Source organism: Carassius gibelio, chromosome A22 (assembly GCF_023724105.1).
Source record: "Carassius gibelio isolate Cgi1373 ecotype wild population from Czech Republic chromosome A22, carGib1.2-hapl.c, whole genome shotgun sequence".
Lineage (NCBI taxonomy): Eukaryota > Metazoa > Chordata > Actinopteri > Cypriniformes > Cyprinidae > Carassius > Carassius gibelio.
Genome location: NC_068392.1, coordinates 1512175 through 1638142, shown reverse-complemented (window position 1 = coordinate 1638142; position 125968 = coordinate 1512175). Strand labels below are relative to the sequence as shown.

Sequence of the window (125968 nt, the reverse complement as noted above, 5' to 3'; positions counted from 1 at the left end):
TAAAAAAAAATCTTAATGGGTCTGGAATTAATAATTAATGACATAAATAAAAATAACTATCCCTTTAAAGCTTACTTTTGGCGCTGTAGCGGTTAATTAACAGAGCTGCGTGCGTCTTGCGGAAGAACATTGTAGTCGGATCTACTTCTCTGTGTTCACGTCTATGACGAATCACGCAGGTACTGGGCTCTTCCGCAGCGGTACCTACCCGACCCAGTCTAAATAGTCCGAATATAAACACTTATTAGGTGTACCGCAGTGATTCAGGACAAGCCAAAAACACTGGAAAATTGATTCATGATGCAGGCTTTTCGCTTATTATAGAAATTCTGTACATTTTGAACACAAAAAAGTTAAGGAAAGTTTTTCCATCAAATATGTATAAAATGTATTCATAGTTGAATAAAAATATTTGGATTTTATATTTATAAATTACTTCAAGTTAGGATCAGGTAGCAATATTTTTCAAATACACTAAAATAATGTTCTAATTCATAATTATTGACTATATTATTTTTTATTTTAATCTAAAACTGCCTGTACTCTTATTTTGCTGTAAATGTACAAAGTAAATTGCTTTGTCAGACTGGGGATATTTTACTCCACCTGTGAGGCAAAACACCAGTACAGATTAATTTTTTGTTTAAAAAAAATCTAATAATATGAAAATAATTAAGTCATTGTCACTAAATCTATGATAACTATTCTTGACTCAGTTAACTTTATTTGACAGAAAAAAGGGCACAGTCCTAAAGGCCGTTTTACCATACCCTACATCATTTCAAAATAAATTTACTCAAATAAAAATAAAATATATGGGTCATTCTTCAATTGGAGTGGCAGAATTTGTAAAAATGCTTGTTTGTTTTTTTCTAATAAAATGTATTGATGCTGTGCATTTAAAATTAGTATAATATGCTATATTTATATCAGAATATTTTGACAGCAACTTATGTCTATGGTGTTACCAATATTTGAACTAACATTTTGGTTTATTCTGAAATGAGCAGGGATATGCAACTTTAGGTAATAATTGATAAATAAATATATTCCTTTAAGGGTTAAATTTAATAGATCATTTAAATTTCAGTTTTTAAAATAAATGTTTAATTGTTTATCTTGGCCCTTATATCTGCCAAAGGAGAATAGTTTCTTAAATAAATACAAAATATTTTGTAACAAATGCAATTAAACTCAATAAAATAGTTAATAATTTTCAAACAAAAAGCAAAAACATTTGATGATTTATTGGGATTTAAAGTTTATTTCAACAGCTGTAAAGTAGAGGGACCCACACACCAGCACAAATGAAGAATGACTCACATGTTTTCAGCCTCTGCATGAGGGGCACAGAAGAGGGGCTATCGTTTTTCAGCATTTTTGGACTGATTTCAAAGCACTGGTGTTGCAATGGCGTCAGGTTCAGGTAAGAATCAACTTATGTACAGAAATATGGAAACTAATGAGATGGTAGCAGATGTATTGACAAAGCCTGCAACCAAGTGTAAGTTGATGAAGTTTGCTGAATTTATTTTTGGAAAATGATGTTACATATATTAACAATGTGAGAGCAAGTGGGGGTGTTAACTATGTGCTCTCAAATTGTAGTTTTGTTTTTGTTTTGTTTATTTGATTGAATGATGGAACAACTGTGATTGATTGTTAATGTGGGTGTGTACCTGTAATATTTCAATAAAAATCTCCTTGAGTGAGCGCAGCTGTTGCTGTGCGTTCGAAGTCAGTCAAGTCGTTGCGTCGACTCTGTTAACAGTTTCCTCAATGATTTATGAAGTATTTATGAAACATTATACTATATAAGGCAATGGTTCACTTGAACCATTTTTTCACTTCGCTTTTATATTTATGTTTAAAAGTGACATTTAACACCAGAAATAAACGGACATAAAAAGCTAAATATTTATACATAGATGTGAAATTGCGTTGAGGAATTATGTCGTGTAAATGGTTTTTATTTCACTTGCAAAAAATGCTGACTAAACTAAACTGTATTTTGTCGAGTTCAGCAATCAGCAACGTTTCCCAAAAGGGCGTAATCTAGACCAGTTTTACTGTAGGCTAGTTTTACGGTTTTAAAATCGTTTTTCTTTTAATATAATTTTCAGTGTTGCTTTATATATCAGTTTCAGTTTCAACTAGTTGTTTTATATTCAGTTTTTATTCTGTAAACACTTTTTTAATTGTTCTATATTTTAGTTTCGGTTTCAATTTTGCAACGTCACCACTGCTCCATGCCCCTCTCCTAAAAACAGAATGGGATCGACAGGAGAGTTTAGCATTGTGCATGCGATGGATGGTAGTGATATTAATATGAGTACATTATTCTTCTATTACATTATCTTGATATTCGTACTGGCATTTAATGCCATGGATAAACAATTTCATAGAAAGAGTTAGGCTTTTATTTGTGCACATAATATTGGGGAACTGAAGCCTCGTGAAACATACCTCTCTAACTGTTCCATGAAAAGATTTAAAGCTTCGAGAGTGTCTAACACAGCGCCATCTGGTAGTTAAAAAAATAAGAAAATAAAATCCTAACAGTGTGTGAGTGTGTGTTTGTGTGTTGAATTTCTCCTCTGAATGTATTTACCCATTAAACTGTGAAATGAATGAAAATGAAAAAATGAAATGTCATGAATTACTTATGATGCTAATCGAAAGCTAAGCCGGGCTAGTTGTATGGCTGGACAGAAAATGCACTCAGTACTCTAAATATAAAGACATAATATATAAATTTAAAGATGCTTAATTTCAAATATTAAGAAAAATCCTTGTGACTTGATGAAATATGATTAAATGTCCGGGTAAGACACTTCTGTAGTTCTGGACACTGGGTGGGGTGATTACACCAATCTGACACAGGAGAATGAAGGGACATGTTTTTAAATTGACCAAATTAAGTTTGTGAATGTATCTTTGTCGCTCTGTGGCAGGCAGGGTGGACATATTTTTTTCGTCTTAGGGATTTCGTTAGTAATTAACGCCTGCCGGCTGTGTACAGACGTTGCTTTTTGCTGCTAATTTGTTTGGAAGTCTATGTGAAATATAGTTTATTTTCCCCTAAAAAGCAAAAAAAAAAAAAAAGGCGCTGTGACAAAAGTGACAGTTATGTGCCCGGATGTGCCGGTTGTGCCTAACAAGTCTTGAAACTTGCCAATGAAAACAATTTTTCTGGTCATATGGGTATAACAAAAACCTACCAGTGCATTACCAGGTACTTCTTCTGGCCTGGTCTTAAGTCAGCAGTGTCCAGATTCTGTATGTCATGTGATGTATGCCAGATGTTAGGTAAACCCAATCAGGGTTCCACCAGCACCCCTATGCTCTATTCCAGCTGTGGGTGATCCGTTCGAACGCTTAATTGTTGACTGTGCTGGACCATTGCCCAAAGCCAAATCAGGACACCAATTGACCATTGACTGTGCTGCAACCGTTTCCTTGAGGCTGTTCCAGTACGTACATTGAAATCCAAGGTGGTTGTAAAAGAGTTGCTCAAATTCTCGACCACATTTGGATCACCAAAAGTAATTCAGAGTGACCAAGGGTCAAATTTTAATTATAGAGTTTTAAACAGGCTTTCGAAAAATAGTTGTCTGTCAAGTGTTAAGACCTAAAAGTGAGTTGTATTCCTTTATTTGATTTATGGTTCAACTTCAGCATTTCCTGAACCTCCCTTTCGACTGCGTGTTGCCGAGCTTCCGGGATTCGGTAGGGCCGCTGTCGCACGATGGTCCCTGGAGGTGTGCGTACGTCATGCTGAAGCACGATGGTCTGCCAGCTCTTCAGGAGATTAATGTGGTATAGTTGACTTTCCTTCCTTCGTCCAGGTCCCACTTTCTCCGCGACGATATATGTGCCTTGCCATTTAGCGAGGAATTTACAAGCTGCCGTAGGGACGAGAACCAACACGTAATCACCCGGCTGGAACTCACGTGGTTGGGCCGCCCGGTCGTATCGTCGACGTTGTGCTTCCTGGGCTGCTTTCAGGTGTTCCCGGACGAGGGGCATGACTCGGTCGATCCTTTCCCTCATCTCCCTCACGTGCTCGATCATGGTCCGATGGGTGGTCGGCTGCTGCTCCCAGGCCTCTTTGGCGACATCGAGCAGGCCACGGGGCTGCCGCCCAAACAGCAGTTTGAAGGGTGTGAATCCTGTGAAGTCCTGGGGGACTTCCCGGATGCCGAAGAGGACATATGGCAGCATTTGGTCCCAATCCCGTCGGTTGTCCGCAGCCACTCGACGGAGCATCTGCTTCAACGTCTGATTGAATCGTTCGACCAGCCCATCGGTCTGAGGGTGGTAGACGGTGGTCCGGAGCTGCTTTACTTTAAGGAGACTGCAGAGGTCAGCCATCGTCCGGGACATGAAGGGGATGCCGACCCGGGAACACAGCAGGAAGAGCTCCTGGGCGATGGCCTTGGAGGTAGCCTTGCGCAGTGGAATGGCTTCGGGGTACCGGGTCGCGTAGTCCACGATGACCAGTATGTGTTCGTGGCCCCGGGCGGACTTTGGCAGCGGCCCTACTAAATCCATTCCTATTCGCTCAGAGGGCACCTCGATGATGGGCAGCGGAATTAGCGGAGCTGGGGGAAGAGTACGTGGCGAAGTCCGTTGGCAGTCCGGACAAGCTTGGCAGAACCGCTTGATCTCCGCCTCCATGCCGGGCCAGTGGAATCTGTCTCGGATCCGTTGGGTAGTATTCTGCGCCCCCAGGTGGCCAGCCATCGGATGGGAATGGGCAAGCTCAATGACCATCTGTGTCCTTGTATGTGGGACTACCAGCAGTTTCACCTCTTCCCCTCTCCGCTGCATGACACAGTACAGCAGGCCATTCTGGACCACAAAGTGTGGGGTCGGGTGCGGTGGCGGTTGGACCTCTTTTCCCTCAATCACCCTTACTTGCTTCCAGCAGTATTTTAGCCAATCATCCCGAGCTGCTCCTCCACAAATTTTCCCCCACCCCTAACCTGTTGGAAGACATCGTAAAAAAGGTTAAAACTTTGGGGGGGGACTCACCATCTCGGCCGCTGTCCGTGGCTAGGAGGGCAGGGGTCCGTCGGGGAGCTCGGCGGAGGTTTTGTCTCTTCGGGCGGTTCCCGGCAGGGCTAGCAGGCTGGGTCACTCGGGTGAGTAGCTGTTCCAGGCCTGGCCAGTCTCTCCCCAATAGCACGGGTACCGGCAAGTCCTTGACCACGTCCAGGGGCCCGGCGTTGGTCTTCGTGGATATGGTCACCACTCAGGTAGGTATGCTCTGGGTGTCACCGTGGATGCATGTGATGGATATGCGGCTTTTGGTTCCCACCCGTGAGGGAAATATGGAGGACTGGACCAGGCTCACGGCGCTCCCGGAGTACAAGAGAGATTTAAACGGACGGCCATTGATGAAAACCTCGGTCTGGGGTGCCCCTCGTGGTGGGTCCAGATGGACTGGAGCGGTTTCAGCTGGGTCCGATCAGCCCGCTGTGATTGTGTACAGGTGGATCTCCTCTATTGCCAGGGCGACGCTGATCGGTGCCCGGGACACGGCTCACAATACCCATCATTTATTCCTAAACTCAGAGGGAAATGATAGCTGATTAACAAGAGTGTAGAAGCACCAAATCCTGATTGTAAACCTAAAATTATTGAGTCAATATAATGCCACATATATACATGCAAAACAATAAGGTTTTGCGAAAGAAAATAAAGTTTTGACAACGAAAATGAAAGCATTCAGATAAATAAATGTGCTTTTTGCAAACAAAAATAAAGAATTGCAAAACATAAATGCGAAAGCAATGATTTTGCAATACATATTTTCCATGGACATATCTTATAACTTATTTGTGAAGCTGCTTTTATTTTGCGTTTCAGTCAAGTTTGAGCTTGCAATACCGTTTTCCCTTTGCATTTCACGTTTCTGTGCATCTCGCTTTCTGACATGGGGTGGAGCCAAGGGACGGGGGCGTGTACAACAATTCGCCTCATTCGCACAAACTGAATTCTGGGTTATGGCCCATATCAAGTCCGCACAAGTCACCTCTCCATGCATCCTCGGTAAAAGGGGCGGATCAAGAACACATCCGGGGATTTGAACTGGACTTGGCTAGATTTGAACTTAGAACTGGAACAGTACTTGGGCAGCGACTGATGACGTTTCACAAGTCCACAAGAACACAAGTACAGACAAGTACGCATATTGAGAAACGGCTAAAGAAGTTGTTAGCATGAACATTTGCTGTTTATAGCATTAAAATGTGTATTGTTTCATTTGGTTTACTACATGTTTATTAACAGTGTTTGTTTAAAATCTCTTAACTTGTGGAGGATGCCAGCACACAGAAGCGTTCTTTGTTTACATTAGTTCAGTTACTGCTAGTTTTAACAATGCTTTTGGAAAACTCAGCCCTTAAGAGTTTTGTAAATAATAGTCTATACTGTAAATTCCCGACATGTCAATAAAGCTTTGATTATGTGACAGGAATTTTTACTAGAAGTGCATTTTAGAAGATGAATTTAACAATAATTCTTTAAAAACCCTATCCCTACAATAATAATTACAAGAATTATAAATTAATAATTCACTAGTTTTATTTGTAAATGAAAACACCACTCATTTATCAAAGAACGTTAATTAGGTAAGCGATACATGAATTGAAAGGGGAAATAAGCATAACAATAAACATAAAATATAGCCCTAATTAATATAAATATTATTTACATTTAGCAGACGCTTTTATCCAAAGAGACTTACATTGCATTTAAGCTAACAATTTTCTCATAGCATGTGTTCCCTGGGATTTGAACCCGCAATATTGCGCTTGCTAATACAATGCTCTACCACTTGAGCTACAAGAACAATAAATGAATGATGCATTTATATAGCGGTTTAATGTGATTGTGTATTGTTGTACACCCAATTCGCTGTACAATCATGCAGGGGTCTCTCCTCAACCACCAGCAGTGTGCAGCATCCACTTGGATATAAAATATTATATATAATGATAATAATAATAATTATATCCTCAGTGATCAGTGGACTGTAGGATGGATAAACATATTTTATCAATCTTTGATAATCTCAGGTTGCTATGGTCATGCAGGTTTGTTTATGCATTAAACTCATGGCCACGACATTATCACGTTCCCACGAATAACTCGTGGCCACGACAAAACTACACCAAAAAGACTCAAGATAAATTTTTTTTAATCTTACAATGACCGTAATTTATTAATTTATGCCAGGAGTTATGTAAATAAACAAAGAAGTTGAGATTGATATGAAACTTGAGTTGTAGACCTTTTTCATGATGCAAATGATAGTTTATGAAGTTAACTGCATTATTTTACTTTAAAACTAGCAGTTAAATCTGATCTTTCCTAACCAAAGAACGCTCCTCCCACAAGTTAAGAGATTTTAAACAAACACTGTTAATACACATGCAGTAAACCAAATGAAAGAATACTCATTTTAATGCTATAAAAGTGTGCACATTGAGAGAAATATACAGCAGATATTCATGTTAACAACATCTTTAACTTGAGCGAACGCTGCTAATACACACACATTTGTTAATAAAATGAAATGTTTTAATGCTAGTGAATAAAAGGTAACGATCCACTCACATGCCCCTGCTGATGACAGTACCTGGATCAGTGAGCTGCGTCTCAGGCCGATGACGTCACTTCCAGGGAGGCATATTGTACACCCCCCGTCCCCTGGCTCCACCCCAAGTCAGAAAGCGAGATGCACAGAAACGTGAAGCGCAAACAGAAAATGGTATAACAAGCTCAAAATTGACTGAAACGCAAAATAAAAGCAACTTAAATTAATTAGTAGATATGTCCATGGAAAATATGTATTGCAAAATCATTGCTTTCGCGCTGTTTCATTTATGTTTTACAATTCTTTAATTTTGTTTGCAAAAAGCACATTTATTTTTCTCAAGACTTTCAATTTCGTTTGCAAAATTTTATTTTCTTTTGCAAAACTTTCTCATATTCCTTTGCATATATATCACCATTATATTGACTCCATATAAAACAGATATTTTTATATCTCAATTCTGATTGGTTGATTGGAATGTTGATCCAGGAACATGTCGTACTTGGTGAAGCTCCAGGTAGTTGAGACTGCACCAGACAGCCAGCTCTTTAACCTCCTTTCTGTAAGCACTCCCGGTACTCATGTCTTGCTTATTTTCAATATTATGTCGGGGTTTGGACACTCACTCTTCATGTCTTGTTGGGGGAGTGTGCGGTCTTGAGTTCGCTCATCCGTTCGCTCTTCTGTCCACGTGTGTTTTTGTTTTGTTTGAGCACATGGCTTGTGTGGCATGTGCTCTCATGTCAATTTTCTTGACCCCACCCATCTTGTTACCTGATTTTCTATTTAATTTGTCCCACATGTGTTTCCTCACTACACTCCTCATTTATTCTCCTCATGTTTGCAGTCTTGTGGCAGTTTGTCATCGAAGCACCCCGGATGCACCCCTGTCTTCTTCTGCTCTCAACGGAGGCAGTCACATTTCTCTCCTCTCCTCCCTGACTTCCCTGCTTCGCCTGTTCTCTTGTCTCGTCTCGTCTACTGTGTAAGGCTCTCTCTGCACTGCTCTCCTAAACTGGACTATGGATTTGATTAATTGGTCCCTCAACGCAATTGACACCATCTTCTCGACGAGAAGCTTGGGTTCGGGGAAACCTGACTGCCCTGCCAGAATGTTTGCAGCTGGCTACACGATGGACGCGTGGGCGAATTGGTGGGTCTTGTGTCTGGCGGCTCTTTCCGTGGAGGTCATTGAAGACATCTACCTATTCGGAACCATGATAACAGGTCTTCTGCTGATTGGATTAGGCTTTGCTGGGTTATCGAAAAATTAAGAAGACGGAAACAGCTGTCCAAAGCCTCGCAAGGCTGCCCGTCATGATTGAAGCAGTGGGCAGAGCGGTCAGCATTGAGACTGAGACTATTAACCGCAATATGGATAACATCACGGTGAAGCTCACGGCTTTGGAAAGGAAATTGGAGAATTTGGAGACCAATGGACAATGAACAATCATAGTGACCGTGAAAAGAAATGCGGCTACTAGACCAAACAACTGGCATCTTATCTTCTTTTGGCTTTCTTTACCAGCTTTGGCTGGATGACAAAAAATCTCCCAGGCAAGCAGGGCAGCTTGACTTCTCTTGCATTCCTCCACCCTCTCCCATAGACACCTGCTGATTGTTGACTCTGTCTAGGACCTGACCAAGGCTGTCTCCATGGCAGCTTGCTGTGATGCTGTATAATCTGCGGACTGAAGCATCTAGAGAGAGTCTCAACTCTCCAGGCCTACAAATACACAAACTCTTACACATATACAGATATGCATTCAGCCTCCCAACCCCGATCCCCCGCCTTCGCCGCTTTGTTCCTCCAGTCTGGCAAGCGGGTCTGTTGCTAGCGCTTTCAAGCTGCTGGGCCGGATGGCTGTTTGCCTGCGCTGGATTACCTCAACCACCCCAAGTTCAGTACCCAGTTGCAAAGTCGTGTGTCTATGGTGTATTGATTTGTGCTTTTTGTGCAGAGGTGTTTTTCCTGTTCTCATACTGTGCTCCCATAAGGAGCATAGTCTGGGTATTGTTTTTTTTCTCCTCACTTCCCTAATGTTATGCTGTATTTCTTCCTCAAATACCCTGTCTTCCTGTCCTGTCTACCCCACTCTCATATTGTATGTATGTATGTATGGACAGGTTGATGGCTAATTTCGCTGGTACTTGTGACTAGTGACAATAAAGGGCTACTACTACTAACCATCATTACCCTGTCTTGTATTGTCAGATCATTGATGTTTGTCCTTCGGCTCTCGGTCCTCCATTTCCTCTGGTGCTGGATCTTCTGGTCTTACTTTCTTTCTCTCCATGAGGATTCATCGTGTTGTCTCCCCATTTTCGTTCCTGCGCTACCAGGACCATCAAGCCCTCAACTAGCCTTTAGCGACCTTTGATCATTGATTTGACTTAGTCCAATAAACTGTTTGTTTTGCATCCGCTCTTGAATCCTGTCTAGTTACTTGTGACAATTGCACATTAGTGAAGTATTCGGTTCTGAAATACAAACTCAAATAAAAAGCATTAAAAACTACAAACATGGGTGTGTGCGCAACAATGGTTAAGTAGTGTACACTCAAAAGTGTATACTTTTTCTTTAAAAAAATACTTTAAGGGCATAGTATAATTAGGCACATTGCGATGCAGCAATGGTCTCCACAAAGAAGTTCTAATTTGTAATTGTAAACATTGCGAAGTCACAGCTTTTGAATTAATAAATGCTTTTATAATTAATAATGGCTAAACCATCTATTCTCTTCTCTCTCTGTATGTGTTGTGTGTGTATTTCTGTTTTCTCTAGCAGCAGCAGGTATACAGAGTCCAGAATGGAATCGTCCTAACAGTAAGTAAATCAAAACATTTATGTGTGTCTTTTTATAAAATAATCCGGGTAAATCTCTTGAATAATATAAAAGGTCAGTCTTTAATTCAAATTATCTAATTATTTCATCAAGACCATGAATTAGATGTTGCTTTCAAATACAGATCCTGCTGGAGCTGATCTAATGCTGTAATCTAGTTTAATGTCAATATTTTTGTGTTAGACTTCCTATTTCTCATGGCACTGGGCACAAAAGTTGTATTTTTTTGAGAATGTAGAAATGCAAAATGATTTCTCATTTATGCTCTGTTATGTTTAGGGGTAGTGTTAGATTTAAAATAAACAGTTTGCACAGTATAAAAATATTAAGTCTGTGAAAAGTCCCACTGAACATGAAAACCCAACATGTGTGTGTGTGTGTGTGCTCTTTTTCAGTGTGTGATCTGAGGATTGTGCTGATAGGAAAGAATGGATCAGAAAACAGCCGAGTGGGAAACACTTTAACTGGGTCTTATTCACAGCAGCACAGTGTGAGAATCAGTGGAGCTGTGAAGGGGAGACACATCACAGTTATAAACACTTCTCTCCTGCTCCAGAAGAATCTCTCATACCATCAGATAACAGAGGCAGTGAGGGAGTGTGTGTCTCTGTCTGCTCCAGGACCTCATGTGATCATACTCGTACTGCAGTATAATGACTTCAATGAGAACAACAGACACAGAGTGAAATATCTGCTGAACCTCTTCAGTGAGCAGGCCATGAAACACACTATAGTAGTGACTACTGATGAAGAGCCACGCGGATTCATGTCTTATGTGATCACAAATAATGCTATTCATGATTTAATAAAGGAGTGTGGAGGTGGACATCTACAGTTTGATACAGTAAACACAAGATGGCACTCTGAGCTGATCAGAAGAACGGAAGAGATACTCAAGAAAGAACAAGAAGAATTTCTCCTCTGTAACATGTATGAAGATGGAGCTGATGGATCATCAGTGGATGAAGATCTGAGCAGATCTAGAGCTTCAGACAGAGATGATGAGAAAGAAAAGAAGGATTCTGATTTCAAAGAGAGCACAAAAACAGCAAATGATGGAGGAGGTTTGTCAAAGTATATTTTTTCAGGATAATGCCTCAAAAAATGGTTAATGAAATACTTTTTAGTCATTTAATAGTTACACTGTAGTACAGACAGAAACTGAGTCTACAGCAGAACTACTGCATGACTTGAATACTATTTATTCCAATAATCTGTTTTTGTTTAAAAAGCTAAAATATTTTTAAAGAAAAAAATATTTTGGAATAGGGAATCGAGACATTGACAGAACGTCAAAGTATGGTTTTAGGGTACATTTGTGGTGTTTTTTTTTGGAGTTTGATGGTCTGCTTCTAAAGTGTGATGAAAGCAACCTGGACATTCTGCTAAAAGCCCCTTTTGAATTGTGTGCAATAAAAGACGATCATATGTGTTTGTAACAATATTTGGGTAATTTATGATAGAATTTTCATTTTTTTGGTAATAATAATAAAATAATAATATTAAGCACTCAAAGCGCTCTACATTGTCGGGGGTATCTCCTCATGCACCTGGATGATGTGACGCAGCCATAGTATGCCAGAAAACCCACCACACACCAGCTTACTGGTGAAGAGAGAGAAAAGAGCCAATCAGTACATTACTGAATTATTCTTCTAAAGGTTAAGTTCAGACAGTTTTATGTATGTTGTCAGAGATCCAAACATAGACAGCAAATTCATCCAAACAGTAGGTCAGTAAAGTATTGGAAGGTAGCCTTCCATTACTAAAAGAATGTAGTGCAATATAATTATATTTTACAATATATTTTTGTTGTTGTTTAGAGAAGTGATTTGTATCAAAGCTGAACTGAGTCTACTGTCTGTAATCTTGTTTCAGTGATGACTGGAAAAACAAAGCTGAACATTGTGCTGTGTGGAAATAATTCAACTCTCAAGAACTCAGTGTCTAGAATATTTAGAGGGACAATGAATAAACCAAATAAATGTTCACATCAGAAAGAGATGAGCAATGTGTGTGTGAAGAGAGAGGAGAAGATTCATGGACGTCAGATCAGTGTAATAGAGCTTCCGGTTCTCACTCGTCTCTCAGAAGAGGAAGTGATGCGGGAGACTCACCGCTGTGTGTCTCTCTGTGATCCTGGAGTTCATCTTTTCATCCTTGTTACTCCTGTCACTCCACTTACTGATGAAGACAGAGCAGAAATGGAGAAGATCAAAAATATATTTTACTCACAAGAGCACTTCATGGTGCTTTTCTTTACTGAATTCACTGTTGAGAAAAGTGTGGCTGATTTTGTAGAATCCACAGAATCTCAGAGTGTTGTGAGTCTCTATGGGAGCTGGCACAGTGTGATGGGGTTACAGGACCAGAGAAACCCAGAACAGATCTTAAAGATTCTAGATGCTATAGACCGCATAAAGACTGAACCCTATTCTCTTCAGATGTATATAAGAGCTCCAGAGAGGAGAGTCAGACATGATCTAGAGGAGAAACTGAGAGTGAGAGACAATGAAATCAGAGAGTTACAGAAGATCAGGACACTGGGTGAGTGATTCATTTTCTGCATATCAGTCGAAAATGATATGCGACTAATTAGCAATTACTTCAATTAATTAATCGGCACATCATGTGGTTAATTAGATTTAAAAAACTGTAATCTCAGCCTTAATTATAAGATATTAACAGCTTCTATTAAGAAGCATGATTATAATAAATAATGCATTAGGATCACAATTTGTCTGGAAGTGAATAAAGTAATCTTCAGATTGAATCCACAGAGAATTTGGCCTAAATGAAATTATAACTTAAAATGGTAAAATAGTATTTAGTTGTATCCAGTAGTTTTATTTGTTTTATAATAATATGTTGTATACAAACCCGATTCCAAAAAAGTTGGGACACTGTACAAATTGTGAATAAAAACAGAATGCAATGATGTAGAAATTTCAAATTTCAATATAGATTTAATTTTCAGAATACAACATAAATGACATATCAAATGTTTAAACTGAGGAAATGTATCATTTTAAGGGAAAATAAGTTGTTTACCACTGTGTGGCATCCCCTCTTCTTTTTATAACAGTCTGCAAACGTCTGGGGACTGAGGAGATAAGTTGCTCAAGTTTAGGAATAGGAATGTTTTCCCATTCTTTTCTAATACAGGCTTCTAGTTGTTCAACTGTCTTAGGTCTTCTTTGTCACATCTTCCTCTTTATGATGCACCAAATGTTTTTATGGGTGAAATATCTGGACTGCAGGCTGGTCATTTCAGACCCGGATCCTTCTTCTACACAGCCATGATGTTGTAATTGAGAGACGACGTCTGGATGGGAGCATATGTTGTTCTAGAACTTGGATGTATCTTTCAGCATTGATGGAGCTCATCTTTCCAGATGTGTCAGCTGCCCATGCCACACTCACTCATGCAACCCCATACCATCAGAGATGCAGGCTTCTGAACTGAGCGCTGAGAACAACTTGGGTTGTCCTTGTCCTCTTTAGTCCGGATGACATGGCGTGCCAGTTTTCCAAAAAGAACTTCAAATTTTGATTCGTTTCACCACAGAACAGTTTTCCACTTTGCCACAGTCCATTTTAAATGAGCCTTGGCCCAGAGAAAACACCTGCGCTTCTGGATCATGTTTAGATATGTTTTTTTTTTTTGACCTATAAAGTTTTAGCCGGCAACGCCGAATGGCACGGTGGATTGTGTTCATGACAATGTTTTCTGGAAGTATTTTTGAGCCCATCTAGTGATTTCCATTACAGTATTATTCCTGTATGTGATGCAGTGCCATCTAAGGGCTGAAGATCATGGGCATCCATTATGGTTTTCTGTCCTTGACCCTTATGCACAGAGATTGTTCCAGATTCTCTGAATCTTTGGAAGATATTATGAAGTGAAAGTGAAAAGTGAAAGTCGTGACAAATGCCAAGTATGGTTACCCTTACTTGGAATTGGTGTTCTGCATTTAACCCATCCAAGTGCAACACACAACCCGGGAAGCAACTAGGGGTTCAGTGCCTTGCTCAAGGGCACTTCAGCCATTGGATATTGGGGGAGGAAGAGAATGCTGTTCCTTCACTCCCTGCCACCTACAACTCCTGCCGGCACCGGGACTCAAACCTTCTGGTAACTAGTCCAGCTCTCTAACAATTAGATTAGGCCAGAGCTGCCCCACATATGTACTGTAGTTGACGATCACTTCAAACTCTTTGCAATTCTTTCTGATATTTCTCTACTATTTTTCAGCGCAGCATTGGGGGAATTGGTGATCCTCTGCCCATCTTAACTTCTGAGAGACACTGACACTGAGAGGCTCTTTTTATACCCAATCATGTTCCTAATTGACCTAATAAGTTGCAAATTGGTTCTCCAGCTGTTCCTTATATGTACATTTAACTTTTCCGGCCTCTTATTGCTTCCTGTCCCAACTTTTTTGGAATGTGTAGCTCTAATGAAATCCAAAATGAACCAATATTTGGCATGACACTTCAAAATGTTTCACTTTCAGCATTTAATATGTTATCTATAATCTAATGTGAATAAAATATAAGTTTATGAGATTCCTTTTTTACTCACAATTTGTACAGTGTCCCAACTTTTTTGGAATTTGGTTTGTTTTATATCTTTTTCTTCAGTGTTTCCCATTAATTCAGCATAGACGTTAACGTTTTAAGTGGAAAACTAGTACAGTAATTACAATGCAGTTGTGATCACAGTAATTCTGACATGATGTGAATGTAGCATTTATCTATTTCAAATCACATTGTTAATCTAGTTTATTTCTTTGACACAGATCCAGATGGTGTGAAGCTGAATCTGCTTGTGTGTGGGAGTAACAGAGAATTAAAATCCTTCATATCAAACCTGATCCTGAAGCAGAGCGAGAGAAGATCAGAGCTGATCTCAGAGTGTGTGAGGAGAGACGTGGAGCTTGATGGACGTCTGATAAGTCTGGTGGAGCTTCCAGCTCTGTTCAACACTGAGCTCTCAGAGGAGGAAGTGATGCGTCAGACTCACCGCTGTGTGTCTCTCTGTCATCCTGGAGTTCATGTGTTCATCCTCATCATTCCTGATGCTCCACTTAATAATGAAGACAGAGCAGAAATAGAGGAGATCCAGAAGATGTTCAGCTCAAGAGTCAACAAACACATCATGATCCTCATAAAGCAGAACTCAGAGCATCAGACAGAAGAACTCAATGAAGAAACACAGTCTGTCATTGAGAGATTTGGAGGACGACATCATTTCATCGGCCTGAACACACAAGTGTCTGAGTTGATGGAGAAACTGGAGCAGATGGTTGAGGAAAATAGTGGTGTTCGTTTCTCCACAGAGACATTGATGGAGACACAGATGGAGAAACTGCAGAAATTAGAAGAAATGAAGAAGAGAGTCCATTCATTAGAGACGTGGTTTCAGTCACAAGGTAATGATCAGAACACGTGCATTGATTAATCACTTTTCATGATTGCTGAAGTCTACACAGACTTGTAAAACAATACATTTATATTCTGAGTTCAAAAGAAATAATATAATCAGCACATGATGCTTCAGAATAAAATATATAAAATATTCTCTGACGATCTGGATAATTTAAAATATTCACTTAAATATGTACACTTTTATTTGATCTATCTTTAGATTCAAGTGAAAGAGAAGATGATCTGAGGATTGTGCTGCTTGGGAAAACTGGAGTTGGGAAAAGTTCAACTGGAAACACCATTTTAGGAAGAGAAGTGTTTATATCAGACTTGTCTGAAGAGTCTGTAACTAAAGTGTGTCAGAAAGAAACAGATAAAATCAATGGCAGACACATCACTGTGATCGACACTCCAGGACTGTTTGATACTGAACTCAGTAATGAAGAAACCCAGAGAGAAATCAGCAACTGCATCTCCATGATCCTGCCTGGACCACATGTGTTTCTCTTACTGATTCCACTCGGACGATTCACTGAAGAAGAGAGAACAGCAGTGAAGATCATCCAAGAGACTTTTGGAGAAAACTCGTTAAAGTACACCATAATCCTGTTTACCAATGGAGACAAACTGAAGAAAAAAACCATTGAACAATTTCTGGGAAAACCTGGATCTGCTTTAAATGAACTGATTAAAGCATGTGGAAACAGATTCCATGTGTTCAATAATAAAGAGACTAGAGACAGAACACAGGTGACTGATCTACTGCAGAAGATAGACAACATGGTGAAAGAAAACGGAGAGAGTTACTACTCATGTAAGATGTTCAGAGAGATGGAGAGAGAAAAACAAGAACAACAGAAGAACATACTGATGGAGAAAGTGGAGCAAGTGAACAGAGAAAAAGAAGAACTGATGACGAAACATGAAGAAGAGATAAAGAGAATGAGGATGAAGATGGAGGAAGAACAACATAATCATGAGAAAGAGAGAAAGAGAAGAGAAGAAGAATTTAGAGAGAGAGAAGACAGATATAGAAGAGACATTAAAGAAAGAGAAGAACAAGAGATGAAGATACGAGAGGAATGGAAGAAAGAACGAGAGGAGATGAAGAAAGAACAAGAGGAGATGAAGAAAGAACGAGAGGAGATGAAGAAAGAACGAGAGGAGATGAAGAAAGAACGAGAGGAATGGATGAAACAGACACAACAGGAAAGACAAAGAAGAGAAGAAGAGGAGGAGAGAAGGAGAAAGATAGATAAGGAAACATGGGATGAATATTATGAGAAACTAAAAAAAGAGAAAGAAAGAAGACTGAGAGAGAGAGAAGAACTTCAGTTCAAACATGAAAAAGAGAGAGCGAGAATGAAGATGATAATGGAGAAAGAAGGACAGAAACGTGACAAAGAAAGAAAGAGAAGACAAGAAGAATATATAGAGAAAAAAGAACAATATAAAAGAGACATTAAAGACATCGAGGAACAAGAGATAAAGATACGAGAGGAGATGAAGAAAGAACGAGAGGAATGGGAGAAACAGAAACAATGGTGGGAGGAGAAAGAACCAACAATTGGAAAAGAAGAAACACTCAACTTTAATCATCCTAATATGTTCACAGACAGTGAGTCAAAACAATAACCAGCTAATATTTAAATAAATTCAAAATTAAAAAGGGTTATAAATTGATTTATAAATTAAAAACATCCAAATTGGATGTAAACAAAGCTTTAACCAAACTTTACTTTGGTTTTCAACAGTTTATCTGGTTGAGAAAATATTTCACTGGTTTATGATCTTCAGTCACTCAAGCAGTATTTAGGATCTAGATCATTATTCTGCAGAGGAGACAGCAGCTCCATTTGTAAACAGTTTATCGTTTGTAAGCTGCCATGTATTCAGATCCTGTCAGATTTACAGCACACCATTCATCCATTTCTCCAAAAAGACATGTAGTGAACAGGTGACGAGAGTAAGTTTTATAGTTACCTGCATTTGACAGGAATAAACAACATCTTCACATTATGTTTGAAACATGTAATATTTCTGCTTCCATAGACAGTGTGTATTTTCACAATTTACATTTATTGTTATTATTATTATTATTATTTTCCTAGTGTCTGTTTAAACATCTGAAACTTAAAATAAACATTACGTATAAAAACTTGTTCTTAATCTGTAAACTCTATTATTAACTCTATTATATGCAGGATGTTTGAGAATCTTGCTGTTTGGAATGACAGGAAGTGGAAAGTCTGCCACAGGAAACACTATCCTTAGAAAAAATGGGTTTTACACTAAAGACGGCTCATGTTTGGTGACCACTACTTCTACAAAGGTAACTGGTGAAGTTGATGGTCGATCAGTAGCTGTTATTGATACTCCAGGACTCTTTGACCCCTCACTGACAAAAGAACAAGTGCAGGAAGAAATAATGAAGTGTGTTTCTCTGTCAGCTCCTGGACCTCATGTGTTTATTATTGTATTTGATATGTGGAAAATCACCAAACAGGAGAAAGACACTTTAGACATGATAATGAAGATCTTTGGCCCAAAAGCAGCAGATTTCTGCATTGTGCTCTACACCAGAGGAGACAAATTAAAAAAACAATCAATAGAACAATATGTAGAAAAATATAAAAATGAGGAACTCAGAAAACTGATCAGAGATTGTGAAAACAGATTCCTGGCTTTTAACAACAGAGAAACACAAGATCAGACACAAGTTACTCATCTGTTCAATATGATAGAAGAGATGAAGAGATCTAATCAGGGCCGATATTTCACTAATGAGATGTTTGAGGAGGCAGCGATCTCCATTGAACAGAGGATGAAAATGATAGAAGAGAAAGAAAGAAGAAATCAGGCTCAAGTTGAAGAATTAAAAGACGAATATGATGTGCAATTTGAAAGCATGAAAACAAGACTGGAGAAGAAGAAACAAAGGGCAGATGAGGACCTGAGGAACAAGTTCATAAAACAAGAGGAAACACTCAGGAGAGAGTTTGAGAAGAAAGAAGAATCAGATCAGAAGAAACGAGAGACAGAAGATCAGAAACAATCTGAAGAAGAGAAACAGACAAGAGATGAATATGAACAAAGAATAGAGGAGATGAAGAGAGAGATTGAAGAACAGATAAAACAGCATGAAGAAGAGCTGAAAAAAAGAGAAGAAGAAGAGAGAAAGAAAGAAGAAGAATATAAACAAGATGAAGAAAAGTTGAAAAGTGATCATGAACAAATCATGACAGAGTTAAGAAACGAACAGGAAGAAGAAATAAAAAAGAGAGATTCAGAGGAACGAATGAGGAAGAAACAAGAAGAGAAAGAGAGAGAAGAGTGGATGAGAAAAATAAAAGAGGCTGAAAATGACAAAGAGACTCAAGAGAAAATTAAACGACAGATGAGAGAATGGGAGGAAGAGAAGAAACGACAGATGAGAGAACGAGAGGAAGAGGAAAGAGAGAGAAAAGAGAGACATGAGGAACAGCTGAGAGAAAAACAAGAAGAACTGAAAAACAAGAGAGAGAAAATTGAAAGAGAGAGAGTAGACAAAAAACAGATGATAGAGGAGGATAGAGAGAGACAGAAAACAGAGAGAGAACAAAAAGAGAAAGAATCTGAAGAAAAGATAAATGAAATGAAAAGATATTATGAGCAGATGGAGCGAGAGAGAAAAGAGGAGTGGAAGAGAAGAAAAGAAGAGGATGAAGAGAGACGAGTGGAAAAGAGAAAGAGATGGGAGAAAATGATGAAAGATCTGAAACAAGAACAAGAAGAGGAGATCAAGAGAAGAGAAAGAGAAGAAAGAGAAATAATAGACAGAGAGTGTGATAAAATGAAAGAGAAACATAAAGAAGAAATGGAGAAGATGAAGAAGAAACATCAAGATGAAACCAGAAAACAAAGAGAAGAACTGAATGATTTCAGGAAGAGAAAAGATCAGCAGGTTCAGGAGCTCAAGAAGAAGATAACTCAAAACTATGACGACGAAAAAAGAAAGAGGGAAAAAAGATGTATTGTCATGTGAAATATTTTAACCATTACTGGGTCACACTTTATTTTATGGTCCAATTCTCGCTATTAACAAACCATTAACTAAAATTTTGCTTAAAATTTAAACTCCCAATTTGCTGCTTATTGATAGTAAGTTAGTTGTTAAATTTAAATTTGGTGTTGGATTATGAATGTAAAATATGGCCATGCAGATTAAGTGCTTCATAAATACTAATAAACACCCTTTATGTTAATAATAAACATGCTAATAAGCAACTATGTTATAGTGAGAATTGGCCACTAAAATAAAGTGTTACCCATTACTGATGAGCCAAATGACTAACACTGGTCTTTGAAGGGTTTTTCTGCATTTCTTTAGAGCCCTATGATTTGCGTTACGAGGAAAATGTGGACAGAATCACAGAATCCAATTATAAAAAACGGAATTCACAGTTTAATCCAGAATGTCATGGAATTTGTCAAATTTCTAATGAATTAATCAAGAGTAGGTAAATGAACTTAAATCAAATCGCGATATGGACTGTAATCTGTATATATTAAGCTGAAAAGGTATTTTTAAATATGAATCCTACATGTTCAGCATGTCTTTGTAAGTGAATGGCGCAGATGCAAAGTTTCATTTACTAGACATATACTGAAGAGTGTGTGATGCTCCGTGATTTCAGCGTCTGCCGTCTCACTAAATGAGGATGTAAACACATGAATAACATCTCTAGAACTATTACATAGCATACTAATACTACTAAAATAAAACAAACATAATTTTTTAAAGGAATAATCACACAACATTTCTTCCATGTTTTAATTTTAATAGTAAATCCCATTTGTTTGCCAAAAAAAAGTTGTCTTAATTTTCAATAATTAAACGAAAAATGAAATAAACGTTTAAACCTTCACTTGATAACTAGAAAAAATGTAAATGCACAAAACAGAATTTATGAGGGAAAAACAAAATCATAAGGCTACTTTAGAAAAGTTTGTTTTATGCATTCAAATAATTAGACCTGCTTTTTGCCACCTGCTCCTGAAGGGCAAGACTTTTGTCGTAACCCTGCAGTTACACAGCTGTGGATCATTAAGAGATCCTGACCTTAACGAAGTCATTCCAAAATTCACTTTCTCCAGATAGGTTTTAAAACATGATGAAGAAACATTAATTATAGCAGATCTTTAAAAAAGACAGGGCTGTTAGATATAGTGTAGTGAAGACCCATGTTAACAGCATCCTGTGTTCAGAACAGATTGGTCACTTGATCCAGCAGTAAACCTGATGTCAGCTGTACATGAACTGTAAAACTACTCATTCAGTATAAGAAGCCCGGGATTCTTAATAGCAACTCGTGTGTGTAAGCTTCAGGAGCAACCAGAATTGTATTCATTTCTAATCAATGAATAATTTGGTCACACTTTATTTTAGGGTCCAATTCTCACTATTAACTAACCATTAACTATGACTTTTGCCTCAATTAACTCCTTACTTGCTGCTTATTAATAGTTTATAAGGTAGTTTTAAGTTTAGGGAATTGGGTAGGATTATGGATGTTATGCTTCATATGTACTTTATAAGCACTAATAAACAGCCAATTTGTTAATAATAGACTTGCTAATAAGCACCTAGTTATTAGTGTGAATTGGACCCTATACTAAAGTGTTACCAATAATTTAATTATTGTTAGTTTAATTATTACATGTAATCATATAATCATTTATCATATTTTAACCATTTAATCACTTTATATGACTTTGTCTTTTTTATTTCCTTTGCTTTTGCAGCGCTTGCTATTGTTTTTTAATCTAATGGTAATTGTTCTCTACAGCGACAAACTTCACTCAGTGCTGCTGACAATCCTAAAACGTATCTTTAATAGGTTTGTTTTAGTGCACAGCCAATATAATAATCACAAATATCCATGATTACAACTGGAAAGAGGCAAGCTTTGTTTTTGAATGCCTGAAAGTTATAATCATAATGAAAGCATCCAAACTGCAATATTTAACATTTATGACAACTGCAAAGCATCCAGTGGGTAAAAAATAATTTACACACTAAATCTATATTTTTGAACATTTAAGTCAGACATCGCTTCCTGAACATCACAGCAGCTGGCTTCCAAGTCGATCACTGCTCAACATTCTTGACACCTTTAAATGTTTTCTTCCATCTGTTGCCAATCCCACAATCCACCGCTCAATTCACATTTGAATTAACTGAAACCATTTGCTCCATGCCAGTGGACACACACTGACATGATTGACGATATTTGTCTTCATGAATAAGAGAATGTCTTAATTTCAAGGTTTTAAATGTCAAGGGATCATGATGTGAAGCAGTCAGTTTCCATTTCTATTGTTTTGGTATAAAAATGTTTGTTGGAAGCCAGTGAAGTCAGACTGAGCACTGAAACATGCAACCAAGCGCTCCTGCTTTCTTTCTGCTATGGGACAGAAGACTATTAATGAGAGTTTTAGGTAAGAGGTTAATGGGAAATGATTATCAGACAAAACAGATATTTTCTCACATTATCCAGCATCTGGAGTTGGTTCTAATATTTCTAATTTGGGATTCAATCTAAAACTGATCACAATGATGCTTATAAATCATAACTAACAGTTTAGAGAGAGTCAAACATCTGAACATAATTCTGAAATCATGCTGTATTTTCACATATTCAGTTATTTTATGGTGTCTATTAACACAAAAATAATAATAAAATTCCTCATTAACAGATTGTGTGATGAGTCAGTCCTTTATCACTGAGGTCCTGAACAGTAACCAAATAATACACATTACAAACCATTTAACAATATAAACAGTTTTTTTTAGTTATTGCTCTGTTTGTAAAGAGTTAGTGTTTACTATAGAGGGTTTTCACGGCGCGTCATCAGACCGGAAGTCGGCCATGTTGGAGGCACTCCGCATCACAACAAAGCACGGGCACTGAAGTATATTCCGAACGTCGTCAAGGAAAATAGTTAATTATTGCCGTGTTTCAGGTTGTACTAATAAGACAGATCGAGAATAATAGTGTGTGGTTTTTTGGGGTGTCAGATTGTACATTTGCATTTATATGATAGAATAAAATACTATGAAACTAACTCAGATAGTGTACAGTGTAGATAGCAAACTGAGAGTCTTTGAAATGAAAAAAAAAAACATGATTGAGAGTCACTTGGCTACACCTTGAGTATCGCAATGATATCATACAGTTAAGTATAGGTTGATTAAAGACGTTATTGCATTACTTACTTTGGCCTTCACAATACAACAGTCGTTGATAACTTGGTACTGCGTCTCCCTCACCCATCCACACACCATCTGGTTATAAGCCTCCAAACCCTTGTAGGATTTAAGGTCGTCCGCTGTGTATGGGCTCGGCGAGAAAACCAGGTAGTTGACTATATCGGGATATGCAACTGAAGGAAGAATCACCGGGTCGTCACGGATCAAAGAAGAGGGAGCTAACTCGTAGGGATCTGCACCACCAATAAATCGTAATTTCTCGAAATATCGGCTTTTTTTGTTGTTGTCCAAGTCCTTCCCTATATGCCTTTGCATCTTGGGCACGTTTTGTTGAACTTTTCGGTTGTTTAGACATGGCTACATTCACTTAAAGTATCCAAAGCGCACTATACTCCATTGCACTCCGTTCAGTTTTTTACACCGATTACCTCCACAATGGCCGCGCATTCCGGGTTACCGCCCAGAACGTGACGTCGGTGAAAACCCTCTATTAAAAGCGTTCCCCACTAAACAAGCTGCTCCTGCATGAGAACATATTGAGTAAGTATATTGTGACAAAGTGTGAGGGGTGGGCGGCACTTTTGATTTGTGATGTGATTCACCTGGAGCAGAGTAAATGAAGTGAATGGATTTAAGGAGCAGACAAGTCTGAATGAGCAGACTAGCTTGAACTTGATCAGAATCCTGTGCAGGATGAAAAAATTGTACAGTGCACTGTTCGTGTGCAGAGACTGTGTTGCGTGTGTATACCGGGATACCAGTTTATGTGAGGAACAGAGAAACGGTCATTGAATCGACGGATGAACGCACATCACTTCAGGATTCGATGGGGGGGGGGGTCACCAGATGAGGGAACTTTGGTTTTATTATTGTTGGGATTTATATTATATTGTAATTTGGGGTTTGGTTGATGTGGGAGGGAGGAGTAAACTGAGTTAAGTCTTGTGTAGACACCTCGCAGCAGTACACGTGTGATGTTTCACATTTGCAGTGCACTTTTATATTTGACACGTGTGTTATAGTGAAGTAATGCAATAATGAGTATAGTTTTATGAATTGTGAGTAGGGTTTATAACATTTGTTTGATGCATTTTTATACTGCTGTTTGAAACTAGAGTTGTTCCGATTCCGATACTAGTATAGGAAATATCACTGATACCACAACAAATTCTGGCATCGGCAAGTACATGAACCCATATACCGATCCGATACCATTTTCTTAAATGACCTACAGTAGTTATAACCGCTAGATTTGCCTATCTGCTGCGAAGAAGAAATGAAAACGCGTTAGCAGTATGTCCGCTGTTTATTTCAGACTGGACCAACCAGACAGTAAAACGGCGACCAGGGATGCCACAAGTACTGGCACTTCACTACCAAGTCGGTGCTGAAAATTAAAAAATGTGATGATACCAGCGTCTCTGTAGAACCGGTAGAAAGTTTGAGTATATTCGTTACCTGCAGCTGCGTTCAATCGCTTCCGTGTTAGCGCAGGGCTCCAGACTGTAGCCGAATATATACTAGTGTCTGTGAATATTAAACTGCAAAATACAGGGGCGTAGATTACGCGGGGGATGTGTCCCCTCCCCCACTTTTAATATAACGGAAATTCGTCCCCCGCACTTTTTCAGTCAAGTGTGTTCGCATAGTGGTTTTCAAGAGCTGGTGTGAATAAATATAGATTTAAATTCAAAAGAGACAGGATAGTCTGCGCATGACCTGATGTTTTATTCGGACCCAGAATGCGAGATGAACATCACGGAGCGCTAAACACTCCTGCAGTGTGTGTTCCATTCATGCTCGAAGCCAGAGGCGCTCTCACGCTGAAAGACATATCAGGAAACTCCTAATATGGGCAACAGCGAAGTTGTTTTGACAGAATAACTGAAACTTTTGTAAACACGAAGACATTAATATACGATTGCGACAATATATGGTTTATACAAGTCATCTCCAGCAGGTGATAAATACAGTATATGAACAAAACAGTGCTAATTGACATAGATTTATTACAGTATAGAAAATATTCTGCCTTATTATGTGATAAATACGTTTTTTGTAGTATATAAACAAATCATTATTTGTTATTGTCCAGCAGTTATTGATTTCTAAGCCAATTAAAAGCTAGAAATTAGAGAATAATTAAAGTTGCCTATAATATCCACTACCAGTCAAGTCTCTTCTGTTCACCAAGCCTGCATTTATTTAATCGAAAGTACACCAAAACAGTAAACAAAAATATTTTTACTAGTATATTTAAAACAACGTTTATAAATAAAATAATGTTTTCTATTTGAATATATTTCAAAATGTAATTTATTGAGATTTTAAAGCTTGCTAAATAAAAGTATTAATTTCTCGAATGTATTTTCCAAAAAAAAAACAAAAAACATTTTTTAATGATATACTGTATAATGTTGCAAAGGCTTTTTATTTCACATAAATGCTGATCTTTGGATCCTTCTATTCATCAAAAAATTCTGAAAAAAATTTACTCATCTTTTAAATATTGATAATCAGCAAATCAGCATATTAGAATGATTTGATTTCTTAAGGATGTGACACTAGACTGGAGTAATGATGCTGTATATACACACACACACACACACACACATATTATATATATATTTATTTATTTATACACACCCACACACACACACACACAATTGCATAATAAATGAAATGAAAATAGAATACAAAAAGATTAGAAAGGTAATCAAATTATATATATATATATATATATATATATATATATATATATACTCATCAAGTGAACCCCTGCCAGTGAAAGGAATTTTCTGGTGTGAGGTCGGAATCGGAAGACGCAGCACAACAGCTGAGTTTACAGTTATTCACGGGAGAGGAGAGCCACTGCTCGGAAAAGACACAGCCGTTAAATTAGGAGTGCTGAGGATTGGAGCTAACGTTGCAGTGGTAAATGATGTGAAGTCCATGATACAACAGAAATACCCCAAATTGTTCTGTGGAGTGGGCAAATTAAACACAAAACAAATTAGCCTACACATAGACAGCACAGTGACACCTGTTGCACAGCCCTTTAGGTGCATTCCATTTCACCTTAGAGAGGCTGTTGAGGAAAAAATTAATGAGATGCTCCGCATGGACATTATTGAGAAAGTCAATGGAGCGACTCCATGGGTAAACCCAGTTGTCATTGTACCCAAAGCGAAAGGGGAAATAAGGATGTGTCTGGACATGAGACAAGCAAATACTGCAATTATTCGTGGGCGGTTCCCGATCCCCACAGTGGATGAGCTGTTGCAAGGAATGAATGGGTCAGTCGTCTTCAGCAAATTGGATCTGAAATGGGGGTACCATCAGCTGGAATTAACCCCGGAATCAAGAGATATTACGGAATCAAGAGATATTACCACATTCGCTGTTCATAACAGTATATATAGGTTCAAAAGACTGGTATTTGGAGTGTCGTCAGCAAGTGAGCAGTACCAGCATGAAATAGCCACTGTTCTAGCGGGTATCGAAGGTGTAGAGAACATATCAGATGACATCATCATCCATGCACCTGACAAAGAGATACATGAGAAAAGAATGCATGCAGTACTAAAGAGACTGGAAAGCTGCGGCTTGACTCTAAATGCAGAAAAGTGCCAGTTTAACATGGACAAGTTGGTGTTCATGGGCATGCTGCTGTCAGTGAAAGGCATAGGCCCGACGGCAGAGAGGGTGAGAGCAGTTGTGGAGGCAAGAGGGCCTGAAAACGTTTCAGAGGTGAGAAGTTTTCTCGGTTTAGCCAGCTATAGTAGTCGTTTCATACCTCAGTTTGCAAGCATCTCAGAACCGCTGCGTAGGCTGACAAAGAAAGACACAAAATTTCATTTCGGAACGGATCAGAAGAGGGCCTTCAAAACTCTGAAAGATAAGTTAGCTGAGGCAACAACACTGGCTTATTTCGACAAGGATGCACCAACAAAAGTCATCGCTGATGCTGGACCAAAAGGGGTTGGAGCGGTGCTGGTTCAGAAACAACGGGAAGGTATGGTTCCTGTCTGCTATGTGAGCAGAAGCTTGACAGAGTGTGAACAAAGGTATTCCCAAACTGAGCGCGAAGCACTTGCTCTGGTATGGGCTTGTGAACGTTTGCACCCTTATGTCTATGGTCGGAAGTTTGATCTCGTCACAGACCACAAAGCATTGGAAGCCATTTATAGCCCTCGCTCAAAGCCATGCACTCGAATTGAAAGGTGGGTCTTGAGATTACAGCCTTATGACTTTCGGGCGATTCATATACCTGGAACACATAACATTGCAGATCCCCTGTCACGTCTGCTGGGACCATCAGCCAAAGATGAAATACACAAACATAAAGCAGAGGAATATGTGCGGTTCATAGCAGTCTGTGCGACACCCTGCGCCCTCACTACTAAGGAAGTTGAGCAGACTTCAGCTAATGATGTGGAATTACAGAAACTGAGAACTGCTATTCAAACAGGTTGCTTCGATGAATGCCCTGCATACAGACATATTGCGGGGGAGTTAAGTGTCATTGGCCAAATAATACTCAGAGGAACAAGAATTGTTTTGCCACAGTCGCTGAGAGGAAGAGCACTACAGTTGGCACATGAAGGTCATCTTGGGGTGGTAGGAACAAAACAACACCTGAGAACAAAGGTTTGGTGGCCGGGAATGGACAAGGCGGCGAAGAGATTTGTGAGGACATGTCATGGTTGTCAGCTGGTAGCGAAACCATATGTCCCTGAACCGCTGTCACCCACAGTGATGCCAGAAGGGCCATGGCAAAACTTAGCCACAGATTTACTTGGTCCTTTACCGGATGGACATTCGATTCTGGTTGTTGTCGACTATTATAGCAGGTACTATGAATATGCAATTCTTAAGTCAACAACGGCAGAGAAAGTGATCGATCGTATGGAAGACATTTTCAGTCGGCATGGACTTCCTTTAACAATCAGGTCAGATTGTGGCCCACAATTCAAGTCCAGTCTGTTTCAAGCTTTTTGTCAGGAGAACGGAATACACCATATCAAAACAACTCCTAAGTGGGCGCAAGCGAATGGAGAAGTGGAAAGACAAAATGCATCATTGATGAAACAATACGGATTGCTCAAGCAGAGGGACACGATTGGAAAAAAGAGCTACGCAAATATGTGACTGTCTACAGGTCCATACAACATGCCACAACTGGCAAAAGTCCCGCTGAACTTCTTTTTCAGAGGAAGATCAGAGGAAAATTACCGGACATCACAGCTCCACATAGTGACCTTGAAGCTCGAGACAAAGATGCAGAGCAAAAAGGAAAAGCCAAAATATACGCAGACCACAGACGAGGCGCTAAGACATCAGATATAGAGGTTGGAGATCAGGTGCTTGTGAGACAGGATAAAACAGACAAATTCACAACAACATTTCATAGCCCTCCTCACAAAGTTGTACACAAAGAAGGTAATAGCGTTGTCGTTCAGTCACTCACTGGAGTAAAGTACGCACGGAATACAACATCTGTCAAGAAGTTTCTGTCTGCGGAAACACCAATAGTGGATGGTGACATGAAATGTGCTCAAGAGCCAAGTTATGATAAAGAGGAAAAGATAAGTTCAGATGAATGCAAAGAAATCAGTGAGACATTTCAGAGAGAGGAACAAATTCCAAAACCTTGTAGACCCCAGAGACTAACCAAATTGCCTGAAAGGTTTAGAGACTATGTTGTTGAGTGATTGATAAGGGCTAGGTCATGGGAGAAGGTAAAAAAAAAAAAAAAAGATTAAGAGTTATGTTGTAGTATGTGCACTTGTTCAGAAAAAAAAACATTGATGATGTTCAATTGAAATGCATAGTGCTACATGTAAGTTGATGTTCTGAACTGTTTTAAGTTTAAGGAAATGTGACCGAGAACTTGCTTAGTAGGGGGTAAGTTTATGTCTAAGTAAAGGGGGGATGTTGTGTATTGATGTGACATCATCAACGTGCTTACGGCACACACACAAGGGGAATAAAGATAAAGATGGAGAACGTTGAATCTGGTCTGTGTGTGTGGTTGAATCCGAAATAACCAGTAAAGTTACAACACAAAGATCCAATCAGAATGCAGCGCCTAGCGCGAGACCAGAACAGACTGGGCATATGCCTAACTCCAGGTTCACACACTGTCTGTGATGCGCCTTTTTTCCGAGTCCATGTTAACGGATCAGAGCGTTCACACTGCACGCGGTAAAAGGCTAGAAATAAAAAAAAAATTATATCTAGCACATGAGAATAGAGAGAGTTGTGAGCACACAGGATGCAGTTTAAGTGAGAGGAGACACGTTTTAAGTGCGCACACTCTCTCCGCGCAGAACAACGTGTATCTGAGCAAGTACATCTGGTTTTGTGACAGAGCAAAGGAAGTCTGCGTGCTTTCACGTTATAATAACGCGCTCTCGCTGCTGCTTCTGCACCACTTATAAATACTGCAAAACAGAGTACGTGTAATTGTCACAACATTATTATAATGTTTAATTTGTTTTCAACCAATGTCATAATTTAGAATTATAAATCGCATTTAGTATTATTTAGTGATTTTACTTGGTAAAGTGAAGTGCTTTTATTTTGAAGTTTCCGCGCAAGGTCTTATGGGGACGTACGCGTGTGAGAGAGTCGTCAAGCTAACAGCAAGAGAAGCATGGACAATTTAATGCTCTGATAAAAGTGTTTAGGTTGATACAGTGGATGTCAGCGATCTAAGTAAACATTTATTCCCTTGTGTACAGCATGCAGCCAACGAGGTATGCTGTTTTGTGTCTGTTTTTGAATTACAGTACGTGTGAACCTGTATAATGTATAATAAAAATATATATTTCAATACCCGAGGCACCGCTACAATTAATGAGCTCTATGAACAATGCATGCCAAAAAAGAAAAAAAGTCCCTTGACAATGGATCTTGATTTATTTATTTATTTATATATTTTTTGCCATAAGTCTATACATTTTGTTACATTTTTACTATAGTGATTATTTTGACTTATGTCTGTTCTAGAGATATTGCATAAAGATTTTGATAAAGCTCTAATTGGTTTTCTTTTGGAAATATGTTAAATGAAAAATCACCCTGAATGCATTTATGATTGTAAAGCATGTTTCAAAATTGTGATTAAAATCGAAATCTCAAAATTTATCAAAGAAATCGCAATAGTTTTTTTTGTTGTTGTTGTTGTTCATATCGCACAGACATAGTTCATTCAGTAAATACAGTAAACAATCTAGTTTCTGAGTACTAAGTTATTAACCCAACAATAGCAGGGTCAGATAATTTTTTTTTTGCAGTGGTCCGCGCAAACATATGTGTTTGGTTGTGTGGTCCGCGAGGTGAAAAAGGTTGGGAACCACTGACCTCTACCTTTAATGATCGTATTGACTTTTTTTATCGCCATAAATACTTCCCCTGATGTTTCATTTAAGACAACTTGGGAGGCATGTAAGGCTCATCTAAGGGGAGAAATAATTCCATATTCAGCTTATAAGAGAAAAATAATAAATGAAAGGAGAGCTAATCTTTTAAATATTTTGGGAGACCTCCAGTCTAATTGTGATAATTCTACAAACTCTGACTTTGTTAAATTTCTGACAATGTGAAATTATTAGCTAAGGTCCTAGCAAGACACCTAGAGGTGGTCCTTCCAACTTTAATTTCTACTGACCAAACAGGCTTTTATTAAAAATAGACATTCTTTTGATAATATTAGACACCTTTTTAATATTCTCTATTCTTCTTCTATTCTTCTCTCTCACCTGTCATCTGATGGAGGTGGAGCTTATAGCGATAGCCATTTGTTTTTTTGAGATACACCTTGCCTCGTCTGAAATGCTGTTCTGTAGTCTGCAAACATCAGCAATGGAGGAGATTGCGTTAGCGTTTTTTATCACACATGAAGTGGATGTAATCGAAATACCACTGTTTTGTCATCATGTGCAAATCACGTCAATAGTATTTTTTCCAAACTATGCAAGTCAAAGCTGTTTTGTAGCAAACATTCTTCAGAATTTCTTCCCTTGTTTTAATCCAGACCCTGTCACTTCTCAGATGAAACCACACAAAGATGAGGCATAATGGCTAAACAGTCCATTTAGATATGTATGTGTGCATGTATATTTTTAATGGATTGATTTAATAATTCACACACATACACTAGAACAAGAACTAGAACACACTACAACAATGAAGAATTCTAATTAAAAGAAAAATGAAATAAAATAAACGCATGTCCTAATTCTTAACCTCACTAGGCAGGTTTTGTTTTTGTTTAGTTCGCAAGTAAATATAAATAAATGGGTGATCTAATTCTTAGAATACAGAGAAAATGTATCAGCTGACATTCTCAGCCAATGAAGCCGTGTTGTCAGTCAGTCGTTTCCCATCAGTCCCGATCGGCCCGATTGCCACTCCGGCCCTGACTATGGTTGATAAAAAAGTAAATTCCAAAGGGTCAACTCCGGTCAAGAAAATATGATCATATTACCCCAATTTTACAGTCTCTGCACTGGCTACCTATTAAGTTCCGTATCAGTTATAAATTATCATTACTTACCTATAAGGCCCTAAATGGTTTAGCTCCTGCGTACCTAACTAGCCTTCTACCACACTACAACCCATCACGCACCCTAAGGTCACAAAACGCTGGACTTTTGGTCATTCCTAGGATAGCAAAGTCCACTAAAGGAGATAGAGCTTTCTCACATTTGGCTCCCAAACTCTGGAATAGCCTTCCTGATTGTAGAACATTGATTATATGTTCTTAGTTATATAGGAATCACAATTGTACTTTTGCGTATTCCGTAGTGAGGACGTAAAGACACGTCCGGAAGTGATTGGTCTAAAAAAACTACATGTGATTAGTATAAACTACAATATCATTAGTAAAAACGCATCTCTTTTGCCAAGCATTCAAATAATGCATCTCTTAAATTGTGACTGCAGTTGTATCCTTTTTTTTATAATTAACTTTTTTAACAACATATATTACACACACACCAGTAACAAAAATACAAAATGCAGTATAGACACATATTGATGTCTTCGCATCGTTACAACTTAGCATCTCTCAATTTGTACAGGACTCACATCCACAAGACTAATGAATTAAAACACACACACACACACAAAAACACATACAAACTATTAAGGCCTCCTAATACAAATACATCCTATACTCTCACATATCTTCAATTGTCTCCTTAAACATGTCACTATCTTCTTTCTCTATGAAGGATCTAAAGGGATTCCAAACATCTTCAAAAGTCTTACCCTTTCCTTTAATAATATATGTTATTTTCTCCATTGACATATTCAGTACCATCTCCCTGAGCCACCTTTTTATGCTGGGTGGTTCTAGATTTTTCCATTGTAATGCAATGGGGCGTTTAGCTTGCAAGATACACATAGAAATAAAGATACATTCCTTTGACTTAAGCTTAGGATACAAATGCATTAGAAAAATCCTTGGTTCAAAAGGAAGACTCACATTTATTATTTTACCAATCATATTATGCACTTCTTTCCAGAATTTCGATATTTCTTCACATTCCCATATACAATGGAAATAGGTGCCTTTACAAACATTACACTTGGGACATGTATCTGGTACATTTTCATTAAATTTGTTTGATAATACTGGAGTTATGTATACTCGCATAAGCCAATTATATTGTAACAACTTTAATCTTGTATTGACTGTTTGTACTTGAGCATCTTGACAAATCTCACTCCATTCATCTGGTGTGATCTCCTCGTTAAAATCCTTACTCCATGCTCCTAAACGAGAGCTAGAAGACTCCAGGGAGCCCTCTACCAACATATTATACAGAAGTGAAATCCGACCTTTATCATGACAATCTTTGGTGACTACTCTTTCCAAAACTGATAATGGTGGTATATTTCCAGTACTTTTTTTAAATGATAAAATGAAACTTCTTATCTGTAAGTACCTAAAAAAAATGACTTTTAGGTATATCAAATGTATTACTCAATTCTTGAAATGACATAAGATTGTCTTCCTTATATAAATCTGTTATACTTTTAATACCTTTTTCTGCCCATGTCTTAAAACCTACATCTACTTTTCCGGGACTAAATTTAGGATTTCCCAATATTGGACAGTAGCGAGATATCTCACTTGTATAGTGTCTCATACCATACCCTTACCATATTTAAAACCATGGATTCGTAACCTTACCCTTCATTTTCTGTAAAATTTTACGATCCGAATCATATAAATATGATTCCAAAGGTATTTTATTCGGAATACAGTTTTTTTCCAATTCTACCCATACAGGTTGTTCATTAGATGTCGAGAAGAAAAACATTATAGATCTTAACTGGGCAGCAGTATAATACCATTTAAAATTAGGGCATTGAAGCCCACCCCTATCAAATGGTGAATATAAAAGAGATAATCTAATTCTGGATCTTCTATTGTTCCATATGAATTTAATAATTAACTTTTTAAGTCTAGAAAACAGATTACTAGGAGGTGTAATCGGAATATTCTGAAATAGGTACAAAAATTTAGGTAAAATATTCATTTTTTAAATATTAATTAAATATTTATAAATATGTGAAAATTTCCACATTATTAAACATAGCTACCTTACTGATAGGACTTTTCCTTTCTTCTTCATTCAGCAACATAACTGAAGATTTTGAATTATTGATCCGATACCCTGAGATTTTCCCAAATGTCTTTATAATTTGAATTAAAGACGGAATGGTTGAGTCTAATTTCTTTAAAAATAATAAAACGTCGTGAGCAAATAGCGCTATTTTATGTTCACTGCCAAACATTTCTATACCTTTTATATCACTGTCTTTTCTGATGGCAATTGCCAAGGGTTCAATAGCCATCAGAAAAAGGAGAGGCGAAAGAGGCGATCCCTGTCTACATCCCCTAGAAATATTAAATGATTTTGATATAAAATTATTAGTTAAGACCTCTGTCGAAGGATTCTGGTATAACAATTTAACCCATTTGCAGTATTTTTCTCCAAATCCAAACTGAATTAAAACATCAAACAGAAAATCCCATTCCACCCTGTCGAAAGCCTTTTCTGCATCTAGTGCTATTAATGCAGTATCTTTTTCCCCCTTTTTTTGATGCAGAATATTTAGCACTCTCCTTACATTATGACATCGTTGCCTATTTATCATAAAATCATTCTGATCCATCCCTATGACATAAGATGCCAATATTTTACTCAGGATTTTAGCGTCGGAGTTGAGTAAACTTATAGTTAGAAAATTTTCATTTATTGTTAGGTTTTCCTGATTTAAGCAATAAAATAATTAAAGCTTCATTCAAAGACATAGGAAGTTTATTCTCCGCAAAGGCTTCTACTTGCATGTCTAACATAGGTCTTACTAATTTATCTTTACATTTTTTATATATATCTATGGGGAGACCATCAGGTCCCGCCGCCTTACCCGCTTTCATCAGATCGATTGCCTCTACCACCTCTTGTAAACTAATGTCTTTTCCTATTTCATCTTTATGTTCTTCTGGTATACTAGGTAACTCCAAATTATCCCAAAAAGTTTTTTGTATTTCTGAACCCGAAATACATTCAGAATTATACAGTTTCATATAATATGATCTAAATGAATTATTAATTTCTTGTGGGTCAACAATGATATTACCATCTGACTCTTCAATCGAATCTATAGCCCTCTCCATTTGCTTTTTTTTTAATTTGCCACGCCAACACTTTACCTGTCTTTTCGCCTTGATCATAAAATGTTTGTTTCAGCTTTAATAACTTAGCTACAGTTTTATTTGCAGAAAGTGTTTTATATTTAGATCAAAGCATTAATAGCTGTTTATGTTTATCTGCACATATCGAATCACTATGATATACTTCATTTTCCAGCTCTTTAATCTCTTTTTCCAAATCTTGTAACTCCTGTAGAGATTTTTTTACTTTTAGAACTACAAAAACTAATAATTTGTCCCCGAATAAAACATTGAAATGCCCCCCACCGAATTCCTCCTGAAGTTTCCAATTGATTTGTTTCAAAGTAATTGACTGCAGTTGTATCTGATCAAATGCGCATTCTTATTCTTTAGCTTGGGTTAAACTAATTTATTTTACTTTGTTGGAACAGCTGTTATATGATTCTGACCCATCAGAGGACCTCAGATGATGCTAACCCTGAATCAACAACAGAACTAACAATTATTGCTACAAGTGTGACTGCATCATATAATAATTTGCTGTTAATAATGTTCATCGTCTGGCTGACTACGTCTTGTATTAATTTTTCTGAAAAATCCTGTCATACGTGCACAAACTGACAGTCACCACTTATAAGCTATTACTACTAAATATTGTAAAAAAAAAAATATTTTCTGTAAAGTTGCTTTGTAATGATTTGTATTGTAAAAAAGCACTATACAAATAAACTTGAATTGAAATGAAAGTGTGGTTTTATTTTTGTTGGGATTTATATTTTATTGTAATGTGGGGTTTGGTTGATGTGGGAGGGCGGTGTAAACTGAGTGTAAACAAGTCTTGTGTAGACACCTCGCAGCAGTACACGTGTGATATTTCACATTTGCAGTGCACTTTTATATTTGACACGTGTGTTAGAGTGAAGTGATGCACTAATGAGTATAATTTTATGAATTGTGAGTAGGGTTTATAGCATGTGTTTGATGCATTTTTATACTTCAAAACACTTCAACACACCTTAACTAGACACCATGCGATTAGATTTCAGTGTAAAGTGAATTGTCTGTCCACTCCAGATGTGACATTGCTACACAACACAAGAAAATCAGTCAAAAACTACAGCCAATCAGAACAGTGTGTGGGCGGAGCCTCTCTGTAAGCACGTGACAGAATGGATATAAGTGCAGAATTCATAAATGTTAAGCCATTTTAATGTTAAACCAATTAGTAAATACATACTAAGAGACTGAAACAAACCGAGTTTCATTCTTCTGTTGAACACAAAGATATTTTGAAGAATGTTGGTGACCAAAATGTTGCTGGTAGCCATTGACTTCCTTAGTATTTGTTATATTTCATTCCATCTGTTTTAATTCTATGAAAGTAAACCATATTTTGTGTTCAGCAGAAGAAAGGAACTCATACAGGTTTGGAACAACATCAGGGAGAGTAAATAACAACAGTTTATTTTTTGGGTGAACTATCTCTTTAAGTGTTTGTGATGTGCTTGTCACTGCATAATGTGAAATTTTAAAACTATGCATGAAAATGATGGGTTTTTTCACCAGAAGAAATATAGTCCATCTCTGACATGTGTGTGTAATATACCAGAACAATCTAAAAATAACAAAGAAAAGGTACAATCACACAGTACATAAACTCACATTTCTTCTCCAGTGTCAGTGGGGCTTCTGACAGCTGAGTTCATGCAGCATTTTCAACCGCCATTTTTATTCGGATAATTTTCAAAATATTACTGTTATCGTGTCACGAAATGTAGTTTTAAAAGTATTTCATGAGAGGATGTAGTTGTTTTAAACTGAAACATGGGGCTTATTTATAAAGACAGTGTCTATTTCTATTTTCGATGTCGGAGACGAGCTCCATGCGATCAGCGGGAGCTCAGTCATCATGAATCCGCCGAGAGCTGCCTTACCTCGGCTAGACCTTATGACATGAGCCGCTGGCTCTGATGTCTCTTTCAAGATAAAATAACTCGTTTGGGGTAAATCTAATCTTTGGTCTTTGTTCAATTAATCTATTAATATCTTATATATACAAGCAAGATCCTTTTTATTCCTGTTTCTTTAAAAGTATGAAGAAGTATCATACAGCTCTGGGTATCCATATACAGCGATGATAAGTTTGTCCTCCATTGTTGTTTCGGATTTTCCACCCGCTTGCTACGTCATAATCACGTCACTACTAGAACAAGCACCTGATTGATTAACGCGGCGCGAAATTTAGCCAAAGTTCTGATTTTTTAACTCGTGCGTTTCGCGCGTCAAAACACTCGAAAACGCTCAATTCGCGCCGCGTCATTCCCAGGATGTCTGTTCGCGTCTTTGCATTGCATTAACATTGAAATCACTCGCGCCAGACGCTCTATTCGCATCTGGTGTGAACACAGCATTACACTGCAACCATCAGCGGTGTCTGTCTTGTGATAACTGATGAGTGATGATGATAATTATACTCACCCTCGCTCGCCTTCAGATTCAGTTCTTCGTGTGTGAAGGAACAGCGCTCGTTGATCAGTGCAGCTGCAGCGCCCTCTGCTGGTGAAGAGAGTCACTACACGATTGTTCTGGAAACCAGTAGCTGTCTGGATAAAATGTTTCAGGTTTGTTTCTTATTATTTTAATTTCCTATTTAAAGGACATGTTGTTTTGTATAAAGAGAGGACATAGCTTCACTCCGGATGGAAGAGGCTCTGAAGGATCTTAAGGGCAAGCATGGCTATCTGAAATGTTGGCATAATATCACAAAAAAAAAAAAAAAAAAAAAAAAAAAAAAAAAAAAAAAATATATATATATATATATATATATATATATATATATATATATATATATATATATATATATATATATTAGTGTATGTCCTCGTTGATGTCCTTAGTCAAGAGTTCAGATAAAACTGATTTTAAAACATTCATTCACATGGATTTTTTTTTTTTTAATGCTTCACAAACACATTTACAGATAAATCAGGACATCCAAATAGATTGCATAAAAACATAAAAATGGGATATAAAATATACATTAGGAAAAACAGCACAGTAGTCGGAAAAATAATTTAGTAAAATAAATATATATATTTTTTCTGGCTGATCTGAACAAAATGAGCAACTTTCATCAATATCCCAAAATTGTGCATATTGAAGTGAATCCCACCCTCCCCTCCCTGCTGAACTTCCGCGAAAACGAGAACGAAAGTTAAAGCCACCCTCCCCTCCACCAACACCACCACCACCACCACCACACACACACACACACACACACACACACCATAGAACTATATAAGCCCTGCACTCAGAGTCTATCGCACCTAAACTCATGTTCAGGAGAAGCTGCTGCTGCATTTACGAGCATCTGCTTATTAAGCTCATCAGAACCATTACAGAAGAAACGCTTCTTCAATATTTCCATATTTCTGTTTATTAAAAAAAAAAAAAAAACGTGATTAGACGAAAACGGTTTCATTCTCAATTATTTTTTAAACCTCCACGGACGTGTGCAGGATAGTTCTTGTCTTTCAGCGTTTTTCTTTTTCTATTAATTTCAGTGTTGGCGTTGAAATGGCTTCAAATTCAGGTAAGAATCTAACTGTATGCAAATATATTCATGAAGTAGCCTATTCATGACAGAGCATCATGCCCATTCAAAGTGAGGAGGAGAAAGACAGATAATCGTCGAATAATATGTTCTATATTTGATACAATAACCCCCGCGTGATTAAATCGTTCAGTGCGTCTATCATCAGCTGCTAAATTCAGATCTGTGTTCTCTTTGGCTGACGCTGAGCCAGAGACGCGCATTAACCAATCACACACGATCCTGTTGCGCTTATGACTGTAATGACCAATCAGAGGTGTCCAGATGAGTCATCGCTGAAGTGCGCTGTTTTCTTCACAATCACTGACTGAATACCTCGTTCTGGCGAATTCTTTAGTGCAGATGTGTGTATGAAACTGTGAGTAAGATATTATTTTTATAATGTAAACATCTTCAGTGATTTAATGGGAGTTTTAGAGAGTGGTTGAACTCTAGACTGTCAGTGAAAATGTTCTTTGATCATGTAAATATTATTTTCTCTCTTTCTGTACAATAATAGTGTTATGATCAGTAGCCTATCTTATAATATTTTTATTTACATTAACTTTCAATGTTAAATTCACATTAAATATAAACTCAGTCGTATTGAGTATCTTCGTGTGACAACTGTAACTAACGAAACATATTAATAACCGCAGAGCCTCAGCATCTTTTCACCTCACTTATTTTAGTTAAACCTCTTCAGTATTTGGTGGTTAAACACAGATCCCTGGCACAAACCTGGGCTCTGCATTTAAATGTTGTATCATCTCTTATTCCTCATAACCATTAAACAGCTCTCAGCCTCTCTCTCAGCTGTCCTCACATGCATAATGCATCATTATATAGAAATGAAACCTACTCAAATGAAAGTGAGTTGACAGAAAGAAAAAAAAATCCCCATCCCCACCAAAGCAGCAGAGTAGTGATCTCACACAGCAACACAACACAACTGATGTTTAACTCACAACCCAGCAACACCTGATGCTGTAGAACTGTACAAGGGAACACAGAAACAATGAGGAACAAGGAAACTTCAGAATAAGAGTCCACAAAAAACAAGAATGGGGAACATAACAATAACAACAAATACATTCACAAAAGAACACTAAACAGCAAGAACACACCTGGAAACAACTGAATGAGGGATATACAGTATATACAGGCTAAGTGAAGGGAGAATTCCATTTGGAGTGTGTGTGTGTGTGTGTGTGTGTGTGTGTGTGTGTGTGTGTGTGTGCGTGTTCATTTGTACATTGGAGAAAATTTTCTGTGAGAGTTGTGTTTAGGGGTATGTACAGTTTATACAGTATAAACCCAACGTGTGTTTGTGTGTGTGTGTGTGTGTGTGTGTGTGTGTGTGTGTGTGTGTGTGTGCTCTTTTTCAGTGAGTGATCTGAGGATTGTGCTGATAGGAAAGAATGGATCAGAAAACAGCAGAGTGGGAAACACTTTACTGGGAACAGAAGCGTTTCACAGAGAAGCTGGGTCTTATTCACAGCAGCACAGTGTGAGAATCAGTGGAGCTGTGGAGGAGAGACACATCAGAGTTATAAACACTCCTCTCCTGCTCCAGAAGAATCTCTCATACCATCAGATCACACAGAGAGTGAGAGAGTGTGTGTCTCTGTCTGCTCCAGGACCTCATGTGATCATACTCATACTGCAGTATAATGACTTCAGTGAGAACAACAGACACAGAGTGAAATATCTGCTGAACCTCTTCAGTGAGCAGGCCATGAAACACACTATAGTTCTGACAACTGATGAAGAGAGCACAAATAATGCTATTCATGATTTAATAAAGGAGTGTGGAGGAGGACATCTACAGTTTGATACAGTAAACACAAGATGGCGCTCTGAGTTGTTCAGAAGAACAGAAGAGATACTCAAGAAAGAACAAGAAGAATTTCTCCTCTGTAACATGTATGAAGATGGAGGTGATGGAGCATCAGTGGATGGAGATCTGAGCAGATCTGGAGCTTCAGACAGAGCAGAAGATGAAGAGGAGGATTCTGATCGTGATGGAGGAGGTTTGTCAAAGTTTTTTTTTCATTATTTTCCTTCTAAGAATATGAGTTGAATGTTTTTGTCTTCTTTAAAGAGGTTGTGAAGTGCAAAATCAGCACAAGAGAGAACCCCTATAATTAATCAAAGCAGTCCTACCTTCATTATTGTAGTCTTTCAGCATTCGGTTCTCTCTGTTTGCCATCTTATCACAGACCCAATTTTCCATCCAACGAAGAGATCTATACCGGGGACTTTTTCAGATCTGCTGCAATTTGCCGGCCTCATGATCACTACTACCCTGCCAAACAAGGCCGCCGAGCACCAGGCATTATCTTCTTGACCAGCCACACGCTGTGGCCAATAGACCGTACAAATCCCTGAGCTCGCCTCGCTTCACAATACCATAGTCCCGCTCAAGACCCGGCTCTCCATGAGTGCTGGATCGCAGCAGGCATTCAACGAGCCTGGGCCGTGCCCCAGATCTCACTGCAGCTGAGCCTCACTCGCTTCCTGCCGCGGCTCAGCCTTTCACCGCAGCTTTTCTGGCTGGAGCGCAGTTTGAGGCTGCCTCCACTAGCGGCACAGCCTGTGTGTTACAATTTAATACATATTCAGGTGAAGATGCTAAATGCAGGTTTCGTGGCTAAAGTTTGTTAAACAACGTCATGACATAATTATGTCAGATGTTGATGCCATTTTTAACCTTGAAACCAACAAGGCATTTTTTCCAGAGTTGTCATCCACTCTGAAATGTCTAAAGGCATTACATTTGCCTTACTGTGCATGTATAAACCTCACCTCACCATTTACTGCCACGCTTACTCAGAATTTATCTGAAATGCAACTGCCCTACCTGTTATGCCGCAGGAAGGCAATTGTGAGTACATTTTCTGTTGTCTTTTTAGGACTGTGATATGAAAAGCATGCAAGGTCAATATCTTTAGAAACAGTGTGGCTACACAGGTTCTTCAGGGCATCACACACCCCATCCCCTTCCCACGGCCTACAGCAGCTGAAGCAAACGTGAGGCTGCCTCCATTTGTAAACATGCCCACAACTCTTCCACTCCCTCATGCTACTAATAACAATTTGTTTCTGTTCAGTGGCCTCCAGCTCCCGTAGTAAACGCTAGCGTGAGGCTGCCTCCTCTAGCAGTGCAGGCTGCACACAGGGTCTTCAGGGTCTTCCTGTGGCCTACAGCATGTGAAACAAGTGCAAAGCTGCTTCTGCTTGCAACACAGACCCTCACATCTCAGACTTACCCCTTTTCCTTTTCAGTGACCTCCATTTTCCGTAGCAGACGCTAGCATGAACATGTCTCCGATAGCGGTGCAGATCCATCCATACCCCTTTTCATACAACCCCCTTCCCTACTTATGGCCTGCTGCCCCACAGTCTAACCCCAGTGTGAGGCTGCCTCGGCTAATGGTGCAGGTCCCGATGCCCGCCATTCACCCTCTATTTCCCTCTCTTTCTTCCACTTCCAGAGCCGTACCAAGCCTGAGCACACCTCCGCAAGCGTGAGCACGTCTCCGCAGGCAGTTCCAGCAGCTATCTTTCCTCCTCCTCTCATGCTCCCCCATCCTTCTCTGTTCTGCCACACCCTAACCATCCCTCCAAACGCTCTCACCTTGGAACCATCTCAGAACCATCAGATTTTGTCAAGGCAGAGTGCTCCAAGACCTATTAGCGGTCAGACCGATTCCATATCACAGAAGCTCACCGAACCCTCATCAGCCAACCCCTTTAATGCCAGTCCATCCCTGTTCACTCAAACTCCTGACCCATCATAGCTAACCCTCCCCTTATAACATCCACTTATCCATCTATAACGGCCCATCCTCACTCCAGCCATACCAGCAGCATCCAGCTCCCCCTGGAGCATTATCTTAATTCCCACACTGCCGCAGCAGTGTCTTCTCCCACAGGAGCCTCTATATCCCTCTCCCACTGCTGAAGCAGTAGCAGCAGGAGCCCTTTCTGTCTTTCCCTACTGCCGCAGCAGTTGCCGCTCCTGATGGAGCAGAATTATTGGGCAGTGCTAAGCAGGAAGTGATGCAGAATCGGTGGGCGGGGCTAAACAGGGAGTGATGCAGAATCGTGGGCGGGGCTAAACAGGGAACGATGTAGTCAGCAGGGCTAAACAGGGAGTGATGCAGAATCTGTAGGTAAGCAGAATGGGTGTGCAAAGGTAAACAGGGAGTGAAGTACAATCGGTAGGTGGAGCTAAACAGGGTGTGATGTACAAATGGCCAGCGGGGCTAAACAGGCAGTGATGTAGAATCGTGGGAGGGGCTAAAAAGGGAACGATGTAGTCAGTGGGTCTAAATGGGGAGTGATGCAGAATTTTTTGAACTTAAGTTCAAATCACATTGTTAATCTAGTTTATTTCTTTGACACAGATCCAGATGGTGTGAAGCTGAATCTGGTTGTGTGTGGGAGTAACAGAGAATTAAAATCCTTCATATCAAACCTGATCCTGAAGCAGAGCGAGAGAAGATCAGAGCTGATCTCAGAGTGTGTGAGGAGAGACGTGGAGCTTGATGGACGTCTGATCCGTCTGGTGGAGCTTCCAGTTCTGTTTAACACTGAGCTCTCAGAGGAGGAAGTGATGCGTCAGACTCACCGCTGTGTGTCTCTCTGTCATCCTGGAGTTCATGTGTTCATCCTCATCATTCCTGATGCTCCACTTAATAATGAAGACAGAGCAGAAATAGAGGAGATCCAGAAGATCTTCAGCTCAAGAGTCAACAAACACATCATGATCCTCATAAAGCAGAACTCAGAGCATCAGACAGAAGAACTCAATGAAGAAACACAGTCTGTCATTGAGAGATTTGGAGCACAACATCATTTCATCGGCCTGAACACACAAGTGTCTGTGTTGATGGAGAAACTGGAGCAGATGGTTGAGGAAAATAGTGGTGTGTGTTTCTCCACAGAGACATTGATGGAGGCACAGATGGAGAAACTGCAGAAATTAGAAGAAATGAAGAAGAGAGTCCATTCATTAGAGACGTGGTTTCAGTCACAAGGTAATGATCAGAACACGTGCATTGATAAATCACTTTTCATGATTGCTGAAGTCTACAGTCTTCATTTGAAATTCAATATATTGTGTTTTTTTTATCTATCTTTAGATTCAAGAGACAGAGAAAATGATCTGAGGATTGTGCTGCTGGGAAAAACTGGAGTTGGGAAGAGTTCAACAGGAAACACCATTTTTGGAAGAGTCATGTTTAAAGCTGAAACATCTCAAGAGTCTGTTACCGAAGTGTGTCATCGAGAGAAAGCTGAAATCAACGGCAGACACATCACTGTGATCGACACTCCAGGACTGTTTGATACTGAACTCAGTAATGAAGAAACCCAGAGAGAAATCAGCAACTGCATCCCAATGATCCTGCCTGGACCACATGTGTTCATCATCGTGCTCAATTTAGGACAACGATTCACTCAAGAAGAAGCAACAGCAGTGAAGATCATCCAAGAGACGTTTGGTGAACACTCATTAATGTACACCATGGTGCTCTTCACCAGAGGAGATGATCTGAACGATAAAACCATTGATCAGTGTTTGGGAAAACCTGGATCTGCTTTAAATGAACTGATTGAAGCGTGTGGAAACAGATTCCATGTGTTCAATAATAAAGAGACTAGAGACCGAACACAAGTGACTGATCTACTGCAGAAGATAGACAACATGGTGAAAGAAAACGGAGAGAGTTACTACTCATGTAAGATGTTCAGAGAGATGGAGAGAGAAATACAAGAACAACAGAAGAACATACTGATGGAGAAAGTGGAGCAAGTGAAAAGAGAAAAAGAAGAACTGATGATGAAACATGAAGAAGAGATGAAGAGAATGAGGATGAAGATGGAGGAAGAACAACAGATTCACGAGAAAGAGAGAAAGAGAAGAGAAGAAGAATTTATTGAGAGAGAAGAACGGTATAAAACAGAGATAAAAGAAAGAGAAGAACAAGAGATGAAGATACGAGAGGAGCTAAAGAGAGAACGAGAGGAGATGAAGAAAGAACGAGAGGAATGGATGAAACAGATACAACAGGAAAGACAAAGAAGAGAAGAAGAGGAGGAGAAATGGATAAAGAGAGAACAGGAAATGATGGAGGGAGAAAAACAGAAGCGTAACAAAGAGAGAAAGAGAAGAGAAGAGGAATTCGATGAGATGGAAGAGCGATATAAAATGGAGATGAAAAGAGAACGGGAGAAATGGGAGGCACGGGAACGACAAGAAAGAGAAATAAGAGATGAAGAGTTGAGAAGATGGAGAAGGAAACAACAGGAAACAGAAGATGAATATTATGAGAAACTTAAACGAGAAAGAGAAAGACAACAACTTCAGTCCGATTATGAAGCACAGATGAGAATGATGATGATGAAGAAGATGGAGGAAGAAAGAAAGAATAATGACAAAGAGAAAAAGAGGCTAGAAGCACTGAAGAGAGAACAAGAGGAATCCGAGAAACGGAAACAACAGGAAAGACAAAGAGAAGAAGAAACACCCAACTCTGTTTGACTTCAAACAGGAACTCCTGAGGTTCAGCTCACAAACAACAAGTCAGAATAAAAACCATCTCATTTTAAATTAATTTGACAAAAATGTAGTATTTGGGAGTGAACAAAGCTTTTATCGCACTACACTGTGCTTTTCAACAGTTTATATGACTGCTGCATTACTTAGGAAATATTTCACTGGTTTATGATCATCAGTTACTCAAGCAGTTTAGGATCAGCTGAAAGCAGAATTTAATCAGTTGTTGTTAGTCTGTAAACTCGTTGTCAGATTCAGATTCAGATACACTTTAGAAATGATAACAAAGATCTTCAGCCCAGATGCCGCAGATTTCAGAATTGTTCTCTTCACCAGATGATCTGAAAGCAGCAAATTTGGCATTTTTTGCTTCTTTAATAAATCAAGCTCAAGTTTAAAAATAAGAAGCCGAATATGAAAAAAAGAGAGAAGGGATATGAAATGGAATATAAAATCATGAGAATGAGACAGAGGGAAAAAGAACAAAGCACAAGATAGATGAGGAAAGGGAGAGAGTAGTTCAGAGAACAAGAGGAATCAGAAACAATCAGAAGAAGAGAAACAGAAAAGAGATGAATATAAACAAAGAGAGGAGATGAAGAGAGAGAATGGAGATCAGTTTTATTCAGATTAGTCCTGAATGTCCCTCCTGCTGGAAGATGCAATGGACAGGTAAAGTGTCTGGACTTGCTTTGATTACTCTTTCTGCACGGTGTGTTGTGGAGGATCTCCTGAAGTCCTCAGTCTTTAAGTCTTCAGCTTCAGGTTGTTAGATCTGCCCCGGGACACCAGATGATCCTCCTCCAGTCTGTGTGCAGACTCATGCGGGACATCTGCAGAATCATTTGAAACATTTAGGAGCTTTACAGAGGCATGTTTGTAAATGCAGTTGTTGGTATATAAGGCCTGCTGTGCTCCAGTGCTGAGAGTCAGGGAATCTGAGCTGGGTTTGCCCACTTTTACACACTTTTACACACAAGAACTGTAAAATCTATCGCTCCAGTGAATGAAACATGAGATGCTGATGCAGGATATAATGATTCTTTATAGCATGTGTGTGTGTTTTTAAGAACAATGCTAATAATTGAACCGTATAATCTTTGTTCATGTATTTAATAATTTATTATATAACTCATCATTTTCCTTGCTTGCTTTTGTTGTTTAATCTAATGTGAATTGTCTGATACAGCAATAAATCTCCGCTCAGTGCTGCTGACAAAGCTAAAATGTCTCTGTAGTGTGTTTAACCAAGTTTATTTCAGTGTACAGCCAATATATTCACATCGACATATACACACACAATTACAGACGGAAAGAGGGAAGCCAGTTGAGCGGAACGGCCAGCAACATCCTGACAATTAAAAGCTTCAACACCTGAACCTGATCCTGATTTTTCTGTGTGTTCTTCTGTGTTGCTCTTTCTTCTCCTGCTGTCTAACTGCTGTTATCAGTGTTGTGTTGTTGGTGAAATAAATAGATGAACATCAACTGCTGATTCACTCTTCATTTAATTTGACATAATAAAACATGTGATTTCACCCGTTTACAGTCCTCTCCCATGCACAGTGTACATTTGATCATTTATTTGTAATTCCATATATGAAACACATATAACTTGTCCCATCTCGTGGAGTACAGAGAACACAGTCGAGTGAGAGACAGAGGCCTTCCTCTTTGAGAGACGCTACCATCTTCTGGTCTCATTATGTCTGCTATGGGACCTGGAGACGACAGTTCCCCGTTTCCCATTCTCATGGTTACACTCAGGGCCATGCAGAGACCTTTGAAGGGGCAGGTGCTCAAAGTATAAAAGGGGCACGTGGAGCATGGCATTTAATAGGTTTATATTGTTTTGTGTAGAACAACATTAGCTGCATTTTTTTTATAAATATAGAATTTTGATAGAATGTAAATTAATCCCCCACACTTTATTCACGGATGTGTGATTACGTAGAGGTTTCTAGTTTCTAGTATTGATAGTCTTTGCGTGACCTGACGTATAATTCGTATCCAAAATGAGAAGTGAATTGCTGTAGTACTAAACATTCCCCTGCAGTGCATATTTTTATCACAGCACAAAAGGGATAGGATTCAATTGTGGTACAATCAATGCTTTATTGAGAGTCTCAACAGACAAATGGTAGGGCAAGGAAGATTGTGTCTGGCTCTGTGGCAAGATAGCGCAGGGAAGCAATGGGCAACCTCACTGAAGACGGCGGAGCAGGAATTCCAACCGGGAGACGAGAGATCAGGAACAATGAGAAGCATCAGCCTGACAGGACAACTGACACTAGGAACTGACAAACAAGACAGGGTTAGCTCTCCTTAAATAGAGCCTGATAACGAGCTGCAACTGAACTTGATCAGCTCACAGCAGCTGCACAGAGACACACATACTAACACACACATAACATGCACGGATGAGTAAGTGAACCCAACAACTGTGACAGGGACCCAACTCCTCTCCTCTGGACCGTAACCTACCAGTCCACCAAATATTGGAATCCGCATCCTCTCCGCCTCAAGTCCAGAATACGGTTTACCGAATAAGTGGGTTCCCCGTCCATGAGACACGGCGGCGTATTAAGGGGAGATTGAAAGATGGGCTTAATTTTTGAAACATGAAACACAGGGTGAATTCTCCTGCACGCAGGAGAAAGTTTAATGTGGACTGCCACTTGAATAATAATCGTAGTGACAGGAAATGGGCCAATGAATTTGGGAGCCAACTTATAACAAACGGAGTGGAGTCATGGTAGAAAGCCACACACAACTGATATGTAGAATCAGGGGCCAAAAGAATAAGAGCCAAAACGAAGTGGCTCTTGAGTTTACATCAGCTCAACACATCATTAACAAGTGCTTGAAAAACGCAGGGAAATTTGATAACCTGAAGCGCATAATTAAATGCGGTCTTCCACTTATCCCCCTTTCTTATGTGGACCAAATGGTAAGTGTTACAAAAATCAAATTTGGTGAAGACGGATGTCACGTTTCGGGTACACAGGAGACAAGAGATCCAATCGCAGTGTGAGATTTATTGGGCAATCCAAAATCAGAGTCAAAACAAGCCAGGGTCGTAACCAAACATCAGTCCAAACAGAAACAAACAAACAAACAGGATCAGGAAACAGGAACTCGAAAACTAGGAACACTAGGAAACCAGGTGACGGAAAGTAAGGACTCCATGCCGACAAACAGAAAAGGACTGGTTAATATAGGGAGGATAATGACTTAAAGTGAAGACACCTGAGTGCAATTAACAGGAGTTCAATTACTGTGATGAAGGGACAAGGCTAGTGGGAATTGTAGTGCCTACGGTGAGGTGCCTATGGGGAAGTGAGACCACTAGTGGACACCCAAGGAAACAGAGACCAGACAGCGTAACATTACCCCCTCCTCCACGGAGCAGCTAACAGATGCTCCACTCGAACCCAAGAAGGTACCAAGGAATACAGAGACCAGGAGGGAGGTGGAGCGGCGGAGGACCAGGGGGAGGGACGGAGGGCCAGGTAAAATGGGGAAACAGAGACAAGTGCAAAAAACAAAAACAAGGAGACCAGGAGGGAGGTGGACCGGCAGAGGACCAGGGGGAGGGACGGAGGGCCAGGTAATAGAGGGTAACAGGGACAGGAAGTGCCAAAAAACAAAAACAACAACAACAAAACACAAGTCCGGGGGAGTCAGAAACCCACCAGGGCGGCACAGAGGACCACCACATCCGTGTGGTAGAGACCGAAGCCCACCAGGGAAGCACAGAGGACCACCACAACCGTGCGGTCGAGACAGAAGCCCACCAGGGCGGCACAGAAGACCACCACATCCATGCGGTCGAGACAGAAGCCCACCAAGGCGGCGCAGAAGACCACCACAGCCGTGCAGTCGAGACAGAAGCCCACCATGGTGGCGCAGAAGACCACCACAGCCGTGCGGTCGAGACAGGAGCCCATCAGGGTGGCACAGAAGACCACCACAGTGGGATCGATGATACATGAGAGCAAGTCTGGATAGGCAAGTCTGAAACAGAGAACATGAACAAGTTAAGGGTGGCCCCCGTGGCCACGACAGGATCAGTCGAGCGCTCAGAGAGTTCGGCTGAGATGTGGAGAAGCTCTGGTAGTTCAGCAGAGACGTGAAGAGGCTTTGGTAGTTCTGCAGAGTTTAGACTGGATTCAGGAAGATCAATGGTGACTTGACTCTGCTAATGTAGATCATTGGTGACCTGACTCTGCTCATGAGGATCATTGGTGACCTGACTCTGCTCATAAAGATCACTGGTGACTTGCCTTTGCACATGCAGATCAATGGTGACTTGAATCTTACCATGAAGAACACCGGTGACTTGACTCTGTCCTTGAAGATCATCAGTGACTTGACTTGACTCCTGAGGTCTAACTGTGGTAGTGCTTAACTCATGAGTGTCAACGGTGACTTGACCTGACTCTGGAGTGTGAACGGTGACTTGAACTGACTCTGGAGTGTGAACGGTGACTTGAACTGACTCTGGAGTGTCAACTGTGACTTGACCTGACTCTGGAGTGTCAACGGTGACTTGACCTGACTCTGGAGTGTCAATGGTGACTTGACCTGACTCTGGAGGGTCAACTGGAACCTGACTCGACCCTGGAGGGTCAACGGGAACCCGACTCGACCCTGGAGGGTCAACGGGAACCTGACTCGACCCTGGAGGGTCAACTGTGGCGGCCATCTTGGGCAGTTGCGCTGGACCGGTGGCCATCTTGGGCAGTGGCGCTGGGCTGGCGACTACCTTGGGCAGTGGTGCTGGGCCGGCGGCCACCTTGTGCTGTGGCGCTGGGCCGGCGGCCATCTTGAGCAGTGGCGCTGGGCTGGTGGCCATCTTGGGCCATGGCGCTGGGCTGGCGACCACCTTTTGCTGTGGCACTGGGCTGGCAGACACCTTGTGCTATGGCGCTGGGCTGGCAGCCAACTTGCGCGGTGGCGCTGGGCTAGTTTAGAGTCGGTTTAGAGTCGGCCATCCTACCGAGAGAGACAGGTGTGGCTGAGTCATCCCACCGAGATCAATGAGATCGGTAACAAAGTCCAGTATCTTCAGCCCCTTCATCTCCCACGCAGGCAAATGGTCATCTAGGCAGTTGTTGAAAAGGTCCTTCAGGGCCTCATCGTTATACCCCATCCCCACTGCCATTGTCCAGAACATTTGCGCTAAGCCCCCCACCTCACTCCCCTTTTGACGGAAGGTGGTTAGGTTAGAAAGTCTCCCCATCCGCTCCTCTATGGTGGCTGGGGAACGTATACGAAATACCACACCGCTGGATCTTGACAGATGGAGTCCTTCTGTCACGTTCGGGTACACAGGAGACAGGAGATCCAATCGCAGTGTGAGATTTATTGGGCAATCCAAAATCAGAGTCAAAACAAGCCGGGGTCGTAACCAAACAGAAAACAAACAAACAAACAGGATCAGGAACTCGAAAACTAGGAACACTAGGAAACCAGGTAACGGAAAGTAAGGACTCCATGCTGACAAACAGAAAATGACTGGTTAATATAGGGAGGATAATGACTAAAAGTAGAGACACCTGAGTGCAATTGACATGAGTGCAATTACTGTGATGAAGGGACAAGGCTAGTGGGAATTGTAGTGCCTACGGTGAGGTGCCTATGGGGAAGTGAGACCACTAGTGGACACCCAGGGAAACAGAGACCAGACAGCGTGACAACGGATGTCCCCTGAATCCGCTCGAAAGCTGAAGACATCAACAGCAAAGAATAAGTATTCTTTACTGTGATGTTATTCAAGCCCCAGTAATCAATGCAAGTTCGCATCTTTCTTCGCGATAAAAAAAAAAAACCTTGCCCCTGCTGGAGAAGAAGAGGGACAAATGAGCCCGGCTGACAGAGTCAGAAATATATTTCTCCATGGCCTCCCTCTCAGGAACATAAAGTTAATATAACCTGCCCCAAGGCAGAGAAGTACCTGGCACTAGATCTATGGCACAGTCATAAGGATGATGTGGAGAAAGAGAAGCAGGGAAGACCTTGCATTTTCCAACAAGACAATGCCAGACCACATACTGCATCAATTACAACATCATGGCTGTGTAGAAGAAGGATCCGGGTACTGAAATGAGCAGCCTGCAGTTCAGATCTTTCACCCATAAAAATATTTGGTGCATCATAAAGAGGAAGATGCGACAAAGAAGACCTAAGACAGTTGAGCAACTAGAAGCCTGTATTAGACAAGAATGGGACAACATTCCTATTCCCAAACTTGAGCAACTTATCTCCTCAGTCCCCAGATGTTTGCAGACTGTTATAAAAGAAGAGGGGATGCCACACAGTGGTAAACATGGCTTTGTCCCAAACTTTTTTGAGATGTGTTGATGCCTTGAAATTTAAAATCACTTATGTTTCCCTTAAAATTATACATTTTCTCAGTTTAAACATATGATATGGCATCTATGTTGTATTCTGACTAAATATTGAAATCTGAAACTTCCACATCATTGCATTCTGTTTTTATTCACAATTTGTTTTGGAATCTGGTTTGTACTTTTAGAGGCTTTTTGTCATTTTTGGAGATTGAGGGTGAAAATCAGTGTCTACCTTCATTTTATTTAAAACAAATAAATACAGTTGATTCTAAAATTAAAAGTAGTGTACTGTATGGCTGAAGTAGTTCCAGTTCTGTTAACTGCATTATAATTCTATATGACTAATTTCAAAATGTTGCTTCAGAATTATATATTTATTCTGAAATGTGCTTTACAGATAAATCTAAATTTAATGTTTTATTTTAATGCTGTTTTATTTTTATCCTTCTACTTTAATTAAAAGTGGGTAGAAAAAATAGCCATTGGTTATATGTGTTAATATTAAAAAGGAGTGTAAAGAATTGAGGAATAGGAACTGGGCTGAGACATGATACTGTCACACTACATGGGGACGAGGAGATGCAGGAGATTTCTTCAACATGGAATTTAAATATAATCATGATGGGGAAATACAGGCTCTCAAGAAGACATTTAAGAAGATGTTTAACAGCCGACACACCTGGGATCGATAAAACATAAAAAAAACACCTGGAATCAAATTAATACAAATGGGGAACACCTGGAAAGAAATCAATAAACACAAAAAATATGGGACAGAGTCTGACATAATCCCCCCATCTGCAAGGTGTGACCTCACGCCACATAGCATCCAAAGGGGAGGGGGGTGGGTTCTCTGGAGGTCCAGAGCAAAACTCGTTCAGGATGCCATGGTGGATCAGGGGACTCGGGAGGCTATGGCACATCTGAGGACTCAGGAGGCCATGGAAGCCCCAGCCCCCACCTCGGCCTCTACGGCTGGAGCCTTACTACTTGACTTGAGGACAGCCGGCGAATGGGTCCCGGATCGGAGACTCTCCAGACACCGGATGAATGCCTTCTTCCATCCGAGGTTGGTGGTGTCTTGGAGCTCCACGGGGCGATGGTAAGTCCGATCCAGAACAGCTTCACCAGGGTTCCCCCTCAAGGGAGCTGGCAAGGCAAGAGGCACAAACGCCCTTGCATAACTGATAGGGTCGTGGCTCGACAATCATTCATCCATGAGACATGGGACACAAAGAGGAAAGCTAAAGACTTTTCAAACAAAACAAAAACCCAGAATAAAAGCTGTTCCACTTACTGTTTCAGTTGGGTTTTCTGTCATGCTAAACGGGGCTGAGGGGATGCAGGAGACGCTGGAGATTTCTTCAACATGGAATTTTAATATAATCATAACGGGGAATCTCAAAAAGACATTTAACAGCCGACAGCGAACTCAAAACAGGAAACACTAATTATACACAGACAAATGCGATAACACACTAGACACACCTGGGATCAATTAAACATAGAAAACAACTGGAATCATATTGATAAAAATTGGAAACACCTAGAAAGAGATCAATAAACACACAAAACATGGGACAGAGTCTGACAGATACAGATTTCGATAAATTGTACTGTATTTTTTCAACATACCTTCTGATGGTGATTCAAGCTTATTTAGTGCTGTAACTAGTAGTAAAAAGGAAGAGATGATCACTTCAAGTGCCATTTGAACTGAGTCACTACAGCAATCCATAATGCTACATAAAACAGTGCTAAAACTGCATTTTATTGTTTGAATATAATAAAATTGACATCATTTAAAAGCTGGAATTTTGTCTTGCATCACATTGTCAGTGTCCTTTTAGATCTTAGATCTATTTTTTACAGAATGAGAAAACAGATTTGGAGTGTGAAAAATATGAAGGCAATTTATTTATTTTGTAATTAAGCTTTCCCACTCTGTACTGGTCTGCTTTATTTGCTCTGAGATAGATAGATTGATAGATAGAACCTGTTGCTGTAATAACAAACACAACTTTCACACACATCTACATTTGTATGTAAGTTCCGGAACTTTCGGGGGCGGGACTTGGACGCTAAACATCCTGATTGGTTGAGTTCACGCAGCATTGGTTGAGTGCAACCACCATTTATTCTGATCATTTTCAAAATATTACTGTTATTGTGTCATGAAATATCATTTTATAAGTATTTCAGGCGAGAATGTAGTTATTTAAAACTCAAATTTGTTGTTTATTTCTAAACACAGCGCCTATTTAAAAAAAAAACCCAAATTGCCGGTCTCGAGGCGGCTAGCTCCAAGCGATCAGCAGGAGCTCAGTCCTCATGTATCCGCCGAGAGCTGCCTCACCTCGGCTAGACCTTCTGATGTGTGCCACTGGCTCTGATGTCTCTTTAGTGGTAAAACATAACATAATTTGTTTTGGGTAAATCTAACAGGTTATCTTTGGGCTATATTCAATTTATCTATATGTTAAAATAAAAATAAAAAATATATAATATTTCGTTTCATTGTAATGACTGTATATATACACATATCCCTGAACTAAGTACATTTCTGCAGCTGTTATTATTTTTAAATGAAAACGAAAGGAGGCAGTGGTATTTGATATCCTATTTCATTTTATTGTAAATATACAGAGAGGAAAAATGCAGTAGCCAAAGTGAGCTGACTGAAGTTATCAAGTACGCTGCTGTTTGCAGATTTACTGGATTTGCGTCGTCGCGGAAATCACACTCCCAATTCCAATGCACAAAGTCTGAACTACAGAGGATGCAGGTCCAAAATCAGCGTACTTTGTATTGAGAAACACACGCAGACCTACATCACCAGTCTATTTGCCTAATCTTCCTGGTACTTTAGACCGCGGTGGAAACGCAGAAAGCTACAGGTCTGGGGGGAAAAATGTTCCTGGGAAAAAAAGTTCCTGGTACAAATCTTCTGGGTGATTTCGGTGGAAACGGTGGAAATCAGTTCAGAATCAATCACCAAAAGAATCAGTTCGGTTCAGATGCTCTGTGTGTCAGTCTGCTTCACAGAGAATCACGCGTGTGCAGTATCATCAGCTCCTCGGTTCTCCTCGCGTCCGACAGAAACGGTTCTCGGTTCAGTGTACTGGTGATCTGAAAACCGATGCAACCGGTTTTTGACTCGAGAACAAGAAACGCTCTGGCAGTGGGCGTGTACTTTCATTATCTGGCTCTGCTGCACAAATTTTCCCCAGACCTTCATTTAAGACTGGCCTTTATTTGTCCATGTTGACCACGCCCCCGGCCACCATAAGAGGCCCGGAGTTTATTTGACTACCGGTTTTTATTTGAGGAATTACGGTATTCTCCCTAAAATCCTGTTCTCTTTCTTTCTTGATCATGATTATCTCTTTCTTCCTCCATTTTCATGTTCATTCTCTTTATCTCTTGTTGAAGATTCTGGTAATATTCATCCCATGTTTCCTGTTCTTTCTTTCTCCTTCTCTGTTCCTCTTCTTCTCTTCTCTTTCTGTCTTTATCGTGATTCTGCCTTTCTTCCTCCATCTTCATGTTCATTCTTTCTATTTCTTCTTTAAGTCTCTGATTATAATCCCACATTGCCTGTTCTCTTTTTCTCCATTTCTCATCCTCTTCTTCTCTTCTTAGTCTTTCCTGTTGTTTTTCTTTCTCCAATTCCTCTCGGTCTCTCTTTAGCTCCTCTCGTATCTTTCTCTCTTGATCCTCAACATCTTTAATTACTCTTCTATAACGTTCTTCTCTCTCAATAAATTCTTCTCTTCTCTTTCTCCCTTTCTCATGATTCTGTTGTTCTTCCTCCATCTTCATCCTCATTCTCTTTATCTCTTCTTCATGTTTCATCATCAGTTCTTCTTTTTCTCTGTTCACTTGCTCCACTTTCTTCATCAGTATGTTCTTCTGTTGTTCTTGTATTTCTCTCTCCATCTCTCTGAACATCTTACATGAGTAGTAACTCTCTCCGTTTTCTTTCACCATGTTGTCTATCTTCTGCAGTAGATCAGTCACCTGTGTTCGGTCTCTATTCTCATTATTGAACACATGGAATCTGTTTCCACACGCTTCAATCAGTTCATTTAAAGCAGATCCAGGTTCTCCCAAAAACTGTTCAATGATTTTGTTCTTCAGAAAATCTCCTCTGGTGAAGAGCACCATGGTGTACTTTAAAGAGTTTTCACCAAACATCTCTTGGATGATTTTAAATGATTTTTCCTCTTCTTGAGTGAATCGTCCAAGTGGAATCAGTAAGAGAAACACATGTGGTCCAGGCAGGATCATGGAGATGCAGTTTCTGATTTCTCTCTGGATTCCTTCATTACTGAGTTCAGTATCAAATAGTTTTGGAGTGTCGATCACAGTGATGTGTCTACCGTTGATTTCAGCTGTTTCTCTCTGACACTCTTTAGTAACAGATGTTTGAGAAATATCTGAAATAAATGTGTTTCTTCCTAAAATTGTGTTTCCTGTTGAACTTTTCCCAACTCCAGTTTTCCCAAGCAGCACAATCCTCAGATCATCTTCTCTTTCACTTGAATCTAAAGATAGATCAAATAAAAGTGTACATATTTAAGTGAATATTTTAAATTATCCAGATCGTCAGAGAATATTTTATATATTTTATTCTGAAGCATCATGTGCTGATTATATTATTTCTTTTGAACTCAGAATATAAATGTATTGTTTTACAAGTCTGTGTAGACTTCAGCAATCATGAAAAGTGATTAATCAATGCATGTTTTCTGATCATTACCTTGTGACTGAAACCACGTCTCTAATGAATGGACTCTCTTCTTCATTTCTTCTAATTTCTGCAGTTTATCCATCTGTGTCTCCATCAATGTCTCTGTGGAGAAACGAACACCACTATTTTCCTCAACCATCTGCTCCAGTTTCTCCATCAACTCAGACACTTGTGTGTTCAGGCCGATGAAATTGTGTCGTCCTCCAAATCTCTCAATGACAGACTGTGTTTCTTCATTGAGTTCTTCTGTCTGATGCTCTGAATTCTGCTTTATGAGGATCATGATGTGTTTGTTGACTCTTGAGCTGAAGATCTTCTGGATCTCCTCTATTTCTGCTCTGTCTTCATTATTAAGTGGAGCATCAGGAATGATGAGGATGAACACATGAACTCCAGGATGACAGAGAGACACACAGCGGTGAGTCTGACGCATCACTTCCTCCTCTGAGAGCTCAGTGTTAAACAGAACTGGAAGCTCCACCAGACTTATCAGACGTCCATCAAGCTCCACGTCTCTTCTCACACACTCTGAGATCAGCTCTGATCTTCTCTCGCTCTGCTTCAGGATCAGGTTTGATATGAAGGATTTTAATTCTCTGTTACTCCCACACACAAGCAGATTCAGCTTCACACCATCTGGATCTTGGCAAAGGAATAAACTTGTTTAAATAATACTGCATTCACATCATGTCTGAAATACACTTGTCTGGCTACAAAAAGTGTTTACAAGCTGGCCATGCAGTATGTCCAAACTTTTGTATGCTACTGTGAGTGTTAGCACAGAACGCAATTAGTAACATTTCTTTGATTTGTCTGTTGACCAATTTTGAATCTGTGAATTTTGAAAATGTAGTGCAGTGGGCTTACCACAAAAAGACCAGTCATTCCACTAGGAACAAGAACATTGCAGAAGCTCATCCTTCCCGAAGGAGGTTTTGGAAGCACTTACACATGTGAACAACCATCAAGGAGCATATGGAAGATTAGAGGTGATTGTAACCCTCTTGGAAACTAGCAGGAAGTCTGCTGGGGAAACACAGGCTCCGAGTCTATACTATGGAACCCAGCCCTCTACTCAATAGGGTCTTTGATATGGATTCTATAGAGCGGTTTTAGCAAGCCTACCTGAAGCCAGGGCCCCTCAGTGCTTCTACCCATTTGAGGCAAGAACACAGGAGGATACCAACTCCACACAAAGGCTATAGAATCTAGCAAACTTGTTGGGGGTCGCCCAGCCCACAGCTCTACAAACATCTGCAAGCGAGGCACCAAGAGCCAGTGCCCAAGAGGATGCATAAATTCTAGTAGAGTGAGCCCACAACCTGAACAGGCAGGGCACACCTCATGCCTCATGAGCCAGGGTGATTGCATCGACTATGCAGTGGGCCATTCTCTGCTTAGAGCAAGGGTTTTCAACCTTGGGGTGGGGGGTGCATCAGTTAATTCAGAAATTCCCTTGAGGATTCATAAATATATAAGTTACACCATTTTTAGCCATCCAGAAGGGGGCAATCTGACTCCCGCTGCTATTCGACAGAACAGAGTTGGCTCGAGTATAAATAATGCTTATTGACAGTGTAAGATGATTTACGGTTAGCCATGTCGGTAATCCAACCATGGATTGTTGTTATTTCAGAAACATGCTCAGCCATCACATTGAATCAGGTAAACTGGTTATATATTTATGTTTCAGTATAATTACGCACACTATACCAGGGGCAGTTCTAAACCCTTTTTAGGTGGGTTTCAGCCCCCATCTGTCACCTTACCCCCCAAAAACTATCTTAATGATCAGGCCAGTGCTGCTTCCTCAAGAAAGTTTTTCATTCTCACTTGTTTTGAGTCTTGTCAGTTTAAACACTAAAATAAATTTAAGCCTAAGACATCTCAATGCGGTACTCACATGCTGTGATAAAGTATTTCTTATGGTGTTATTTTACTGATAAATGTCGACAGCACATTATTGTGGTGCAAAAACACATTAATACAATGCGCGAGCGCAAATCTCTTCACTCAAGCACAGATTTTCTTTGCTCTCGCACAAAACCAGATGCGCGAGGCATGGAAATGCTTCCCAAGGAAAACCTAAATATAAACAAAAAAGAGATGTAGTAAAACAAAGTAACTACAATAACCAGTTTATGTAAAAACAAAAATACAACAATAAAAAAAAATCAAGGAAAGGCACTGCACAAATCTGTTTTGAGACTACTTTTCAAAAAAGTGCATAAAACCTATGACAACTTTTAATTCAGGTGCGAAAATAATTAATATATATGGCGCATGAGCACAGAGAGATCTGAGCATGCACAGAAGACAGGAGAGACACGTTTTAAGTGCGCGCACTCTCTCTGGGCGAGGGCAGCATATATCTGAGTGCACACCCCCGTTTTGTGTGAGTGCAAGGGAAATCCGCAGGCGAGGAGAAGGGCTAGGGCTGGGTCTGCTTCCTCCCGGGCAGCACTTGCAGGCCCACCACCTGATCCCTGAAGGGAGTAGTGGGAACCTTTGGGCACGTAGCCGGTCCGGGACACAGGGACCTTGAGAGTACCTACTGACCAAGAAGGTGAGGTATGGTCGCCCTGCCAGGTGGAAGTGGTATTAGGACACAGCTGCATCACAAATGACTGCTCCACAGGGGGGACCCCCATAGACCCCGTATATATAGGAGTTAGCAGGTCGGTTTCTGGGATAAAAAGGTGCCATCCACAACCTGTTAAGTCCCTCATGCACCTCTGGGAGGAATGGCACTAGTGTGGGGCACTGAAAACAAGTGTGAACCCCGTAAATAACCAATCGTCCAACCTTGAGGTGAAGGTCTCCACTCGAGCCCTACCCTCACAGTGACCTGGGTAAGCATAACTGTTATTTCCGGATCTGATTCAGGCATTGCTACCGTCCCGGAGGACAGCTGCGCAGCCGAATCTTCCTCTCCAGAAAGCTCTGGCTCACCCTCATATGCAGTGATCAACATCCGGTCACCTGGAGAAGCGCCAAGGGATACTTCTGGTATGCTCTTTGTAGGGGGCCCAGCACACTCCATTGGCAGCTCAACTGTTTGCAGCTGAGTGCAAGAGGAGCTATTGTCGCCCAAGGGTTGAATCCTGGCACATGGTACTTCAATACTTCATACTTTTCTTGCTGGATCTGTCCACTGGTCTTTTTTGGGGTGTTTTTGCTTTTATTATGACAGGACAGTGATGAGACATGAAGTGAAAAGTGGGGGAAAGTGGGAGAGAGGGGGGACTGGATCGGGAAAGGCTGGCGAACACTCTGAACACCCAATGTGTTGGGCACTATATGTTGGCACACTGCCTATTAAGCTATTGGTACCAACTGTCCACTGCTTTTGGCATGGTTAACCACCAAATCCTCCTGTCAACCCTATTTGCAAATGGCATATCAGGAGCTGCATTCCAGTGGTTCGACCCTCATGGTGTCTTGGAGAGGTGAGTTGTCCAAGTCAACACATCTAGCTACTGGGGTGCTTCAGGGCTCAGTTCTTGGACCAATTCTCTTATCTGTCTACATTGCATCACTAGGATATCTTATTCAGAAACAGATATTTTCATATCAATGCTATGCTGATGATACTCAACTCTACCTCTCATTCCATCCTGATGATCTGATGATAGCTGCTTGTAACTCAGAATGTCTTACAGACTTTTCTTGCTGAATGAAAAAACATCACCTTCAGCTTAACCTTACCTTAACCTTAAGACAGAACTGCTTGTGGTTTCAGCGAACCCAGCACTTCATCACAATTTATCAGTCCAGGTAGATGCATCAACCATAATTCCTTCATGAACAGCCAGAAACCTTTCAGTTATAATTGATAATCAGCTGAATTTTACAGACCACATTGCTAGAACTGCCTGGTCCTGGATTCCTTGTTCAATAAAATGGCAGTAGAGGTAGCCGAACATCAAAACAAGGGAAGTTGCTAAAGGCTGGAATACACTACTCAACTTCTAAATCTAAACAGACTTTAAAACACTGGGTGAAAATCTGGGTTTAAGATTATATTTTGGATTCCTTTTTTCTCTTTAAAATAGTTATGTGTAAAAAAAAAAAAAAAGAGTATTTTTTTATGTGTGGTTGACCCAGTAAAGATGTACTATACTGTAAACAAACTGTAAGCTTATTACAATGTTTTCACGAACTGCCACTTACCCAGTGTCTTGATCTTTTCCTGTAACTCGTCGATTTCATTGTCTCTCACTCTCAGTTTCTCCTCTAGTTCATGTCTGACTCTCCTCTCTGGAGCTCTCATATACATCCGAAGAGAATAGGGTTCAGTCTTCATACAGTCTATACAGTCAAACAGGTCTGAGATCTGTTCTGAGTTTCTCTGGTCCTTTAACCCCATCACATCACACCAACTCCCACAGAGTCTCACAGCCTTCTGAGATTCTGTGGAAGCTACAAAATCAGTTACATTTTTGTCAACAGTGAGTTCAGTAATGAAAAGCACCATGGAATGCACTTTTGAGTAAAATATATTTTTGATCTTCTCCATTTCTGCTCTGTCTTCATCAGTAAGTGGAGTGACAGGAGTAACGAGGATGAAATGATGAACTCCAGGATGACAGAGAGACACACAGCGGTGAGTCTCCCGCATCACTTCCTCTTCTGAGAGACGAATGAGAACCGGAAGCTTTATTACACTGATCTGCCGTCCATGAATCATTCCATCTTTCTTTTGACAAACTTTGCTCATCTCTTTCTGAGGTGAAAGGTTATTCATTGGTTCATTTATTATCCCTCTAAATATTTTAGACACTGAGCTTTTGAGTGTTGAATTATTTCCACACAGCACAATGTTTAGCTTTTCTTTTCCAGTAGTCGTCACTGAAACAAGATTTAGAGAGAGCGGACTTAATTCAGGTTTGGTACCAAATGGTGCTTTGGTACTTCCTTAAACAACATCAAAAGATATTACAGATATTGTACAATATGAGTAAATTACAATATTTTTTATTAACTAAAGGCTACCTTGTCAATGTCTTAATTCTCTATTAAAAAAAGAAGTTGTTTTTTATTAAATTTTTTACATTTCACACAGTAGTGCTTTATCCATAGTGTTTATCTATCATTTCCTGTTTCAACAGCACTGTACCGATTACAGGACAAAAATCATCACCTCCATCATCAGAAATGTTACAGAGGAGAAATTCTTCATGTTCTTCCTTGAGCTGCTTCTCTATCCTTCTGAAGATCTCAGAGCACCATCTTGAGTTTATTGTATTAAACCTAAAATGTCCTCCTCCACACTCTCTTATTAAATTACGAATGGCATTATTCCTAGAAGTAAATATTGATCCACGTGTCTCTTCATCAGTAGTCAGCACTATAGTGTGTTTCATGGCCTGCTCACTGAAGAGGTTCAGCACAGTTTTCACTTTCTGTCTGTCCTCTTTATTGAAGTCCTTATACTGCAGTATGAGTATGAACCCATGAGGTCCTGGAGCAGACAGAAACACACACTCTCTCACTCTCTCTATTATCCGATGGTGTGGGAGATTCGGCTGGAGCAGGAGAGGAGTGTTTATAACTGTGATGTGTCTCTCCTCCACAGCTCCACTGATTCTCACACTGTGCTGCTGTGTATAAGTTGCAGGTTCTCTGTTAAACGATGTTGTACCAAGTAAAGTGTTTGCCACTTGGCTGTTTTCTGATCCATTTTTTCCTAGCAGAACAATCCTCAGATCACCCACTGAAAAAGAGCACAAGGGACACACACACACTGGTTTCCATGTTTTTTGGATTCCTTCCATAGATGTAATGGTTTTTCGGTAGCACTTTAGTTTACAGCCCTGTTTCTCATGTACATTTTATTGTATGTACTTATTATAGTAATTACAATAACTATGTAATAACTAGGTACTAACCCTGAACCTACCCCTAAACCTAACCCTACCTAATGTCGTTACCTTGTATTACCAGAACTTTCCCAGATAAATACACTGTAAGTACACTATAAGTACATGTAATGTAAGTACACATACTGTAAAATAAAGTGCAACCAGTTTTCTATTGTATTTTCTCTCTTTAACATAACCCTAGTCCCTAACCCTAACCCGCACAGAAAAAAACTATTCTGTATGATTGATAAGCTTGTTACCTCATGGGGACCAAACAATGTCCCCACAAAGACAGGAATTTTGGATATCGCAATCTTTGTCATCCTAATGTAGGCAATACCTGAACCACACACGTAATAACACACTATGATAAGAACTCTGCATTAAACTTTGTAACAAATGTATTGCTTGTTTTTAAGCATAAATATCGACCTGTCCTCCAACCAATACGTCGTATAGGTTGTTTTTCCAAATCCCTGAAATATGACCCATCAGAGCATAAACTACAATTGCGCCTCTGTTGACAAAAGGTAATTTTCATATTAAGTTTTTCTACTATTTTATTTGCGCTGTAATTCAGGTTTCGTGGTAGAGTATTGCGTTATATGATGAAATGTAATCATACTATCATGGGTTCGAACCCAGAGAACTCAAATGCTCATAAAATGCATATGTATATAAATCTAATTTTTGGATGATTTCTGGGAGGGTTAGGTTTAGGGGTGGGGTTAGGTGTGGTTATTGTAACGAATAAAGCCACCTAGTAAAATATGTACGAATTACTGTGAGATCGGTGTAAAAAGTACACACATTACATTTAAATAAACGTGCACTTTGATTGGTAATGACGTTATACGTCATTTCATGAGGACAGACGCAACATGATATTGTCATTAATTTTTGCCTGCTAGAATGCACTTAACGTAAATATAGGTCGTAATAAGGTGCTAACACAAACGACATATGTGGACGTTTTTTGTTGGAGGACAGGCTCCATTTGAAAGTAATTAGTTACAATATTACTGCATCTGATTTTTAGTCCGTTACTTTCACCAAAATAACCTGGAGACTTATGACTAGGCATTCTAAAATCAGTCATGGCCAAATGGTTAGAGAGTTAGGCTTGTAACCCAAAGGCCGCATGTTTAAGTAATTCTGGCAGGGATTGTGGGTGGCTTCAATACCACGACTGAGGTGAGACCCTTGAGCAAGGCACCCAACCTACGGAATGATTTTTGGGTCTTTATTATCCAATCAAACATTCTGTGTTTAAAAGTAAAACAAATTATTTTGTAATTACAAAATAAAATATTGCAAATAAAAGTATTCATAAGGCTCAAAAATAAAGAAATTGATTAAAAAATATTTGAGGTACATAAATCTTTGAAATTGTTGTTTTTCTTCAAGAAACCACAAATTTTGCTCTCTTCTCTGGCGTCTTTTTTTAAGGGGTCTAAATCTTTTGTTTGCGAGATGAAAAGTTTTACTTGTAAGTGAAGCTGTCTCTCAGTGGGCGGTCTCAACTCACCAGGATGAAGGGCCTTTTTCTATTGGTCACTCTCAGTTGAAGTTGCAGATTGACAAGATTTGATTAGCCAACAGTATAGCTAACTGCCAGAGCCCCCAATAGTAAAGCATCAGGAAAATAATTTCAGAGATTATAGATTATTATAGCTCCAGTGAAGTAAGGTGAGTAACGCACATCAAATAACTAGCTAATTTGGCGGGTTTTGATTAATAAATTATGACCGTATGCACACTCAAGTCTATTTGCGGCACTTCACAACTGTAGTCTGCCATTCAGTTTTCTAAAATACAATGATTTGGGACCATTGTCTGTAGATTCTGACTTCACCCTAGTCTAGAGAACTGTATATTGGGCATTTTAATAACAGCTTTTTTTGTACTATCTTTAAGACCTGTTCAGTGACAATTGCCAAACCTATTACTTCAACAGTAAGGACTGATATTCAGGACTTGTCAGCTAGTACCACTGTAGCCTTGCAAAGACTTTGCTTTGAAGACCTTTTAATTAACTAACTTCCACATTTCAATATGTCCCTGACTTCTAAGGGGTGTTTTTATTTTTGACTACTCCAAACAGCCTAGAATCGTATTAGTACAACATCATATTTTTATTTTCTGTTTGCAGAAAAAAGATTTGGTGCTGATGGAGGGGGCAACATCTTCAAGGCAAAACCTTAGACCTGATGCAACATCGTCCAATGTCGCAACCACCCTCAGGAGGTACGCAAGCAAAAGCTAAATTGAACATTGAACAATTCTTATTTTAGAAAAATTGTCCTGCATATATTTTTATCTTTAATGTGTAGGCACTTGAAGACCAGTACCCAATATGCACAGGAACATTGCCAGTTTGCCAGTAAACCACCATTAATATTTTTCAATCTTACTATTCCCTGCCAGCTGAGAGCACCATTGACTGACAGCCAAAACACTGACCTAAAATTACTCGATGTGAAGAGTATCAGTCACATGGGGTTAGTTTTTATGATACGTGTATGTAAATTAATTTTTTTACTTCAGATGTGTTCTGCAATGTTTATGATACTTTCGGACAGGATACTCTTTTAGGTAGTGACTGAAACAGGTGACTGCTCAAACACAAAATGTATTTCTTTATGTATGTAATTACGTAGGAAATATTAAACATGAAAACAGTATATATCTAGTATATGTATCTGAAAATGATTTGGATATACAACACATATTACAATACAATCATGTAAGGAACACACAAATGTTTCAAGTTGACACACCATAATATTACTCTCAGTGATTTGATGTACTTACTGTTATGACGGTCAGATTCTGGACTTCTGTGTGCTTTTGTTGGTGGAAAAATAAGTATATAAATAAATAACACACACATACACACACACACACAGAGAGAACAGATGGTTTAACCATTATAAATTATCAAGAATTTGTGCACATAAATTTGAGTAAAAAAAAAAAAGTTTAGAATCTCTTTGGTGTTCAGTGCCACTTTTAAACGTAAGTGTAAGAGTGCAGTGAAATATTTAACACACCAAACAAGATAAATAAAATAGCCTACCATTTACATTACATTTTTAAGACACCTTTATCCAAAGCGATTTACAGTGCATTCAGGCTATTTTTTTTTTTTTTTTAATTTACCAGTTTGTGTGAACCCTGGGAATTGAACCCACAACCATTTGCTCTGCAAACACAATGCTCTGGCTAATGGCTAATACATGAAAATGTGTGTATGTAAGTTTATTCTTACCTGAAGTCATTCCTTAAACCTTACACCTTAAAATAAAAATCGTAAGAATAATTCTGAAAGATGAGAACTAACCAAAAAGTGATTTATAATTTACTGAAATGAAACATCTTGCATCCATTCATTTTCCTTCTTTTAAAACAGAAATGAGATAGGGAAGATGTGGTTTCTTCTCTAACTGTTTCTTTTATTCTTCTTGCTGAAGTGACATTTTGTCTTATTTATTGTGTGCTTTGTCAGTTTCGTTTCGTTTTATTAACTGCGGTTTTGACCATGTTAGAAGACAAAACACAGTTTAAAGATAATAAAAGGGTATGAAAGAAAGAACTGTATACCTAACAAAACACTGTGCTTATGCCTGTGTGTTTTACTATACAGACATAATTTGTATAATCACTTATATATAACTTCTTTTTATAGTTATTTTAGTTTTGTTTTATTGCAAAACAAGTTTTCCGGGGTGGGATTCTATAATTTTAGAAATGCATCTGCAGAGAGGAGTACAGCAGTTTATACACATGACCATGGGCTGTGACATTAAATTTAATTGCCAAGTGTGCTTTCACACAAGGAATTTGTCTTGATGACAGAAGCTTCCAGTACACAGACAGGTTGACAAGTGACAAGACACAGATAACAAAATAAAAAATAAGTGAGTAAAAATAAATACGTAAAACAATAGACAAAGAGACAGTAAACACTACACTGTATGTACAGATGTGCTATATACAAATTATGCAAGGGAATATGAATAGATGTAAGATTTATTCAATTAAATTTTCAGTTCAAGTTTATTTGTATGGTGTTTTTCAATGCTACACATCGTTGCAAAGCAGCTCATGTTCTTCCTAAAAATAAATTTAGCTTATCAGTGGTGACTCAGTTAATGTACAATGCAGAAATGTACGGAAAAATAAATTAACGACAATCAAACAGATTATGAACACTATTAACAACAATTATTATATGTTACGAACAAACTTATAGCAAAGTTTGTTAGTTCTGTTTGTTGATTCAGGGTTAGCATCATCTGAGGTCCTCTGAGGGTCAGCATCATCTCTTCTCAGGTGTTCTGGATCCAGACTGGAGCTTGTGTAAATCCTAGTTACCACGGGATGAAGATCCCAGCAGAAACAGAGAAACAAATAGAGACATCATTAGCATAGCTGCTGTTTGAACCAAGTAAAATTAATTAGTTTAAACCAAGCTAAAGAATAGTAATGTACATTTGATCAGATACAACTGCAGTCACAAATTATGAGATACATTTTTCGAATGCTTGGCGAAAGAGATGTGTTTTTAATCTAGATTTAAACAGAGAGAGTGTGTCTGAACCCCGAACATTATCAGGAAGGCTATTCCAGAGTTTGGGAGCCAAATGTGAGAAAGCTCTACCTCCTTTAGTGGACTTTGCTATCCTAGGAACGACCAAAAGTCCAACGTTTTGTGACCAATTTTATGTCTAATATTATCAATTTTATAAGTAAAGTAGTTCATAAAGTCATTACTGCTGTGATGTTGGGAAATGTCCTACACTTGTTGATGCTTTATTTTTCGTTAATTTAGCCACTGTATTGAATAAATACCTGGGTTTATATTTGTTTTATTCTAAAAGAGATGAAAAGTCATCACATCTAGCAGTTTTTAATGCTTTTCTGTAGGATAGGTTACCATTGCGCCAAGCAATACGAAATACCTCTAGTTTTGTTTTCCTCCAGCTGCGCTCCATTTTTCGGGCTGCTCTCTTTAGGGTGCGAGTATGCTCATTATACCATGGTGTCAAACTATTTTCCTTAACCTTACTTAAGCGTAAAGGAGCAACTGTATTTAAAGTGCTAGAAAAGAGAGAGTCCATAGTTTCTGTTACATCATCAAGTTGTTCTGAGGTTTTGGATATGCTAAGGAATTTGGATACATCAGGAAGATTACTTACAAAGAAGTCTTTTGTGGTAGAAGTGATGGTTCTTCCATACTTGTAACAAGAAGTAGAATTTACAATTTTAGCTGCTCAAAAGTTTGCAAAAAACTAAATGATCTGAGATATCATTGCTTGGCTGCATAATTTCAACTCTATCAACATCAAATTCCATGTGACAGTATTAAATCTAGAGTATGATTTCGGCAAAGAGTAGGTCCTGAAATGTGATGTCTAACACCAATAGAGTTCAGAATTTCTATAAATGCTGATCCCAATGCATCTTTTTCATTATCAACATGGATATTAAATTAACCAACAATTAAAACTCTATCTGCAGCCAGCACTAACTCGGATATAACTTAGAGAGATAATGAATATACCCAAGTTAGTGCCGGCTGCAGATAGAGTTCTAATTGTTGGTAATAGTGCTCTAGATTTAATACTGCACAATCTGATTTCTCCCAAGGATTTTTTCTCCATTCTGTCACCGATGGAGTTTCGGTTCCTTGCCGCTGTTGCCTCTGGCTTGCTTAGTTGGGGTCACTTAATTTACAGAGATATAATTGACTTGATTGCAAATGATTGCACAGACCCTGTTTAAACTGAACTTAGCTGAATGATGACATCACTGAATTCAATGATGAACTGTCATTTTGCATTATTGACACACTGTTTTTCTAATTAATGTTGTTCAGTTGCTTTGACACAATATTTTTTGTTTAAAGCACTATATAATAAAGGTGACTTGACTTGATTAAATTATAGACAGATTTAACCAGAGTTTAGGTTTACTTAAAATGTATACAAAATTATTATATTTTGTTTTTTGGATATGTACTTTGTTAACCCTCTTGTCTACAAGGTAGCTGTTTCAAATGCAATACAGCTTATAAAAATAATGACTATTGCAAATGTCCAAAAGCACAGACTAAAATGATGATACATGTTAAAAAATAATAGTAAAAAAAAAAACAGGCAAAATCACAGAGCAAAATAATAAAGGATTAAAAACATTTTACATGTCTAAAAACTATGTGACTGTGTGTTTCCAGATCCCTACTATCACTACCACTCGTAAACCACACATCACACAATGTAGACAGCGCAATCCTAACAACCTGCACACTTTGCCTATATCTGCTAATACACTACTTTCTTTTTCTATTGGTCTCTGGAATTGCCAGTCTGCTGTAAACAAAGCCGATTTCATTACTTCTATTATTAGTCATTCAAAGCTTAATCTCATGGCCCTAACAGAGACCTGGATCAAACCAGAGGACACTGCTAGACCTGCAGCACTCTCCAATAATTTCTCATTTTCCCACTCCCCCCGTTTGACTGGAAGAGTTGGAGGTACTGGCCTCACCTCTAATGACTGGAAATTTACAAATTTACCATCTTTAGGTAATAACAGCTCCTTTGAATCTCATTCAGTTTCTATTACCTACTCTCTTAAAATACATTTTGTAGTTGTCTATCGACCCCCAGGACCACTGGGTAACTTTTGGGATGAATTAGATGTGTTGCTCTGAACCTTTCCTGAGGATGATACTCCCCTAGTTATGCTTGTAGATTTTAACATCCCCCTAGATAAACCTCTGTATGCTGATTTACACACTCTGCTTGCCTCTTTTGATATCAACCGAGTGTCAACTACTGCTACTCACAAATCAGGCAACCAACTGGACCTTATTTATACATGAAACTGCTCTACTGATCATGTTCTGGTTACTCCACTGCACACGTCGGATCACTTCCTCCTCACTCTTAACCTCAACATGGTCCCTGACACATCACTTACCCCTCCACATGTCAACTTTTGACATAACCTACACACACTTTCACCCTCCCGGCTATCTGCAATGGTTTCATCTTCACTTCCTTCCCCTAAACTGTTTGCATCTTTGGGTGCTAACAGTGCTACTGATACTTTCTGCTCCACTCTTACATCTTGTTAAGACACTGTTTGCCCCTTATCTTCCAGGCCAGCCTGTACCACCCCTTCTGCCCCTTGGTTATCTGATGTTCTACGCGAACACCGTTCTAAGCTTAGAGCTTCTGAAAGGGTGTGGCGCAAGTCCAAAAATACTACTGACCTTATTGTGTATCAGTTACTCCTCTCTTCCTTCTCTGCTAATGTCTCCAGTGCTAAAATGACATACTACCATAACAAAATTAACTCTCGCATGCTTTTAAAAAAAAAATGTCCTCACTTCTTTGTCCTCCTCCTCCACCTCCTGCTTCATCTCTAATAGCTGACGACTTTCCAACATTTTTTCATTAATAAAATTAAACACATTAGTGCACAATTTTCCACACCACAATCAGTCAAGCACATATCACCAGCAAACTTACACTCATTTACATCCTTCTCTTCACTCTCTGAGGCAGAAGTCTCAAAACTCATCCTTTCTAATCACCCTACTACTTGCCCGCTTGATCCAATTCCATCTCATCTCCTTCAAGCCATTTCTCCTGCAGTTGTACCTGCACTCACTCACATCATCAACACTTCCCTCTACACTGGTGTTTTTCCCTCATCATTTAGACAGGAACGTATAACTCCACTACTTAAGAAACCCAATCTCAACCCATCTCTTTTAGAGAACTACAGACCAGAACTACAGACCAGTTTCCCTTCTTCCTTTCATTGCAAAAACACTTGAACGAGCTGTGTTCAACTAAGTCTCTACATTTCTCACACACAACAACTCCTTGACAGCAACCAATCTGGCTTCAGAAGTGGACATTCAACTGAGACGGCCTTGCTCTCAGTTGTTGAAGGCAAGAGCAGAATCCAAATCTTCAGTGCTTATCCTGATTGATCTGTCTGCTGCTTTTGACACGGTTAACCACCACATCCTCCTATCAACCCTACTGGCAAATGGCATCTCAGGAACCACACTTCAATGGTTTGAGTCTTACTTATCAGATAGGTCCTTCAAAGTATCTTGGAGAGGTGAGGTGTCCAAGTCTCAACATCTAACTACTGGGGTGCCCCAGGGCTCAGTTCTTGGACCACTTCTCTTCTCTGTCTACATGGCATCATTAGGTTCTGTCATTCAGAAACATGGCTTTTCATACCACTGCTATGCTGATGACACTCACCTCTACCTCTCATTCCATTCTGATAATCCGACGGTAGCTATTCGCATCTCAGCTTGTCTAACAGACATTTCTTCCTGGATGATGGACCATCACCTTCAACTCAACCTTGCCAAGACAGAACTGCTTGTGATTCCAGCAAACCCATTGTTTCATCACAATTTCACCATCAAGTTAGGCACATCAACCATAACTCCTTCAAAAACAGCCTGAAAACTTGGAGTTATGATTGATGACCAGCTGACTTTCTCAGACCACATTGCTAAAACTGTCCGATCCTGCAGATTTGCTTTATTCAACATCAAGAAGATCAAGCCCTTTCTTTGGGAACATGCTGCACAACTCCTTGTTCAAGCTCTTGTTCTGTCCAGGCTGGACTATTGCAATGCCCTCTTGGCAGGTCTTCCAGCCAATTCTATCAAACATTTACAATTAATCCAGAACGCGGCAGCAAGATTAATTTTTAATGAGCCAAAAAGAATACACATCACACCTCTGTTTATCAATTTGCACTGGCTTCCAATAGCTGCTCGCATAAAATTCAAGGCATTGATGTTTGCCTACAAAACTACCACTGGCTCTGCACCCATTTACCTAAATTCGTTACTTCAGACTTATGTGCCCTCTAGAAGCTTGCATTCTGCAAGTGAACGTCACTTGATTGTGCCATCCCAAAGAAGCACAAAGTCACTTTTACGGACTTTTAAATTAAATGTTCCTCCTGGTGGAATGACCTCCCCAACTCAATCCGAGCAGCTAAGTCCTGAATCTCTTTGATCTTTATTTGACCCTAACTTTAGAGACTTTAACACTCACTATTCTAATTATATTGTTTAAAAAATATCTAACTACCTTCCTAATCTTTTTGTATTCTATTTTCTTTTCATTTATTATGCAATTGTGTGTGTGTGTGTGTGTAAAGACCTCTAACACTAGCTTTCTCTATTCTTTTTTTACTATTATTCTATATGTTTTCTTTTTATTTATTATATTAGTTAAAATCCCCTGCTACTGTACGTGTACTGTGTTAACCTAACTGAGACTTGTTAAAGCACTTATATATCATTGCTCTTTTTGTTGTTTTTGATTTCTTCCACTGCCTTTATCTGTAAGTCACTTTGGATAAAAGCGTCTGCTAAATTAATAAATTTAAAAACCGGGTAAGAACATGGTACGTTACATAGTTTGTAAATGATCACTGTTCCACAACACTTTTTTCCTTGTGTAGCGGGTAGGATATAAAAGAAACTTTAGTTAAACCAAGTAGCATTAACTTGCAATTTGGAGTCATTGATAACTTAACATTAACAGCGAACTAATGTGAGATATTGAGGAAAACATGAGTTAATCAACACAGTTGCTGAAGTGGAGTTTTGAAATAGTATTTAAGTAAATGTTTTTATTTTAAAATTGTGGTCTCATTTTCTGGAGATTGACATGATGAAAACATCATCAAGCAAGTAATGTCAATTAGCCAGAGTAAACTGTAGTTGAACAGAGAAGCATAATAACTTTTTATGTTCCACTGCCTCTTTATCCCAAGTTAGCTCAGGCAGACATAATGTTACGTTAACTGCAAGCTAACGTGAAAAACTGAGGAAAACATCTTTTTTTTTTTTTTTTCAATTAAAGCAGTTAAAAAGCAACACTGAATGTGTTTTGTGGAACATTGTTTGGCTGTTCTTATCTAGTGCGTCTATAACGCAGTTTACTAAAATATATAGCAATTAGCTTAAAATTCATCTTAAAACATATCTTAAATAACAATATACATACTTAAAGTTTGTTCCAAAATGAGACATTTATTCTGGAACCATTATTTTTTTGTACATTTTACAAAGTGTTATATAAAATCTGGGCTCACGCCCTTCTTCATTCTTTAATGTCTATTTGATATTGTTCTCCACTTAAATTCCTCTTCTTTTTCTTTCTTTATCATGATTCTCTCTTTCTTCCTCCATCTTCATGTTCATTTTCTCTATCTCTTGTTTGAGATTCTGATTATATTCATCCCACATTGCCTGTTCTCTCTTTCTCCAATTCTCCTCCTCTTCCTCTCTTTGTCTTGCTTCTTGTTTCTGTTTCTTCCATTCCTCTCTTTCTCTCTTCATCTCCTCTCGTTCTTTCTTCATCTCTTCTCGTTCTCTTTTCAGCTCCTCTCGTATATTTCCCTTTTGTTCCTCAATGTCTTTAATGTCTCTTTTATATTGTTCTTCTCTCTCTCTAAATCCTTCTTCTCTTCTCTTTCTCTCTTTCTCATAATTATGTTGTTCTTCCTCCATCTTCATCCTCATCCTCTTTTTCTCTTCTTCATGTTTCATCATCAGTTTTTCTTTTTCTCTGCTCACTTGCTCCACTTTCTCCATCAGGATCTTCATCTGTTTTTCTTGTTTTTCTCTCTCCATCTCTCTGAACATCTTACATGAGTAGTAACTTCCTCCATTTTCTTTCACCATGTTGTCAATCTTCTTCAGTAGATCAGTCACCTGTGTTCTGTCTCTAGTCTCTTTATTATTGAACACATGGAATCTGTTTCCACACGCTTCAATCAGATTTTTAAGGCTAGATCCAGGTTCTCCCAAAAACTGATCAATAGTTTTGTTCAGCAGAAAGTCTCCTCTGGTGAAGATTACTATGGTGTACATTAATGAGTTTTCACCAAACATCTCTTGGATGATCTTCACTGATTTTGCTTCTTCTTGAGTAAATCGTCCGAGTGGAATCAGTAAGAGAAACACATGTGGTCCAGGCAGGATCATGGAGATGCAGTTGCTGATTTCTCTCTGGATCTCATCATTAGTCAGATCAGTGTCAAACAGTCCTGGAGTGTCGATCACAGTGATGTGTCTGCCGTTGATTTCAGCTGTCACTTTCTGACACTCTTTAGTAACAGATGTTTGAGAAATATCTGAAATAAATGTGTTTCTTCCTAAAATTGTGTTTCCAGTTGAACTTTTCCCAACTCCAGTTTTTCCAATCAGCACAATCTTCAGATCATCTTCTCTTTCTCTTGAATCTAAAGATAGATTTAAAACAACATAGAAACCATAAAGAAACATTAAAAACAATATATTTAATTTCAAGTGAAGACTGTCAATTATCCATATCATCAGAATATTGTGTGTGATTTATTCTGAAGTGTCATGAGATTAGTGTTGTAAAAAAAATATCGATATTTCAATAAATATCGATACTAAAATATCTGAACGGTACCAATACTAATTTCTCTAAGTATCGATACACCAATACTAGCCGAACTGTCACGTTTACTTCTCTCAAAATGCATGTTGACAAACACCACACATGACCGCAGTGCCTGTCTCATCTCATTCGCACTGGTTAAACAGCAAAGGTGAATAGAAAGAAGGCGAGTGCGGCATCCCCACGACCAGCATTGGTGGATAAAGAGACAAAGCAGTTCTTAAAAGGACGTTAACGTGAGCTCTAGTGTGAAGGTGCACGACTTGTTGTCACTTTCTCTCACACGCGCAAAGTGAGAGAGAGAGAGAGATAGAGAGAAAGAGAGTGAACGAGAGAGTCTTACATACATACAGAATTGACACGCTACATGTACGCGCTAAACAATATTCTTTGTTGTATTTTCCTTAGTAGTGGGCGGAACTAATCCGCAAATGGCAATCATTGGCTGGTGTTCACCTACTGAGCAAATCCGTTTGACCGAACGCAGATAACCTGAATCCATGAATCCATTGCTATTCTTATTAGTAGTATTCTAAAATAAAATGAAAATAGGCGATTAATCCGTTAAAATTTGTTACTCTGGTTTAACAGTAATTATAATTATTATATACTTCAGAACAGAACCTGGGCCTAATCTAGGCAATCCAGGTTTTTTTAATATTTTATTTTTTTTATTGCATCTGAAAATGACTTTGTGCAGCATATTCACTTCACATGCTCTGGAGCAGATCTGCTTCCCACATTGCTCAGCTGTGGACAATTTAAAAATGTTTGATATAAAGGTTGCTGTCCCATTTTATAAAGGAATTGTTCATTTAAATAAATCTAATTATATTGTTAACACAAGTTCATTTAGGCTATTTGTGTCAAGGATACGCGGGACTCAGATGCAGGTAACAGAGTTTATTAGCCCACACTGGGCAAACAGGAAAAAACAGAAGAATGGCAACTCCTCAGAGTAGAACAAAAGAGACCTCTCAGCGGGGACCAGTCCAAGCGTCTTCTGTGACGCAACGTCAGGTCTCATCCACCAGAGTGTCGTTGGGGGACGCAGCGTCAAGTCACACCAAAATCCCTGAAGGAAAGGACAGAGTGCAGAGAGGAGCTGGGGGTCAGGTCTCAGAAGATCCAAAAGAGAGGTGAGGCAGGGACCGGAGGCAGAACCAGTCTAGACTGACAAGAGCAGTACCCGGGGAAAGAACACAAATCCAAAAACACGACAAGGCAGGACTAGGCAGACAGGTTGAAACAAATCACACTCGAAGCACAAAACAATCACAACGGTCTGACAAAAGACAGAGCACGAGAGGAACTAAAATAGAGGAGAGCTAATGAGGAAGGAGTGGCTACAGGTGTGACGGAACACAGGGAATTAAGGGTAACGAGTGGGAGGGGGAAGAAACACTGACAGCAGAACACATGAGCTGTCAAAACAAAACCCATGTGTTCTGAGACTAGACACACAGACAACAAGACAAAAATATAGCAACACAGACCTAAGTCATGACAGTACCCCCCCCTCCAGCTGCGCCACCAGGCGCAACCCGGAGGGTCTCACTACGTCGCCGGCGGAAGTCCTCAATCAGAGTCTGGTCCAGAATATCCCGAGCCGGAATCCAACTCCTCTCCTCAGGACCGTAGCCCTCCCAGTCCACTAGATACTGGAAACCCCGACCACGACGTCTAGCATCCAAAAGCTTTCTCACAGTGTAAACAGGAGTACCATCCACTAGACGAAGGGGGGGAGGGGGTATGGGGGAAGAGACAATGGGATTAAGGGGGGATCTAAACACAGGCTTAACCCTGGACACGTGAAAGACAGGGTGAACCCGACCAAGCGTGGGAGGAAGCTTGAGCCGTACTGCCACCGGACTCAGGACCTTGGTGATGCGACATGGCCCAATAAACCTGGGTGCCAACTTACGAGAAGGCACCCGGATGGGCAGGTCTTTGGTGGAAAGCCATACCTTCTGTCCGCAAACGTACTGGGGAGCCGGAGTCCGGTGACGGTCAGCCGCCAATTTGATCCGTCTGGAAGCCCGGGCCAAGGCCTCCTCAGCCCTCCTCCAGGTGCGCCGACACCTACGGACAAAGGCCAAGGCAGACGGGACCGCAGCTTCGGGTTCCTGTGCAGGGAAAAGGGGTGGTTGATAGCCAACAGAACATTGAAAAGGAGACATACCCGTAGACGCCACCGGGAGGGAATTGTGGGCATATTCAACCCACGACAACTGCTGACTCCAGGAGCTCGGACTCTGTGATGCTAGGCAGCGGAGAGCACGCTCAAGATCCTGGTTGGCTCGCTCGGCCTGCCCATTGGTCTGGGGGTGGAAACCTGAAGACAGACTCGTAGAGGCCCCGATCTGTCTACAGAACTCTCTCCAAAACCGGGAGACGAATTGTGGTCCTCTGTCGGAGACCACATCAACCGGAAGACCATGGATCCGGAAGACGTGGTCCACGACCACCTGTGCTGTCTCCTTGGCGGAGGGGAGTTTGGGTAAGGGGATAAAATGGGCCGCCTTGGAGAAGCGGTCCACCACCGTCAGAATAACAGTGTTACCCCTCGACGGGGGAAGGCCAGTGACGAAATCAAGGGCCAGATGTGCCCATGGACGAGAGGGAATGGGTAGAGGCTGTAACAGACCAACAGGAGACTGGTTAGAAGTCTTATTCTGAGCACAAACTGAGCAAGCCAACACAAACTGCCTGACATCTTGGGCCATGGATGGCCACCAAAATCGCTGACGGATGGCAGCCAGCGATCTCCGAACCCCTGGATGACAAGCAACTCTGGACTCATGACCCCACCGAAGGACCTCAGGACGCAGCGCAGCCGGTACAAACAACCGACCCCCCGGACACCCCCCTGGGACCTCCCCCTCCCGCACGGCCTCTCTTACCCGTCGTTCGACATCCCAAGAAAGGGACCCCACCACCACCTCTCTGGAGAGAATGGTACTGGGGCTCACCTCCTCACCGGGATTCTCGAACAAACGAGAAAGGGCATCAGGTTTAACATTCTTTGATCCTGGCCGATACGAGAGGGAGAAATTAAACCGCCCAAAAAAAAGTGCCCAGCGGGCCTGGCGGGCATTCAACCTCTTGGCCGAACGGATATACTCCAAATTCTTGTGATCCGTCCAGACCAAGAAGGGCAACGCTGCGCCCTCCAACCAGTGGCGCCACTCCCCCAGGGCCAGCCTGACTGCCAGCAGCTCCCTGTTACCTATGTCATAGTTTCGCTCGGCTGGGCTCAGACGGTGAGAAAAGAAGGCGCAAGGATGCACCTTCCCATCCTTGGGGGACCGCTGGGACAGGACCGCGCCTACCCCGACATCAGAAGCATCCACCTCAACAATGAATTGCCGTTCCGGATCTGGGAGACAAAGAACAGGAGCAGAGATGAAACGGGACTTGAGAGCACCAAAGGCCTCCTGAGCTTGTACATTCCATTTGAACGATACCTTAGGAGAGGTGAGTGCAGTTAAGGGTGCAGCAACCAGGCTAAAGTTCCTGATAAATCGCCTATAGAAGTTGGCGAACCCCAAGAACCGCTGCAACGCCTTCCGTGAGTCAGGGGTTGGCCACTCGGCCACGGCCCTTACCTTAGCAGAATCGGCCTTGATCCCCTCCGTCGAGATAATATGCCCCAGGAACGAAACCGACTTGGCATGGAACACGCACTTCTCCGCCTTGACGTACAGCTGGTTCTCCAGCAGCCGTTGTAGCACCTGACGGACATGTTGAGTGTGGACCTGCAATGAGGGAGAGAAGATGAGAATATCATCAAGGTACACAAAGACAAATCTGTTCACCATGTCTCTCAACACATCGTTCACCAGGGCCTGGAAGACAGCTGGGGCATTGGTAAGCCCAAAGGGTAGGACCCGGTATTCAAAGTGTCCCGTCGGGGTGTTAAATGCTGTCTTCCACTCATCCCCCTCACGTATACGGATCAAGTGGTAGGCATTACGGAGGTCTAGCTTGGTAAAGACCTTGGCTCCCTGTAACAACTCAAAGGCTGATGACATCAAAGGCAGAGGATACCGGTTTTTTACAGTGATGTCATTGAGGCCACGGTAGTCAATGCAGGGTCGCAGGGAGCCATCCTTCTTCTTAACAAAGAAGAACCCAGCCCCAGCAGGTGAGGAAGAGGGCCGGATGAGGCCGGCATTTAAGGAGTCCTGAATATACTTGTCCATGGCCTCTCTCTCAGGACTAGACAAGGAATACAAACGACCCTTGGGCGGAGAAGTGCCTGGGAGGAGGTTGATGGCACAGTCATACGGCCGATGAGGAGGCAGGGATGTGGCCCGGGACTTGCTGAAGACCTGACAAAGATCACGGTACCCCTCCGGGACCCCGGCAAGATCACCCTCCTCAACCTGAAAAACAGGAGACACAGAGCCAGGAGACAAAGCAGAACCAAGACAAGACGCAAGACATGACTGACTCCAAGAGAACACAGAATTGCCGGACCAATCCACATGAGGGTTGTGCTGCACCAGCCACGGGTGCCCAAGGACAACAGGAGCACCCGGGGAATCTAGGAGGTACAACTCAATTACCTCACAGTGATTGCCGGACACAGTCAAACTTACAGGGGTAGTGGAATGGGTGATGGAAGAGATGAGGAGACCATTTAGGGAGCGAACAGAAATAGGAGAAGGAAGAGGAATAGTAGGAATACCCCACCGTGCTGCAACAGAGGCATCCAGGAAGTTGCCCTCAGCACCAGAGTCAACAAGTGCAGAACAGGAATGAAAGGAGTCCTTGTGCTGAATCGAGACCTTTAACATGGTACGAGAGATGGGGGAGTCGACATGAGGAGTAGCACCCACCAGGATCCCCCGGACTACTGATGGGCTCTGGCTTTTAACGGGCACTGGATAGCTCGATGGCCCGGCTTCCCGCAGTACAGACACAGGCCCCGAGTCAGACGATCCTGCTTCTCTTTAGGGGTGAGGCGAAGACGCCCCACTTGCATAGGCTCAGGGTCTGTTGACGGTGACAAGGAGGTGGAAGCACTACTAGGAACGCCCTCCACCAGCATCCAGGGGGACTGAGCACCACGCCGCTGATGTCTACGCTGAAGGCGCCCCTCCACACGGAGGGCCAGATCCACAAGGATGTCAAGACTCTGCGGTAGATCTTGAGTGGCGATCTCATCCTGGATGTCATCATCCAAACCTTCCCGAAACCTTGCACGCAACGCTGCCTCATTCCAGTCACAGGAGGCTGCCAGAGTTCTGAACTGGATGGAGTAATCGGTGACTGATTCCCTGCCCTGGCTCAACCGCGCTAACTGGGCAGCTGCCTCATCGCCCTGAGCAGAGCGGTCAAACAGTTTGATCATCTCTGCCCTGAAGTCCTGGAAAGTGGCACAGAATGGAGCACGGGCATCCCACACAGCTGTTGCCCAGTCCCGGGCCTTTCCTTTCAAGAGGGTGATCACGAATGCGACTTGGGACTCCTCAGTAACATAGCGCCGAGGCTGGAGGGCGAAGACCAGAGAACATTGGGACAGAAAGGCACGGCAGGAGTTAGGGTCCCCATCATATGGCGGTGGACAATTGGCATGGGGTTCAGGCTCAGAACGAGTAGCCGATCTGCTGGCCAAGGCTTCAAGCTGGAGCCTCTGAATCTGGAGATTGAGGTCCGCTACCTGGGCTGTGAGGCCCTCAACCTCCCTAGAGGTGGTGGTCAACTGGCTGGAATGCTGTCCCAGAAGAATGCCTTGTTGACTGACTGCGACTCTTACTTGGTCTGCACCTGCTGAATCCATCGGGGTCAGACCGTTCTGTCAAGGATACGCGGGACTCAGATGCAGGTAACAGAGTTTATTAGCCCACACTGGGCAAACAGGAAAAAACAGAAGAATGGCAACTCCTCAGAGTAGAACAAAAGAGACCTCTCAGCGGGGACCAGTCCAAGCGTCTTCTGTGACGCAACGTCAGGTCTCATCCACCAGAGTGTCGTTGGGGGACGCAGCGTCAAGTCACACCAAAATCCCTGAAGGAAAGGACAGAGTGCAGAGAGGAGCTGGGGGTCAGGTCTCAGAAGATCCAAAAGAGAGGTGAGGCAGGGACCGGAGGCAGAACCAGTCTAGACTGACAAGAGCAGTACCCGGGGAAAGAACACAAATCCAAAAACACGACAAGGCAGGACTAGGCAGACAGGTTGAAACAAATCACACTCGAAGCACAAAACAATCACAACGGTCTGACAAAAGACAGAGCACGAGAGGAACTAAAATAGAGGAGAGCTAATGAGGAAGGAGTGGCTACAGGTGTGACGGAACACAGGGAATTAAGGGTAACGAGTGGGAGGGGGAAGAAACACTGACAGCAGAACACATGAGCTGTCAAAACAAAACCCATGTGTTCTGAGACTAGACACACAGACAACAAGACAAAAATATAGCAACACAGACCTAAGTCATGACAATTTGACATGCACTGGGACATTTTTACCCTTTTTACCTATAAACTCCTTGAGATTTTAAAGTTAGTTAAATAGTATTTAAATTTAAGTTTAAAAAAAGGTTTTAACTGTTCAAATTCGTGTAATAATAATAACTGCTTAAATTATTTCTATGAATTAATAATATGTTATCATGTTTATTCTTGTAGAAAATAAGTGTTTATTCTTTAATTAAATAAGGGAAAAAATAAGTGACAATCCAAATATTTGTTTTGCTTCACCTATTTATGTAGGCTACAATTATTCAAAATAAATAAATAAATAGTAAAATAATGTCATTAAAAATGCCATCGGCCTATGAAGTAATTTTGACCATTATATAATTGTGACTTTAAAGGTTAGTGATTTAGGAGGTGAAAATACTGTGAAATTACTAATGGCGTTGGATTTTAGAGCATAACAACTGAAGGTTTATGAAACATTAGCCAATAAAGCATTTTTTGAAACAATGGAACTTAAAGTTGTGAACTAAAATATTATTTCAACCATACAGCATGTGAATAAATAAAATGCATACTTTTCATAACATTTCATTATTCATAAAATGCATGACGTTTCTGGTGTTTGGATATGTACGCTACTTCAATATAATGACCTCCAAGTTTAAGAATAGTCCTAGACTTCTCTCTCTCTCTCTCTCTCTCTCTCTCTCTCTATTTAACAGCATTAGCTCGATGAAATACGTCTTCCTTCAGGTAGAATGAATGTTTTCCTGCTTGCTAAATGTTGGTGTCTTGATCAATAAATTGTATTCGACTCAATCTAATTTAATAAAGTCAAACCGCAGATGGTGGAGCTGTATCGCGCTGTGAGGCGGAGCAGCTGAAGGAGGATTCCGCTTGGTCTTAAAGCCTTCCGCAAACGCTATTTCACAAATAACAATGATTTTCGTAAAATAATGATTCATTATAAATTGATAATTTGTTATTATCATTATGGTCTTGTGAAAATAATAATATGGGCTGCGAGAAAATAATGAATACAAAGAGTGGTGCTGTTGAGTGCAGGCATGTTTCAGTCCAGTAACACACCATTCCTCAGAGCAAAAACACAGACCGAATTCAGTTTAGCTGGATGGGGGTTGCGTTTTTGGGGGTAGTTATGTGTGGCTTGTGGGGGTCGAGATAAAGGTGTGAATCTCTTGCTCTTTCATATGGACAGTGTCTTGTGAGGCTTTCAAACTTGCTGAACAGGTTTATATAGGACTGTTGTTTTGTTTATAGACTAAAAAATGGTCTGCCCCCACATAAGATTTTTCTAGTTCTAGTACAAATCAGAGGTTTATATTAAATTACCATTATCAAATCTTAATATATTCCGCGCTCAAGCACATGCATTAAGTTTGCCACAAAGCACATGCAGAAGTAGCCTATTAATTGTGAAAAATGAGACATTTTAATTATTTATTAATAAACAAATGTTTTCTTGTCAGCTGCAAGATGAAATTCACAGTGCTGGCTCTCGCCGACGAGAGAAATGCAACATTCACAGATTACACAATGCTTTCGTTTTCATTTTTTAAAAATCTGTCTGTTTCTTTTACTGATTATTTTCGGGTTAAAGCATGATTTAAACAGATAAAGCACATTCACACGCAATAGCTTTAGCAATAATGCATTCAAACAAATGTAATCTTACAGTGCTACTACATTATCAGCATGCTATCTGATTTTGAAATATTGAAGAAATTAATCAATCTGTTTAGATAAAATAACTGACAAAAATGTACTGTTATTTTCCTCACAAAAAAAATTTGCACCGCAGAAAGCAGCAATTAAAGATTTAATGCTTACAATGTTATTAGTTTGGCATGTGATAGGGAAAAAGTTTACACACAATAGCCTAAGCCACTATGAAACTCTCCTGTTATTTTAATTTTTTATAGGCTACATTATGAACATAACATTTCAAACATACGGAAATACTTTGGCCACGGAGTGAAGGCGGACCGTGTTTCTGGTATCAATGAGCGTGAATCGGAGTGATTATTGTTCACAGACTCTATTTCGAGTGAGAGAGATGTTTCACCCGACGAAATGAAGACGACGGCGGGAACACAAGCACAGCATATCTGCCAAAAGCAACCGGCTGCAGCAATGTTCGTTGCTCGACTTGCCAACCTTTCCTTTTTGTAGGTCGCATGGCAGTAAATAACACGATGATATGACCATGCAGTCAATACAGATATTTAATAAAAACATTAAAAACAAGCAGGGCTGAAACATAACCCATTAAAAAACGCACGCCAGGTCTACACCGGACACGAGTGGAACGATCCAACAAAAGACAACAGAGCACAGTGATGGATACACTGGACACGATCCCCATCAGTGAACTGATGCTCGTTCTGTTTATGATGAAATGTTCTGACACTGTGTTCAGATGATTTGACACTGTAGTGTGATGTCATCAAGTTTAGACACACTTTTTGCTGTGGGACACAGATGACAACTCTGGCGTCCGGTGTAGACACAGACAGTGACTGCTCTATTTACAAATAAGTATTTACAAATAAATATTTACAAATAAATATAAAAGTATTTATAAACAAATAAATAAGCGGCAAAACGAGATGGACAGTGTTAATTTCGTTGACTAAATATTTTCGTCATTATTTTCGTCACAAATATATTTTTGCAGACGAAAACGAAACGAAAACTAAAAAAGAAGGCACTGATGGAGACTAAAACTATGACTAAATTGATTGACATTATCGTCAACGAATAAAGGACGAGACGAAAATAGACTGTGATGAAAATCAAATCAGCAGACGGGAGAGATGTGAGGAATGAGCAAAAGAACCGGCAAAATGGAACAGACTGCATGAGAGAAGAGAACCAATCCGAGCCTGACTTATTGAGACGTGAAGCGAAGGTTTTCAGTTTTTAAATGAGCTCCCGGGAAGACGGCATTCGAAGAGGTGATGTCTAAAAGAGCAACAAAATGTCCACAGCTCACTTCACGTTTGACAACGAACAAAACAAAACAAAGTGTAAAGCACGCGGAGCGCTCATTCGTGGCAAGAACACAACCAATTTGAAAAGACATTTACAGACGAGCCACCCGGACATTTTCTCAAATGTAATTTCACAACGATGTTCTTTTGTTTATTGAGCCAAGCAAAATTGGAAGACTGCATTGCGTAGATGTTGTAGCATTAAATATTACGAACTGAAAGGTACTGTAAAATAGCCCCTTCTTCAAGTTAGATGAGAGCACAATACTAATACGTAATATTATGATACATACATTTGATTAATACCAATGTTTAGTATATTTTATAATGTTCTACTTGTTGACAATATCACAAATATTTCTATATTAGTCATGTGAAACGTGAATGTTCACATCCTATCATTATACATACTAATCTAGCAATATTGTAGTATTTAAAACATACAATATTGATAGACAAATGAATACCTTATAAAATCTTGTTACTTTTATCCACCTAGCTGCCAACTTATTAAATATTTACTTTAAATGTATGTACTTCAGAGGTGTCAAGTAACGAAGTACAAATACTTCGTTACTGTACTTAAGTAGAAATTTGGGGTATCTATACTTTACTTGAGTGATTATTTTTCAGCCGACTTTTTACTTCTACTCCTTACATTTTCAGGCAAGTATCTGTACTTTCTACTCCTTACATTTTAAAAATAGCTTCGTTACTGCTATTTCATTTTCGGCTTGTCATCATTCAAAAAAAAAAAAAACCTATCCAGATAAATCGCGCCATCCGGATGTAGTGAATTTGATTGTGGTTGGATGAGAAGTATAAACATATACCATTCCGACACCCTATTGGTCTGTACGCGATCCATCGCACCTGCACGTGACACAAATCACATCACAGTCCAGCCAGAACATAGACAGTTTTTGGGTTCGTTTATCAAAAGATATATTTCTTAAAAGTAGGGTTGGGTATGGAACCGGTATCCGATCGCCTCAGAGTCAGTCCGCTTAAATTTCACATGAAACCAGCGTCAGACCGGTCTCCTCCCGTCTTTCAGCGCGCTCTTCAATCCGCAGAGGCGCAGACCGCGAACGGAGCAGCGCATGCGCACTTAAACAAACAGAGGACACAAGGTATGTGTTTATCGATAGATTGTTAGAATATCCATATCTGTGCAGTTCTTTGTCATAAATACAGTTTACAAAAGGTCACGAGGTAGCAGTCGGTTTCTCATCTGTAAAGTTTTCACTCATCACACCACAGCTGTTTCCTCCAGCGAAAATCTAGCCCTTAACACATATGAACGAACACGTACTTTAATTACACTTACTTAAATATACTTAATTTAATCATACGTACTTTATACATACACTACTGTATATGCAAATGTCTTAGACGCGTTAGTATTTTCACTTAAAAGAATGGTGTTCGGACAGTTATTTATATATTTTGCTGTAGTGTGTCAGTATAAAATATCAGTTTACATTTCCAAACATTCATTTTGCCGTTGTCAAACTGCTTGTGCATTCAAAATCGCACTAGATTATTATTAAAATTAATGGCAAACTGATATTTCCTACTGACACACTACAGATATAAATAACTGGCTTAAAACCCTTTTTGGGGAGAAAACACTAATTTTTCCATAAGACTTTTGCACAGTACTGTATTTTAAAAACGACATTGTTGCTACTTTATAAAGAATGATCATACAGTAATTCACAGGACTGATAAAAGACAGCACTCATCTTAACTAAATATCAGAGTGAGTGACAGAGATACAGTAGAAAAACTATGTGTGGTTTTGTATTAAATAATGACCCAGATTGTGAAATACATTTATTAGCCTTAGATTAAGGGAAGCACAACTTGCTCAACAAGCTATGGATTTATTTTAAATATTTGTAATGTTCTTTAAAGTTATCCATAGTTTTTTTGTGGTTCTTTTTTTTAAAGTATTGGTTCAGGCACCGTTTAGGAGCCGATACCGTTTTAAAAGTATTGAAAAGGCACTTGACCCTACTTAAAACTTATTATTTCTCACTGGCTCATTTATCAAATGAGTGCTTTTTCTTCGTCCTCCACAAATTAAGCTACTGTAGGTAGTTCGGTAGCGAGACGTTTTAATAAATTAGCATTTTCGATTGACGATGTGATTGACAATGTTGTGATAAGAAGGCTATACCAACTTTGTAACTCGTTCCCCCCCGAACACTGGACATAGCAGACGTATGTACCAAATACAAGAAGCTGTCAATCAAGAAAGTATCAGGATTATGATTTCTTTTTCAGTTTTAGTTTTTGATTAATCACAAGTTATTGATGACAAGCCTCTGAAGTTTGACTTTTTGCACCATAACAATACTTATTGGCAACTAGTCATCATATCTCTAGTCCTTTAATGTATTTGTATTGTACTAAAGTGCGTTCATTTTAAATGGGCATATATGCTGCTGAGGAAGACCTGAAGGTCGAAACGTTGCTTGATTAAATTCCTCTGGAGCAGTAGTTTTCAGTGTTCAGACTTCACTTCTTTATTTGTCTATATCATTTAGTTGTCTTGCACCTGCGTCCTAATTGGATGTTTGGGATGTGCACACCATTTTTGTATTTTCATATATGCGGCTGAAAAAGGAAGCCTAGTGCATCCCAAATTTTTCAGCATGAACATTTTAATATAACATTATAGTCATTATGGCCTATGGCCTTTAGAAAAATGTTTTTTTGAGGAGGTGGGGTAGTGTACAATAGGCCCCTGTGGTGCGGCCTAAGTTTTGTTCTTAATGGCATTTTTTTCCCCTTACATTACTTTTACTTTTATACTTTAAGTAGTTTTTTAAACCAGTACTTTTACACTTTTACTTGAGTAAAAAGCTTGAGTTGATACTTCAACTTCTACAAAAGTCTTTTTAAACCCTAGTATCTATACTTCTACTTGAGTAATGAATGCCAGTACTTTTGACACCACTGATGCACTTATTGTTCAGCTCAGCTGTAAGCTTTAAGGTCCTGGACCTAACTTTATTTTTCTTTTTTTGACGGTCAATTGGCAGCTAGTTATTGTTTACATTATCATGACAGTGTTTGTTGCTTTGTTGGTCTTTCCAGCATTAAGGTAATAACATTACAGTTTTTTATCATCTTGTCGCAGTTATAAATTTGACTGCTAAATGAATGATAAAGAACTATATTAAAACGTGTTTTGTAAAATTTCTTTGTCATTTGAATATTGATTTAAAAATCGGTTTAAATCATAAATCTGATTTTTTTTTTTTTTTTTTTTTTTTTTAGGCCATATGCTATTGCCCAGCCCTTTAAAGCAAGTAAAGAAGGCTCCCTTTAAAATCACTTTAGTTGTCAATTAACAAAGCTCTTTTTTACATTGTGTGCAATTTGTTGATTATAATGAGAGAACTTGAGTTTAATCGTGAGGACAGTTTATTAATCTGTCCATTCTTTAGAGTTTCAAAGATTTAGCTAAATTGTGCAGGTTTAATTTATTTGTTTCTTGTTATAGGCTAATTATGCATAAATAATGTGAACGGAATTATACAGCGCTTCACGTTTAAACATGCAACAATTTCTTAATCAGTTTACAGACAAATGTTTTTTCCCCAATAAGTTATCTGTCAAAATAAAGGACAGGTAACGAATAACAAAAATGCATATTGTTTTATTAAAGGAATTTTAAAATATAAATTAAAATATAGGCATAGTATATGAAAATATTGACATTTTGCATATTAATCCATGTAGCCTACCCCCCTAAAATAGGCTACCACTTTTAATGCTCCGATTCAAAGCCGACAATTTCTTTTGAATAATATAACACATAATTCATATAATATAAATAATACTGTACATCTTTTAAATGTGTCAAATCTAAAATATGGTTTAAATCCATGTAGCTTAGATGAAATATAAGCACAGGCTCAGGCACAGGCTTGACATTTATCCTGCTTGAATTCGTTCTAAGAAATGCACATAACTTCATAAATACCAAACTTTTCATCTGTGAATATTACATATTAAATATATTTAATATTTTAAATATTTAAACTATAGCGGGTTTTTTTTCAATTTCTGTGACTGAAGCAGTCAAATGTAACAAATCAGCGGGGGCAAAACGGACGTCTATTTGTGAAAATGTGCTTTGATGCGCTTGTTTGATAACTTGTGGTTAAAGTGCCACTCAGCGGTCAAAAGCTGTAAATGAACTTTACAGACGCCGCAGCTGTAAAAGGGGCCTTTTGGATGTCTACCTACTGTGTGTATATATATATATATATATATATATATATATATATATATATATATATATATATATATATATATATATATATATATATAGACGTATAGAGAGAGAGAGAGAGAGACGTTATATTTATCTTTAAATAAAAATAATAAAAAAAACGTAATATTGTGGCAGTTTTTTTCTCTGTGGTATCGAAAATGGTATCGATTATCAATATTTTTCAAGGTATCATATCGAAGTTAGAAATTCCAGTATTGTGACAACACTACATGATATATTATATTATTTCTTCTGAACTCATAATATAATGTTTTTGTTGGTTACACTTTATTTCGACAGTCCAGTTTAGACATTCAGCTAACTATAAGTAACTTTGTAACTACATGTCAACTACATATCAACTAAATCTCATTAATTTGCAAATTCATGTCAACTAACTCTCAGAGAAGACTGTTAGGGTAGGTTTAGGGTAAGTATAAGTTGACAATAAGGGTTAGAAGATATTAAGCAGATAGTCTACTTATACTCTACTAACTGCTAGTTGACATGTAGTTGTAAAGTTAATTACTGTTAGTAGAATGTCTAAAGTGGACTATCAAAATAAAGTGTTATATTATCGTTTTGTCTCCGAAATCTTTGTAGACTTCAGCAATCATGAAAAGTGATTTATCAATGCATGTTGTCTGATCATTACCTTGTGACTGAAACCACGTCTCTAATGAATGGACTCTCTTCTTCATTTCTTCTAATTTCTGCAGTTTCTCCATCTGTGCCTCCATCAATGTCTCTGTGGAGAAACGAACACCACTATTTTCCTCAACCATCTGCTCCAGTTTCTCCATCAACTCAGACACTTGTGTGTTCAGGCCGATGAAATGATGTCGTCCTCCAAATCTCTCAATGACAGACTGTGTTTCTTCATTGAGTTCTTCTGTCTGATGCTCTGAATTCTGCTTTATGAGGACCATGATGTGTTTGTTGACTCTTGAGCTGAAGATCTTCTGGATCTCCTCTATTTCTGCTCTGTCTTCATTATTAAGTGGAGCATCAGGAATGATGAGGATGAACACATGAACTCCAGGATGACAGAGAGACACACAGCGGTGAGTCTGACGCATCACTTTCTCCTCTGAGAGCTGAGTGTTGAACAGAGCTGGAAGCTCCACCAGACTGATCAGACGTCCATCAAGCTCCACGTCTCTCCTCACACACTCTGAGATCAGCTCTGATCTTCTCTCGCTCTGCTTTAGGATCAGGTTTGATATGAAGGATTTTAATTCTCTGTTACTCCCACACACAAGCAGATTCATCTTCACACACTCTGGATCTGTGTCAAAGAAATAAACTAGTTTAACAATGTGATTTGAACTTTAAAAAAGTTAAATTTTAAACATTTTCAGAACAAGTCCGATACCGATGTTTCAATTATGGTATTTGCCGATACCGGTATTTTCACAGCATTTGTCTTTTTTTCTTTTTTTTTAAATCGTGGGTACAGACAAAAAAGGAGAAGAAGAAGAAGAAGAATCCTGTTAGTTGCCTTCAGTTAGCAAACATATATTTTCTTCAGTTATTTCCACACTTGATTACACCTGAAATGTATAAGCTTTTGTAACTTTCACTGTTCATTTTAATGGCACATTAGAACTGCTCCATTGCAGCAGCTCAATACTGAGTATAACTTATTCATTATACGAGTGCGCCTGTACTATTTTGGTGATACAATTTATGTCATGCACACTGTTCCCTCGTGTATGAATAAAACACATAATTCTAGATCAAGATAAACATGCGGTGCGTGCACGTTTGCATTGGTGCATTAGACTCTTCCAGCCTAGAGCATTTCACACAGTCTGCTAGTTTCACTTTTGCTGTAATCCTGTATGCTTGACGTTTAAAATAAATGTTGTTTATAGTGAATGCCCCAATAATTTTTGTTTGTTATATATTTATGATTAAGTTTTAATCCAAATACACGCACTAATGGAGCAAGCAATCAAGATCATGCAACAGAAGTGTGTGCTCTCTATTTCGCTCGCTCACTCTCTTTACCATCAAATAACTTTAGAAACCTGTAAACAGTTTTGCTTGCTTGCTTTTGACATATCCGACCAAGCTACAAACTTCCCAGTGATGTCTGTGTGAGATATTCACTCGACAAGCTGGCGCATCTGCGCAGCCACACACTCAATCCACTCAGCGCGCTCTGCTTATCAGCTCGTGCACATCAGCTATACAGGCATGAATATTAAATGTTTAATGTTATATTAATTACTTACATGTACTCCACAGAAATCCTTAATCTCTAATAACTTCATTCTACTCTCTGTTGTCAGTCTTTCTTTTTCTGGACACATCTCTTTTCACACACTGTGTAGTATCGGCTCTAAAAAGTGCATTTTTACGAGTACAGGAGTGCCGTATCTGGCCTGATACCAATAGTGGTATAGGTGCATCCCTTTCTGGACATGGACAGTAGACCGTACACACAGCTTCAATGGAGGGACTGAAAGCTCTCGGACTAAATCTAAAATATCTTAAACTGTGTTCTGAAGATGAATGGAGGTCTTATGGGTTTGGAACAACATGAGGGTGAGTTATTAATGATGTCATTTTAATATTTGGGTGAACTAACCCTTTAAGGAATATAGGTTTTTCAGGTGCTCAATGTGGGATGTTTGGGACTGTCTAAATCAGCAACCTCACATGAACCCCAATAACCTTACATTTTACTATCTGAAGACTGAAGGTGAAAGAAAAATGCAGGAGCTAAAACTGTCAGCAGAGGTACCGGAGCATCACAACAAGAGAAGTAATTACTAAACACCAGGCATTCGTCACGACTTTGTAAATAGTGCCGAAGTTAAACTGTCCATCATACACTAAATGACTGAGGATCACACACTACCAGACTTTCAAGTTGTTCCGATCACACAAACTCACGCAGAAACATGTGCCTTGTTGCTGAGAGACGTGTGACAAATGAAAATTATATGTGTTTTCTTAATTCAGCTAAAAATATGTTTGATTTAAGCAGACGGGATAGATTCATAAACTGCGTCCCAATTCAGAGGCGGCTTCCTTCAGACTGATTGTGTCACCACGGTGCGATGAAGGCTGTCCCAGTCAGCCTCCTTATGTGTCCTTTGTGTACCGGGTAATGAAGGATACCACTGATGGGTCCTTCATGGCCCAAGCTATCCCAACATTCACTGCGCAGCAATGACAACAGTATTTTTAATGTATTTTTTGAGAAAATGCCAGATTACACGTCTAAATGTAAGTACTGGGTTTCAGCTTACTCGAATATCAAATGATACAAATTTGAAAAAAAAAAAAGCTTTAAAGTTGTTTATATGTTGACATCTTCCTGAGATGTGATTTATACATGTTTTTTTATTATTTATTATGTATATAAAGGGGCTAAGGTGAGCTTATTTGGACATTTCATAGACATTTCACAACGCTTGGTCTAACCTTTGTGGCCTTCGAAGGATGCAGCCTTCTGATTGGGACACAGCTATAGTCTGTGACCATCATAAACTACGACATTTTGTGTGAAATCTGTGATCTTATATCAACTTGTCAATACTGTAAATCTGAGCAAAAGTCATGTAGTGTATTCCAGCATGTAGTCTGGTCTGATGCTGTCTAGAAATTACAAACTTGTCATTAGGTGCAAGAGATTCAACAATTTTCTCCTTGAAATAGATACACTGTAAAAAATGACTGTGATTTCAACGGTAAAAAAAAACTGTGAAAATGCTACGGTACAAACCTGTTTACTGGTTAACGGTAATTTCCTGTAAACTTTACAGAGAAAAACCGTAAACTTACCTTCCCAGAATTCTCTGCGTTGCATTTCAAATTTTGTTTGAATTTGATGTTTTTTCTTTGAAATAACTATGTTTCTTCTTAATTTCTTCTTATCTGTTATGTTTATTAGGTTTGTATGTTACATAACATTTTGTTAAATTAATGTTTATTGCATATTTCAGTTTAATGAGTCTCACCATGATGGTGTTTAGTGCTTGTGTGAATGACACCGTGCACCTTATATGTATCTTATTATATAAAAGCTGCTTGTGATGGGCTTTGTTTCACCTCGTGACTTTCTCATCACCACCTGCTTTTGGTGGTTACCAATATAATACAATGGTACAAAACAGATTTCAGTGCTTCCATAAGTTTGTATATTAATATTATATCAGTTAAATTATGGTATTAAACTGTAAATATAAAGTAAAACCTTTAATCCTACAACAGTGTAACTGTATTTTTTACAGTATAAAACTGTTAAACAAAAAACGGTTTTACCGTATTTTTTACGGTATAATTCTGGCAACCACAGCTGCCAGTTTTTTACCGTATATTTTACGGAATATTTTTAACAGTGTAGCTTAAGGGTATTTATTAATGTGTGGTTCACCCAATATAAGATGTATTGTACTGTAAATAACCTTTCTTCTCACGAAGAAAAAAATTGAATGCACTCACCCAGTGTCTTGATCTTCTTCTGTAACTCTTCGATCTCATTGTCTCTCACTCTCAGTTTCTCCTCTAGTTCATGTCTGACTCTCTCTGGAGCTCTCATATACATCTGAAGAGAATAGGGTTTGGTCTTTTCACAGTCTATAGCATCTAGCATCTTTAAGATCTGTTCTGGGTTTCTCTGGTCCTTTAACCCCATCACACTGTGCCAGCTCCCATAGAGACTCACAACACTCTGAGATTCTGTGGACGCTACAAAATCAGTCACACTTTTCTCCACAGTGAGTTCAGTAATGAAAAGCACCATGAAGTGCTCCTGTGAGTTAAATATCTTTTTGATCTTCTCCATTTCTGCTCTGTCTTCATCAGTAAGTGGAGTGACAGGAGTAACGAGGATGAAATGATGAACTCCAGGATCACAGAGAGACACACAGCGGTGAGTCTCCCGCATCACTTCCTCTTCTGAGAGACGAGTGAGGGCTGGAAGCTCTATTACACTGATCTGACGTCCATGAATCTTCCCCTCTCTCTTCACACACACATTTCTCATCTCTTTCTGATGGAGAAGTTTATTCATTGGTTTATTTATTATCCCTCTAAATATTCTAGACACTGAGTTCTTGAGTGTTGAATTATTTCCACACAGCACAATGTTCAGCTTTGTTTTTCCAGTCGTCACTGAAACAAGATTTAGAGACAGTAGAGTAAGTTCAGCTTTGATACCAAATGTAAACATCCTTAACACTTTCCACACCAAAGACAAGATTTTACAGCTAACACTTGGAAGCGGTATTAGGCATCTTCTGAATGAGACCAGAATCTCCGGATCAAAAACACATGCGAGGAAGATGCAGAAACGAGTGATTTCATGCATAAGCAGATGCATATGAAAAACAGTGCGATCATCAACAATAAACAGCATTTCAATGAAAACTGCCCTAATGTTACAGAGTGATCCAGAAGTGGAAAGGACTGTGTGGATGGAATGGCATCTATGCTTTGATCATCCTCCTGAATATAAAACAGATGTATTATTTGATCAAAAATGTGATTTTCACTGCTTTTTGAGCAAATATTTTGCTTTTTTAAATAAACTTACCTACATTCAATTCTTGATAAAAAAATAAATAAATAAGGAATGCTTGAAGCTAGAATAATTTTTGTTTAGTTTTGCTTTGTTTTATTTTTTATTAGATTTTTAGTTTTTTTAAGTAGAGGCTTAGTTCTTTATTTTGATGCATTGCATTTTCAGATATACATACAACAAAATATTCTGGGAGCCATGAACATTTTGTGCAAATTATCAAAAATGCTGGCAGTGACTGGCAACTTTTTTTTAAAAAATATGCTAGAGAAAAGAGTTAAACAACAACAACAAAAAAGCGTATTTTTGTAGAATATCATTAGAGTGCAGTAGTTCACTGACTTATTGTTTGGGTGAATGCACTATAGGTGAATTAGTTCTCTATTTATGGATCTATGACACACAGAAACACTGTCTGCACTCACACTACAGCATTTAGAGGAATACTTCACCCTAAACTGACAAATCTATTATTATTTATCCACATGTTGTTACAAAATAACATGTTGTTACATGTTGTCTGTCTGTGTTTTCCACTGAATATAAAAGTGGAATGATGATTTTACCTTCAAGCTCTGAAAAGGACAAAACACACACACACACACACACAAATGTACAATAGAAGTAAAATACTTTGTTTTCTGTCAGTGTCTTAATACTACATTCAAAAATATATTTTTACAAACATTTTACAACAGATTAGTAAGAAGAATAAACAGTAAGTCACACAGCAGTGCTCCTCATTATTCTCCCAGTCATTTCCTGTATCTATGACACTGTAACTATTGAAGGGCAAAGTATTTCATTATCATATTTCTAGAAGTATTATCTGGGAAAATAGACTTTGACAAACCTCCTCCATCACTTGCTGTGTCGGTGCTCTCTTTAAGATCAGAATCCTTCTTCTCTTTCTCATCATCTCTGTCTGAAGCTCCAGATCTGCTCAGATCTACATCCACTGATGCTCCATCAGCTCCATCTTCATACATGTTACAGAGGAGAAATTCTTCTTGTTCTTTCTTGAGTATCTCTTCTGTTCTTCTGATCAACTCAGAGCGCCATCTTGTGTTTACTGTATCAAACTGTAGATGTCCTCCTCCACACTCCTTTATTAAATCATGGATAGCATTATTTGTGCTCTTATAAGACAGATACATGTATCCACGTGTCTGTTCACCAGTAGTCAGCACTATAGTGTGTTTCATGGCCTGCTCACTGAAGAGGTTCAGCAGATATTTCACTCTGTGTCTGTTGTTCTCATTGAAGTCATTATACTGCAGTACGAGTATGATCACATGAGGTCCTGGAGCAGACACAGACACACACTCTCTCACTCTCTGTGTTATCTGATGGTGTGGGAGATTCTTCTGGAGCAGGAGAGGAGTGTTTATAATTGTGATGCGTCTCTCCTCCATCTCTCCACTGATTCTCACACTGTGCTGCTGTGAATAAGACCCAGCTTCTCTGTGAAACGCTTCTGTTCCCAGTAAAGTGTTCCCCACTCGGCTGTTTTCTGATCCATTCTTTCCTATCAGCACAATCCTCAGATCCCACACTGAAAAAGACACATAAACATAAACAAAATGTAATTTAAAAAGCACAATCTTCACTTATTAATTCTACAGAATTGCCAGATTTAACACAAGACACTGGTAGTAAAAATTACAAGATCAAGTAACGCTTTCACAAGCTTAAGAACATCTATGAAAGATGTAGATTTGTTTCATACTGAAGAGTTGTCATCAAGAAGTATATTGATATAGTATTGGGATGATCATTACTTGGACTTTTATACATTTTGTTCACTAAAAGAAATGAAAGAATGGCCGTTGCATAGAGCCGTGTGATCAGCAGGGATCCACTAACACTGCTTCAGTACAGTAACAGTACAGTAGGCTCTCAATCATCTCTCTGTAAACACATTGAAATACTGCTTTGGAAATATTCAGATATCTTCTTGTGTTTGAAAGACACAACACACAGAAACAGCTTCAACTGCATCACACAGAGAGATTTTTTGCACCTCGCTCAAAGGTTACTGTATCAAAAGTGCTCTCTGACGTCTCCGATGTCATAAATGAGATCTCAGCTGTGATGCACTGGAATATTTTTCAAACAATGACATCAATCTGTTCATCAAACAAAGTTACTGTAAGGGTTAAGAAGACGTGAAATTCAGGCCCAGATGTGTCTGGACAGGTTTTCAGGGGCTTCAACCTTAAAATAATATATATAATATGTAGGGCTGGTAATTTAACGCATTAATTAGATTAATTAATTATGGAGAAAATTAATGTGTTAATATTTTAATGCACTTGACCGCCCCAGATCTTTGTGGATCATCTGCCGTTTCATATAGTCGACTGATGACTAATATGAGGCAGAGCAACAACTTACTGATGGAGCCTAGAGAATATCCCTAAAATGTAGACACTATGTTGTCTGTTTCGCTCAATTTTGCCAACCAAAATATAAAGACAAATCAGAACTGTTTATCTCCTACCAACCCAAAGCGGCATTTATTTTCTTAATCCATGTTTTGAATGAATTTGGTGAACCATTTGGCGCACTGAACCACTGGCCGTAGTCGCGTTGGCTTTGAAGAGGCGCTGCACAGACTGATCAGTGTATTGCATTAATTGTTCATAATGTTTAGTTAAATTATTTAGCATGACCAAAAAAAGTTTGAGAAGCACAGGTCTACAGTTAACAGTGTTTAAAGAGTGCAGTCCACATGTTTGCGTGTGTTTATTACAGTGATTTTGAATTAGCCTACCTAAAGTAGTGTAGTAAAGCAACAGATTTGTTTTTATATTTCTGCAATCTTCAGTTTGTGTGATTCTTATATTAATGTTTACACCAGGTGTATTTGTCAGTGTTTTATGCTGTCATAATTAATACATGCTAACAGGGTTGGAAGTTCAACAAATCAGTCAATATACTACTGTGATTGTAGTTGTTTAATAAAAATTAGAGTTGTTCCGATTCCGATGCTATTATCGGAAATATCACTGATACCACAACATATTCTGGCATCGGCATCGGCGAGTACATGAACCCATATACCGATCCGATACCATTTTCTTAAACAAGACTTAGTTATGACAGCGACTAGGGATGCCACAAGTACTGGCACTTCACTACCAAGTCGGTGCTGAAAATAAAAAATGTAATGATACCAGTGTTTCTGTAGTAGCGGTAGTAAGTTACCGACTCCTGAGTATATTCGGTCCCCCAGCTGCGTTCAGTCGCTTCCGTGTTACTCAAAGCGCAGGGCTCCAGACAGTAGCCGAATATATACTAGTGTCTGTGAATATTAAACTGCAAAATACTATTTAAATATTACTCCTGCAAATTCTACATCTCTGTGGGAGACGGGCGCAGATGCACGGGAGCTCGCTGTTTTGTAGTCTCTGCCGTGTGTCAATATATGAGGACACGAACGCATAAACCATCACTTCATGAGAATTTACCGTTCCATTTGAGAAAACGGTCATATCATAAACACAGACACTCAAAGATCTTCATATTTTTTTATATTCCTAGAGTTATTTGTTGCAGTCTTTTTATACAGTTATATTGTAAAACTAAAATAGCTTTTTTAGTTTGCGGTGTTAGATTTTTGGCTGCATTTGAAGTTCTTTTTCGCTTAAGAAAATAAATAATATTACTGTCAAATTCATGTCAGATAATAAAAATACTGTAATAAATACAGTACGTGTATTTGTTCATGTTTTATTAAGGGATAACTCTAAAGTACACTATAAAATAATTCTAGCAATTTACACAGGGCTAGTAGTATATACAGCTGTATATACAGATACAGTACACACCAAGGTATCGGATCAGTACTCGGTATCGGCCGATACCCTGAACCCAGGTATCGGAATCGGTATCAGGAAAAGAAAAAGGGTATCGGAACATCTCTAATAAAAATGTCATTCATGCATCACCTAATTTCATTGTAACATAGGCCTGGCTAACAGAAAATAACATTTATGTTTAATCTATCTAATATTGTGGTGGTCATACTATACAATGATTTTAGCTCGTCTTTGATGAATAATAAACATAAAGAGCTTTAAAAATAATTGCATATTAAATCGCAATCGCAATATTGGTTAAAAAAATTTATACAATTGCAATTAGATTATTTTCCAAAATCGTTCAGGCCTACTTTGTATGCATGGGAAAATATAGCTGATTTTCTCATTTACGAAGATATTATTTCTTCTGCAAGGGTATTATTATATTTGGGGGTCTTTGTTATCAAACTGTTTGAAAAACCACTGATCTACATCACAATCTGTATCTCTCTCCATGAGACACATATGTGAGTAATTCACATTCACAATTTTTTTATTTGACATAAATTAAAAATCAAATCTTGACATATTGAGACTAATCATTATTTTTGGGTGAACTCTATTTTAATTGTTAAAACAATATTACAACATAAATGTTTGACACATCTTAGTCTTATTGCAAATGGTTTCATTTACTTACTGTAAGGAGGAACATGATCTAGACTATGTTTACGTCTACGTGCTGCTGCTAGAAGGAAAATCACACACACACACACACACACACACACACACACCCACACACACACACACACACACACACAGAGAGAGAGAGAGAGAGAGAGAGAAAACAGATAGTTTATCAATTGTGAATTATTTTAAAAAGCATGTGCAATGAAAACCTGTGTCGATGATACAGATTAACACTGATTTAATGGGTGAAATTGTTATTTTCCTCATCCTCAGATCATCTACAGGGTGTCAAAATTACACTTCAACTCATAAGTACAGCAATGATCTACACAGCCTACATATAATATAAATAAACAGGCTTTTGGCACAGATCAACAAAGATACGAGTAAAGAAGGAATGGACCTCGACCTCCTGCAGAAGTTTAGTTTCTTCCTGGTGTTCAGTGCCACGATTAAACCAAAATGTAAGAGCACAGTGTAATATCATTCAATAAACTAAACGAAGCAAATAGCTGTATACTAATGGCTAATATTTCATATCGCCTACTTCATAAATCAAATTAGGAAACTTTGCGGCATATATTTGTATCCAATTTGTTTCTTACCTGACGCCATTTTCACAGCAACACAAATCGAAATCGAAAGCAAAGCGCTGATAGAGAGCTGACCTGCGCCCCGCCTGCAGAGACTGGAAACATACGTGATTTAATACTTATTAAAATTAAACTTGCTGCATGCATTCATTTTCCTTCACCAGAAATGAAACACTGAAGATGCGGTTTTTTCTATAATTGTTCTGATGAATAGAATAAGCAGATACAAACTCTTATATAAATAAATATATAAATGCAGTCGCAGCTCCTGGTCATTAATAGAGATGAAGCAGATTGTTGGTCTTAGGATCTCTATGATTTCTCCTCATCACTGAACACCTGCAGAAGCTCTGCTGGAAGAGGATGGTGTCTCTGCGTGATTCCGCCAGAGGGCGCTGTACGAGGGGATTAAAAATCACTAACACGGAAGGGGGTGTGTATTCTGTGTCATCTCTAGTCTGTGGAGAGGCATTCAAGAAAGCTTTTCATTGTATGACAATAAACAGGACTTGAATGAGATGCTTGCAGAAGCTGGGTAAAAATATACACATAACATTTAATCTTCTAATCTATATAAATTAATAGTTTGAACGAAATTACATTTCCAAAGTCTGTCAAGCCTTGCCCCAGCAAATACAGACCGTTCCCCTCACACATGAAATAAGATTCTCAGAATGTTTCATGGTGTTTATTTTTAAAATAACACAGAACATTCCCTAATCAGGTTATTTCTAGAACTCTGTAAAACTGTCTTTCCAATAAAAACGTTACTGATGTTTTTTGTGAGTGTAATGACCACAGAGCAGAGAAATTTGGCAGTTTAAGACATTAACTTGTCAGCACAAAACTATATACAAATATAAATAAGGTTTTATTGGATAAATCTAAGACATATAAACTAATCTTACACATGCATTCACACATTCATACAGGTTACAGTGAGAGAGAATGTGAGGAAAGAATGAGTTTAAGAGAATGAAAATGTAAAATCCCAAGTTTACAGCAGTATGTGCAATTGTATAGAAATGAACAGCCATCAATCACTTCATTAACCCTCACACTGAGTTCCTCAATGAAGTTAACATTTATATGAAATGCACCAGTTCAGAATCTGGAGGTACTTGCATTGCCTTTGTTGTCGTCATTGCAGAAAAGGGGGTAACTGAGGTTCCTGATTGGCTGAAAGTTCAGAAGTCGTTGAATTGATGTCTTGGGAAGCCAGTGGTCAGGCCTTGGCTGAAGATGCAGAGTTGTGGACTGTTTGAAGTTTTGATGCAGTAAACAAAACTCTCAACTGAAAAGAAAATAAACTGTAGTAGAACAATAGAAGCACAATTTGATGGTTTCCTGAGTGTATAAAGCAGGTTGTTGGCCACATCCTAACTGGTGTTTTGACAAATTAGACTCTGTCTTAGCTCGGGGTGTTGCTATATTTCTCCTCCCAATTCATACAGTAAATCATATGTAATCTTATGGTCCGAATTTTCCCACTCTTGCAGAGTATAATTTGGACATGATTTCTAAAGCCAAAATAATAATATATTTGACAAAGATCTGATGAAAAGAAATGTTTAAAGCAAGAAGATTCAAACTCATACATACCCAACATGTATATAATCCTATAAACTATTTAATACTTATTTAAAATACATAAACAATAGGCTAGCGATTAGAACATGATAGTCAAATGTGTGGGTTACATACATAATATGGAGTCCTTTTAGCGTCATTTAGGTGCATACATACATGGAAAGGCAGTTTCGGTGCCAATCTGTGGATGTAAGGATATGTTCTGTGAAGACCAGTGAGGTTTAAAGGTCTATCAGTCTGGTACTCTCCTCTGGGTCGGGGGGAAGTCAATCCAAAGAGCTTGTGATCCTGATTACTATCCTGGATTTACATGTGATGATCATACTGTGCATCTCTTTGAACATTAATCTAGACTACTTGCCCCACGATTGACCATCTGCTTCCTGAGTGGTTATGATCAGTGTGTTCCTCTGTGTTAATGTTGAAAGTGTTTCTGTGAAAGAGTTGGTTGGTTAGGTTTGCTTCAAACTGACTTGCACTAGAAACCCAGGTAGAGCCTTTCTGTGGGATCCGGCTCCTTGTGTTTCAACCATGCTCTTGATCGAATCTTAAATCGTCAGATACCCTTCACAGTTAACTTTCCTGGATAACCAAAAACAAACCTTAACAAAATAATGTTCAGGGAAACTTGAAAATCTGTTAGCTGGGATTCACCCTCACCTTGCTCCAAACTCTTTAAGACTAGCGTTCATCTTTGAAACAAAAACAGATATTTTAATGAAATCTGAGTGATTTATGTTCCTCGTTTGAAATTCAATTTACCAAGCAAGTTCACGTTTCAAGTTTTTATCCAACATCACAACTGCACACTACAAAATTTCATATCTACAATAATAATACGGAATAATATTAAAAGCAAGTTCTTGCAAGACACATTATTTGCCTGACATGCAACACAGGGTTGAAGAAATACTGCATTTTACAGGTTTTGTTCAAACCTCAGGTTTTAATGTCATTAATAAAACATGCATAAGTGCACTTAAATAAAGCGTTTGCTCTAGTCTCAGTTATTCTGTGATTACAGGAAATAATCAGGTTTTTGAAATGCAGGTGTACACAATTAATGCTATCAGTATCTGATGTGTTGAGGGTTTAATGCTGAATCAGCAGCTTTAGAGTTGATTTACGCTGGTGATCGTCCTCTGGTTTGGCACCTGATCTCAGGCTGGTCTGGGGTCAGTTGAGCTGCTGCTCAGAGCCCATGTCTGTGTAGATATTACTGACAATATGAGTCAGATCCAGACTCTGGGTCAGCATCACCGACAGAACCTCGTCCGCCTGGATGCCCTCGATGAACTCGTCCAGAGACAGCTCGCCTGAACACACACACACACATATACATATGTAAATCACATCACTTCATTTAAATATTTAAGTAGCATACATAGACAGATTACCGTCTCCGTTAACATCAATCTTGTTGAACACCATGTCTGTCAGTTCCTCAGCGGAAAACTCCTGCTCTACTCCGTTAATGGCTTCAATGGCCTGGAGCCGAAAAACATCAACAACAAAAGACAAAAGTGAGTTCTGTAGGAATAAGTCTCACCAGCAGGTGGCGTTAAAGAAAAACAAATGAGCCACTGTTTAAAGAGACAGTTCACCCAAAAATTAAACTCCTCCTTCAGGTCATAATTTCTGACCAAACCTGTAAGAAGATATTTTGATAGTTTAAATAGTTTTAATTTTTGGGTGAGCTATAGCCTACACAGTTTAGTGTGGATTCAGTGACTCCAGCAGGAGACACTAAAGAGAAACTCAGACGCCTCTGAAGTCATCAGATATACCTTGAAGATGAGCAGCAGCTCCTCGCGGTCGATGCATCCGCTGCCGTCCACGTCGAACAGCTTGAAGTACCAGCGCAGCTTCTGCTGAACACCACCCTTCAGAACCAGACTCAGAGCGGCCACGTACTCCATGAAATCAATGCAGCCGTCCTGATGACATTATAAAACATATCACATTATAATACTGGCAACAGTGATGCTCTGTTTCTAGTGTCCTCTTCATTTACTTGAATTCAAGTAAAGTGTCTTTTAAAGTTTAAGGCTTTGAATAATTCTTGTGAAAATAAAATGACAAAATCCGGTTGAAATAATGCAACATCGTCATTCAGTGTAACAGATAAATGTGTGTAGGAATGAAAACATATTATTCTGAGATTATTTAAAAGTTCTTGCCAATAAATTTGTAAAATTAATGGTTTGAAGGACTGTGGCAAAGATTGGTAAAGATTTAAAATGACAATTGTTTTTTGGGATGGGGGGTAATTAGACTTAAATATAGTCTTTAGTGTCATCCAATGATTCTTGAACTTCATGAAAGATTTTTTGGAATATAAACTATTGCCACACAGAATGTCTTCTGTAAATTCCATATTAAAATTAACTATACCATACAAAACCGTACAAAACAATTATTTTATAAAAAAAGAAGTATTTTGTGAAATATTTTGGAATAAACCATTTTCAATAAAAAATCTGTCACACGTCTAGTGAAGTTATGTTCCAAATTTGAAGCTGTTTTTACAAAAATTATCAAAATCCTTTGAGATTTAGTTTATGTGCTATAAAAGGGATGCATTTTCCTGTCACAGCTTTATACATTTATTTATATTACAAAATATCACCAAATATGGCACCTTCAAACTCAGACTTTCAAAGAGTAAGTGTTTTGTTAAGACTAGGAAACTTTTTGATTATAAAATATTGTAGTAATATGACTCTTGACACATGCTTAAATGATTTACAGTGACTTTCCATTGTAATATAATGTTAACTTTCACAAGATTCATTTTGAGTTTAAGCATTCGAATGATATCTAATTAAATATGATTTATGCTAAAGAAGGTGATGAGGGGAAAGAGCATGAAGCATAGCAGGATGCTAACAGTTAGCAGGTTAAGACAATAGTCAACAATATTCAACACATTGCCTACGTATTTTATGTATTTATTTAGTTTTTGTACAAACAATCTGACTTCATTTTCAATTTAAAATCAAAACACAGATATTAATCTATGATGCCGATATTGTAGATGCTCTTGTATTTTCCATGGAAAGTGTCGTGACGTTAATGAAAGCCATGATCAGAAATAAAGTAGAGCGGTCAGTGTATAAAAACTCCTGAGTTAACCAGATTACAAGCTCTGATGGCTCTTAGTGAAGATCTCTGACCTTGCTGTTCGATCTGAGTATATACTGTATTAACACAGATCTCCCTACCCACAATCCTCAGCTGAACCAAAGCAGGAGAGATGTGAGACGAACGCTGGCCAGTGAGTTCATGAGTTCAACCCTGCATCTATGTTATGCATCTATGTTATCTATGTTATGTTTGAGGTGCACTGAAGAATCAGGTTTATGCTTAATATAATGTCCTAAATTCATGAGGACTGATTACAATTCACCTGATAACAATACAGATTTGTCTTAACAATCACCTTTCTGCAACTTCTGCTCAAATATTGAATGACTTTGACACAAAACTACTTAAAGTGAAATATTTAAGTATTTTAAAATCTCTAAATCTTTATTTATAATAACAGCTGAGGGTAAAAATAAACAAAACAAGAGTGATCTCATTAATGAATATTAATTATGAAGTTATTCTAAATAATATTAAAATTAATAAACACAAGGATAATATTAACATGTAGTAGATCATAACAGATTGTCTTACGTCGTTAATGTCGAAGGTCTTGAACATGGTCTTGACGTATTCGTTGGATTTTTCGGACAGATTCTTCAGACCGAAGAACTTCTTGAACTCGTAGAAGGTGAGCTGACCGGACGGACACTCGGTCATGAACTTGCGGTACCACTGATGGGAATGACAGGCACTCAGCTCCTTCACTGACATGCCGTGCGAGTTTCCCATGATGCCTCTGCAGTGCCGGAGCTTCAGGAGAGACCGCTCACTGCTTCCCCATGCAAACACACACTGAAACACGGGCTGGGCTCAGCGTGCAGGACAGGACAGGGCGAGTGTGAGGGTGTCCCGTCCAATTACCACTGACGTCACTCCCCGCTGTTCTTTTCCGCTCTGGAAAATACAGAGAATTACCTCCTGATTACAGGGAATCCTAAATACATTGTGTCAGCTTGCCCCACTGACCTGAGATCATGACCTCTGCCGGTCAGTCAGACAGGACATTAACCTGACTCTTGACTTTATCTATCTGTCTATCTATCTATCTATCTATCTATCTATCTATCTATCTATCTATCTATCTATCTATCTGTCTGTCTGTCTTACTCTGTCTGTCTATATCCGTCTGTCTTACTCTGTCTGTCTATATCTGTCTGTCTGTCTGTTTGTCTGTCTGTCTGTCTATCTATCTATCTATCTGTCTGTCTGTCTATCTCTCTATCTGTCTGTATCTCTATCTCTCTATCTGTCTGTCTGTCCATCTGTCTGTCTCTATCTGTGTCTGTTTCTATCTATCTATCTATCTATCTATCTATCTATCTATCTATCTATCTATCTATCTATCTATCTATCTATCTATCTATCTATCTATCTGTCTGTCTGTCCATCTGTCTGTCTCTATCTGTATGTCTGTTTCTATCTATCTATCTATCTATCTATCTATCTATCTATCTATCTATCTATCTATCTATCTATCTATCTATCTATCTATCTATCTATCTATCCAATATTGTTTCTCCAAACATTGCATTGATGTTTTTGTGTAACAATCTTATAAAATGTTTACAGAATACAATCTGATGGTCATGTTTTGGTTTTAATCTTATATGTATAACCATATAAATAAGAGTGAAGGGACACAGATAGCGTGTGGTGGTTGAGTGCAGGTTTATTGTGGTTTGGACACACACTGGCTCCTCCACATCACCGGGTTGCAGGTCTGCAGGTCGTTGTGTTTGCGTCTGTGGTCCGTGTGCCAGGAGAAGCTGAAGCCACACGCAGGTTTCTGAGCCGTGTAGAAGGGTCTCAGAGAGTTTCTGCTGGTGTCCGGAGACGTCTGGAGACACTCAGGAGGAGCGTTAGGAGCCGACTCTGGAGCCATGACCGAGTGTCGCATCTCCACCAAAGCCTGGTCAGTGTATGAACACATGAGGAGTTACTAACTCAAACCAAGAGGAGAAACACTGACTGTAAATGAGGTTCTTACCCGAGTCTGCTTTGTCCCTGTTCCCCTCTGCATCTCCATCATATCTGTCAGTCCAGCAGCGTCTGATCTGAGTCTGATCTGAGTCCAGTGTCTGCTATGACATCACAGAGGAGTAACCATGACAACACATTCATTCTAGAATCTCCGTGAGTTCTCAGGTCACAAAATTAACACTAATGGATATTTCTAACATTTAATGCAGACATTCCGAAAATAGTTGACTTACAATGTCCAACAGTGTACTGTATATACAGCACAGCAGCACAGGGGAATTCTGACATATCTCTCCTGAAACGTCACAAACATTTTAATCACATCACATCTCTAATGATATCTGAAAACTGATGGGAATCATTTATATGTATTTGTTTATGTAAATTGGGGGGGGGGGGGGGCACAATTATAAGTTTTATAAAATTTTATATATTGAATAAATTATAATATTTGTGTATAATTTATTTAATATAATTTCTGAATAATATAATTCTTGTTATAAGTAGCAAAGTATTTTAATTTATACAATTAATTCATGCTTAAAATATAAATATAAATAAATTATGTAACTTTTTAAATAGTGAATGATTATATTATGTCTAAAATATATTGTTTTTGATTATTTATGCATATATTATTATTATTTCTATTTAGTGCTATATAAATTATATAATGTTTATGAAGTTTACATTTTAAAGGTTTGTTGAGGTATATATTACGCATTATATTATCGAAAGTTTTAAATATGACAAAAATATTATGATTTGGGAGGTTTCCCAAAAATTCTTGTTCCAAACCTGTCAGAATATATTTACAGACCAATCAGCTGACATGGGGAAAAAAATACTAATACTATGGAAGTCAATGGCTATCAACTGTTTGGTTCCAAACATTCTTCAAAATATCTTCTTTTGTGTTCAACAGAAAAACACACAGGTTTTTAACAACTTGAGGCTGAATAAATTGTGAAAGAATGTTTATTTTAGTGTGAACTTCCCATCTGTAGTGTGTTTTGACATGATGAAATGAATGATGTTGGATAAGCATAGAGGAAGTTATTCATCAATCATAAATCATCTGAAGCATGTGTGAAGCGTTCCAGAGAAACTCGAGCAGCTGAGCGCAGGAACTGCCACACATTCTGAACATTCTTCAATCGCCATGACAACCTGGAGAAACAGGACAGACCGGTCTGAGTCCCGGGAATCATGGGATACGCCCCACTCACTCTCGCTGGGATTTATCATCTCATGACTCTCTGATTCGCTTTATTCCTCAGGAGTGCAAGGATTCTGAGCACCATGAAGTTTTCTGAAATACATTTAATGGACTACTTTTATCCATCTTTAATGCATAACAATATGGTTTAAAGTTTCAAGACGATATGATACATGCTTTATGATGTTATACAGATACCTACCTGATTTCTCCTGTGCACCAGCAACATTTTCACATATTTTAAAATAAATATACTTCTGATAAATATCATTAAATGTCATATAAATATAAGAAAACAAAAGATATCTGCTATTATGCAAACAAATTATGTTTCTAAAACTAAGTTATATCAATCATTGAAAATATCAGAAAATGTATAGTTTATAAAACTTCTAAATCTAATATATATATATATATATATATATATATATATATATATATATATATATATATATATATATATATATATATATATAGCACTAAATGCAAATTTGCATAATTTATAAAGCTTTTGATAATATGTGACTTAATGTGACATATAACTTAACAAATAACGTATAATTAATGTTTATAAATTATATAATTGACAGTTTGGATTATTATATCATCTCTAAAAACTATTGGATTTTATCAATTATTAAATTAGTTATTATTATGTGTTATTTTTTATTGGATGTTTCATGTTCCTGGAACATTGTACATATATGAATTACTGAAGTGTACTGTCCCCGACAAAAAACCTGACATAAAATAAATTATTATTCAACTTGACTTGTTTAATATAGATGAAATGTAATGTAATATCTAGATATTACCCATTAAACCAATTATACATTCATATATATATATATATATATATATATATATATATATATATATATATATATATCATAAGTCATGCTTAAAAAGTCCTTGTGCAAAACTCTTTTCAAATCAGTTTATTAATTAAAGATTTATACAAACATTAGTACGGTAAATGTGGCCGATGATTCCTGAGCAAATATTTGGGTTTCATTCTTCTAAATAGAAAGCAGAATGAGTAACAGTGAGGGCATGTGTGTGTGTGTGTGTGTGTGTGTGTGTGTTCACCTGTCAGAGTGGGCGGGGTCAGGGCCGGTTCAGGTGTGGGATCATTTCCTCCTCCTCAGTGTTTCTCTGAATCAGTGCCGGTTTCGAGCTCACAGTCAGCTGCTGCTATAGCACTGAAATCATGAAATCATGAAATCACTCTGATCTCAGTCTCTGTGGATGAAATCATCGTTACCATGAAGAAAGGAACGTTCAATTTCCTGGGTCGGAAGAATCCATCTCTATTCGACACTAATGTGGAAATCAGGGACATGGGTAAGAGAGATTCACTCTTGTGCAGAGTTTATATAGATATGATATCAGTTTAATGTGTTCGTCGCGCGACCTTTGCGCCTGTCACGGAGCGCGCGTGCACGTGAGCGCGTCACACTTCAACACTTTCTCCAGGACACGAATAACATTAGCAACTGACTCTGGATTAGTTTGTTTTTTTTGAATCAGGTTAGCAGCAAAAACGTAGTTATTTTCCGACAGAAAACCCGAAAAACGGTAAACGAATAATGTGTTTTTAATCCGGAGGTCCGTGATGTGTCCGGTTACACTGACTGAAAACTACGACGGTGTTATTTGGACGAATACCATAATAGTACCATGTGTTTAGACATATACCATGATAGTACCATGTTTTTGGACGTATTTAATAGTAATACCCCAAATTAACCATGGTTTTACTATAAATAAAAAAAAAAAAAAAAAACATGGTTAAACCATGTTAACCACAAATTAACCATGGCTTTGCTACACTAACCATAGTTTAACTGTGGTATTTATAGTAAAACTGTTTTTATACAAATGGTAATCAATACACCAAAAAAAAAAACATGGTTACTACATTTTTACTACAATGAAATCATGGTTACTTTTCGTAATGGACTATCCCAGATAGCAATGAGTCGGCGGACCGCCGGCGGCGCTCCGGCGGCAGTAGAAGCGTCAGAATAGCGTAATCGCAAACACGTTTGACGGTGCACCGCCGGCGGCTGCCGCTCCTTCCTACCGCCTTCGTTCCGCGGCCGGCCCGCGGGCCAACCGCCGTCCCGCCGCCGTTATATCAAAGGCGACCCTTCCGCGGCCCGTCGGAGGCAAACGCTATTTTCGAGCGATCGGTCGCCGCTTGCTTATTTATTTATTTATATATATATATTATATATTATATATATTATGCAGTTTATCAAGAATAATGATTGATCAAACCAGACAAATTTCCATTTGACGTTTTAATTCCACATTTCAAAGTACAGTAACTGTCATTGAAACATGATGTCAGATCCCTGAAATATAAATAACAGAAAAAAAGAGAAAAAAAAAAAAAAAAAACACACACACACACATGCAGGTTTCCAATTAAATTGTTAAAAAAAAAAACAGCCTTAGCTTACAAGCAAATTATAACACTTACAATAATTGTTAATAATATAAAGAGGTCAGCTCTGGCATGAAAAGAATTACCAGTAAACATAAGTAATGAGTATATCTGGTACCAAAGAATGTGCAGGACACCAAAAAAAATTCAGGTATAACATCACATTTACAAGCCATTTCTAACAATAAGATAAGTGGTAATAATTTAGAATAAAGCTCTGGAGTAGAATAGACCATTATAATGGCATTGCTGACCTGGGGTACAAGATGTCTCTTGTATCTGTGATAAACATCTTCAAATATATATAAAAAATACTGAGGTAAAAAAAGTAGTAGAACAGATATAACTGCAATGCTGACCTGTGGCACAAGGATTTACAAGCTATATTTAACAATATAATAAGTTAAGCACTATGATAATATCCACAGTGAACAGTGTGGATTGGGGAGTGCAGTCTGACACTTCTGGCTTCTTTAGGGGTCTTGATGTTACTGACTGCAGGATAAAGAAAGGGTTCCAGTTGTCAGTGATGCTGGGATGTCAGTAGTCAGCCTAGGTTTAAGGGGTCGGCTGTGGGTCCCTCTCAGCTGTGCGGCGCCTTTTTCCGCCTTCACGGTCAGATGCTCCTTTCAGGTAACGCGTAACGTTAACCTGGATGGCTTCATCAGTGGCATCCTGTGTTGCCGGGTTCTTCCGGATGGCTCCTGTAGAAAATACAGATCTGTCATTCCATTTGAATGGCATAATGCCATACACATCTACTAAACATATTTTTTTTTTTTTTTTTTACATCCAACTTACTTTGAACAATGGTCTTCAGGAACATGTCTCTAAAACATGCTTTATCCCCAACTCCAGTCCAGGTTGTATTGATGGAAAGGTGATTAGAGAAGATACTTTGAAGCATCCGCCAGACGGTTGTCTTTAGGTCCCTCCCACATTTGATTGCCAAAAACCGAAGCTGAAAATCCAAAAAAAGTGTTACAAATTACATTTCTCTGAAGCTTATCATACATAAATATAAAATGTGACAGGCTATGGATTCAGACTGTAGAATATGCAGTGTACAATCTTAATTCTACTTTTTACATTACCCTATGGAGTTATAAACGAAATCAGCACACTTACAAATCGTTCCTGGAGCTCTTTATCCTGCCTCAAACTGTTGTCAAGCAACGCCAAAGCTTACCCAGTGCCACATGGGGGATCATGTTGTCAATAGCCCACCCTGCCAATTGTGTCCTTAGGCAATCCTCTTCCTCCTCACTATCTTCTGTGCTTGAGGAAAAAATTTCACTAGGTTCATACACCTCATCAACAGTTATTTCCTGTGCTTCAGGGGTTACAGTTTGTCCATGGCTTGTTGAAGCCATTCCATGTTGATGTTCATTTACAGGAGGATTTACTTGGTCAAAGTCAGGAATAACAGCAAGTAGAGCATCGTTTGCAGCTGCAATTTCCTGTTTGTCCCTCTCAACTCCTTTCAATATTCGTCTCCTTTTGGCCCAGTAACTAGACATTGTAACTAACAATGCATTTACCTTTAAAGCCAAAACGATTGTCCAACAGTAGGTCTCTTGTGTGAAGTTAACCAGTTATGCTCCGGTCAAGGTATCTGCAAGAAAATGTGAACAAAACCACATTGTTAACGTTAGGAATATACAGTAGCTATGCTGTAGAAAAAAAAAAAAAAAAAAAAGATCAGCCAAACGTGGAACAGTGAAATTGTTAAAAAATAAAATGTACTCATTCAGTGTAGTGATTCAAGTGAACAGCACTGTCCTCAAACATAAAAAGTACAGCACTTCAGATAAATAACTCATCATAATCCCCTTAAATCCTAGAAGTACAGTAGCAACAGCACGTGCTAGCTAACACTTGCTAGTCACTGTAGCTACATTGTGAACTGAACTAGCAGCATACTTTGATCTGACAAACAAAATAATTTAAACAACCATCATTCTGCTTTGTTAGAAAACACCAAATAATTTAAGTTATACTTAAGTCTTTCTAGATGTAAAGCTTTGGATACCTACTGTAGCTAGTTACATTTCTACATGTAATGTAACTAGCAACATTGCTTAACCTCAGTGTGTAAGTTACTGTAACAAAGGCACAACAGCATGTGTTAGCTAACAATTGCTAGCCACTCTAGCTACTGGACTAGCAGCTACTTGTTCAGACAAACAAAATCATTTAAACAACCTATATACAACGTTAGTTTTGTAAGAAAACACTAGATGTAAAGCTTTTGCTACGTACTGAAGCTATACACATTTCAACATGCTTGAACAGTGTAAAAAAGGCGAAACAGCATGTGTTAGCTAACACTCTGAACTAGACTAGCAGCGTGCGTGTCGGAACAAACAAATGAAAACAACCTAACGTTACTGGTATCATCATTCGGTTTAGTTAGAAAACAACACAAGTTATACTGATCAGTCTTGTCGTAGATTTTGCTACCTACTGCTGGAACCACATTACCACATGGGCGGCGGCATAATTGTCCATACAAGTAACTGTAGTTAATTCGACTGACCAAAACTAACTTAAAACACATACGTACTCACACTCGTATAAACATACGTATCTTAGAAGAAAAGAAAAACTCAACGCCTGGAAGAAACAAAGTAGCTATTACAGAAAGTTAATTGTAACATGGCGGCAATTTTGTAAACAAGGCTAACTTACTTTAGCCTTACTTTAGCTTGACTAGTAAGGCATGAACAAAGATGACTACAGATTTTACAAAGATAAACTAAAAACAATGTAAACATAATATTGCGTTAAGGAAACTTGTACTTACTTAAACGATGGTAGTCCACAGAAACTCGCGATTGAACGGCGAACTGACGCGAATGTGTGCTCTAGTTATGTTGTTTGGGGAGGGGCCAGGAGCTCAGTGGCTCCAGTGCGTCATCGAGCCACCGTTTTAGCTCCGCCCAAAAAAAAATCCTGAACACAGCAATGGTGAAAACCTATACTTTCTAACATTTATAATGTGTTTACATTTTTTTAAGTGTTTTACTGTCTTAAACATTTGTACAGGTCGCAATTGCAAATTAATCCCTTATACATGTAAAAAGTCAAAAAAAAAAAAAAAAAAAAATCGAGGTTGGAAAAAAATGAAAGACATAAAATGACATTTCCTGGAATGGCAGAAAGACGAAATATTTCTAAATATTTCATAAATCTGCCAGTGCAGCTGTGAAACCAGAGGAGCTTTTAGATTTTAGTTTATCCTTCTGATCAGGTCAAAACAGAGATTTTCCTGTTTATGATAGGCTATTACCATGGTTGCAAATTAATAAAAAATTATAAAGTATAGACCTACCCAAGATTTTGGCCATGTTGCAGATGTCTTTCACTGTTCACTGATGTAGCCAGGCATTAGTGAAAAGTCTAACTTCATCAATTTATTCAGTTAAATTGTTCATACCATGAATTAAATATCTATTTTAAAACCTAATCAGAATCAGAAAGATATTTATTGCCAAGTAAGTTTTACAAAAGGAATTATTTTTGGTTTATGCATGTCTCAATTGTGCATAAATCAAAGAAATGTAAACAATTTTCACCTAAGTGCATAAAATAATTTTACATATAGCCTATTAGGCTACTCTATCGCTTCAGAGTTTCAAAGTAATTTAAATGTAATTTCCTAAACCGTACCTTATCATGGAATCAAGAGTCAAGAATAAACCCTAATGGCTTAAAAAAAAAAAATAATAATAATAATAATATGGGATTTAATTCACATATAGGCTATTATGATTTTATAATCGCTTCAGATGTGAAAAGTAGTTAAAATGCTGTCAGTTCCACTTCCATTCTAACTCCCAACATGCTAAACATAGCCTTGGCTGCTGGTCGATTTTAGTAGAAATCCTTGTATTTCAAAGCGGCTTGCCGCCAGCCGGCCGCGGTCCATTAGACGGAGGCAACCGCCAAAGAAAATGAAGCAGTCGGCCCGCCGGCTTTTCGCCGGCGGCATCTCGCAAGAAATGGGAGTGACGTATTCGGCGGCAAACGTTTCATCCCCGCCAGCGGGACGCACCTATAGCCGACAGCTTAGGGCCGGCGGCAAAAAGAAGCCGTGCGGATATTTTTTGCTAGCTGGGATGTTCCTTTGGACATATACCACGATGTTTTTGGACATATACCATGATAGTACCATGCGTATGTATATATATCATGGTAATACCATGTTCCTTTGGACATATACCACCATGTTTCTGGATTATAACATGGTAGTACCACATTTTTGGACTTATGATAGTACCATGTTTTTGGACGTATGTTATGGTAATACCATGTTTTTGGACATATACCATGATAATACCATGTTTTGGGGCGTATACTATGATAGTAGCACATTTATGGACATGTACTATAAAATACAGTGGTTTTGGATATATACAATAGTGATACCATTACAAAAATGGTACTACCATTGTATTATGGACATGTACCACTGTAGTACCATGTTTTTGGCCATTTACCATGGTACTACAGTGGTTTTGGATATGTAATAAAAAAAAAATGTATGACCTTATACAATATTATTGTATTTTGGTTGTCATGTAAATATCATGTTACATGAATTTGGTACAAATAGTATATTTAAAAGTACTGTACTATTACAGATTTTCATAACTAACATATAAAATACACATTCATTCTTATTTTTGTGAAGGAGATCAGTACTTTAATTACACTGTGAAGTCTGCTGTCATAATGTAGGTCAGACTTCCTGTTTGTAATGATTGACAGTCAGGGTTGCAGAATCTCTGGTAATTACATCATTACCGCGTTTAAAGTCGCTAATGAGCAAACAAAGATAACCAAACAGATTATGAGAGTGCTGAATGATCATATACATGGAACACAAGGTCTTGAGTTCAAATCCTGACTCACAAGATTAATTTTAATGGGAGTTTGTGTTTAGGAAAGTTATTTTTGGATTTTTAAGAATGTTTGATAAGACGAACCAGACACTGACCTCTGACTTGTCATGAAGAGATTACGATGCATTTGAACCTGTTGTTCTGCTGTTTTGGTGGTCACATGTTCTTGAGCAGTGACACTGCATGCACCGCACAGACTGCTAGTTCCCATGTTAACTAAGTAAATTACATATTTTTGTTTTTCAGATAACACGGAGCTGGTGTTTAACACAGCTGCCATCCCAGAATCTGGAACCGCCAAAGTGCGCTCCCGTCCAACTGTCAAACACTTCATGGTACGTCCCAAACCCGTTGATCACATGACCAGACTTCACCTATGATATGGTTTCTAATTTAAATAGAAAACAGCATTCAAACAATTTTCTGGGTACAATGCAGTAATGGTTTCACTTTTGCAAATGTCCTAAAATACAGGCTAAAACCACGGTACATTTCCAGAAAACAGGGTAAAACCATGGTTCACTTTTGTAAATTATCACTCTTCCATAGTACCACCATGATACCTTTTCCTGTAAACAAATTCTGGGGTGCTGGGATCACTTACAAAATAATTACTGTATACATCAATTATGGACACAAAATCTGAATGCATTTTTGTGCAACGCCAATGAACATTTGCATTTAATTATTTAATTGATAATACAAGTCTTGATAGAAATGTGCTGAAATCATCCAGTACACACACACATATCATCATCAGTTTTGGGTTTGTATCACCCTGGTGACGCCTACATCACAGCAAACATGCTCCCTTTGGGTGTTGGTAATAAACAGTCTGAACATGTTCAGACCTGAGCGATTCTTTCATTCACTTCATGAGATCAGGATATTAATGATTCACATGTTCATCTGGTTGTTCCGTGCTTAGACGTCACACAGATGCAGGTTTGTTCTGGTTGAGTTATCCAAACCTGAAGATGCTGTTTTGAATACACATTTTGTTTGTGTACAGAAGAGATCAGCCAGATTTACACACATCCAGTGTTTGCGCTATGTATTGGTGTGTGCTAAGGCAAGTGTTACTATTATTATACCTCATATTTAGGGTTAGTTTTAAACCTTTAGAGTTAAAGGAGTCATATGACATTGCTAAAAAGAACATTATGTTGCGTATTTGGTGTAATCCAATATTTATGTGGCTAAAGGTTAAAAAAACATTATTTTCCACATAATGTACATTATTGTTACTCCTCTATGCACCACCTTTCAGAAACGCAGTGATGTTTACAAAGCTTATCATTCTGAAAAGCAAGGTGTGCTCTGATTGGCCAGCTATCCATTGCATTGTGATTGGCTGAATACCTCAAGTGTGACGGAAATGTTACACCCCTCACCATACTGTGAAGCCGAGTGTCCCGGCGCAATAAGATAAAACCAATAAACCCATTACAAAAGAGGCATTTGTTAAATACTGTGGTGACATAATACTGATTATAATGACTTATACTGTCTTTTTACGTGTTACGTATCATGCCACGTGAACATAAAACCATGTTGTGATCGGATAAACGGCAAACAACAAAGGCTACTCTATACAGTTCAAAACTCACGTTTGAATCGTCAGTGGCAAATTCTTTAAATATAAAAAAAACATACTTACAGGCTAGGAGTCAGAAGCGCAGACTGTCCTTGCAAAGTTGGAACTGCCCCACTTTATAGAAAAAGCCTTTGTGTGTAGACTCATTGTAGGCTACTCTGCAGGTCAAGGAAACAGTCCTCCATTAAATGCGCTGCACACATCTGAATATTTATGTTGAACTGTTGCGGAACAGTGTTGAAATACAACTTAACCACTGATTTGTAGTCGTGTCCTCTACTTTAAGGTCAAACATAGTAGTTTAGTTTTCACAATGAAATGGACAGCATCACACACAGCGAGCTTGAGATGAAGGAGCGGCCTTAAAAGTTATGCCTTCTTCTCATTTGTGCAGCGTTACACAAATTATCCCACACAGTGATGTAAACATGTAGGGAGTGAGTTTAAATGAGGTATTTTAGGAGGGCATGGACAAGTCTTAACTTTATAAAGAATGTCTCTTTGGGTTTGATACTTTAGTTTTAGCACCTTTAGGGATCTTATCTATGCACAAACAGCTTGTAACGCTCCAAAGAGAAAGGAAAATCAGTGTTCACCTTCTGGACTATAATACAGGTGAAAACCTCTAGATGGGATCATTTGGCCAATAATCAACCACAGCAGGGACTTTTGCATGAACAAACACCACTCCCATTTTGAAGCAAGTGGCTTTTAATAACAGCATCTGGAAAACATGTAAATGTAGGCCAACTGTACCACTGATCATAATACACAACTTTACCAATGCTTTTGCATGATGTTAGGTCACTGAAGACGGTTTTCTTTGTGAGGAGGTCCATACCTAAAGGTTTGGTCAAATTGTGTTGTTTTTTCTGGGGAGATGATCCCATAAAGACAGCAAAACTTGAACAAAAACACACGTTTAAGGGGTGTGTCCCTATTTGCATGTCAGTGAACTGAAAGGACTGGAATGAAAGACAAGTCATTTTATAGTAATCCAACTGAAGTTGTCTATAAGTAAAGATTATCAAAGTATTTCTGAATTAGACTTTTACCAGACAGTTTGTGCTACATTTTGTAGATAAATTACATTCAGTGCATTTGTTGTAGCAACCTGAACGTTTCAAAACAATCATTCACATTATGGGGTTTTAGTGAGGAGTGACCAAGAATAGGTCTCACTCGATTTACAGAAACACATCTGGGACATTATCCAACCCTGTTCATCCCACTTTTTTTGATTGTCATAAGCTCTCTGAAACAGGTTGGTTTGGTGCCTAGAAATTCTGACTCAATGGCTCCTACAATTAAAGGTGTGTTATTACTGTAGACTCCCTTGCCTTCTAACTGTCTCCTTTAATCAAGATGTAGCTGACACATGCTTCTCTTTAAATCCCAGTCGCCTGAGAGTGCGCATGGCTTTGCAGTTCCAACTCCCATGGTACCGGTTCTTCCACCCTTCAGTGAACCCAAGTTAAACGGTACAGGTAAGTTCACAACACAGAACTCAACAAACATGATGACTGGGAATAGTTATTAACTTCTTGTCTTTGACGAGGGAACACTAGAACTTATATATAGGAGCAAGAAAAATTATGTTTTCAACATGCTGAGGTGCGTGTTTTAATGTACCTGTGGTTTATTTTCACATTGTCTTTTTAAAGGAAGTACTACAAACCTCCTAAATGGAAGGATGCTTTCTGTCCCTGACCTACTCGAGGGGGAAATACTTATACCTCCTCCACCGAGCTCCGCTCCTCCACCCCCTCCATCATCTTCAGCCCCACCTCCTCCATCATTCATCCCTCCCCCACCACAGTTCTTTGGTGAAATGGACACTTCTTTAGATTGTGCAAGCCTGCATCACCCTCCAGTGGCACCCCCGAAACCACCATCACTTACCAGTTCCAATTACAGTGCAAATTTGGACCTGGCCTCCCTCAAACCTCCTCCAATGCCTCCTCCAAAACCTCCATCTGAAACTTCCAGCCTCAGAGGTTCCCTCCCTAGCCTTGATGTCCAAGATGTCCCAGAATGCCCCAAGTTCAACCCACCACCACCTCCTGTTAAAACATCACCTGTTCTTGAAAAAGCTCAGAAAGCAGCACCTCAAAAACCCATCCGAGTGAACTCCATACCTAATCTGGACGTCCAATCCCAAACTCCTGTGCCACTTGTTGCTTCCAGCCAAACACCATCTAGCTTCAACCCTCAGAACACAGCTAAACTCTACCAGGTGCAGAAGAGCACACTACTTGGTGGACAGATAGATAGGGAAAAAAAAGTCCAGTCCATTCTGCTGCTGGAAGATTCTGCTGGAAACACAGTTGGTGTAGTAAATGGTAATAGTGGGAAAAATGCTGAATCATTCCAACCAGGCGTGCCACCAACAAAACCAGCTCGTCGGAACAGTTCTGCCACTCAGCTAATGGATGACCAGCCAGACATGGCACAAGCTCCAAGTGAACAAGCCAAGGTAGAGCCCAAAATCAATCCTGAGCCTGTAACACCACAAAACATCCCCACTGAGGTACCAGCACCAATCGAAGTCTCACCCAAAATAGAGAAAAGAATACCTGATGTTAGGCAGGTGATGACCCCAGTTGAGTCCCCTGGCAGGCCGCGCAAGAACAGCCCTATCTTGAACCCCCGACATCTCAACACACGGGGCGCAGACGGCTCAGTAAAGAAAGAGACCTCCATCTCACCTTTCGCCTTGCTGATGGCTGCAAAGGAAAGAGAAAGGCAGAGAACTGTTCTGTCCCAACGGAACAGCAACTCAGCAGAGCCAGTGACTTCTGTGATCCAACCTAGTGTAGAAAAACCAAACTCCTTCACAGTAATTCCTCAAGAGCCAACACCAGACAGTCACAATGCACAATTAAAGTCGACCACAAACACGCAACCACTCACCTCACTTTCAACTAAAGTCGACGTTCCACATGTGTCCTACTCAAAGCCAGAGCTAAGCTCAACCCCTCTACAAAGCCAAATGAGCAGCTCTGTTAGTGGTCTGGGTGTCCCTGTTAAAGATTTGAAATCTGGAGAAGACTTGGTCTTCATTCCACCACCTCCTGAATTTGCCAACACAGACTCTGAGGAGGAACCTCCAGTTCCCCCACCAAGTCACCACGCTCCTGCTCCGCCTGTGAAAAGTGCCCCTCCACCTGCTAAAACCTTCTTACCTGCTACACCTTCTCCAATTACCAACTGCCCCCCACCAAGTCACCCGGCTCCTGCAACCCCTGTTAAACTTGCCCCTCTGCCTTCTGAACCCTTTCCTATTCCAATCACCAATGGCTCTCTGCCAGGCCACCCTGCTCCTGCTCCAACACCTGCCAAACCCTCTCTACCTCCAACACCTCCACCTATCACCAATGGCCCCCTCGTTCCGCCCAAACCTAAACCACCTAGCTGTCCTCCCAAGGCCCCAGGACCTCCCCCAAACATCCAAACTCAACCCAAACCACCTTTTCAAACTAAACCTACTCAACCCACTGCACAAGTGCCTCCATCCGTCTCTGCTAGCCAGGCGACACTTCTCAGTATCCTGCAGAAGAAGATGCTAGAGATGGATCCCAAATTCTCAGCTGTCAGGGAACAGGAGACCAACGGAGATGACTGGAACTCCCCACTGTCTGATGACGAGGCCACGTCTCCCGTTACCAAATACAATCCTATGACAAACCGCAGTGCCACACTGCCGGCGCAAACCTGTGGATTGGACATGAAGGAGCTAGAAAGCAAAGTGGCCAAAAAAGCTCAAAGTTTGGCCACTTCGGCTATATCCCAGAACAGGTAAACAAAGTGAACACAAGTGACAAAGTCAACATGAAACTGTATTCACAATCCATTTCACTTCTGTAATGTGTACTTTTTGAGTGAAACATGACTGAAAATATCAGACAGGACTTTTATACGCGGGAAAAAATAAAAGCTTCACAATGTGAGGTATAAAGTCGTGTATAGTTGCAATTATTTATTTTTTTCTTTTGAGCCAGAAACAGAAATCCACAGGAGACTCAGTGACATCAGATTTTGTACAGAAAGATTACGTAACTTTTTTCATCACAGTCAACACCTCCCTCCCAGCACATGCACATAGCTGAGATGAATCACAAGGAAGATAAATAAACTCCCTCTGATACTGGAACAACATTCAACAGCTGTTTCCATGACAATTATGATTTACAGTGTACATCAGGGCTGGGCAGCGTCGGTCCTGGAGGGTCACAGTCATGCAGAGTTTAAGTCCAACCCTAATCAAACACACTTGTCTGTAGCTTTCTAGTGATCTGTAAGTCATTGTTTATCTTGTTCAGGTGTGTTTGATTAGGGTTGGAGCTAAACTCTATAGGACAGCGGCCCTCCAGGACTAACGTTCCCCAGCCCTGATGTACATGAAATGGCTAAAGTTTATTTATTTGGAGGCTTAAACAAACCAACATGCAACATGTACTTAATACATTTCAATCCAGCATATGTTATAGTGAAGAATTACTGGTGGAATCAAAAGAAAGTTACTTGAAGTTCTAATACTTCATGCTTTTATAACTTTGAAAACATATTTACTTAAGAATAATGGGACTCTTCTTTATCTTTTAGTAATGGACAATCAACCAAACAGCAGTTTGGAATGACATTCACTGTGACACCAGGAGCCAAACAACCAATAACACCTGTTATCAAAGACGGTTCATCCTGATCCATTATTCCAGAGAGGTGCCTTACCTGACAGATATTTAACATTTTGCACCCAGTCTGGAGCTTTATTACTGCTGTTGCTAAAGTATTACTGTAACTTTCTACCTGGACATTTCTTCCGCAGCTTCATCACAGACTTTCTAGAGCTGCCAAAATCGAACAATGGATCAACTGTGCCTTTATATGCTATACACAGTAACACATTTTAATGTCAAACCTTTTCATTTAATCAAAGTCATTAGTTAAATCCTGTTTCATCCAGTTAATCAGTTCGAAATTTTAAATTCTGCATGATATTTTTGAATGTCTTTAATCATTAATGTACAAAATAACTCAATGGATCTCAATAAGAGAGCTTCTTTCAGTGGTGTTGGATTGTTTCCAGGTCAAAACATGATGCATTTTTATTAACTTATAAAAAGTAATTTCAATTAAATGGTTGCGATGCCTTGAACACATTACTGATGGTTCTTCAAAATGAAGAAAAATGCTTTTGCTGCTTTTCACTTTTTTTATCTGAAGCAAGAATCAAAATAAGAAATAATGCTAACTTTGTATTGGCATGAATACACTGGTTAAAAGTGTATTTGAAGAAATAAGCTAGCATCTCCTACAAACAGGTCTTTCTGGAAAACTCCAGGTTTAAGTGTGTGATATATGCAATAGGTCAATAATAGTGATTCATTAATCTGCAAACTTATTTGTATGACTGTTCATGTTAAATTGTTATTTTGGACATTTAACCATTTGTTACCCCTGAAAGTGAGAATATAACCGCAATAAAGATATGCAAGAGCATAAATACATAGATGACAGAAACTTTATTGAACAATAAATCTTGGAAATTTTAGAAATATGTCTGTTTACCCAAATATGAAATTAAAAAAGCATTCATTTTCAATTCTGTTATTAAAAAAACACATTTTCTGCAGTATTTTGATCCTCTTATGATTATGCATTAAACTCACGAGTCATTATTTGATGGTGATGATCTCTTATCAGTGCTCTCGAGATATGAACACATTTCTGGATCTACATCACTTAGATTACAAATTACCAGGCCATTATTATGAATGTGTACCAGGTAATCTTCTTATGAACATATACAGTGGAAATAATGTTTTTTAAGGACATTAACAGTGAGTACAATGAGAACAATGTAAATACAATAGTACATGAATATGAATACAAAATTCAGTGTTAATGTTGAGGGTTTTTTAAATAATCTTAAACTATGTTTAATCAATATTAATAAATGTATATATACACATACATAAATATCCGTGTGTGTGTGTGTGTGTGTGTGTGTGGAAAGAGAGAGTGAAAGAGATTTTTTAATAATAATTAAATAAAAAGTAAACAAAAAAAGTAAAAACTACAAATATTTTTTACATATAAAATATATATATACACACAAACCACATATTTTCAAATAATTTTACTAAATTCAATCAATACTATTTAATTTAATATAATTATTAAATATTGGAAATATAAATTTAAATTACATAACCTTTTCTTTGTTATTGTTTTAACATTATTATTCAATAACAAATATATGCAATATTTTAAAATTAACTAATTCTAAATTGATTTCTATTCAATTTTAATACATTCAATCAAAATGTATATATGTAACTATACATACACACATGTACAGTTTATATGTAAAATATTGCATATAAAGAACGTAATTTAAAATATTTTTATGCTAACATTAGTACGCAGCAATAATAGTAAATAGTACATTTTGTTAATTCACACATTTTATTAAAAATAATGCAATAATTGCTGCAAAGAGTCACGTCTCACAAAAATAAAGAAATGAGATTGATAATCAACGAGTCTGCGAGTGACGTCACTTCCTGTCTGCTCACCGTTACTCGAGCTGATGACGGTCACAGACATACAAAAACCTAGACGCCTCATTGGCCGCTTTGATCCATTGCTGCGATACGTCAAAGCGTCCGCCATGTTAGTGAGGGCAAGACTGCCTTAAAACAAATGAAAGTAAACGGGGGACCTGCGGTTTTTACTGAATAAAAACACGATAACGTTCACATTTATCAACCGATTTCAGAGGTTTGTGATCCACGTGCAGTTAAAAAAAAACTTTGTCTCCAGTTATTTAGTTAGGTTTGGAAAGTTATTAATTGAAAGCTCACATTTGTCACACTTGTTGATTTCGTTGATTTTTTCGGTTTACAAATCTGTTAATTTAGTATAACTGTGACATATTCAGGTAATCTAATTTAAATGTACATTACATGATATGTAGTTGTTTTCTTGCTTTCTCTGTGTTCAATCCCAACATTTTTCTTTCTTTTTTTTCTTTCTTTCTTGTGTCTCAGGTCAGAACACAGCTCATTCCCTTTGAAAAACTGGGATAAAATCTAAATAATACATCTTTAAACACTAATAATTTACTATCGTTGAGAAAATGTAATAAAACAAGTAAATACAAATCAAAAAGTGACACACTTGTAGTCTGCTTTTCATTTTGCTAGCACTATAGCCAACAGATGAACTCCACAACAAATAATAAAATGTAACTGATGAGGCTATGGATCAGTGAAAATGAACATATGAACACAGTAGAATATAGTAAATGTGATATGTTATATTAAAAAGTATATGTAGAACTTAAAGTAAAGTGAATAATATGAAAAGCAAGTACAACGGTAAAATAACATACCGATATCTGATATAATAGATTTATAATAGCGTAAAATTATATGTATAATATGAATAATACCATAATAGATAACTGAGTGGAGAGTGGTTTATTTGTGAAGACAAAACCTGACTAATAAAAATTAATTCCCGCCGCTTCCCTCGGGATTTTCTATTTTATTCAATTAATGAGTCAAATAATGTAAAAAAAACTTGACGATGCTTGACATTTTGTTCTATAATGCACATTACACACACTCATGCAGAAAACACACGCATTTTGAAACAGTGGTTTATTTTTCCATGTATGTTAACCAGTGTTGGGCAGTAACGCGTTATAAGTAACGTCTTACTGTAACGCAGTTCCATTTGACAGTAACTAACACTGTAACGGATTACTTTTTAAATAAATCAACTCTGTTACCGTTACCATATGGTGCATTGTCCGTTACTTCTTTTTTAAATGTATTAATTTTGACTGAAGTGCAGCCTAACCTGTTTGCAGCAGCGACGCATTGTAGGATTGGTGGATGCTAATCACTGTAAACACGAAGACGCACTGTGGGCGTGTGTCCGTTTATTCAAGTATGTGCGGCAGTCATGGCGAGTTAAGGCGAGAGCAACACGAGTTTCTCAAAGTGGAAATATGCTCATTATTTCACTTTAGTTGAGCATAAAGACAAAAACCTTTTAGTCAAATGTAAGCTGTGTCTTTCTGGTTCAAATGTCCTATCCTAGCCCATGAATTTCCAATCCGTGTGCTCAGATTTTGTAAACCGTACCCTCGGTTTTTGAATCTGTACCCACGAATTCATAATCTGCGCGCACACTTTCGCAATCCATTCCCATGGATTTGTAAACTGTAGCCTACTCACGCATTCATGCAGCAAGCTCCTACGTGTTAACATACAGTATTAATGAATATTATTATGTGGAATGGTTCAACATCAAAGTGTCTTAAGTGATTCTCTGTATGTTTTTCTCATACAGGTGAAACATTGTTGAAAGCATGCAGCCTGTCTCTACTGTGGAGTCACCGGCTTTCAGTCAGCTCCTTAGCATGATAAAATAGATTTCATTTTTAAACAGCATTTATATATATATATATATATATATACACACACACACACACACACACACACGTATGTTTCTCGAAATTAATATATATAATTCATTTATTTATTTCAAAATGTTTTGTGTTATGTTGTCCATTGTTGATAGTTTTCATACTTAAGCTGTGAAAGGAACATTTTTAAGGGCTCAACACAACAGCTTTTATGATGCAGAAGCCACTTTAGTTTTTGATTCTGAATATATTATTTAGGTGTTTTGTTATTTATTTCAGAAATCCTTGTGATATACAATATTCAGTTTGTGCTGGTCTGACTTTCTGTTTTACTTTGTGTTTGTATAGACCATAACGCATAAAAGTGCATTAATGGGAACATTAAAGAAAGTTCTTTAAAAAAGTAACTAAAAAGTTACTTTTAACAGTAATGCATTACTTTTTGGTGTAAGTAATCAACAAAGTAATTGAGTTACTTTTTGAATTAAGTAATTAGTAACTGTAAAGTAATTAGCACAACACTGGTGTTGTCATAACGTTCACCTAGGAGATTGAAAATGTTTCTTTTTTGAGACCCCAGGAGCCCAAATTCAGACCCAGAACAATAAAACCCACAGAAGGGGTGGGAGTTCAAAGGAGGAATCTTTATATTACCAAACTGCAGGGAGAGGAAGAGTAGATATAAGTCATGATCTGCAAGATTAATCACAATCTGATGTGATCCAAACATCTCAGAGAAAACCAGTGTTGAGCTGCTGCAAGAGCTTTTGAAGCACAGCAGTTGTGGTCAAAGAGTTCTCCTGTTTTCGGAGCGGGATTGTGAATCATTTTAGTCAGTTCGGGAGTTTGGAGCGGGATCGCAAATCATTTGAGTCAGTTAAGTGATCGCGAATCATTTGAATCAGTTCGGGAGTTCGGAGCGGGTTCGCAAATCATTTGAATCAGTTTGGCGGTTCGGAGCGGGTTTGCGAATCATTTGAGCAGTTTGGGAGTTCAAAGCGGGTTCGAGAATCATTTGAGTCAGTTCGGGAGTTCGTAGCTGGTTCGCGAATCATTTGAGTCAGTTTGGGGGTTGCGAATCATTTGAGTCAGTTCGGGATTTCGGAGCGGGTTCGCGAATCATTTGAGTCCGTTTGGGGATCGCGAATCATTTGAGTCCGTTTAGGGATCGCGAATCATTTGAGTCAGTTTGGGGATCGCAAATCATTTGAGACAGTTCGGGGGTTCGAAGCAGAATCGCAAATCATTTGAATCAGTTCGGGAGTTCGTAGTGGGTTCACGAAGACAGTCCACACTGTGTCTAAAATAACACAAAATGATTTTTGAACGCATGGTATTAGCATGGTAAATGTTCAAAAATAGCGATATTATAGCAAAGTAGTGCATGTCAAAAACATGGTAGCTGTTTAAGCAACACAACATATAGAATTAATTTTAGAAAAAGCACAATATTCCTAAGAAAGATCTGTAAAACAACACATCTCCTAAAACATGGTACACGTTATTCTAACATAATACAAAACACTTGAGCTTCGCAGTAGTTCTTCTCAGAGTGGATCTTCTCACTTATTGTGTCCACAGTACTTCGCTCAAAAACTTGTGAGAGTGGACGCAAAACACATTATTAAAATAATATGAAGTGGGAGAAAATCTATATTTCAATGCTCTTCCGAGCGAACTAATTAGAACGAAAACGCATTGAAATATATATTTTTACCTTAAATCCATTCTGTTAAATGCAGTTTTACACTGATTTATTTCAGTAGTTTTATTCACACAACACATTAAACACTCTGCCAATAATTAACTTTCATAACATTTTAGTAGGTTATTAAAATCACAAATCATCTTATTGCGAATTAAAAATGTCATAAATGTGCATCATGCTATGTTGAAGTGTTCTCAGTCCTTTATTGGTTTGAAAATAAATATTAAGTAAAATATCTTGATATATGCTACTTTAAGTCATGGTGCATCTCTAAATACAAAACCTTAAAGCGCGTTTATAAGTTCACAGTCTGTATGTGATATACAGACACTTTTGTAACAGAGCTCACAGTGATGATAAACATGCTGAAACCTCACCAGACCACCTCGGACCTGGTCTCTGGTGCGATATAAACATCATCCCTCCTGCAGGACAGGTCTGGAGTGTCTTTAGAAGGCGTGTATCCGGTCAGCAGCGCTTCTGAACGTGGTTTCAGAGAGTCTGTGTTCGTCCCGTCGGGTCATCAGAGAGCTGAGCTCCGGGTCATCAGTGCTGAAGGGCTGAAACACCAGCTCCAGGAGCCCTAAAACTGACCCCAGGACGGCCAGGAGCGAGCCCACCAGATAGACCTTCAGGAGACCGCGACTCTGCTTCTGCTTCAACATCTCTCTGAGGAAAGGAAACAGTTCCCTCACCATCTCCATGATGATCCGATCTGTTCAGAGAACACGGTTCAGCTGATCATCAGACACATGAAACATCTGATCAATGTGAGTGTTTGCTCACCTGCTGAAGTCCAGTTCTGAGCTCGGCTCTGTGACTCTGTTATTCAGCCTTTATACAGCAGATCCCAGCTCAATCCAGCACAGAGACGTGAGAAACATGATCAGCTGCTGGGAGAGACTCCAGCTGACCTCACACATGCACACACGCACGCACACACACACACACACGCGCGCACGCACGCACGTCCAACACGGTCACTGTGTCTGGATCAGGATGCTTTATTTGCTTTATTGAAAACACTGGGTCACATATTCAGCTCTATTTTGTTCTATTTTATTATGAAATGCAATGTTAAAGAAAGAAAGGCAAGATCCCATTATA

General features: G+C 38.9%; 6 protein-coding genes and 1 long non-coding RNA gene across 10 annotated transcripts; 3 read left to right on the top strand and 4 right to left on the bottom strand.

The window, feature by feature from the left end:
• The first annotated feature begins 10922 nt into the window (after window positions 1–10922).
• On the top strand, window positions 10923–46477 carry LOC127943111 (GTPase IMAP family member 8-like). Of its 3 annotated transcripts, none has more exons than XM_052539304.1 (4): window positions 10951–11273; window positions 40242–40457; window positions 42837–43469; window positions 43575–46477. In XM_052539304.1, exons 1-4 carry the CDS (start codon window positions 11171–11173, stop codon window positions 44972–44974), a joined length of 2352 nt encoding a protein of 783 aa, XP_052395264.1. In that variant the 5' UTR covers window positions 10951–11170; the 3' UTR covers window positions 44975–46477. The 3 variants fall into 3 exon arrangements, with proteins under 3 accessions (XP_052395263.1, XP_052395264.1, XP_052395262.1); XM_052539302.1 differs by lacking the exon at window positions 10951–11273 and adding an exon at window positions 38126–38424 and having other exon boundaries at window positions 39813–40457; XM_052539303.1 differs by lacking the exons at window positions 40242–40457; window positions 42837–43469 and adding an exon at window positions 15255–15887 and having other exon boundaries at window positions 10923–11516.
• Window positions 16948–22604, top strand: LOC127942420 (trichohyalin-like). Its single transcript, XM_052538118.1, has 2 exons — window positions 16948–17500; window positions 18078–22604. Exons 1-2 carry the CDS (start codon window positions 16948–16950, stop codon window positions 19904–19906), a joined length of 2382 nt encoding a protein of 793 aa, XP_052394078.1. The 3' UTR covers window positions 19907–22604.
• Window positions 46478–54016: 7539 nt separating the features above from the next.
• Window positions 54017–60860, bottom strand: LOC127943113 (GTPase IMAP family member 8-like). The gene is made up of 3 exons (XM_052539306.1): window positions 60272–60860; window positions 56108–56740; window positions 54017–55892 (listed from the first exon to the last, which is right to left on the bottom strand). Exons 1-3 carry the CDS (start codon window positions 60843–60845, stop codon window positions 54691–54693), a joined length of 2409 nt encoding a protein of 802 aa, XP_052395266.1. The 5' UTR covers window positions 60846–60860; the 3' UTR covers window positions 54017–54690.
• A 10772-nt stretch (window positions 60861–71632) lies between these two features.
• On the bottom strand, window positions 71633–97912 carry LOC127943110 (GTPase IMAP family member 8-like). Its single transcript, XM_052539301.1, has 6 exons — window positions 97828–97912; window positions 97233–97280; window positions 93580–94281; window positions 91649–92320; window positions 87846–88478; window positions 71633–73269 (listed from the first exon to the last, which is right to left on the bottom strand). Exons 1-6 carry the CDS (start codon window positions 97835–97837, stop codon window positions 72161–72163), a joined length of 3174 nt encoding a protein of 1057 aa, XP_052395261.1. The 5' UTR covers window positions 97838–97912; the 3' UTR covers window positions 71633–72160.
• A 2263-nt stretch (window positions 97913–100175) lies between these two features.
• On the bottom strand, window positions 100176–104899 carry LOC127943117 (guanylyl cyclase-activating protein 1-like). 2 transcript variants are annotated; one of them, XM_052539311.1, is made up of 7 exons: window positions 104769–104899; window positions 104543–104636; window positions 104247–104464; window positions 103087–103449; window positions 101193–101342; window positions 100803–100893; window positions 100176–100721 (listed from the first exon to the last, which is right to left on the bottom strand). In XM_052539311.1, exons 4-7 carry the CDS (start codon window positions 103282–103284, stop codon window positions 100582–100584), a joined length of 579 nt encoding a protein of 192 aa, XP_052395271.1. In that variant the 5' UTR covers window positions 103285–103449; window positions 104247–104464; window positions 104543–104636; window positions 104769–104899; the 3' UTR covers window positions 100176–100581. The 2 variants fall into 2 exon arrangements, with proteins under 2 accessions (XP_052395271.1, XP_052395269.1); XM_052539309.1 differs by having other exon boundaries at window positions 104543–104878.
• Window positions 104900–106948: 2049 nt separating this feature from the next.
• On the top strand, window positions 106949–120391 carry LOC127943112 (uncharacterized). The gene is made up of 5 exons (XM_052539305.1): window positions 106949–107098; window positions 113360–113448; window positions 116110–116197; window positions 116375–118508; window positions 119316–120391. Exons 1-5 carry the CDS (start codon window positions 107020–107022, stop codon window positions 119413–119415), a joined length of 2490 nt encoding a protein of 829 aa, XP_052395265.1. The 5' UTR covers window positions 106949–107019; the 3' UTR covers window positions 119416–120391.
• LOC127943119 (uncharacterized) lies at window positions 108429–111292 on the bottom strand. Its single transcript, XR_008149558.1, has 4 exons — window positions 111013–111292; window positions 109335–109821; window positions 109008–109167; window positions 108429–108910 (listed from the first exon to the last, which is right to left on the bottom strand). It is a non-coding gene; the product is annotated as an uncharacterized LOC127943119 (long non-coding RNA).
• Window positions 120392–125968: the final 5577 nt, after the last annotated feature.

What these genes read in the sequence shown, in the direction of transcription:
- LOC127942420 (XM_052538118.1), top strand. Translation starts at nt 16,948, where the DNA reads ATGAAGATACGAGAGGAATGGAAGAAAGAACGAGAGGAGATGAAGAAA. An exon ending in TCCTAATATGTTCACAGACA is followed by an intron (nt 17,501 to 18,077) that starts GTGAGTCAAAAC and finishes TATTAACTCTAT; the next exon opens with TATATGCAGGATGTTTGAGA.
- LOC127943111 (XM_052539302.1), top strand. An exon ending in TTCTGATCGTGATGGAGGAG is followed by an intron (nt 40,458 to 42,836) that starts GTTTGTCAAAGT and finishes TCTTTGACACAG; the next exon opens with ATCCAGATGGTGTGAAGCTG. An exon ending in GACGTGGTTTCAGTCACAAG is followed by an intron (nt 43,470 to 43,574) that starts GTAATGATCAGA and finishes ATCTATCTTTAG; the next exon opens with ATTCAAGAGACAGAGAAAAT.
- LOC127943113 (XM_052539306.1), bottom strand. Translation starts at nt 60,845, where the DNA reads ATGAATAACCTTTCACCTCAGAAAGAGATGAGCAAAGTTTGTCAAAAG. An exon ending in GGAAAAGATCAAGACACTGG is followed by an intron (nt 56,741 to 60,271) that starts GTAAGTGGCAGT and finishes TCCTTTGCCAAG; the next exon opens with ATCCAGATGGTGTGAAGCTG. An exon ending in GACGTGGTTTCAGTCACAAG is followed by an intron (nt 55,893 to 56,107) that starts GTAATGATCAGA and finishes ATCTATCTTTAG; the next exon opens with ATTCAAGTGAAAGAGAAGAT.
- LOC127943110 (XM_052539301.1), bottom strand. An exon ending in AGATCATGTTCCTCCTTACA is followed by an intron (nt 94,282 to 97,232) that starts GTAAGTAAATGA and finishes TGTCTTTTTCAG; the next exon opens with TGTGGGATCTGAGGATTGTG. An exon ending in GACGTGGTTTCAGTCACAAG is followed by an intron (nt 73,270 to 87,845) that starts GTAATGATCAGA and finishes ATCTATCTTTAG; the next exon opens with ATTCAAGAGAAAGAGAAGAT.
- LOC127943117 (XM_052539311.1), bottom strand. Translation starts at nt 103,284, where the DNA reads ATGGGAAACTCGCACGGCATGTCAGTGAAGGAGCTGAGTGCCTGTCAT. An exon ending in AGACCTTCGACATTAACGAC is followed by an intron (nt 101,343 to 103,086) that starts GTAAGACAATCT and finishes TAATGTCATCAG; the next exon opens with GACGGCTGCATTGATTTCAT. An exon ending in AGCTGCTGCTCATCTTCAAG is followed by an intron (nt 100,894 to 101,192) that starts GTATATCTGATG and finishes TTTCGGCTCCAG; the next exon opens with GCCATTGAAGCCATTAACGG.
- LOC127943112 (XM_052539305.1), top strand. Translation starts at nt 107,020, where the DNA reads ATGAAGAAAGGAACGTTCAATTTCCTGGGTCGGAAGAATCCATCTCTA. An exon ending in TGTGGAAATCAGGGACATGG is followed by an intron (nt 107,099 to 113,359) that starts GTAAGAGAGATT and finishes TTTGTTTTTCAG; the next exon opens with ATAACACGGAGCTGGTGTTT. An exon ending in ACCCAAGTTAAACGGTACAG is followed by an intron (nt 116,198 to 116,374) that starts GTAAGTTCACAA and finishes GTCTTTTTAAAG; the next exon opens with GAAGTACTACAAACCTCCTA.